Source organism: Astatotilapia calliptera, chromosome 12, assembly GCF_964374335.1.
Source record: "Astatotilapia calliptera chromosome 12, fAstCal68.1, whole genome shotgun sequence".
NCBI classification, from domain to species: domain Eukaryota; kingdom Metazoa; phylum Chordata; class Actinopteri; order Cichliformes; family Cichlidae; genus Astatotilapia; species Astatotilapia calliptera.
The window spans coordinates 30,966,702-31,109,960 of NC_137433.1; the positions used below are offsets into that span (position 1 = coordinate 30,966,702).

Here is a 143,259-nt window from a genome sequence, read left to right on the forward strand (position 1 = left end):
TCTTTCAGTTATTTTACTCAACAGAATTAGCTACAGTTTATCCTGCTGTTGTGACCATGACTGTGACAAGTATCCTGAGTGCATAATGGGTAGAGAGCAAATTATATGCGTCTGTGTGTGTCTTCGGGAGTCAGGGAGTGTTGTGTTTTGTTTGTTGTCTGTGTGACTGGCAGTCAGGCAGCATGAGAGTTGACAGTTAATCAGTGCGTCACTTCCTAATGGGCTTAAATGTGCACACAAATGCACACACACATGCACACACAAACACAGCAAGGAGCATAATTGCCTGTGATTGCATTTGGATATCCATCCACACTCATGCTGATTAGCGACGTGACGTTAACAGAGAAAGAACTGCAGAGCAAACAAGGGAGGTAGAGACAGAAAGAGTGAGCGAAGAAGACTTATTAGCTCGCACAGTTGTCTGCATATTGCTATTAATGAGAAATTTTAAGCAATTAAAGTGAGCCTGAATTCTATTTGCTCATGGTAAATTAACACAGTTGCCATCAGTTTTACAGCCTCAAGCTACTTCAGCACTCTATTTATAGCATCTTTCTTTTATAGACAGACAGGGAGACAACAGAAGGAAGGATTAGGTGTTTCCAGAAGCATATATTGACATGATGAAATGCACAAAGGTAAAAACAACACCAGCTACTTTTTTCAGTCTGGTAAATATAATATGGTGATGTATTAGGTAAAGATAATTTATATGGAGAGTTGTGAACAGTCTATACTGAAATAGTAAAAAAAAAATAAAATAAAAAATACGTAGGACAGGAATATAAAGTGATCTGTTGACCCTCTTACTGCTGGCACTTAGAACCGAGCTACACACCTCTAACAGGCTGTTAAGTAACATATCAACGCTGCTTCTGGGTCTAAACTCCTACTGTGTTCATTAGGGCTGTTGTCTTTTTAACAGGTTGGAATGCTTCATATCTTGTTTGATTTAATATTTTAAAAAAGCCCCTAAAAATAATCAGTGGTCGATGTTTTGTCGAAGCTTCAGATCAGGTATTTTTCATAGCGAGTCATCCAAACCATGTAGAATATTAACAGAGACGAACCTCGTGCTGTGGATGAAACATGTCAGGTATTCTCTTAACTGTTTGGTCTGTTTTCAGAATCTATTTCATGCAGTGTGATTGCATTTGTCTCCATCCATCAGGGATGTTGAGATTAACTTTTATTAAGTACAAAAAAGTTAGCACTCATCCTATGTCTTTACTGTGTTAACGTGTTCATAGCTTGGTAGCTAGCCACTAGGTAGCACGCCATTATAAGCCAGCTAGCCTAACTTCAATAACCCTACAAAGATTGCTGCTGATTAGTTTTTCTGTTTTCATGTTTATCCACAGTGATAGCAGACCTGTACAGTTAGTTTTTTAGAAATCCCTCAGCCAGAACATGGCATATCATCTTTAGATGGATACTAGCAAGCTAATTTAGAGCTAACATCAAACTCTGTTAAACTGTAAATCCGTTTTGTAGCCAAATGCCTGAATGTAAAATTTTATTGTAACACCTGGAAGATTTTGTTAACAATCAAAGAATCTGGGAAGTTTTAAACTCTCAGTGATGCTGCATTGTTGATTTTTGAGTTTGAAAACCCAAAAACAGTTTGGACCCGGAAATGGCTAATGGCGTCAGACTTAAGAGATGAAAAATTCGATTGTATACCACACTGGGGAGTGTGGTAAACGCACTAAACAGCTAAAAAAAAAAAAAAAAAAAGATAGCACAATAGCTTGCCAGTCTCATTGTTTTGTGTAGTCACCATGGGCATTTTGTTTAAATGATTATGCAATTAAAAAGAAAAAAAATACGAGGTTACCATTCCCTTCTCAACTCCTACAGTCAAGTTGGCAAGTTTGTTTCTGTAGCCAACAGGTAAGTATATTTAAAATAAATATTATACTATGTGTTCCTCTTTTGTTTTTATTGGTAAACTATTTTGTCTTTTTTAGGGCGCCTAGATAATAAACTATTCTTCCTGCACTGTCTTTATGATTTTCAGTTTTCTCAAAGGTCAGCATGTCACAGCTTTCTAGCTTTGTCACTAGCTTTGCTAGTGTAGCTGGCATTGTTTTCACTTTGTCTCTGCCTACCGTGTGTGTGTGTGTGTGTGTGTGTGTGTGGTCTTGCAGTCACCTATGTAGCTACAACAGCACACTAAAACAATATTGAGTTGCTGTCTGCTTTCTGAACCCTGTACAGAAAAAATACTAAGGAAACTATTGATTGGCTAGCCATAGCCTGTTTGTGACTGGCTATTGTGCTAACAGTTAACTTCCCAAACATTATTTGTCCTCAGTTGCAGCTCTCACTACAAGGCTTAAATCTGCCTCGGGAAGCAACTTCAACACAAGAACTATTCACCTAAAGTTCAGTGATACAGCTACTTTGCAAGCATTGTGTGCAATTTTCCCAGTATTGGCAGAATTGTGATTTGTTTTTTTAAGGCAGCATTTCACTATGTCAGTCGTCAAAATACTGTTGACGGGTACATCAACAATTACTCTTGCAGGCAATCAAGCTCCCATATTCACCCAAATTAAAATGGCAAGCAGGTCCTTGTCGGTTTTACTTGAATGTGAGAGGCATACATCGGAATGTATCATCATGGCTGATTTACAGCAAATTATTATTAATAAGCAGATCCTGCACATGGCATCTTTATCAAAAGATAAACAGTTTTCAACACAGTCCCTCTCAGTCGATCACATGAAAAGACTGAAGATGTCGCGTTCTTTTTGCATGCAGATGGGAAGAGAGGAGGAGACTGAATGGCTGAGACGGAGGGAGGGTAGAGAGGAAATAGGAGAAAATGGAAGCGGGAGACAGATGAGAGCGGGGTGGAGAGTAGGAAGGGAAACAGCAAAGATGAGGAGATGACGGCGAGAGAGCAGAGAGGGAATGACAGGCTTAATGCGTCTGCATGAGTGACAGCCATGTATGGGTATTGACAGTGTGATTAGGGAGCAGAGAAGATGGGACTTAAATGGCTTGTTAACTGGGGCCCTAAATACTGCCAGCACAATGGAAACGAAGAGGGAAAAGGAAATGGAGAAAGAGAGGGAGGCAATGCTGCAGTGCAAGTTAACACTTTGGAAAGACTGGCTCAAAGCTCAGATCAAACAGATTAAAAGAAACTAGCGTATAGTTCGAGGTCTGAGTCCCAGAACAGAGTTCACATTAACTTATGTCTGTTTTACTACAGAGCTGCTTTGTTTTCTACCAGTACTATACCCAATCACTGCCGAAACTCAATTGATTTCTTGGTTTCTAAAGCTCAAAAACAACCAAGGCAAGCCAATACCAGATTAAGTCAATAAACCTTATCATGTTAGTATGATACAGTGGTGTCCTGGGAAACCTTAGATTCTAGTATTCAATATTTATTTTTACTACAACCAAAACAGTGTGTTAGATTGAGCGCTCACCCACTGCACCAGCACATCCTGGCAACACAATGCAGTCTCACCCCAAAAACTGCTCAGGAACAGCTTAAGAAGAGGTAAATATATTGAGACGTCCGATAATCTTCCAAGATCTCATTCAGATCTAGATCTAGCACAAGTCTGTACCCAAAACGAAGGAGACTCAAAGGATCCATTGCCAGGTAACACTACAGGACATCCATAAAGTTCCTGTGTCCAAGCGCCAGGGAATCAGTCCTGTCGTTTTGATGGTACAACATAGACCTAAGAAATATTAGACAAGCAGACCATAGCGAGTGGAGACTACTCCACTTGGCCCTTCCCAAATGTACCAACAACTGTCAGCAGCCAAGTCTAAACTCTCAGATATGAAAACTTCTACCAACAGTAAGCAGTAAGCCTACTGCACAACAATAAAGGATTACAGAAAATGCTGACTGGCCTAAAACAAGAAGCACAAATGTGGAAAAATCCAAATATTTCTGGACTAAACACATCAAAACCACTAGCGTGTTCTTCTAATCGTTTGTTGACAGTAGAAGCATGAGGATAATTCTGCTTTGGCCAAGACATTGTGTTCCTTAATTTTTTTTACTAATTTTCAGTAATTGTTGGCCAACAGTGAACAAAAAACACACAAGACTGGCAAATTTTCGTTTTCTTCGCTTACATTTTTTGTATTAATCACAGGATTAATGTGATTATGGATTAATAAAGTTTTTGGCAGTTTGGGGGGATTTTTTTTAGCTGCATCTCAAACTTGTTTCTGGCAATATGGAGATTTTCTCAGCACTCCCGACCAGTCTTTGGCATTGCTGTGGCTGTGCTCCATGCTAATAGAAAGTGGCTTCATGCCCGTTTTGGCACCATGTCGCATATAGACAGAGCAGTGGACACTTTCTCAACTCCAAATTCTTGCTGCAGGACATTTTCTGGCAGAGAGAATTAACCGTCCAAGCCAGACATACACACACATGGGCACACAGACCGACAACCACATACGCACAGAGTTACATGGGTACATAAAATGTGTGAGCAGAAAGGACAAATGAGACACAGACTTAGTGGTGGGTGGGTGGTTTAGGTGTGAACATGGAAATGACTGGCGTATGGGCAAGAATAACCAGCCAGCATGTCCCTCTGTTTTCTTTCTCTCATTTCTATGAATAAAAGATGGACAAGACGACTTTATGCCCATGCAGATTGATTCAGTGAAATTACATATGAGAGATGATGTTCCTAATTTAGACCTTTTAGTTCCTTCAGTGAGTCTGAGTCATATAGTGATAAACTTTAACCATCCCCTTCCATCACAACCTCTCATCCATTTTCTGCATACTCACTCACATCAGTCTCACTGATGCCTTCATTTTATTCTTCTTCTTGCTAAGGCTGTTAATTCATTTTGTTACTTTATAGATGTGACCCTTTCACTGTTACACTTACAGTAATATATTTGCTGTGTTTCAGTTCACCATTGATCTGTATTTTCTGCTCTAAATGTCAAAACTATTTTTAGCTCAAACACTCTCTCATGGCCAGTGGTTCAAATAAAGGGATATTTTAACTAAACCAAGTGTGAGGAAAAGGCACACCAGGCTGGAGCTCACCTTTTAAAGTTTACGTAAGCTCCCATCATTATCGTAAAAGATAAATGGAGATGTTGTAGCAGGTTAAAGCTAAATAACAGGAGAATTATACTGTAGGGAAGCTTCTATAGTTTCCTGTCTTTATACATTAAAGTGAGCCAGTGCTTATGAACACTGTGCCAAGGCAATTTATTACAGGGGCAACAATCAGTCACTGGGTTTACAACACTTTCATTTGGGCTAACTTGATGTTCATCAACTCAAATCAAAATGACATAGCCTTTTAATTGAAACATCCCTTATCTTCAGCAGTTTACCACTTTGTGACTCAGACTGCAACTTCACGTTTATTTCTGGTTGTTCATTAATGTTCATTTTAATCAAGTGCAGAGAAGCATGCAAGCCTCATTCACATGTTGTTTTAGTTTTAAAGGCCAGTCAAGTACTGGATAACACTTTACCCCAGACATACCCACAGAGATACATCGAAGCTTGTTCTTTTTCACTAATGTGGCAAATGTATACAATGAAGTACATTGGTTTTTGTTTTTAACTCCCTCTGATAGCGTGTGTACTGCATTGGTTCCTGCAGAATTGATGTTCTTTACATACAACTACAATACACAAGACAATAAATATAAAATTAAAGTAGTATCCAGATATATATTGCAGTCATGCAATATGCAAATTTCTAATTATTTGTTCATCCTGAGTAGTGAAACAAACCCCAGCAAAAGTTTACCCTAAAATTAATAATGGTTTAAGTTGCAGAGGTGTAACTTTGTTGCCCAAATGGGATGTGAATGCACATCAAGTGAGCGTGGTGTGTTTGTTCTACGAGTAGTAACCCTTAAACCAGCCATGAGATTTGTGTCCCAAAATGGAAGTATAAGTTCATAAAATGTGACTGGAAACAGAGTTTTGTCCCAACACACAAGCAAACACACACACACACACACACACACACACACACACACACAAGTCCTCCTCCTGCCAGAAATCACATCTTTTGTACAGACTAGTCCGTTGTGTGCTGGCTCTTCCAAACCATTTTTGCATTTTTGCTTCATTGAAAGCTAATGAAGTGGTTTAAACATGATCTTTCACGCTTAGATGCCTCCTCTTAGATGCACAGGCCAGACAAAATATGAAGCTCATTACGCACGACAAATACCTTTTACCATATTCATATGTCGTCAAAGGATGCACTATTTTTGTGTGGGAGACTTCAATCAGTTCTGTTGTGAGAAAATTATGCACGTGAGGAGTTTCTGCATGCAGTGAACACAACATGCTTTTTACATAGATTACACTCAGTGACTGCACTTTGATCTATATTTCATTTGGCAAGTGAATGTTAAAAATTTCGTGTTAGTCTCAGTTACACTGTGCTCACAGAACAGTGTGAAATTGAAAGATTCAGCTCAACAGATATCAACCAAAGATCCTCTGTGTGTAACACAAAGGCTCGCTTTAATCACAATCTGTGTATGTTCTTGTGTATGATGCTTGACCAAACAGTTAGCTCAACAGATGGTAGAAGCTACCGCTTGAACACTTTTGGACAGATCGTCATCATTTTCAGAATTTTATGGGATCATCTGAAATTAAGCATCTGGTCTAACTGGATTTCTGAGTTCAGGGCTATAGTATGAGCTGTTAAAAAATAAGGCCTCTGCACTTATAAACGATCCTGACCAGCTGTGGAAAAACAACATAAATAAAACCATGTTTTAATCACAGGTTGTTTATAGTGTTAAAAAAACTGTTTTTACTCCTCTAATAATTAAGGAGATACTGTAGAATTTTAAGGTGTGATCAAATTTAAAAGATACTTTAACTTAAACAAAAAATGCTGGGGATAAACACAGACAGCTTTAAAATACTTATTGTCACCTCCCAAAACAATGCACAAAAAATGCACCCTTTAAAACTTTACATTTTTTACATGTTCATCTTGTTACTTATATTTTTTCTGTGAAGAAATTTACTGTCATAACAACTGAAACACTTGTTTTTATCCCTCTCTAAACTATTCAGCTTTTATATTTGTTCTATATAAAGTTAATAATAATTTGTTACAGTTAATTGTTTCTGGTGTCTTCTTCACAATAAAATTCAAACCAGTTCAGCCATTTTATTAAGCACGATCTGATATCGTCGTGTTGGTGTTGTTCCCAGATCATCATACTAAATGTTGTTCCAGGATCAACATTGCAAGTGACCAATCAGAATGTTGTGATGTCATACTTTTGTGACTTCGGGAAAAATCGCCGTAACACCAAAAACTGTACTTAAGCTGCGAGAAACCGCCTCTGTCCGCCGATCAATGGACCCTGACCCTAAACCTAACCCTAACCCTAACCGTAACCCTAAACGGTAAGCAGAATTGATATTGTCCTTGCAACATTGGAATTTCATAAATGCACGAATGGCTTGCTGCGCAAAAGAATAACGTCACAACAATGTGATTGGTCACTTGCGATGTTGAACGTGGAACACCATTTTCATGATGATCTGGGAACAATACAACGATATCAGATCATCCTTTTATTAAACAGATATTAAAGCAGGAACTATTCAATTTTCATTAGCAGTGACTTAATAGAGCTCTCACATAGAAGGAGATTGATAGACATTATTAGGCTAATGAGGCTAGATTGCACTGAACTACATTTATACACAAATCCCTGCTTGGGCAGACAATCTGCACTCCAATCAGCATTGGAGTCATGGACTCTACCACTACGAATCTACTAATATATAATGACTGAATGTAATTATATTTAATGGCAATCCATTTATCCATCCATTGGATGGAGCCAATGCCACGTGTCACGGAGCAAAAGGCAGGGTACAGGGAAAAGGCAAGGCCCTCGGACAGGTCGCCATTCTAGCACAGGCCCAACACAGAGAGACAACCATTCCTGCCTTTAATGCATTCAAACCCAAGACCCTCTGCAGCTCCAGCCTCCTCGCAACCCTTAAGTAGAACAAGATGGATGGATGGATGGACATTAAATATAATTACATTCAGTCATAATATATAGAACTGTGAGGCAACAGTGCAAACCTCGGCTACCATGCTGCCTATTCATTTAATTGCAGTTTTAGGAAAAAAATGTATTTGAGTTCAAGAAAAAAATCTAGAGGGTTTAAACTTTAAACATATTTTGTGCATAAAATGTAAATGAATTCAAAGTTGAGAGCATACCTGAAGGCTAAGGCTCCTATGTTCTCAATTTGTTACTACAACAGTGAAACACTGAAGGTATACATAATACATATTTCAGCATTACTCAGTTATGTATCACATAACTTTTCTGCACACCATTAAAAAATGCGCCTCTTGCAGTGCAGGACTGTGATGGATAAGATCAGTTATGATATGACATTTTTAACGCAGACGTTTGGGAGCCCTTTTCCAAAGTGGAAGGAAAGAGCAAGTGAGAAGGTAGAAGAGATATAACAGGAGATGAAGGAACATTTGTGTGTGTGTGTGTGTGTGTGTGTGTGTGTGTGTGTGTGTGTGTGTGTGTGTGTGTGTGTGTGTGTGTGTGTGTGTGTGAGAGAGAGAGAGAGATTCAGGTAAAGCACTGAAAGAAAGATACTGGAGAAGGGAAATGAAAAAGACAAACAGTCAGAGGGAAAAAGAAAAAGTTATATAAAAGTGCTTTAAAGAGATTATCGCTCATATGATAATCATCATTCAATTTGATTGGTTGGCAGATAGAAGGTCAAGAAGGCAGCTCCTCATAATTGTGCCTCCCAGCTCGGCTTGGCTGAGTCATTTCAGGTAGTGGGTATCGTGTGCATCTATGTGTGTTTGTGTCGTCCCATACTTCTGTCTTTGTGAGGACTGATTTAAATTTTAGACCTTGAGAATAAGAACGTTGTTAGAAACTAAGAACATTTGGGCTTTCTTCAAATTTCAGCATTACGCTTTAATTTTGAGGTTAAGGTAAGAATTCGGTTGAGGTTAAGGTAAGGTCAACGTTAGACAAAGGCTTCATGGAGAAAGAGACGGTTCTGTGTGTACAGTAGACAGAAAGATGGACATTGCAAGGCAATTAGAGAGATCAGATTATGGCCAGGTCCATATTAAGTTGTAGTTGACCTTACCCTGGATCAAATAAACTGTGTTTGTGTATAAGGGAAAATACATTCTCTTATTGTTTAAACATGTACAGAACAAAATGATATTTTGTATATGATTGTTGAGATTATGAAGAAAACATCGAGGGAACAGTTTACCCTGCCCGGGATAGGGTTACCCGGGCCCCACCCCGGAGCCAGGCCCCTAGGCGCAGCCAAGTGGTGGAGGGCTTTCACTTCGGTGGCCTCAGAATCTCATCTGCTTTTCGCGGATGATGTGGTTCTGTTGGCTTCATCGGGTGAAGGCCTCCAGCTCGCACTGGAACAGTTCGCAGCTGAGTGTGAAGCAGCGGGAATGAGGATCAGCACCTCCAAATCTGGGGCCATGGTTCTCAGCCGGAAAAGGGTGTCTCGGGGTCTTGTTCGCGAGTGATGGGAGAAGGGATCAGGAGATCGACAGACGGATTGGTGCGGCGGCTGCAGTGATGCAGACGCTGCACCGATGTGGATGCTGCACCGGACCGTTGTGGTGAAGAGGGAGCTGAGAGTAAAAGCGAAGCTCTCAATTTACCGGTCGATCTACGTCCCTACCCTCACCTATGGCCACGAGCTGTGGGTAGTGACCGAAAGAACGAGATCGCGGATACAAGCGGCGGAAATGAGCTTCCTCCAAAGGGTGGCTGGCCTCTCCCTTAGAGATAGGGTGAGAAGTTCAGCCATCCGGGAGGGACTCAGAGTACGGGTATAGGGAAGCGCTGTATAAGGTTCCCGTTATTGATGTTTGGGTGGTTGACCGGGACGGATTTTCTCCTGTCACTTTCTCGTTATCCCTGACGTGCTCGCCGTTGTTTTTTCCCTGCTAATTTTAGCATCACACGGCACAGCTTCTGTATCACGTGGTATAAGGCCCCGCCCTTGTCATTTGTTGAGCAGGAAGAGTGAGCGCTTGTTTTCATGCAGATTACGTCCCGGATCAAAATGCGGTACAATCGTCGTCGTTGTCTTTTTTTTTTTCTTTTTTTTAAAAATCGTTGTCATTTGGAAATGAGATGCACATAAGTATGAATCGAGATCGCGATTTTCTAACGATTAATCGTGCAGCCCTAATCTGTACTGAATTTTGTCCTTCTGTGGGTCAGTTTCCTGAATAAGATGTCTGTTTTTTCATTCTTTAAAGGTCAAATTAGTATGCAGAGAAAAGGTACCATGTGTTACTGAGAACATTAAGGTCAGTTTCTCCAACTTTTTGTCGTCTGTGAAGTCCAACTCCCTTTCTATTACAGTGATTTCTAATTTGTCTCAAAAAAGCTGAAAAGATATTAGTTGGTACTGAAGGAACATGTAGTTCCCTTACCTTATTTGCTAAATTGAGTGATGAATTGCAGTTAATAAGCTTTCCAATTGTAGCTGTGACTGTATGACAGGACAGATTTCTAGCAAAAACAACTGTTGCTTATCTCTTGGCAGAATTAGACTTCTCGAAGTGTCAGTTTTCATCTTTAGTTTACCAGATGTTTGGGGGGAGCTTTTGCTCACTAGAGCTGAAAATGCTTGAAACTGCAAAGTTCAATCTGTTCAATAAAGCATCAACGTTAGTAAAAATAAATAAATAAACAACAGACAAAATGGAAATGTAAGTACTACTTTGAGTAATTAGAAACTAAGAAGCTAACAGAATGTAGGAACAGGACCAGTTTATTTTTATGTGGGAAAGCGTCTGACTGTCTGGCTTGATGCTGTTCTCAAGTCTCCAACAACTCAATTTATTTTAGAAAGGACTTGGAAAAGAAAATGGCACTGTGTGTGTGTGTGTGTGTGTGTGTGTGTGTGTGTGTGTGTGTGTGTGTGTGTGTGTGTGTGTGTTTGGCTGAGGGAAAAGGAGACGCAGGTGGTGGGTTACAGGCATGGGAGGCCTTTGGAGGCTCTGTGAAAACCACCGGGGACTGAGAGAAGAACATTTTTACCTCTGTTCTTTCAATTTTTCTATCTTGTCATTGGGCTTCTCTGCTTTTTTTTTCAGTTTCATATTCACTCTTTTGTATGTGCGTGTGTGTGTGTGTGTGTGTGTGTGTGTGTGTGTGTGTGTGTGTGTACGTGCGTGAATATGTGTTTACTCAAACACCTGATATTTTTTCTGTGTGTGTGTGTGTGTGCATTCCTCAGTCTCCCACTCCATACAAGTTGTGTGTATTTATCCCCATCTAGTGGTAAGGCCTATGAAAAGCACCTTTCAATCATCTTGATGTCTGCAAAACAGATGTTCTAAAATAATTTAATTAATGTGACACATAGTCAGTTTTGACCTTATGTGAAAAAAAACTGCAAGATTTTTTTTTAAACTGAAACAATCAAGAAGTACACATCTAAGCTACTTGATACACCATCCAATAACACAGGGGTGTCCAACTCCAGTCCTCTAGAGCAGCGGTCTCCAACCTTTTTTGCGCCACGGACCGGTTTATGCCCGACAATATTTTCACGGACTGGCCTTGTCGCGGATAAATACAACAAAATAAAACTAGTACCGGTACCGAAAAAAAAGAAGATTTATTCATAACACACGTGAAAAGACCAAGGAAAACCGAGTTAACAATAAAAATGATAACATAATAACGCTGAAAACCGATAAAAACCCTGAAAACCATACATTTCACACCTGAGCCTCAACTCTCGCGGCCCGGTACCAAACGACTCACGGACCGGTACCGGTCCGAGGCCCGGGGGTTGGGGACCACTGCTCTAGAGCTACTGTCCTGCAGCTTTTAGATGCATCCCTACTCCAACACAGCTGAATTGAATGATTAAATTACCTCTTCAGCATGCCATCAAGTTTGGCAAAGGCCTGGTAACAAGCCATTCATTTAATTAAGGTGTGTCTGAACAAGGGTGCATCTAAATGCTGTAGGACAGTAGCGCTCGAGGGCTGGAGTTGAACACCCCTGCATTAACAGATGTTGAGCAACCTGACAGTGAAGAAATGCTATTGTATCATGGCTCTGCTGTCATTGCAGACTGGCACACTACTGACATGTCAGAGAAATGCGTCAACACATACCACACCCTGTCAGAAAACATTGGGTAATGTCTTTGACGTTAAGAAAGCTGTAAATCTGATGATTCAGATCTCTGGCTTGAATGAAATGAAAAGGTCAGAGATCCACTTCCAGCAAATTGCTAGTGATTGAGAATAAATATCAGAATTTCTATGAAGAAATGTTATTATTGGAGTGTAAATTAAATTGGAAGTATTTTTTTTAAACTTGGCTGAGAATAGTGACTCTATAGTGTATTGGTTTACACAAGCAAAAAAATCACTGGCTTATTTCTGGGAGGAGACACACTTCCCTCAGGTGTTGTGTCAGGAGTGGCATTTGGTGTAAAACCTGCCAAACATGAGGAGCTACCAACATTGTGTAGATGTATCTATCAGGTGTGCTGTGCTGTTGTCCTGTATCATTTTACCTTTTATATCCCAACTCTTTTTCTGTGCATTAAGTTTTAACTAAAAACCAGGACTACAAAGCTGAAAGAGTAAAACTACAATGGGTAAAACTGTTTAGTATTTTGACCCCGCTTTCAGTATCTATTTCACTATTGCTTGCATGGTCACCTTCCCCCTTTCTCACTGTCTCCCATTCACACATATGTATTCTGTCGTCCTTCTATTAACTTTAATTCCTCTTCTCTCCAGAGTATATCTCCACCTCTCCAGACTCTCTTCCACCTGCTCCCCAATCTCACTACACATGACAATATAGTTACGATCGATCGGCTTTGGATGGCTGACCTCAGTATTGATGGCATAAGCAGGGCTGTTTAGTGACAGTAAGCTGATGATTTATCAGTCTTGTTATTGGAAAAATAATTTAATAGGTTATCTGGATATAATATAGACAGCTAATTTTAAAAAAAAAAGATCCAATGCACTGCAAAAAAAAAGAACAATGATACTGAAGGCTTTGCTGCTTTCATTAAATCTTCCTCCCTTTCCTCTCTTCCAAACTTCCCTTTCTTCCACTACCTCACCCTTGTTTTCTCTTGTCTTTCTCTCAGTTCCTCCACTTTGTCCTCCTTCCTCTTTATGCCTCTGGTGTTCTCATTTCCCCATGTCTCCTGCTCTCCCATTCTCTCATTTGTTTCCTCCCTCCACCTCGTCTCTCTCTGCCGAGGGCAAACCAGCTGGGATGCTGTTTTAGATCCACTGGTGTGTTGGAGCAAAACACACTCCTTTGTTCCGTGTGTGTGTGTGTGTGTGTGTGTGTGTGTGTGTGTGTGTGTGTACGTGCGTGAATATGTGTTTACTCAAACACCTGATATTTTTTCTGTGTGTGTATGTGTGTCAACTGATTGCCCCGGGACTGTCTTAATGCTTTCAATTCATTCAAGTGTGTATGGGAGTGTGTGTCAGGTGCAAGCCTATGGGTTTTTATTAAGGGACATAAATGTCTGCCTCCCATAGATGTACGTATGTATATATGTCTGTCTGTCTCTCTGTCCTTATTTTAACTGTAAAACTACAAACCTCTTTCCGTACCTCTTTATCCATCTGTCCCATAGAATCACACAATAGGCCTATCCACTTTTTTACAAGCCTTCTCAACTCCATTAGTTTCACCATTCCAGCTGCATGGACACCAATGCTGTTTGTCAGGAAGTCCAGACTGAAATATCTGCTTGCCCGTAATTTTGTGCAGACCTTTGTGGTGCCCAGAGGACAAAGGTTAGTGCCATGACTTGATAAAGTGAGAGGTTATTTTTGTACAGACATTTTGCAGATGGTATGTTCTAATAAAGTTTATGATTCACTGGCATGTCTTCCATAAAAAATCTTAAATAGAATGTTGTCATGCCATTTTAAGATTAAGATTTGTCACTGTAGAAAGACACAACGAACTTTTGTGTGGTGACTCAAGCAAACATCAGTCAACTGCAAGGGATACAAGCAGCTTTTTAAAAGAAGACACAACAATAGTAATCATTTATATATAATATGTCTCCTTTGAGCCTGACAGAGTAAGTTTCGAACAAGAAAATCAATGATAATGATTTCTGTAAACCTTTAGACCTTTAGTTTACAGTGAAATAGTTTGAAAGTTAATTACATTTTTCAGCCTCACTGATACTATGCTTGGTTCTCATTAGCACATGTTTGCACATTAATTATTACAGCATAGTAAATTTGTCAACAATTCTTAAGAAAAAAGCCTTTCTGCAGATTGCTTCTGCAACCCCCTTTTATGGTCTTGAACAGTAGATTGTTAACCACACTTTTAGACAATGGTCTATTTACAACTTTGTGCCAGCAGTTTTTGGGAAGGGCCATTTTCCTGTCCCAGCAAAACAATGCACTTGTGCTGTAAATATGTAGTTTCCCTGCTGGGTGTGGATAATGTGGCTGGCTTGCAAGGAGCTCTGAGTTTAACTCCCTGCAACACCTTTGAGATCCAGTGAACTCACCAACCTTGCTAAAGTGACTGAACTACCAAGTGATTACAGGTCCCATTTACATGTGGAACGTATCTTTTATGATTCTGCTTTTTCACTACACAGTAATAGCACTACTGCTATCATCATCATTATTAGTAGTAGTAGTAGTATCTTAACTAAGTTACAAAGTGTTTGACAGAAAGAAATGTATAATAAGGCTTAATTACAGGTTAGTCTGCTTCATTGTTGTTAATCACACATGTGTACATGGAACGGCACATCCTATAGGTAGCCTAGATATGCTTATTTCAGTTAATTGGCATTTAATAATAATAATGGATTGGATTTATATAGCGCTTTTCAAGGCACCCAAAGCACTTTACAATGCCACTATTCATTCACACACTGGTGGAAGCAAGCTACGGTTGTAGCCACAGCTGCCCTGGGGCAGACTGATAGAAGCGAGGCTGCCATATCGCGTCATCGGCCCCTCTGGCCAACACCAGTAGGCGGTAGGGTAAAGTGTCTTGCCCAAGGACACAACGACCAGGACAGAGAGCCCGGGGATCGAACCGGCGACCTTCCGGTACAGATACGCTTCCCAACCCCCTGAGCCACGGTCGCCCCATTTGTTCAAAAACTATTGACTCATACATTTTATATAATTTAATCAGTGCAGCTACAGGTCCATTCTACTTTTGGTGCGTGGGTTATGTAGTTTTTCACCATGAGGGCTCATTCAGTTTGAAGATGCTGCCTTTCTGGGCTTCTGGAAATCTTGATGTTCACATTTCATCTAATAGAAACTGTCGAAACTGTGTGATACCAATTAAATCAATCATAGATGTATATAAATACCTTTAGAACATCAACAATTAGGGCTTCATTTTGCTTTAAAAACTAATTTCACTGATATTCACTTCATGAAAAATTTTAAGCCCTATTTTTCTTACTGGTCTCAACTAAACAATATTACATGTGCATGAAATCTTTTTTTCTTATTCCAATGAGTATTACAACCTGAAAAACAATAGTACATTCGTAATAACATTCAATAAAACAATGGTATTAATGATTGTATCAACATTCAGCATTTCAGAATAAACATAGTCAGTTAGCAATATGATTACTGGATTAACTCCAGCACTCCCAGATCAGTATACTGGACAATTAGCAAAAGCGGATTTGGTTTTGTGGTTTATATTCAGCCTTAAATGGCACCAGCAATTTGTATGACACTCATGTGAGCAGCTTCTTCCGCAGATAGAAAGAACTAGGTCTAGATGGCTCCTATCTTCACTTAGATCTTCAATACATCCCTCGAGCTGTGCCAGCTACCATCCTGCTTTAAATATTTCACCATCATTCCAGTCCCCATCACAGGACTGAATGGCTACAGGCGTGTTGCTCTAATGTATGTGGTCATGAAGACCTTTGAACATCTGATGTTGAGATTATTGAAGACCATTACAGGATAACTGCTGGTTACCCTGTTATTTACTTACTGGGCAAATAGGTCTGTGTTGGTGTGATGATGCAATCATTATGGGAAGATAATACATCCTAGAACAGCGGTCTCCAACCTTTTTTGCGCCACGGACCGGTTTATGCCTGACAATATTTTCATGGACCGGCCTTTAAGGTGTCGCGGATAAATACAACAAAATAAAACTAGTACCGGTACCGAAAAAAAGAAAATTTATTCATAACACACGTGAAAAGACCAAGGAAAACCGAGTAAACGATAAAAACAATAACAAAATAACGCTGAAAACCGATAAAAACCCTGAAAACTATACAGTTTTCTGAGCCTCAACTCTCGCGGCCTGGTACCAAACGACTCACGGACCGGTACCGGTCCGAGGCCCGGGGGTTGGGGACCGCTGTCCTAGAACACCTTAAAGGACTTGTGCAAGGATCCTGTTTATAGATTTCAGCTTGGCATTCAAAATGATGATGAAAATCATCCACCAAATGATCCAAACTCTCCCAGTTTAGTGCATCCCCTCTGATCTGCCAGTGAGGCAACATCTTCCTGTCCAACATGCTCTTTTTCCTCACACTAATGACTGCCCTTTCAAGAACCAGCCACTAAGGTCCCAAATTCCAGTCACTGAACTCATCAAAGATGTTGACTAGTCTACCCCATCTACTTCGTCTGTGTCTCACTGTTCTCAGGACATCGAGAATGTTCTTCACCACCCTAACATACTTTTCTGGAACTCCTGACTTTCTCGTGCAGTACCACAATTCTTCTCTTGACACTCTATTATTTAGAGATATCTAAATCTACAAAGACAAAGTCAAACTCTTTCTGATCTTTTCTATATTACTCCAGCATCAACACTTCCTAGCAGAGATTGCATCTGTAGTGCTCTTACTCAGAATAATCCTGCTGCTTGCTGATTGTCATCTGTCTTCTCAGTCTACCTTCAAATACTCTGTCCTATAGTTTCATAGTGTGGCTCATCAAATTCATTCCTTTGTAGTCACTGAAGTGCTGGAGATCACCCTTGTTCTTGAAAATCAATACCATACTCAGAATTCCTCTCACTCTTCAAGATTCTGTTATACAATATGGTTAAAAAGTCTGCTGCCCTCTCATAGAGGTCTGGATACTTCCACAGGTATGTCATCATCAGCATCAGCTGTCTTTCTACTCTTTTCTACTGAATTGTCGACCGCCCGTCCTGTTCATAGATGCCGTTACTTTCTCATTCCTAATCCTCTGCATTCCCGGATTAACAATCATTTCTCCATTCATCCTCCTCTCTTTTACATTTTCTTTATTCATTAGCTCCTCTAATTACTCCTTCCATCTTCCCAGCACACTCTCATCACTTGTGAGTATATTTCCATCTCTTTCCTTCAATCATCTTGAACTACTGAAAATCCTTTCCAGCTTGATCTTGATACAAGTCATTGTCTCATTCCTTAGTCTCCAGCCTCATATACAATTTACTACCAGCCTTTTCTTTGGCCACCTCTCTCTTTGCTGTACACCAATCCTCCCATTACTCCTGTCTACATTCCTCATCTTCTCCTTTCCTGTTGTGCACATTTGGGTGAGTGTTGAATATGCCACACTAGTAGCATTCAGAAATTGCTGCAGTATTATGTAATACTTGTGAAAATCTGGGGAATTTGGGAGTCTCGAGGAAACAATTACCCCAGAGCTGCACATCCTTTCCAACTCGATCTTTACCTAACATATAAATACAAGTCCTTTTCTACTTCCTTAAGTATCCAGCCTCAGTTACAACTGACAACAAGCCTTTTCCATTGCCACCTCTCTCTTTGCTGTACACCAATCTTCACAGTACTCCTGTTACATTACTCATCTCCTGCTTTCTTGTCGTGCAGATGTTTAGTAAGTATGGTAAATAAGTTAATGTTAAGCATAGTTGTACATTTTAATTTTCAAGCCACTGCTTAATGAGTTTCGAATGTTACGCTGATGGTTCTCGTGTATGTTGTTACGTGTGACATTTTGAATTATGAATAACCACATACAAGTGGTAATTCGTTTCCGACAGTCCCTAAATGCAGCATTGGTATGATGGAAAAGGCTGGCTTGTTGACTCGCCTGAGCTTTGGTTTCGCTGTAGCTACGGCTGGGAAAGTAGCTAGTCGTTCACTAGTTAATGTCAATAATGTAGCCCTCGTCAAATGTTCTCGTACAAAGAGATGACGGTCTTTAAATGAATTTCGTGCTGTCGGGCAAGTCGTACGCACGCGCGACGTTGTTTGAGTTAACACTGGCTGAAGTTAGAAGATTGTGAAGATAACAACTGAAGTTCCTCCGGAGTGATATGAGTAGCGCTGGGCTGACCAGAGGTAGCCTAGCTTGTGTGGCGAGTTAGCCAGCCGAGTGCGACATGGAAAAAACAATATTTCCAAGTGGCTTTAGGCCATAAATGAATTATTATTTATTCGGACAGCTATCAAGAACCGGTCTTACAAAAACCGAAGCAGAAGTGTCTGGCAGTAGCTTTCCCATCCTGGCTGCACTGCTGGCCTAGGTAACTAGGAGAAAGCTACCTAGCTGCACGTCTGGCCCCTCAACCATAGTAAGTGTTTACACTCGTAAATTGTTCATTGACATGGTTGTACGGTTCACTTTTAAATACTGGAGTTGCTAAATGCATTTATATACTTTATTTGCATGATATCTAAGCTAATATGGGTGCGTGTCTTGGCTGTTAGCGCCAGCTTAATTAAACTAATGAAGCTATAGCTAACGGTAGCACGCAAGATCATGGCCTTGGTGACTTTGTTCTGAAGCCAAGTTTATAAAATATCACTGGATATGCCCAGTCGCACTATCGATTTGTGACTTTGCTACCTGTCACATTTGGGTTAATGTACTACGCGTCCAGAAATTCTGTAGTATCATGTAATCCTAATAAAAGTTAGAGAAATTTAGGAGTCTTGAGGAAACAATTATTGCAGAACCTTGTCTTAAATTATAGGAGATGGTATATGTAGCCAAACCCCCTTTTGCTCAGTGTATTTGCACGTCAGAATTTATTAAAGCTAATGTCATGGGTTTCCTCTTTCTCTCTGGGAAGTATCAAACTGCATTCAAAGTATTTTTCTTTTGCTTACAAACCAGTGTAATTTTAAATTAATCATGTAAGTGGGGAAAAAAATAATTTATCTAGAAAAATGCTGCGCTTTCACTTTTTCTAGTTCCTTTTAATTTGAGCTTTTGTTTTCGGTTAGCTGTTGCAGTTTCTGTAAATGAAACTTTAACAAGCATGTATTGCTTTTTTTTTCTTTCTTGATGTTTTCTGAAATAAATCGTTAGTAGGTAGGTCTAACTGTAGTCAGCCTTGTTTTCCAGTTGCTCTTAAGCAAAATTTTTTTTTGTGTCAACAATAATGAAAATTACAGAATCAATGTCAAAACAAATAAGAATCTATAAATTCTTCCACAAGAAAAAGTTAAACAGAATTTGTGTATAAGGTAGTGTCCACAATTTAAGCAATATGAACCTGAACTTAAAAGTTACTCCTGCTGTTTTTTTTCCCTGTTGTTCAGTTTAATTGCATCCGCTTTGATTCAGTGATGTCAAAAAGTGACGACAAAGGAAAGGGAGTTATTTATACTCCAGCATAGTTCCACTTATTTTGTTATAGCACTAGTCACTTGAGCAGAGCTAATTTCTGTCATTTCTTTGCTGTTAGAAGTTTATTAACAAATTTTATTTTAAATTGAAGATGTTTAGTGTTTTCGTTGTCCAATAAAATAAGCACAGGACTGTGATAATGGCCTATTTATACATCCTATTTAACCCACAATCATAAGCTATTTATAGTAGGTTTTAATTTTGTAAGAAGTACCATAACACTCATAATTCAGCTCTCAATTTGATTAGGGCAAGAGCAGTAGGGGTTTGCGGATTAGCAGCTGTTTGAAAGACGATTTCCTTATGCTGCTTTGTTGTGGCAAAGTGCAAATTGTACTCATTTTAGAGCTTTAATATCTACAGTCTTTACTATTTAAGTGTAAGTAATTGACAAAAAAATGACTTCTACGTGTAAAGGCAGCCATTGGTTGAATTAGATATACAGCTTTTATAATCTTTCTGCCCTGACAATGGTTCCCCTGTACTTCAGCTTTATGCAACACGTTTGATAACAGTTTATGTAAAAGTTCATTCCATGTACCATAATCAGAATATTGAATTTATCACAGAGTGCTTTAAAAAAAGGAGACGAAAAAGAAGAACTCTGTATCATTCTGTATGCTGACATGTCACATTAAACTGATTCTGATTCTGTCTGATATCTTTTTTCCAAGCGAAGAGCCAAAAGAGGTCGTGTCAGTATGCTTATGCTCGTTTAATGAGAAAACAGGACAAAAATTTTCATCAGTGCTTCCAGCCACCATTGGTATTCCTCCCGATTCCTGACTTTGACCTCCTTTGTGTGACTGTCTTTTTAAGCCAAGTTTTAGTAAGATTACCATGTTTAGTGAAAAACGTTGTTTAGTGATAAAATTAATGACGTAAAATCCAAAAATAGTATCTCCTGATTCTTTTAATGATGTCCCCTACATCAGCCATAACATTTTATCATAGTTTATGCCAGTCACTGTGAAACATTATTTCAGAATATCTTTGAAAATTTTCAGGTTTTAGTCAGCGTCACAGATGTCGAATTACTGTCTTTATTAGATTATCAAGTAATATTTTAAAAACTGCTGATTCTGGTCAGTGTTCTCCTTTTGTGCTACTTGTGTGCATCATTTGTTACAGTAGACTATAAAATTTTCCTGTGCCACTGGGTTGGTATGTCTGGGAAAGCTCAGTTGTTGGTTTACGTCATATCTGACCAATTTAAAAACAACAACAACAACATTGGTTTCACTGGTAGTTCTCCTTTCTTAAATATGAAGTCCCTCAGAGGTCTGTACTGGGTTTGTTTTTTTGTTGTGCTACCTGTAGGTCACATTAGTCAAATAGCATTTAGTTTTGCTACCATGCTGATGACAGACAGCTCTTTCTCCCAGTAAAATCCACTGATCCAACTATCCTCAATAACCTTATTTTCTGTCAAATGTTAACAGACTTTTTTTTTTCATTTTATTCTTTTAATGTTTAGATTTTTATGTCAATTTTAAGTTATTTATTACAATGGAATCACACTATCCTAGTCATTCTTTTACGTACACTTTTGTTTGCTTTGTCAGTTTTAATTTATGGTTAAATGGTTTTTATATGCATCTTTTTTATATATATATATATATATATATATATTTTTTTTTAATCTTTTTTTTTATGTTTCTGGGAAACATTTTGTAATGCTGGTTTTGATGGGTTCTATACTAATTAACTTTACTACTATTATTATTACTGAAGGTTGTATGCTGTTGATGGCCTCCCTGCCAGCCATGGACACTGTGACAGACACATGTCCAGTGGCGCACCAAAATGGGACTGCCCATCGGGAATCTGCAGACACAAGACCAGCTGCTGTTGTTCTAAGGCTTCATTTATATCACACCAACCAGGGAGTGGCCGACGGCAGCTTTCTAAGCTACCCACCTGGGGACTATGTAGCTGAAGAGCTGTGCATAGATGCGGCAAAGGCATGCAGTGAGTACTCACGCTGTGCAAGTCTCCATAAAGAACTCCCATTCATGTTTTTTTTTCTGTAACTTGGAGCATAGATCCCAAGATAAGGTTATCAAGAGGCCACAGTAAAACCTAATAACAGAAAAATTGGTAGTTTGTTCGCTCATCTCCATGCTGTGTTTAAACTTTGCCTTTATTGTCTTTAATGATAAGAAAAAATAAAGTTGCTTAGCTTTGTACTGTGTTCTTTTTCTTTTTAAGAGGTAAAATTCATCAACAGTATGGCTTTGCAGAGTGGGACTACACTCACCTGTGCATTGTGCATCTGATGATAAAACAAACACAAATGACATTTTAGACAATCTTATTGACCTTTTTCACTTTTTACTCTATGTATCCTGAGGCATAGTCCTCAGAGCTCCCTCTAAATAAAGCATTCATTTGTTGTTAGTTACCTAATTGAATATAATCCAAGTTTACAGAACATAATGTGCCCTCTCATTCTTTCGTCACTGTAGGTATATCACCACTTTATTGCAGCCTTTTTGGTCTTTTCCGAGAGCAGGATCACTTGTGGTTTTCACCCAACCACATCTTCCAGCTTGATGAGACTGCATCTGAAGATGTGTTTTTCAGAATACGGTAGCATATCTTATTTTGCCTCTGCAATTTCTCTTGTGTCTTTTTGAGATTTAAAATGAAAACGTCTTAATGACTCTCTGCATTTTCTTTCTAACCTGTTTTCACAGGTACTACTTCCCTGGTTGGTATAGTGGTGGGGCATCCAGGGCTTATCGATACGGAGTCACAAAAGGTTCAGAAAGCCCCGTCATTGATGACTTTGTAATGTCGTACCTCTTCTTTCAGGTAAATGCTCTCACCTAAACCCCAAATAGGTTAGAAGTTGATTGTTTATATGTAGGTTAATTTAACAAAAATATTCAAGAGCAGCATTTATTACCAGTAATGTAGACAACGTGTTAAAAAATAGCAGCTTTTATCCTTGAAGTGCAGAGCTATGACTTTGGTAGATTATGAGTTAGGTCACATGTTTAAATGATTTTTTTTTCCTCATTACTCAGGGATACATATAAAGATATGAATAAGAAACTAAGATACTGGTGTATTTTATTCTATTCTCTCTGATCTGGCAACTTCAGTGTATCTCATTATCTCCCTCACACGAAAGAGAGAGATGTGACTGTAGTGTTAGCATTTGTATACAGCAATTTACCCCTCTGCATCTATGAAACCTAACGTGAAAGCAAGTTCCTTACTTGCATTTCACAGATATTTCTCTTCTGTCACTGTCCAGAAATGTAACTGGCATTTAAGGCCTATTAATTAAGTCAGTAATACAAAGAAAAATCCTGTTATTGAAAGGTACAGTTAGGGTACCAGTAAGGATCAATAACAAAACCAGTACCTGCTACTGTATGTTTTTGCTGGAAATTCACAGGTTTATTTAAATATTTAAATATTACTCTGCATTGGGTACTTGCATTTGTTTTGCTTTGTTTAGAATGAAATTGTGTTATATACAGTTCATTTTTTTTAACATTAAACAAATGAAAAATATCTATTTAAGAAAGAAAGTGACAAGTGCAGTAAACTTTATCAGAAGAGTCCTCAAAACTGTACAGCCAGTTAAAACAATTAAAAAAAAGTAATGTATAGTGACCACAATGTAATAGAAATATTTCCAGGGTAGGTGAATGGTTATAGTTTAAGCCTACAATGTGGCTGAAGTTGAACTCTGCATGAATTTAGGATTATGTGGAATTATGGCGATGGAAGTCTGTCGTGGTGGCCCGGCAAAACCCTAAGAGGGAGAGATGAAGTACCACCCAAGAGGTCATTTAAATATGTTAGTGTGTTTGCAGCCGTTAAAGCTATTCTGTATGCTTGCGTTCATTTATAGGATATGTTAAACTCTTTGTGGTCTAGTCAGCTTACAGTCTGTGCTTCTGACAAGAAAGTTGATAATTTGTAAAAGGGCAAGACCAAAATGAGGGGGCATTGTTGAATTTTAGAATTTGCTGTCATTTTAATAAACCCTTTTTTCAGTGTTGGGTGTAATAACAAAAAACTGTTTTATTGAAGACACAATAACAATAGCTTGTAATTGGTGCCCAATGCCATATGTTAAAAAAAAGGGTTGAACGTTATCTTGTAGTTTTGCTCTTGTTTAGTGTTCACACTGGCTTCTTATTACAGTCAAAACAAGAGCTGCAAATATGACGCCAGAGGGCCTCACGGGAAGCTCATTCATTGGTCAGTTGTGGTAAAGAGCCACCCTGCATAATCAGTGTTTGATCCAGTCACTGCAAGCAACCTATGTTGTACCTAACTTTTCTCTAAACTGTTAGGGTCAGAAGGTGACAGAGAAATATTTGTACATAGGGGAAAAAAAAAAAAAAACAAGGCAAAGAGAATGGGAGGAAGAACCTTGACATGAGGCTGTGATCAATAAAAATATAAATTTGAATTAATTTTAAATTTATTGTTGCACATTACTGAACACGGATAGCATTGCCTGCTTTGGATTAACACCATAACTGAGCTTACAAAAAATGAGGCAATTGTTTGTAAGCCTGGTAGTGATTGTATGGTCCATACCCATTTTAAATATCAGTCTTTTGTGTGCTTTAATAGGAGCATATCCTGAGATTGTTGGTTTAATTAAAAACTGTCACACTTGCTTAGAGCTGTGCGATATGACCAAAATCTCATATCCCGATATAAGACATCTAGCGTCCGATAACGATATAAATCACAAAAATGTAACATTTTCTGTAAATTCTGTGAATCTCGGGCAGCTCGACTTGCATGAATTGTTTCCAGCTGGGCGTCGTGTACCTGGAGTCGAGTGTTTTTAACATGCATGAAACGATACATTTTTAGACATAAGTTGTAACGGCCGCCGTTTTCTTTGTGAGTATTTATTACACGTGTGCTGCGGGGAAAAGCCTGTTCTAACGATTGAGGCTAAGCTTTATTTTTTTTAGCACCTGACGGCTCTTTTTTGCTTTTCATCTGTAAATAATCTGCATACTCTTTCACGTGATTCAGTTTATTTTGAAAAGTCTCAACAGGATCTTGAGCTTTATTGTGAAAGGTTTATGTAGAAAATAAACAAGCAGACACGCGATGGTTTTACCGTCGTTAAGGAAACAGGCGCTTGTCTGTCCATAGTGTGGTTATATCAAATATAAGAGAGAGAGAGAACTTTAAGAAATTAATATAGCCACTACAGTGACCAAGTGCCAAAACGATGAAACAAATATTGCCGTAAGCAGTTTATTTTGCGACACCACGAAACAAACTATAGCGTAAAATGAAACGATAGACTGTTTTTATATTGTTCTATCGAACAGCCCTACACTTGGTATACAGAAATTACTTAAGTTGAGTTACGGTAGACTTGAAAATATGGACAGACAGCAGTACACTCACCTGAACGTTAGCAGATACAACTAACAATGATTGGTATTTTTCTCTCATCGCAGTGGAGGAATGACTATCTGAATGGCTTGGTGAAGTTTTCCAACTCCCATGAGACACAAGAAGAGTGCCTTGGTTTGGCTGTACTTGACATGACAAGATCAGCCAAAGAAAAGCAGCTGTCGCCTCTTGATATATATCACTCTATAAGGTACTTAGAGTTGCTTTTATGGGTTTTATCTGTTTCACTGCTACTAATTGATTTCACTCGTGTTGTGCATCAATAATGCTGACTTGCCTTAACAAAAACAGCTGTGAAAGGAATTTGGCAAATTTGCACCAGGTGAACATAATTACTGAGGCACCTATAGACTTAACCTCCTAGGACCTGGTGTTCACATATGTGGACCACACATTTTGGGTTATTTAGACCAAAATACTCAATTTTGCTCTACAGGGGCCTGATATCCACTTACGAGGAAATTATACTGCTACTGTTCTATCGAAATTTTAAACGAATATCCTCATATGTGGCTCTTATTTTTCTTAAAAACAAAAATAAGGTAAAAAAAAAAAAACCCAACAACTGGTAATTCTTTGTTTTTACATTCATCGGGCCCCAATATGCCCAAATATCAAACAGAAATTAAAAATGCATGTCATGGAAGACTTCGGGTCTTAGGAGGTTAAACATACAGGAGCTACTCAGCTATGAAAGTCCATACCATGAAAGTCCATACCATGAAGCTCCTGGCGCAGAGTTTTTGCTGAGGTTTGGAGCTCTGCATTTATGGAGTCAGCAGAGAATCTGTGACTTTTACAGCACCTCAACACTCACTGACCTCACTCTATAGCTTTATGCTGTCTGCCACATTGTGACTGAGTTGTCATGATTTCTGAATGCTTCCACTTTGCAATAATTTTACATAAGGTTGATTATGGAATGTTTAAGAACAAACTTATTGCGATGGTGACATCCTAGTAAAGTACCAAATGGGAATTCAGCGAACTCTTTAGAACCATCTATTTGATTACAAATGTTTGTAAAGGCAGACTGAATGGCTAGATGCTTGATCAAGTGAACATTTTGTGGTCGTCATATTATGTGGTGTTGGCCAAAACCTTTGTCCATTTAGTGTATTTGAACTTGAAACATCAAAGAACAACTCTTTAAATTTGTGTTGCTATCTTTTATTTTATAATTTTGTACAAAATATGTGGAAGCGCAGAGCTTTTTTTTTGTGAGACATTTAAAGGATTCATGATACTTGGCATATCACGCTGACATGAGAATTTACTGAATCTCTTTTAGCTACAAGTCCTTCTTGCCAAAGGACATGCGAGCTCAGATCCAGGACTGCAACTTCTTGACACGTAAACGCATCCGCTTCCGCTTCAAGCGCTTTATCCAGCAGTTTAGCCAGTGTCGGACTACAGTTCGTGACCTTAAGCTTAAGTACCTCATCAGCATGGAGTCTCTGGAGAAGTCCTTCTATACAGAGACCTTCCAGGTCAAGGAGCCATCAGGCGTCCAGCGCATCATCCTGGTGGCAGCAGATACTGGCATACAGTGGTGTCGGGAGTTGAGTAAGGACTCGGAACAGGTTGGTACAATGAGTGCTACTGTGTTAGTGTATATTTTGGAAGATAAAGAAACTGACGTTTCACTGGAACATCTTTTTTGATAGTCCTTGAGGTAACAAACAAGTGTTTAGATTCTGAGAAAAGAGATTTAAACTATCAACTCCACCTAGGTATCAGTCAGTGCAGCACATGCTGCTTTCTTTGTAAAAGGGCCTTAATGCAGCATTGAATTGTTATTGTAGTAATTGTTTCTTTTAAGTTCCTATGTTACACTGTTTTGCCAGGAACTACAGACCTTGTGTGATTTCCCTGATGTCACCAACATCAGCATCAAACAGGCCAACAAAGACGGCACTGCAGAGAGTCGGGTGGTTACCATTAACAAGCAAGATGGCAAGAATCTGGTAATTTCATCTTATAAATCTATTTCTTTGTAGACTCTCACCACAGCCATCACCCAAGTGTCTACTCATGCCTTTTAATATACCGATAAATTCACATTTCTTTGTTGGTTTGTGTGACACAAATAAACGATGTGGTCTGTTATATTTTTCTTGATATTTTAGGAACTGGAATTCCCCAGCCTGCTTGAAGCCCTCTCTTTTGTGTCCCTCGTTGATGGCTACTATCGACTGACCACAGATGCACATCATTACCTTTGTAAAGAAGTGGCTCCCCCTAGGCTGGTTGAGGCCATATCTTCTCATTGCCACGGTCCAATCACGTATGTAAAATATTATATTGTAACATCGACATGTGTAAGAACTTCCCCCTTAAAAAAATCCAGCTTGAATGATGTAAAACACGATGTATTTGATGTTTTATTCATTTATATAGGTGAATAAAATTTCCCACTTGCCTTGTGGGCAGTCTTTATCCTTCAAGCTTGGGTCCTCTACTAGAGGCTTTGGAGCTCTAGTAGAGCTGGACGGCGTCAACGTGTTAGCGAGCTAACCACGCTAACGAGCTAACCGCGCTAACGACATGCAGCCCGGAGGGGCTGCACGGCCTAAAATCCTTTCATTTTCTCAAAACTCGACAGTGCGCCTTATGTATGAATTCTGGTTGTGCTTACTGACCGCGAACCGATTTTATGTGGTACACAGCGCTCAGCAATCTGTCAAAAAATGTTTTAATATGACTTTGCTAAGCTACGGAGCTGCACGGCTTGATGTCGGAGGATTACGGCTACCGGGGAGGAGCCTCGCGGAGTGATACGTACTGTGTGTGTATAAGGACCACAAATGGCACCTGTTCAGAGACGTGGTGCAGCTGTGAAATCTGTCTCTTTGTTATTATGCTCAGCGTCTATTAGTTTACATTTTGACTGCACAATTGTGAGCTTTTTGTTATGCACAAAAACAACATTTTCTTTTTATTTATGGACCATGATTATTTAATAAATGCTGATAATTTATTTTTGAGTAATTTCTTCATGTACATCTACGCTGTATGTAAATAAAAGTGCCCGTGTGACATCTGGGACACAGTGTGACTAAGAACTCTCTTTTTGTTCTTAACTTATGGCTTTAAAAAAAAAATCGAGATATATATCTTATATCGCCATCCAGCTAAAAAATATCGAGATATGAATTTTGGGTCATATCGCCCAGCCCTAATGGCCTTGTTCCTCTGCTTGTCCAGTTGGTTAGTCATCACCAGTTTGTCTGTCTCTATCTGGAATTCCCACAGGATCTTAGTTCGGTTATTCTCAACCACCCTATTTTGACGTTGGGACTTCCAGGCCATACTCTGATTTTCCTGTATACTATGCCAGCCACTTGGTTATGGCGTTCCGTATATGCCCTGCCTGCTAGCATCTTGCAACTTGGTGCAGCAGACTATGGATCTTGTGATCAGGTCTAATTGCTGTGCTGCCACGATTAGTGCCTTTATGTAGTCTTTCAGTCAGCTTTGTCCATCCATTAGTAGATATCAGCTTCCACTTCCATCTGGCGGTGATACATGCTGTGTAGGGTTCTCTCCTTCCATGATGTTTTCTGTTCTTGCTTTGGTTTCTGCTGCCTGAGGTATTCACTAAGCATGTGAGTAGTTGTAGCCATCTTCCAGATGAACTCATGGATGTTTGCTATTTCATGCTTGATCGTGGTTCTGACACTCACTGTTCCTCGCCCACCTTCCCTCCATGCAGGAAACCTTCATGAATAGTAACAAGCTTTCTTGTCTTGATGTCAGTGGCTTCCATCTTCTACTTTGCCCAGCTTATTATCCAAGCAGGGTATCTGATCACCAGCTGGGCGTAGGTATTGATTGCCTAGATCTTGTTCTTCCCGTTCATCCTCAAGACTTGCTTTAAACCTTTGCACATATTTGGCGATTGATGCGACTACACTTCTTCAGCCTGAATGGCATTCAAATGTTGCTGTAGATCCTAGTGGTGTTGATCAATGAATTGATGTCTTGTTTGCTCTTGACATACAGCTTGATGTCATCCATGCAGAGGAGGTGGCTGACGTTTAAACCATTTCGTAGACTATAGCCTGAGTGAGTTAATGTTAATGATCTCACTGAGGACTTTTAGGCCTATGCAGCAGTGGGGACTGTGTGTGTGTATTTAATAAGATTATTTATTTATGTTTAAGTCAAGGCTGTAAGACCTCAAAATTCTTTAAAGCAAGGTTTTGAAGTTCTTCAAAAGTTTTAATGATACACTTCACACCACAGGCTGCTCGAAAGAAAGTGCCTAATGATTCAATTAAAAAGTGGTTATTTTCTGAGTTGTCCTCTATGTGTGAGCAGAATAGTGGTTTACCCCTTGTGTTACTGGCCTTTATGTTTGAGTGATTCATTGGTCAGTGTTAAGTGGCCTAACAAACAAAAAAAACATTCCTCTGAAATTGTTAGATACAAAGACAACACTGTCAATGAGTGAAAAAGCAGCCAATGTTCAAAGAAATCTTTGAAACACTTTCAGAATCTTGGAGACCATTTTCAAAATCTACAAGAAAGTCTGGCTCTTTAGAAACACAATATTCAGAAATAAGGGGTGGCTGCAAGATTTTTGCACAGTACTGTATTTTGTAGATATGGGTGATCAAAGAAGTAAAACCACTTAATATCATCTTATGGGGAACTGTCCTTGTCAGTTTACTTTTTAAATCAGACTGACAGAACAGCCAGTCTCTAAAACAAAAAGGCAAACCTATATATTATTCTTTGTTTCTACAAAAACCGCTCCTCTCCTTTCAGCTCAACAAGTGTTTTCTCAGTTAATTCTTTACATGTATAATCTTTAAACATTACCACTTTCACCAGTCTACAATGTTTCAGAGTCGGTCATTAAACTCAGAGCATATGCAACACTGAGCATGTGTAAGTTTAACACTTGCACATTAGCAAAGCTGTTTCCCAGTCTAGATTTACATTATGCTGTTAATGAGAAAGACAGAGACAAGTGTGTGTGTGTGTGTGTGTGTGTGTGTGTGTGTGTGTGTGTGTGTGTGTGTGTGTGTGTGTGTGTGAGACTATAACAGATGGATGGATAATTTCATGAATATTGATATTTTTGTCATCTTTTTTTTTTTTTAATTTTCTGTCATCGCAGGTTTTTGGCTGATGCTAAATTGTCAGTTTAACAGCAAATGGTAATAATATATTTGCGTGTGTGTGAAAGAGAGTGTGAGATAATTCCTAGATGTTTAAATATGATTATTTCTGCAATTTGAGCCTGCATTATGCTTTTATTGGAAGTGTGTTTGTTTTAGGTTAGACTAAACTAAAACAAACACTTAGGTGTTTTACACTCATAAATAAATATGGGTATTTAAAATGTTTATACTATTGTGTTCCTATTTAATGTTTAGTAATGTGGCCAAAATGTAGACAGATTCCTTTGGCAGTTGGAGTTTATATATCCCACTTGTATTGAATCCCAAATATGATGTCAATAAAGGCTTTCTAACTGGTAATACTGCATTTTCCTCCATCAATTTTATTTTGTTGTTTTTCTTGTAGAATGGAGTTTGCAGTTAATTGGCTTCAGAAGTCTGGAAACAAACGGGGACTGTACATTTTGAGATGTAGCCCGAAAGATTTCAACAAATACTTTTTGACTTTCCCCGTTGAGGTAGGTGACACTCAGTTGTGGTCTTTCATTTCATTTTTTTGTTTGTTTGTTTGTGTGTATTGCCCAAATGTGACACAAGAGTCCATGAGTGGGTTTGGTCTGGCAAATTGGCTGGCTAGATTTTTAGTTTCTAGGTAAGTAACTTTCATACATTCTATATTTATCTTTTAGATTAACTTTTGTCATGTTATCACATTTGTTGTTGAAATGCACCAGTATGTGTTTATTAATACCTACTAATTCTTTCTGGTATTGTATTGTATTATTGTGATGTCTTTCATGATTAAAGGATTCTAGGTTTACATTAAATTCATCATTGAAATGGTTAATTTGGTGTCCTCTTTGCGTTTGCCAGGTGTATGATGCTATAGAACACAAGCACTGCCAGATCACCAGGTCTGCAAGTGGAGAGTTCAACCTCAGTGGAACCAAAAGAAACTTCAGCAGTCTGCAAGAACTGCTCAGCTGCTACCAGAAGGAAACAGTGCGCTCAGACAGCATCATTTTCCAATTCAGCAAGTGCTGCCCTCCTAAATCCAAAGGTAAAACTAACAGAATCTGGATTTGTCCAATTTAGGTGCATGTTAGCAGAGCACAGATGGTAGATATTGCATCAGAAGGATTTTGTGGAGTCTATAAACTCCACAAATTGTGATGAATGGAAAATGTACTGTATCCTGAAAGGATAATGACTCTATCTCTTCGCATTCGTTTATAAGTTAACACATTAGTTCTTTCTAACCAATGGAAATTTAAATAAATTTAACAAATGTATTGGGCAGGGATGGTCAGGGTGGTGCCTGTGATCATTGATGACATTTGTTTTGTTTTGTTTTTTCAATTCAGTACACAACTAGCCTTGGTAGTGTGTGTGAAACTGTATAGTTTGTGATTAGTAGATTCTATTTTGTGACTTGGTGGAGTGTTTCTCCCACTTAAAATGCAACTTTCAGATGAACAGAATCAACGTTCTGGGATTTATTTAGCTGGCCGGTTGAGCATGAATCAAGACATTATATTGGCTTGTTACAAGTTAAGACAAAGGATTCAAAAGAAACATTCAAGTGTTATACTCATTTTAAGTATGTATACTTAAAATGTATACATAAAAAAAAAAAAAAGTATGTAAAGAAAACAATCTTTGGCTCGTCTGTGTTACACGTCAGTAGCGTACACTATATTGTGTATTCGGTAAAAAGTAAAAGTTGCACTGTTTGAGGTGTGCTCGTTGCAGCACAGGTACAACATTAACTATCAAAGGTGACTGTTTTTCATTTCCAGTTTATGTTGCACTGCTTGTGTTTTTAGTACTGTTCGGAGTTTAAATGGCAAGTGTTTGCAGAGATATCACAGTCCACACAAACTAGAGGTGATCATGGGAATCTGCTGGCACCAAAGCAAGCACAATGAGGTTTTTGATGCAGCACCCACTTTCTGACTGACTTCACCGCTTGTAAACTGGTTGGGGAGGACACTTTTTTTTTTCCCTAGTGACTACAAGTTTCCACGAGGTTGCTGGTGTCTAGGCTGTAAATCTTGATTTCATAGTCTTAGCTTTTGCTTCTGTATTTGTCATTAGTTGTGTGCAAAAACCCTAAACTTTATATTTAATGTAGAACAGTTGAAAACAACTTCCCCATGTAAACTATTCTGTTGTATGTTTTTGTGGAGTACCAAATGAAATGTCCATGTCACATTTGCCATGCATTTTGAAAAGCTGTAAATGAGGTTTTGTGTGTTCTTTATTCTGTAAAGGTCACAAAAGTACTAAATTTGATTTTCTAGCAATCTTATACTACAGAAGAAAAATGCACGAAACACAAACTACCAGGCAGGATGACTCAAAGGTGCCTCGGTCTTTGTCTGCTTTCATAATTCTACCACAAGTCTTTTTCCCAGAAACTGATGAAGAAACACAGCATGGAACTTCTCGAGTCTTTGTCATCAGTTCCCGTGCTTCTCTCTCAGTTGGATTGTTACATTTTATTGCAGGATACTTAGTAAATAGTTTCTTAATAATAATACATTTTATTTGAGGGTGCCTTTCTAAAACCCAAGGTCACCTTACAAAGAGAAAAAGACATCAATAAAACAGTAGATTAAAATAGATTCTAATGAATTAAAATACAAAAAAAAAGCAAAATACAACCACAAACAAAATTAAAAAAAAACAACAACAAAAAAACCAAACACGATTTGACAGCAAGTAAAATCTGTATTAAAGCGAGTAAACCAGTTTAAACAAGTAGGTTTTGAGTTGTGACTTGAATAAGGGAAGGGAATCTATATTTCTTAAGGCTGAAGGAGGTGAGTTCCACAGCCGAGGAGCAGAGCGACTGAAAGCTCTGTGCCCCATAGTGATAAGCCGAGCAGAAGGAACAACAAATTGAGTGGCAGATGAAGATCTGAGAGAGCGGGAAACTGTGGTAATATGAAGCAGATCATAGAGAGAAGGAGGGGCAAGGTTATGAATACACCTAAAACGTTAGTGAAAGTATGCAGACCGGGTTATGTAATTAATGTGAGACTGAAATGAGAGAGTACTGTCAAGTATAACACCCAAACTCTTTACCTGCGTGGAAGGAAGGGGGAATTTTCAATATTAATGGAGAAACTGTGAGATTTGGTTAAGGTAGAGGCTGTGCCAACGAGTAAAACTTGAAAGTATGTTTTCTTTTCTTTCCAATAACAGAAAAGTCGTGCCTCCTCGTGTGCAGGAGCAACAAAGGTTCAGAAGTGCCACTGTCCCCATCACTACATCGACACAACATCAGTCAAATGGTGTTTCACAAGATCAGGAAAGAAGATCTGGAATTTGTAAGCTTAGTTTACATGTTCAGAGCGTTTAATATGTCTGTATGCCCTCATTTATCCAGTCATTCTTTACATGAATGTTTCTAATGTTCAGCATTATTATGTTATAGTATTGAATTGCTATACCTTTATAGGATACCCTCCATATTTTCACCAATAAGTTAAATGTGCTGGTGTTATGAGTTTTTATACAATGATGATCTTTCTCTTAGATGGAGAGTCTCGGTCAAGGGACTTTTACGAAGATCTTTAAAGGGGTTCGAAAGGAGCTGAGAGACTATGGAGAGCACCAAACGGAAGTAGTCATGAAAGTGCTGGACCAGGCCCACAGGAACTTCTCTGAGGTCTGTGGCTTTTGTGCATGTTTTGCTTACAGAGGCGTTGATTTTTGTAAATTTGTGTGATTGCCCAGATTTTCTATTATATTTACGTCGGGGGGCATAACAAAGGCTTTGACTAGTACTGGTAGTTAGTTGAATTCATTTTGTGGTGTGCTTTAGATCATCAGCCTAAACACTGGAACTTTACACCACCGCTCTTGAGTCCCTTTACTGGCATATTTTAAGGAACTCTTTAACGGTGGAAATTTCAAGCAGGAGCCATGTGACTTCTTTTCATAAGCTTTTCCTGCTTTATAAAAGCATCATTTGGCTCTATTTTTTTGACTGTTTGCTGGAGAGGGTATCTATTTTTAATTTTTTAATTTTGTTGCCTTGAGTCACTTTTTTTTTTTTTTTTTTTTCTGGTTTTGGGGTTGGTTTTTTTTTTTTTTTAGAAAGGGGCAGAAGTGCATCATTGTAAAGGAAAGACAAAAAAACAAGATAAAACAAGATCACCATTGCATAACAGGATCCGCAAAAATGAATTTTATCTCAATCATCCTGGTTTCATAATCATTGGAAGCCCTAAATTTAATTTGATTATTCATTGCACAGCCTTAGAGTAGGAGGTATTCTTGGAGTAATATTGGAGCTTATCTTAGGTTTTGTTAGACAAATATAGCTAAAACACTGACGTAATATAGTTTTGTTTGGGGGTATTTTTTCCATCAGCAAACAAATATATATTTTCTTTTTTTTTTTTCTTGTCCTGCAGTCGTTCTTTGAAGCCGCCAGCATGATGAGCCAGTTGTCTCACGTACACCTTATTCTAAACTACGGCGTTTGTGTCTGTGGAGAAGAGAGTAAGTTGTCTCAGTACCTATTTATTTGGCAAACAATTTGAGCCATGTCATTAAGCCTAATGTGCCAACTATGCACCATGCTTTACCACAATCTTGACCGGCTGAACTTGGCTGTTCATACATCCTTGAGAAAGGTAGTCCCAGAAATCCATATGCAACGGGGTCAGTCGCCAAAATTCCCACATCTTACACATGATCTTGTCGTTCGACTTTAACGTTAATACTAATTAGTACTTACAACCAAGTACTGATTAGTAGTACTAGTAATACTAATACAGAACTTTTTAATGCCAAAACCCGTTTTTGCTGAGCTAAGAAATCAGTAAATATTTCAATGTAAACTAAGGTTTTGTTGGTTGTGTAAATCTTCAAGAGTCAACATGTTTATTTAACAGCCAGAAGTCCACTGTGAAGGTTTTAAGTGAAAGTGTTTGTGGGGAGTACATTTGGACCTGGTTGGACTTTGGGCTAAAGGAAAGCTACCCTCATAGCTTTCATAAGCTATGACATCATTAAACACTTGACCAGTGGCTTTATGGTGTCAATCGCCAGCTGTTTCTGAGTACAGCATGATGGTCATTTTCTAAATGATGGTCGTTTAGAAAATGTTAACAAGCCGCTGCCGTATGACTGCAATGTCGCTGAGTTTTTAAACCAGATCTGTTTACTTGTTATGTTAAGATGACGACTGGAAAAAAGATTGAGGCTTTAAGACGAGGACACACTGACTGATAAGTGACAGCCACTCTTTATATATACTCAGTGGGCATATATTAAAAACATGTATCTAAACTGATTGTAATGTAAAACCGAGCTGTAGCCCATCTGAGATTCTGTTAGAAACATTCAGTTCCTGAATTTGGTTTTTGTAATAAATCTATAAATCGCTGTACTGTACAAACCATAATTCCCACATCTTTAAGTCATTGTATTTATTTTTTTTAAAAACTTCTTTCCAGACATCATGGTTCAGGAGTATGTGAAATTCGGCTCACTGGACACCTACTTGAAGAAAAACAAGAACTCTATTAACCTTCTGTGGAAGCTTGAAGTGGCGAAGCAGCTGGCCTGGGCCATGAACTTCCTGGTATGAAAATATGTGCCGCTTCATTTTAGGTCATGTCATTGCTAAAATATTGATAAATATAGATTTCTTTGTTGCTTACAGCTGTTTAGTACTGAAAACATTTTTTTTTTAAAAGAAGTGAAACTTTAAAACTAAAGTACATTATAAAAATAAATGTAAGAACATAGGAAGTGTTTTGTTAATAAGAAAGTGTGATAGCTTCTCTTTTCTGTTCCTGTAGGAAGAAAAACATCTTGTTCATGGGAATGTGTGTGCAAAAAATGTTCTCCTGATCAGAGAAGAGGATCGGAGGGCTGGGAACCCACCTTTCATCAAACTAAGTGATCCTGGTATCAGCATCACTGTCCTGCCCAAAGAAAGTGAGTTTGTCCGTTGTGTCGAAGATCAGCAGGGGGCAGTAGATAGCTAGTTAATATATTAATGTAACTGCAGTGAGCTTTATTACTTTTTTGTTACAAAAACAGAGCTAAAATGAGTTATTTGCTGTCTTGTTCTGCAAGCATTTGGTAAGTGAAGAGCTAAAAGTGGAAGGTCAAATGTTTTTGTCTGTAATCAGTTCTCATTGAGAGGATCCCTTGGGTGCCCCCTGAATGTATTGAGGACCCTGCCAAACTGAGTCTGGCTGCTGACAAGTGGAGTTTTGGCACTACACTGTGGGAAATCTGCAGTGGTGGTGATAAACCTTTAGCAACACTAGACAACTCCAAGGTAAAGCTGAGTGGCAACATGTAAAACATATATTCATATATATATATTGTTTCCATATAAATGCATGCTAATTGAAGAGTTGCTTTAAGTCACTCCATCTGCATCTGCACACCGGCATTAATCCCCAATTTTCTGTCCTAGAAAACCCTGTTTTACATGGATCACCACCAGCTTCCTGCACCAAAGTGGACTGAACTGGCTAATCTGATTTCTAGCTGCATGGACTATGAGCCCACATTCAGGCCTACGTTTCGTGCCGTTATCCGTGACCTCCACAGCCTCTTCACACCAGGTTGGTAGACGCCTCAAAAACTAAACTGAAGTTGTAAAAACATAACCAGAAACATGAATGTAGTATCTTCTGGGTCACAACATTTAAAAAAAATAATGTGGAAGTGCCTTAAATCTGGATTCTAGCTGAAGGCCACCAGATGGATATAGCTGTGGATGCAAAAAATAAAACAAACTTCCGGTTTCATAGAAGTGGGTCATATTGAATGCAAAATTAAGTCTCTTTTTAAATCTTGGTCATCCGTAGTATTTACCCTGGGGTCGGTCTGCCTGCAGTTTCACTGTCAGACTCACCCCTCCACTTCACAGCTGGTTTTTACATGATCCTGATGACAAAAAAAGAGATTTCACAAGTGTCCATTATCCCTCAACTATGATTCATGCCTGGGGAGGCCAGACAAGTCCAATGTCTTTTCCATCCAGACACAAGAGTTTTCTCCTTTCTTTCTTTCTTCCCAGACTATGAGTTGATCGTGGACAGTGACATCCTGCCAAATAGGACAGTGGGCTCTGCGTGGGCATCTGGTGGGTTTGACAATCAGGATCCAGCTCAGTTTGAAGAGAGACACCTCATATTCTTACAGCAGCTGGGCAAGGTATGATAAATGTGGAGGTTGAGGTATTTTTGAACAAAATGTGCATTCAAAAAGGATACAGTACAATTAAAAATCAAACTATGAATAAACAACGACGGCTCAATTATTTGTTCTTCTGTTCAAGGGAAACTTTGGCAGTGTGGAGATGTGTCGATATGACCCACTGCAGGACAACACCGGAGAGGTCGTGGCCGTGAAGAAACTTCAGCACAGCACCGCAGAGCACATGCGAGACTTCGAGCGGGAGATCGAGATCCTAAAATCTCTTCAGCATGAGAACATCGTCAAGTACAAGGGTGTTTGCTACAGTGCAGGTACTTTTGATCAACGTCTCTGTAGCTTGGTTTTTCTCTTACAGAAACAAAGTAAGCAGGCTGTTTTACATTTTCATTAACTAAATGCATGGTACAAACATTTTCTACTTTTTTATCTTATGTGGGAATGGAAAAAAATAATTCTACATACATATTTCGTAGTATCCTCCCCCCAGTGTGGCTTCATTATGTCCTCCTACAATTCGGTTACAGATGAGCATTTTGTATTTTGGAAATTTTCCTTCCTTCAGGTCGACGAAACCTCCGTCTCATCATGGAATATCTTCCCTTTGGAAGTCTGCGAGATTACCTCATAAAAAACCGAGAGCGAATCGAGCATCAGAAGCTTGTCCATTACACTTCTCAGATCTGCAAGGTACTGCAGACATGGCCAGTTTGTCCCTTGTTTGTTCGTTTTTCTGACCAGTTAAACTAGTGATAAAATATAATTGTTTGTTTTTGTTACATCTTTACATAGGGTATGGAGTACCTATCAAGTAAGCGGTATATCCATAGAGACTTGGCAACACGAAATATCCTAGTGGAGAGCGAACTCAGAGTAAAAATCGGGGATTTCGGCCTCACCAAAGTCCTGCCTCAGGACAAAGATTACTACATGGTGAAGGATCCTGGAGAGAGCCCCATATTCTGGTCAGAATATGTTTGTTTTTTAGAATTTAACTGTGATCCTCTTCTCTATTTTTAGTTTAGTATAGCCTTATAAATTAACTTCAGAGAAATCTGGTGACTTGGTGTGCTGCTTCACAGGTATGCCCCCGAGTCTTTGACTGAAAGCAAGTTCTCTGTGGCGTCGGATGTCTGGAGCTTTGGAGTTGTACTTTATGAGCTCTTCACCCACAGTGACAAGAACTGCAGTCCTCCTGCAGTAAGTAATACATCATACATACAGTGCATTTCAAGTTTTTATGTGTGTATAGAAAGAAAAAAGAAAGTAACTTTAGAGTTTTAAGAGCACATCTCTGTGTGCATTACCAAAATCCACTCATTGCACCCTGACATCTAACAAACAGATCAACATTCCATTTTTAGCAGGCAGTATTGCCTTTTGTCTTTTGGGCATTGCACCATAGTGGTTTTTTTATTCTAGTTAATAGTGGAGTAGTGTTCTGACCTGACTCACACCTGGACAATCCTTGAGTCACACCCTTCAGGTTAACTTCATAGCTTGTAGGAACATCGGTTAAAAAAGGTTCTCATGTTGAAAAAGGAGTGTGTGGAAATCGCCTCAAAATCTTTGTGAATTCAGATTTTCTTTCAGACCTAACAGAAATGAGCTAGTCTGCTGTTTTGAAGTAACAGGTACAACACAATACATAAGATGGTGTTCAGAACGCACACATATCAGATATGTATTTTGTTTTTTTAATTTTACACCTGACCAAACTAAACATTAGTTTTCAAGGAGTTTTCATATGCCTGGAAAACATTATATTGGCTTGTTACAAGTTAAGACAAAGGATTCAAAAGAAACATTCAAGTGTTATACTCATTTTAAGTATGTATACTTAAAATGTATACATAAAAAAAAAAAAAAAAAAAAAAAAAGTATGTAAAGAAAACAATCTTTGGCTCGTCTGTGTTACACGTCAGTAGCGTACACTATATTGTGTATTCGGTAAAAAGTAAAAGTTGCACTGTTTGAGGTGTGCTCATTGCAGCACAGGTACAACATTAACTATCAAAGGTGACTGTTTTTCATTTCCAGTTTATGTTGCACTGCTTGTGTTTTTAGTACTGTTCGGAGTTTAAATGGCAAGTGTTTGCAGAGATATCACAGTCCACACAAACTAGAGGTGATCATGGGAATCTGCTGGCACCAAAGCAAGCACAATGAGGTTTTTGATGCAGCACCCACTTTCTGACTGACTTCACCACTTGTAAACTGGTTGGGGAGGACACTTTTTTTTTTTTTCCCTAGTGACTACAAGTTTCCACGAGGTTGCTGGTGTCTAGGCTGTAAATCTTGATTTCATAGTCTTAGCTTTTGCTTCTGTATTTGTCATTAGTTGTGTGCAAAAACCCTAAACTTTATATTTAATGTAGAACAGTTGAAAACAACTTCCCCATGTAAACTATTCTGTTGTATGTTTTTGTGGAGTACCAAATGAAATGTCCATGTCACATTTGCCATGCATTTTGAAAAGCTGTAAATGAGGTTTTGTGTGTTCTTTATTCTGTAAAGGTCACAAAAGTACTAAATTTGATTTTCTAGCAATCTTATACTACAGAAGAAAAATGCACGAAACACAAACTACCAGGCAGGATGACTCAAAGGTGCCTCGGTCTTTGTCTGCTTTCATAATTCTACCACAAGTCTTTTTCCCAGAAACTGATGAAGAAACACAGCATGGAACTTCTCGAGTCTTTGTCATCAGTTCCCGTGCTTCTCTCTCAGTTGGATTGTTACATTTTATTGCAGGATACTTAGTAAATAGTTTCTTAATAATAATACATTTTATTTGAGGGTGCCTTTCTAAAACCCAAGGTCACCTTACAAAGAGAAAAAGACGTCAATAAAACAGTAGATTAAAATAGATTCTAATGAATTAAAATACAAAAAAAAAGCAAAATACAACCACAAACAAAATTTTAAAAAAACAACAACCAAAAAACCAAACACGATTTGACAGCAAGTAAAATCTGTATTAAAGCGAGTAAACCAGTTTAAACAAGTAGGTTTTGAGTTGTGACTTGAATTGCACCATAGTGGTTTTTTTATTCTAGTTAATAGTGGAGTAGTGTTGTGACCTGACTCACACCTGGACAATCCTTGAGTCACACCCTTCAGGTTAACTTCATAGCTTGTAGGAACATCGGTTAAAAAAGGTTCTCATGTTGAAAAAGGAGTGTGTGGAAATTGCCTCAAAATCTTTGTGAATTCAGATTTTCTTTCAGACCTAACAGAAATGAGCTAGTCTGCTGTTTTGAAGTAACAGGTACAACACAATACATAAGATGGTGTTCAGAACGCACACATATCAGATATGTATTTTGTTTTTTTAATTTTACACCTGACCAAACTAAACATTAGTTTTCAAGGAGTTTTCATATGCCTGGAAAAATGGAGCAATCATATTTAATCCCCTTCATAAATGCATAGGGCAGAGTTTCAGGTTTATATCTGTGTTTAAATAAAGTTTTCGTTTAAAAGTAATTTCTAATCATTCATGGAGGTTTGTTTTCTTTTATGCCAATATATATTCCAAGTGAAGCCCTAGTAAGCTATATAAGAGTTACTACTAGTAGGTGTCCAAGGGGGAAAGAGTATGCTGATAGTGGCCCCGTCAACAATCTGAAACAGATTGGAAGACATTTTGTTTAAAAAATGCAAAAATTAACCCCATCAAGAGGTCTTTTTCTCTCCACCTATACAGCAAAAAAACCCCAAACAAAATAAAACAAACTGGAACACATGCTGTTAGTTTTAATCCATCAGTTATTGAGTTAACTAGTTAGCTTGTTTATGATAGTGAGTAGTGAGTGAGTATATTACTGTCTAAACTTGGTTATTTTGATATCCAGCTTGAGTGAAATAAAATGAACTCAGTTAATTCCTTTAATCTATTAAGACAGAGCATTTTTACAATAGCATTTAGTCATCGCCAAAGGCTCATTGTGAGCCAGGAAATCCCTTCAAACACAAAAATGCTAAATAAATTTGAAGGAACCCCCTCCAACTGAACAACTGAACAAATACGTCTTCACAGACCTGTCAGCATGTGTCTTTTGGAGAATGCATGCCTTTAACATCATGCAGTGATTCATACTCTGTAAAAAAAACAAAAAATCATAACATTTGAACCCTGACAACAACTGAAAGGTTATCTGACTGCTCCAGGAAAAAAAGAGGCTCTTTTTCAAATCAAATCAATTTATTTATATAGCACCTTTCACAGGATAAAAACCACAAAGTGCTTCACAGTAATATAAAAACAGAAATACATAAAATACATCAATAATCAAACATACAGCACAAATCTAATTAAAAGCCAATCTAAATAAATGAGTCTTAAGCTGCTTTTTAAAAGAATAAATGCAATCAAGGCAACGTAATAATGGAGGGAGAGCATTCCACAACCTGGAGGCCACTGCTCTAAAAGATCTATCACCTCTGGTCTTAAAACGAGTTCGTGGGACTACCAACAGCCTTTGATTAGATGATCTCAGGCTGCGAGAGGGAGCGTGGGGTTCTAAAAGATCAGAAATGTAGGCAGGGGCATCACAATTCAAAGCTTTAAAAGTCAGCACCAAGATTTTAAAATGAATTCTAAAATGTACTGGGAGCCAGTGTAATGAACTGGCTCCCAGTTTTTCGTGTCTTAGTTAAAAGCTTTGCAGCAGCATTCTTTTTGTTTCTCCCTCCCTCACCTGAAGCATCGCTGAGTCGAGGTGTGCACATAAATGCACTTTCCAGGTAGAGCGTCTGTTTCCAGAGAGCCCGAGATAGGATTCTTTTTTTCTTGGGGGGGGGGGGGGACATTATTTTATTAAAATTAATCATTAAAATTATTAGACGTTTAAGTGTATTTTTTATATTTTAGTTATACTTTGTTGATTCACTAAGTGACTTTATATTTTGTAAAGGAGAGGCTGGTTCCAGTCATGCCTAGTCTTAGATTAGATTTCAGTTTGCTTTATCTGTAAGGATATTCTTGCGCTTTCTCAAGAGCTTAAGTTTTATTTAGCTTAAGTCATATGGTGAAAGCCAAGCTATTTGAAACATTTTTTCCTCTCCTCCTGCTCAGGTTTTCATGGCCATGATGGGGAATGACAAGCAAGGACAGCTGATTGTCTATCACCTCATTGAGCTCCTCAAATCAGGCAGCAGGCTGCCTCAACCCCTGGGATGTCCTACAGAGGTATCATCGTGCTCTGCTGTTTGTTCTTTTGTTTTGGGGTTGTTTGTTTTTCTTGTCAAGTTATCAGCCCTAACAAATTTCGACCAGAACATAGACAAACTGATTGGACGGCTTTATTCCCAAGTAGTTGCTTAGTTACAAATCAAGCAATTGTATCTTTAAATTGAAGTCATGCTTTTCTCTGCCACTCTATTAGGTACTCCCTGCCTAGTACTGGGTTGTATGCCCTTTTGCCTTCGTGGTTGGCCTAATTCTTACAGTAAACTCACAGTCATGTTAGGGGAATGAGTTTGACATCATTAGAACTCTGTAACGTGGTCTTATCATGCTCTGAGCTACTATTACAAAATGGGTACTAGAGCAGGGCGATATGACCAAAAATATTTATCACGATATACATTTGAAAATTTGTGATAAGGATATAACTGACGATATAATTGACACTAGACAAAATACTTTACAACTCCACAACTTTATTAGTGCAAAAAACCCCATCAATGTATTTTCACTTAAACAAGTAGCTGTTTTTTATGTGCATTAAAGTTATATAAAAATGTAACAGTGCAAATTCCTTGCTGACAATCTAACCAAAAGGCATTTCCAGTGGAAACTGGCCGGCATATCCTCAGCATAACCATGTATAATATCCACAAAACTTAAAAAGAGGTTATACACACACACAATACGGTAATATTATGTTGAAGCACAGTACGTATCACTCCCCGAGGCTCCTGCCGTAATGCTCCGACAATCCATCAAGCGGTGCGGCTTCGTAGCTTAGCAAAGTCGTACTAAAACATTTGACAGATTTTCGAGCGCCGTCTAACACATAAAATCGTTTCGAGGTCAGTAAACACAACCAGAATTCATACATAAGGCACACAGGATTATAAGGGGCACTGTCGTATTTTCCAAACAACACGGTAATAACGACGACCGGCTAGCATGCGCTACCAAAAATAGTGCTTTGTTGTGTATCTGACGGACGAAAGCTAAACCAGTTCCACACCACTGAAGTTGCAGCACTTTTACAAACCACTTCTGGTTCATCCGTTTCATTCAACAATCCACTTTCGCTCTTCTCATTCTGCGTCACCGCCATGTGCGTATGTAAACATAGGCACTGCGCATGCGCGTTTTACCCATATTCTATCACGATATTTCATTTTCCTATCGTTGCCCAAAATTACACCGGTATTACCGTGAACGGTATGATATAGCCCAGCCCTAATGGGTACACTGTGGTTGTGGCTGTGAATGTTATAACTTGAGTACAAAGCAGCATAGGAGTTTGAAATTGATCCCATAGATGTGCCTACTAGGAGGCTGAGGGAAGCACTGATGACTACCAGTGGTTTCTGCAGGTGTGTGACAATCCCAGCCTGTCTGGCATCAACAGCTGTGCCACATTCACAGTCACTTAAATCATCTTTTTCCCCATTCTAAGTTCAGTTTGAGCTTCAACAAGTTGCCCATTGAGAATAGTTTAGACATTCAAGAGTTTTGTTGTTAGTCATCAGGAAAATCAACAGAAATCCTTCTGAGGATTGTTATGACTCCGTTTCCATATCAGGAATCAAATCACTACCAGTAGTTTTTTGTTTGTTTGTTTGTTTATTTGTTCGTGTCCTACTCTTTTTCAGATACATGAAATCATGGAGGAGTGCTGGGACAAAGACCCTGGTTTGCGCCCTTCTTTCAAGGAGCTGGCCCTGCGCATCGACCTGTTCAGGGACAGTAAAGCGTTTTAAATTCACCCAAAGTGCCCTGCTCCTCTTCACCCGAGATGCTCTTAATGTTATTGCCCTACTTGTGGCAAAGGGACAAAGCCCAAAGTGAGGTCCTTCTCCTGATGGATCCCAGCATGTGGCAGAGCAGCTTGCAAATGGAAAAGTTGAGCCTGCTTATAAACTAGTGCCTTTTAAGCAAGGTGCCCCATGTTGGCCCACAGCACAGTGGAAATGGAGGAGGAGCTTGGACGGTTTGAAAGTGGAAGGTGATGTTCCTGAATTCTGAATCTGTTTGGTCAAATTTGTAACAGAAAAGTTTTGAGGTGTTAGACTGTGAGTAGACTGTTGCCAGGCCTAAAGCTACAGATGCTTGTGGCGAACAAGTTTTGTGTGCAAGCGTCTGTTTGTGTGAGAGTGAGTGCCTGTTGTGTCTATACAAACAGCTAGCAGGGCTAGCTCTTGCCATTTCTTGTCCTTGTCCAACCAGAGAAATAGACAAAAGCTGTTTTTCTATCTATGTTTGTATATACCTACAGTATATTTGTGTATATATGTCCAGTAAAATTTTATAATTTTGTAAAATTAAACTAAATATTATATTTGAACTGCCATGTTATTGTAAATGAAGTATGTGCAAAAATTACTTTAAGAATTGTTTTGTTTGCAATGTAAGAGGTTGTGTGAAAATTAAACGGTATAATTCAACTGTGTATATGTTACGCAGATTTTTTTTGTGTTCAGTTCCTTTTAACGCCATTTTTCAGCATAAAGTATCGTGCTGTTAATAGGGCCAGTTATTGGATAGTGACAAATGAGAACCTTCCAAGCAACAGCAAAAAATAAATGACTGAAGATTCACAAACATTTACACCAGTGTCTTTGTCAATAACCCAGGTAAGAAAGTCACATAAAGCTGATTCTGGAAAGAAGTCGCTTGGAAATGTTGCTCTCACTGAAAATGGTGCCTTGAGATGAAGGGATCATCTGAGATTGGTGTCAAGGTGATTAGTGGATGTGTTCCCCAAAGTCTTTGATTCCCTGTGTGCTGTTACAGATTTTTCTCTTAAGATGTGCTTCACATGGCTCTCTAGATTAGACTCTGCTGCTACTCATACAGTACTTTGTTCTGATTTTGTGACACCAGCAAAAAGAGAGAATAGGTCAAAAATCCAGAAATAACTTCTTTGGAGTCAAATAGTGATTGTTTTTGTTTTGTTTTTTTAATAAAAAGATCACATTCTTTATTTTACTGCTGTTTTCGTATTTTCCTCCTGGTGTAAGTTGACGTCCATTGGCTGCTGATTCAAACTGCTAAAAGCTATAAATAGACTTTGCGGAAAAGGTCACACCGATCTCTTTACAAAGGAACCTTGCATGTAGCTTTCCACGGTAAATATGAATCGCTCTTTACATGTCTAATTGCTTTTTACTTGCTAATTCAAAAGCAACAGATAATACAACATATATGGAAATTGATATTTTATTTTGAAATCCGGATGACGACGTTTGAGCTGTGACTTCGTACTCGCTAATGATGGTAGGCGGACTTACGTGTTTAAAGCGGACGTTAAAGGTTGTGAGCTGTCGTGGTTTTGATAACTGCGAAGAAATCTTTAAAGTTGAATGGCACACATCCCAACGGTAACCTCTTTCTGTCCTCTCAGTCACCACAAACGTCCAAATGAGAGTGCACTTTAATTCCGAGGAGAGCTGGATTTCACAGCGCAGATGCGACTTCACCACACTACATAAGCCGGTATGTTAGCAGCAGATATTCCGAGAAGACCCGGGGAAGGACGTTAGCTTGGCAGGTGATTTTCCACTTTTTTCTGTTTATGTCAATACCTTTAACGTAAAGGAGACGCAGTGAGTGTACCAGCCTTGTAGACAATAAGACAAATGATGCTGATCGAACATTATTTTAAATGTTTAGTCCGCTCATTGGGAGCTAAGCTTGTGAAACCCGGCTGCAAATGTTAGAAATGTTAATGTTAGAAATAAATATTTTTTAAAAACAACAACAACAATAGGGATGATACAATTTTAACATTTAAATACCTCTAAAAAGACTCTTTAACAAGCGTGAGGCATATAAACTTATAATAATTTGAAATGTAAGATAAGCATATTCGCAAAACAAAAACATGAGCATGTTCCTGTCTGTGTACGTTTTATAGAATAATTATTAGCAGTTATTGCAGTTATTATAGCCACAGCTTTTACAAGAACACTAATGTATATTTAATAAAATTAATATGAACAATATTCTCACTCTCGGATTTTCCTCCTCAGATAAAGATGATGCAATTAAATGTAACAAAAGTTTTAATACGCAAGACTTAAATACCCTCCTGCACATACCATTAATATTTAATATAAAATGAGCTCAAATTTCAACAGCACAAAGTGCTATCAGTTTGAAAAATATCAGTTTAAATAAATATCATATCAAACTCAGAAAAACCTCTGCTTTGAAGATGGACTTTTTTTGTTTTCTGTGAAGCATAATCGGCATCGAGTCACCCTTTTTTACCCACATCTCCGCATCAGCATACAGGGAAGGAGGTTCATTTATGTCAGCAACAGACTCTCCAGTTTGAAGGTTGTCCTGTTTGTTTGCTTTAACAAGCAGATTCCTCATCTGAATACGCCACTGTGCCAAAAACATTTGATTTGCCAATATTATCTTGATAAACTGGCAAAATCACAAGTGAAGCGCACAACAGGTCACCAACTGCTGTTTCTCTAACAAAATACATTAGAAAAACAAGCAGAAAAGTCCTTCACAGCAACAGTTTCTGCATGATACCTGCTTTTTAGCTTAAAATGTAGGAATTCTTTTTCTTAAGTAAAAGTCATAATCCAACTTAATACATAGTAGCCTACAGCGAGAAGAGACAAGAGCTTTCAGAGGGGGTTGTGCCACCCCATACACTCCCTTTAGACACGCCCCTGTGTAGTCACTCATACAGTTGTATAGTTTTTCACTTCTGAGAAGTTTCTGATCGCCGCCGTAACTGGAGATTTTTTCATCCGCAGGAAAAAAGCCTGCAGATAATTTTTAAAAGATGAAGTCCAGAAAAGTTGAACCCCCCGACGGTGGGTATGGCTGGGTGGTGGTCATGTCAGCCTTCTTCACCATGGGCCTTACTGCTGCTGTTCTCAAAAACTTTGGACACTTCTTCATTGAAATCCAGAATCACTTCGGAGTACAGGCCAGCACCACCTCTTGGGTGACCTCCACAACAATTGCTATGCTTCATCTAGGAGGTAAATAAGTGGTTTTCAATCTGTTGTTTTTAAACCAAAGGCGTTTTCGTAGAGCCATTGTTATTCTCTCTGCAGCTCCAGCAGCCAGTGCGATGACCTTACAGTTTTCTCAGAGAGTAGTCATCATGCTTGGAGGCTTGCTGGCTACCTTAGGAATGGTGCTGGCTTCACTGGACCTCAGTTTGCCCTGGCTCTACCTCACCATGGGCATCCTGCAAGGTAGCACACCCGGGACATACTCTAAATCCTACAAAGCAAATTGAACCATTTTGAGGGTTTGAATGAAAAAATTAACCTTGTAAACTGATTTTTAGGGCAGAAAAGAAAAGTATCACTGCTACTAAAAGTTCAATATTTTGTGATTTTTGAGGATAATCGTCACGTTCCATTTCATGTTAAGAAACATGTTTTTCCACCAGCAGCACTACTACTACAATTGCAATGGACTCTTTTAATGTTTGCATTTTGAAACAGACAAAACAGCATGAAATGGTATGCAAAGACTTACAGTGACACACACATGTCCTTAGAAGTGACGCGCTACAATTAAAACGAATCTGGGACATGTAAGTAATGCTAATACTGGCAGACCTGAGTCTTGTAAAAAAAAATAGTGGGTGGTTAATAATTTTCATCATCTCTATTTCCAGGAACAGGTCTTTCCTTCTCCTGGATCTCTGCCAACAGCATGGTGAGCCACTACTTTGTACGATGGCGTCCCATTGCCTTTGCCATCGCCAGTTCAGGTGAATGCGTCTTTGCTGTTATGTTCAGTCCGTTCTTCAAGTGGCTCATTGACACCTACAGCTGGCGGGGTGCTTTGCTCATCATTGGAGGCCTTCAGCTGAACCTGTGTGTGTGTGGTGCACTCATGAGACCCCTGAAGAAGACCACGAGACCTGCACAGGACACCAAAGACAGTCTAGAGGGAGATGCAACCACACTCCTAGCCAAGAGAAGGACCTTCTTCCAGTGCTTCCTCATGAGAAAACCTGAATTTTTTCTGTACATCCTGTTTGCAATATTTTCAGCTGCAGGGTTTTTCATCCCACCTCTTTTTCTGGTCCCCTTTGCTAGCAGCCTGGGTATGGATAAGTACTGGCCTGCTATGATTCTTTCTGTTCTGGCTTCAGCTGACCTGGCAGGGAGGCTGATTTGTGGGTGGATCGCCAACATGAGGCTGGTAAGAAACCTGCAACTGCTCACCATGGTGGCCACTCTCCTTGGCGTGGTGCTCCTGCTGCTGCCCATCAGCCAAAACTACTGGGCCATTCTGGTGTTCGCCTCACTCTACGGCTTCCTGTTTGGCTGTGTGGTGGCCATTCACGTCACAGCTATTGTGGACATTGTAACCCTGGAGTGTTTCGACAGTGGACTCGGGCTCTTTATGCTTTTAAGGAGCATTGGAGGTTTCACTGGTCCACCTGCTGCAGGTAATGCGGATTATCAATTATGTTTTTTGTTATTTGTTATGGAACTACAAATGTCGCAAAACAATTTTCTGAATGAGGATCTTTTAGTGCTTTTTTATTTCACGTTTTGACTTTGATGAATTTTACTGCAGTTTATTAAAACCATCTTTGAGATCATGTGCACCAGGCCAGTGAAACTGCCCTTTCCATCAGGGTACAGACATTTAACTAATTTAATCCCTGAGATAGCTTAATATAACAAAAAAAATGCAATCTCAACAGTATCTCTTAGTTTCTCTTATCAATAAAGACATGCTGCTGTGGTAAATAAATGAAAACATGGCTCTTTGGGCTTAAATTCTGAGACGTATATGTGTAAATAAAAAACTTAGTTACTTTGGTCAAGTATAACTGGCCATAAAGGGGAGGTCTTTATCTATTGGAAATATGTAAACTGAATGAAAATAGAGTTAAAAGTCCAAAATTGATGTCTTAATTCTCATTTTACAAAGCCATCCAGTGGATCAGATTGGAGTCTTCACCAGTCTGATTCAGATTCTGGAAAAGACTGACTTTAATATGAAATGTTGATACTTTTTGCTAAAGATAGAAATGCACTCAAGTTTAAATATAGTAGAAAAGTGCTATATAAGAACTAGTTCATATGAAGATAAAGCCTGACACACACAATTTTATTTCAGCTTAGTTCAATGAAATTAAATTTTATTTGTATAGTTATTAAGATAAGATAAGATGACCTTTATTAGTCCCACAGGTGGGAAATTTGTTTCGTTACAGCAAAAGTCCAAAGTTATGTAGCAGAAATGATATAAATTCAGGGTGCAGGTTTTGCTGACATAAAAGCGGCACTAGCTCCTTTACCTTTGAAGTAAACCTAAACATTTTGACAATTATGTGTGTCGGAGCTGCTGCTGTGCATAGCTGTGATCTCATGGCTCCAGGTGCACTCAGCAGTTTGTTAGCCACATCTAGCAGATGTGAACTGTTCAGTTAAACATTACAGAGCAGATACAAAAAAATTTAAATTTTTTATGGTCATTAAATATTTAAATCTGACGTGACATGATCTTGTTGGCTTTTATGTCAAATAATAAGACTGCTTGTTAGAAGTCATCAAAGAACAAAACCTCTTTTACAGTAAATGTCTCAAACATTTCTCTGCATGAACGCATACCCGTGTTCATTTATTCATCAGCACTGGTGGTGTGATGTTTCTTCTTGTCCTGGATTACTTGTGCAGGCTGGCTGGTGGATTACACAAACAACTACAGCGTCGCCTTCTACCTCTCGGGCGTCTGCCTGATTGTGTCCACAGCGTTTGTCGTCCTGGTCGACCGCCTGGTTCATAAGAGGAGAGAAGCAGCAGAGCCTCAAGTTTATTGTGCCATCGACCAGCAGGAGGATTGGGAAACGGCAAAAGCCGAGTCAGACACTGTTACATAAAGGGAGAACCCAGCAGAGTTGTGGGGTGCATACTGTTTTTTAGGGGCACATACTGATATCAGTGGATATTTTTTCATGTATTTTTATAAATAATCTATATTCACAGATAGTGATGTAGGAAGGTAACTGCATCACCTGGAAATTTCATTTCACTAGAATAACCAAGCATGGAATCCTCTATTATAGGATCCTAACAGATAAGTGTGGCATACTTGAACACAAACACAAAGAAACTTAGCTTTTTTTAATTATTTATTCAAAATAGAAAATTAGTACTTATGTGTAGAGAAAGCACCATCAGAAGCAGCACTCTTCTTCTTCCCGTCTGTTGTATCAGCTTTTCTTCTGTGCAGAATAGTTTCAGTTTCAGGATGTTTTAGTGTTGGGGTTTTTGTGTGTTCTGCCTGTTTTGAGATATTCGTTGGTGTTCCTGTTCAGAAATCTGCTTGCAGTTAAACTGATGGCCTTGCATCAGACTACTTGATATGATGGGGTTTTCAGCTCAGTCAGCAGAGTCAGTGTGACAACAAAGGATCCGCCAAAAACAACACTTTCACTTAATTTTCACTTGTTTGCTTCTCAGTGAGTATGTGTCGAAGCTCGTTTCCACCACTGACATAAAGCATTTATTGACAGGTAGATTTCACGGTAGATATCGCAAAATTCTGACAGACTAACTCAAACTTCTGTGTAAGGCAAACTTTTGAGATAATAATCCCAAACTTTGGGGTGATTTTTCAGTGTTGCTTCTCCTGTGAAGCAGTCTTACAATCCTGCTGTTCACAGCTAAACACGTGTTGCACGTTCACTGGCAGACTAGTTTAACTCTATTTTACTAACACACCTTTTTTGCAGTCTAACAGTTGAAAGAGTTAACTGCAGATACTGTGATCGATTGCAGATAATTTGGCTTACAGTGGAATGACTTCTTAATGTACTTCATTCTTTGACCTGAAAGCCTTTGTCAGTTATTTAGATGTCACACCCCAAACAGCTTCTGGTTGTTGGCACCTCATCTGAAGCTGCTTATTTAAATTTTATGCACTTGAAGAAGTGAGATAAATGTAGAGAAGTCTCTGCATTTTCCATATGATTGATCTGCTATTATAAAAATGAGTACAAAATAACTGCTTTGCCATTTGTAGAGCAAATGAGTGGTTACTCTACAGACAAAAAAATCCAGCTATTTCCAGGGTAAAGTGCCTATGTCTGAACACTTCATGCAGGGTAGTCTTTGTGGGCTTGAATGCCAGGAAAGCAGTTTGATTTGTTAAATGTTTAGTTTTCTGCCAGCAGATAGGTGATTTGACCTAGTTAAACAGGTTTTGTATGCCCTGTGTGAGATGACCTGGTGAATTTATTCCCGTGCTTTTCAGGTCTCATTAGGCTTTATTCTTCTGTGTTCAATCAGAGAAATGAACCAGCTTATTACTCGAATCCCTTAACAGATTTTAAGACACACCAGGGAACAGATATCACAAAAAGGAGCTGTATTGTTTCAGCTTGAACTTTTGTGCAGTCACACATTTTGTAATCAGAATTGTATAACCCATCGTTAATGGGCTGCAAACTTGTGACACTATAATTATCCAAAGTTAGCCCGGAGGACCACGTCATCTGAGTAAAAATAAATACTTTTGTCTTTAAAAATAAAACAAGCGGAATTACCAAACTGAAACACTGCAGCTGTACGTCTGTAGCAGATGTGAGGCAGGTCTTCATCTGCAGAAGTGACTGAAAGTAGTTCCAGCAGAGTTTAAATAACAAGGCTGATGATGTCCTGAGGAACTCATTCCCAAAATTCATCTGTTTCTTGGAGGGGGGGTGGCTGCTGAAGCAAATCTCATATGGTACCAAATTAGCCTTTATAATTCCAATAACTACCTCAAGCAGTATATTATTTAGTTAACATTACACAAGCAGGAGTAAACTGTATATATGCTGGATGGGTTAATACCGTAGACTTTAGATTCTTCCTTTTAGCAATAAGAATGAATAGTTTTTATGGGGGGAGTGCTACACTAGAGTCCCCATCTTTATCAGGTGACCCAGGAAAGCGGTGTGGCTCAGTGAAATGCTTTTAAGAGGAAGAATCTATTTTAAGAGGAAAAATAATTACATCAGAGTCATAATTGTTGGTTTTTGGACCTTTAATGCAGTTGAAAATGTTATAATCGTGGCGATCATGGCTCAAGAGTTGGGAGTTCACCTTGTAATCGGAAGGTTGCCGATTCGAGCCCCGGCTTGGACAGTCTCGGTCGTTGTGTCCTTGGGCAAGACACTTCACCCGTTGCCTACTGGTGGTGGTCAGAGGACCGGTGGCGCCAGTGTCCGGCAGCCTCGCCTCTGTCAGTGTAAACATGCATTCTGGTTTAAAATCAGCAAGCCTCATTTCTGTCAAATCAGAAACATATTTTATGGTGCAGTTTTTATGGTATATGTAGTGAACTGTAAATGTTCAGACTTGAAAAGATGACACACAGCTACTGCAGCTAATTAGCCGTCACAGTTCAGGTTACTTTTTTTTAAGCACACACTTTTATATATCTCGTGGGTACTTCTGCCTGCTCTTCTATTTTCCCAGAGGATTTGACAAAGTAGATGATCCACGTGTTTGATTTGGCACCGACTTTTACATCTGATGCCCTTTCCGACACAACCATCCCATTTATCCAGGCTTGAGATCGTCGCTAGAAGTACACAAGTTTGTGACACCCTGAGGCCGAGTTTGTTTCCTCTTGGTCTTAAACTGTTTATCTAATATGTGTGAGGTAAATGGGGCATTTATGGGACATTTTAAATTGCTACGGGAACTGTTAAGAAATAAATCTGTGTCCTCTTTTGTTATCTAGAGTCTTGGTCAGGCCGGCCTTTCTAAAGCTAAAGACTTATCATGGAGAACCACTGAAACACTCAGGGGGACATTTGCAGTGTGTGTGCAGGAATCTGTGGTATGTGCTGTGCGAATTACTCACATTATGTTATGCAATTAGCTTCTCAAACCAGTTTCAGCTGGTTTTCAGTTTTCAGCTGGTTTCATATGACAAAACATGTTCTGTTGAAACAGTCACTTCATAAAAGAAAATAAGTTTGAGGTTAGGCAGTTTAAACGTGTTTAAACGTGTCAGTATTTGCTAAGAAACTGATTTTTATCATTTCAAGGACCATTAAAAAAAACATGTTACAGTCCAGTTTGGGGTCATTCATCTGTTTGATGGAGATTTTGTCATAATTGATATACTAAATAATTTACCGATGATCAAACTGGGTTTTTTTTTGTTTATATAATGTAAATGGTAAATAAGTCAAGGTTAAGAATGTTTGTTTACCTGGTTATCATAAAAGCAAATGGAAAGTTGTAAAAGGAGATTAACAGTGACCGAGCGCAGAAATACTCCTGAAAGCCCTTTCATGAAGATGGCGGGGGGGGTGTGGATCGAGGAAGTACAGCACAGTAGAGCACTTAAGGGTTCCACAGTGTGATGGATTTTGCCATAATGTGGGGAAGACAACAGGTGTTTATTATATTTACCTACTGGTCTGCACAAAGCCCCGGCTTGAATCCCTTTGAAAATCTGGGAAATTAAGTGAAATCTGGAGAGAGATTTGCCAGAGAAGGAACAGCTGGGATTGCTCAGAAGACGTGTGTGAAATTGCGACCGTGGTAGTTTTTGTGAAATTCTTTTGTTTGTGTGTGGAAAGTAAAATAGAAACTAAGACTTTGATGTTTGGAAAAGCTCTAAAAATTCATCTGTTTGACAGCACTTGTGAAATAGTTTAAAACAATAAGTCTTTACACTTTCGTCATGAATTGAATTTTAGCGGCGAGATTTTCCTCAAAAAATAAATAAATTTAGACTATTAATAAGACCGTGTGCCCTTTCTGAAGATTTTTGGTGGTCCGGGCTGATGGGTGGGTTAACGATGGGAAATATCAGCTTCTTTCGTTCGTGGAAACTAACATGTTGAGATTAAGTACACAAAAATCAATTATATGCATAGTTTTTTGGCAAAATGTCTTATTGAGTAGTTTACTAAGCGTATCTTGTTAATCTTCATACAAAACATGTACACACTTTGGAGAGAATGCTTTTAATACATTCATTTTTCCTACAGACAAATACTTTAGATTAGAAAAACTGATTTTAAATGAGGACTACCTACTTTGTTACTACATTAAAAAACATTTTCAAATAAAAGAGATATATTCACAAAAAACACCTTAAAATAACCATCACTTGTGACCTGATATTGTGTAATGTTTAATTAACTTACCATCAAACAATGTAATGGCTGTTATTTACAAGATTCTTTTATTTATCACACAAATTAATCATAAAATACTGCCGTTTAATCAAACCCGCTGGTGCGCGTTTGGTGCTTAAACTGAACCAAACTGCCAGCAAAGCAAAAACCGGGATGTTGGAGATGCTGAAAACAAAACCAAATTGCCAGTGAAGCAGGAAAATGTACGACCTCCATATTTACAGTCTACAGCGTTTACTCCATCGACATCTCACTTGCCTACTTACTCTGTAAAACAACTAGTATAAACATTTCAGACTTTACAATTGCCATCCAGATGACTGTTTACATACATGTTAAGTTCACAGCTTAACAGAATCAAATAAAGTTTAATTATCAATTACTCATTCAATTGATGGTTATTATAAAGTGTTACAAAAAAGGCTTAATTACTCCTATACTGACAGTTTAAAAAAAAAAAAAAAAAAAAAAAGTTGAAATGAAAGCAGCTATTTTACACAGAACAGAGGCACCAAGAGCAATTACAGATGTCACATTATCTGCACTTGGCTTAAAGTACAGCATTTCAGAGGTGGGCTATGGAGCGGCCTCTGTGTTGAATGGTGCGCTTATTTTCGCAAGCTTGGAATAGCAATAAGTCACACCTTTGGTCAATTTGAGTAGTTCAAGTCAGGGCAAAAGCCTACAACCCCACAAAAAGGGTGCAGTCAGAGAGAGGCCAGTCCCATCATCCACCTCGCACGCTTTTCCACCCGTTACATCAGCGGCAGCTCAGATCTGCTTCACTGTGAAAATTAAGAAACTCGAGGGTCTCCCTGGAGATTTCAGAGCCCTAGTGCAGGTTTTGAGGAAATTTACCACTATATAGAACTTCTATAAAAAAAAATCACAGATGTTTAAAATTGGAGGTTTTGTGCGCTGGCTGGACAATGGGACTGAGCCACAGAGAGTATCTAGGAGGAGGCTCTCTTCTCCTCATATGGAGACTCATACACCTCCATGGGTGGGCAGGTGCACATGAGGTTCTGGTCGCCATAGATGTCATCGATCCTGGAGATGCTAGGCCAGAATTTGGTCTCAGGTTTTATGAAGGGCTGTGAAGAAGGGAGAAAAGAGGGGTCAAAAAATTCAAACAATACATTTATACAAAGCTCATTTCAAGTAGCCGGCTTTGCATTAAATGTAAAATGTGAACAGTCAACAAACCCCATTACCAATGTTGACTAAATCAGGGCATCTATAACTTAATTAAAACCAAAACTCTATTGCTAAGTAATCTGAAAAAGTTGTTGGCTACAGGACATGAGACAAATTACACTTCTTATTTTTCACCACTAGAGGGCGATAAATACAAGTTCTTTAAACAGTACAGCTGCTTTCACCGAGTTTGACTTTCCCAAAAGTAACAGGGATTTCATATTATGCATTTTTTCCTGCAACAAAGGAAACATAATTGAAGTTGTTTTGTTTTTCGTTTTTCAATTTAATAAAAGAGAAAAATTTACAATATGCATTGCATATTAAGTCAGTTGTAGTCGTTTTGGAGTGTGGGGCATTGAATAAGTCTAATGGGATAAAGGTACTCACCAAGGGGAAGGCAGCACACTCCCTGGAGTAGGGTCTGTCCCAGCTGGATGTTGAGATGCACGCCAAAGAGTGAGGGGCCATCTGCACGCAGGCACAAAGACATACACTTGCATGACGACTTCAGATATCACAGCTTTATATTAACCACTGTATGGTATGTTTTCAGCACAGAAACCTTAAGTGGGTTGATGCGCGAGTCCATCCTTCCCTCCTCGATTTCTGCGATCTCCTGTCTGATGGCTAGCAGGGCGTCGCAGAAACGGTCCATCTCAGCCTTGTCTTCCGATTCTGTAGGCTCAATCATAAGAGTACCTGCCACTGGCCAAGACATAGTGGGTGCATGGAAACCTAGACAAATAGTAGAGAAGAAAATATATAATACTACTACAATAATAAACAATAGGTATCAATATGCATCTGATAAAAATTATGAAAGGGACATACATACATACATACTCTACAAATACTCAAATCAAAGGTATTTTTTGGCCACCAATGAAACACTGTGGCCGACAGAGTGATGTGGTACCATAATCCTGCAGCCTCTTGGCCACGTCAACAGCCTCAATATTAGCCGTCTTCTTGAATGGCCTCACGTCCAGAATGAACTCATGGGCTACAAAACCTGTGCACAAAAAGAAGGAGGGGGGAAAAAAAGATAGTTAGTTATGCGGTTTTATTTATTTTAAAATGAGAGTACATCACTACACGTCCACAGAGACGGCACCATACCTTTCCTGCCTCTGTAAAGGATTTTATAGTGACCTTCCAGCCTCTTGGCCATGTAGTTGGCATTAAGGATGGCCACTTCTGTAGCGTGCCGCAGTCCCCTGGATCCCATCATCTAAACACCAAAACAGAATTAAAGCATCTGGGCTTCAAAAAGCCCAATGTTCAAAAGAACATTTTAATACAGCTTTAATATAACATTTTTCTTTATTAGCAGTATTAGCACTCTGTCCAACAACTGCCCCTCTTTTTGCTTTTCTTTTTATATAATGTGCATATTTCCTCCACCTGCTGGTAAACAGGGTGGAGTTTGGGTGGCGGGCTGCTGCCTCAAAGTGTATCAGCTATGTAGAGTAGCTGTTAAAGTTAATGACTTCTTTCCCTGGATGTTTATCACAAATTAACACTTTTGTTCATGTTGTCTTAAGTTGAAGTGAGAGCCAGGTGACCAACTACTCATGTGACAAAAACAGAGCCCAGGAAGTTTTCAGTGACTTGTGACTGTAGACTTTTAAAAATCACACACTGTTAAGTAACAGTTTCAAACATGCTAACAGATTAGTGGAAACGAGTTTACCAATGTGTTTCAATGTGGTCTCAACTCAGTTTATCTGTGCTGACCTTAATGTAAGCCCAGGAGATTGGCAGGATGGCACTGGAGCCCCAGGGAGCTGCGCTGATGGTGCCCAGTGAGCTGCTGATGTTCACTGACTGCATGGAAACCACCGGGTGGCTTGGTAAGAAGGGGGCAAGGTGCGCCTTCCTGATAAGAAATAGATGAATATACTGTCGGGTCAGAGAATCATCACAAAATAAGAACCAAAAAAAAAAAAAAAGAAAAAAAAAAATTTCTCTTTTTATAAACAAATTCACATCAAACTAGTCACCATTTCTCCCTTTATATCCACTGACTTACACTCCAATTGGCCCCATGCCGGGCCCTCCTCCACCGTGAGGGATGCAGAAGGTTTTGTGCAGGTTTAGGTGAGAAACATCCGACCCGTAATCTCCAGGACGACACAAGCCCACCTTCAAGGCAGAGCAAGAACAAATTTTTTTATTTAAATTAAATATTCTACAGAAAAACCTTGCAAAAACAAGAAAAGAAAAAAAAACTGATATAAGCTCAGTCTTTACCCCTTTTACAAAAAACAGATACAGTGGGATGCTAAAGTTTGGGCAACCTTGTTAATAGTCATCATTTTCCCGTTGTTACAATAAAAAAAAAATTAAAAAAAGTCAGTTAAATATATCATACAGGAGACACACACAGTGATATTTCAGAAGTGAAATGAAGTTTATTGGATTTACAGAAAGTGTGCAATAATTGTTTAAACAAAATCAGGCAGGTGCATAAATTTGGGCACTGTTGTCATTTTATTGATTCCAAAACCTTTAGAACTAATTACTGGAACTCAAATTGGCTTGGTAAACTCAGTGACCCCTGACCTACATACACAGGTGAATCCAATAATGAGAAAGAGTATTTAAGGGGGTCAATTGTAAGTTTTCCTCCTCTTTTAATTTTCTCTGAAGAGTAGCAACATGGGGGTCTCAAAAACAACTCAAATGACCTGGAGACAAAGATTGTTCACCATCATGGTTCAGGGGAAGGATACAGAAAGCTGTCTCAGAGATTTAAGCTGTCTGTTTCCATAGTTAGGAACATATTGAGAAAATGGAAGACCACAGGCTCAGTTCAAGTTAAGGCTCGAAGTGGCAGACCAAGAAAAATCTCGGATACACAGAAGCGACGAATGGTGAGAACAGTTAGAGTCAACCCACAGACCAGCACCAAAGACCTACAACATCATCTTGCAGCAGATGGAGTCACTGTGCATCGTTCAACCATTCAGCACACTTTACACAAGGAGATGCTGTATGCGAGAGTGATTCAGAGGAAGCCTTTTCTCCCCCCACAGCACAAACAGAGCCGCTTGAGGTTTGCTAAAGCACATTTGGACAAGCCAGCTTCATTGCGGAATAAGGTGCTGTGGACTGATGAAACTAAAATTGAGTTATTTGGGCTAGAGATGGACCGATCCGATATTACGTATCGGTATCGGTCCGATACTGACCTAAATTACTGGATCGGATATCGGAGAAAAATAAAAAATGTAATCCGATCCATTAAATATCACGAAAGCACCTCGCAAAACTTGCAACACGCTGTAACTCACCTCAGAACGTTAGCAGTCGGAGCAGTATGCATCACGTGATAGAGCAGCTGTGGCATGCGGGACCTGTCGGTGGTCTGGATAGCATGTGGAGCTTCGCTAGCATTTCATCTCCGACAAAGTTATCCCCGAGAGAAGTAAAGCAAGTGTGTAAGTCCATCTCTGAATGTTTGTAAAGCATTCCCACGTTAAGCTTAACAAGCGACTGCCTCTCGCTCTCCGGCTGCTACTTCAATCGTGAAACTGCTTAAATGATCAGCTGATCGGCTTTTCTGTCGCGAGTCCGTGTCTCTTGTTTGTTTTTGGCCCACTTTGCACCAGAAAGAGGAAACCAGCGGCTGAACAACAGCAGAACGTTTAAGCTTGATAAGCTGTTGTTAGAATGTATTTAATATTACTTTCTACTCCAGGATCTTTTTCTACGTAGCTGACGCTGGTAACTGTGCAGGGGCGGATCTAGCAAAGTTTAGCCAGGGGGGCCGATAGGGCATGAACAGGGAAAAGGGGGCACAAAGACATACTTTTCTTTCTTATTCTCATTTAAAATGTCGAGCTTTTAATAAATAATTATCTGACACACAAAGTTTTAATTTGATGTAAAATGAATAGAAGTCAATTACTGTATATAGTGACTATTAAGTCTAATATATACCCTAGTAAGCTATAGTACTTTTTACTTTGGGAAGGTACCATCTGTGCAGTCTGCAATTTTGTTGAAGAAAGATGTTGAATCTATTTAATATTTCTTGAAAAATAATTGATTTCTGTGCATTTTTTTCCACACTGCATCAAATTAAGGTTGATTACGTCGATTAAGCATCATGAGGTGGAGCGTGAGGGGTGGTTCCTTATTTTTTATTTATTTATGTTTGTTGTTGCTGGGAGTTGGAACCCTATTAGTTAGGTTGCTTAATATTTACGCTAAGTACTCTTTAAAATACCAGAATAGGGAGGATGGTGTAGGTCTAAGTTTATTAGATTGATCAGTATTGCTGAACTATGAAATATTTTTTTTGTATACAGGTATAACAGAATAGCTTTAGTGTAGTTGTTGTTGTTTTAAACTTGAGTATGAACTTGCAGACTTGCAAAATGCAGCAAGATATTTTAAAAAACAGTTTTGTTGATTAAAAAACACTATATCGGATTCATATCGGTATCGGCAGATATCCAAATTTATGATATCGGTATCGGTATCGGACATAAAAAAGTGGTATCGTGCCATCTCTAATTTGGGCATAACAAGGGGCGTTATGCATGGAGGAAAAAGAACACAGCATTCCAAGAAAAACACCTGCTACCTACAGTAAAATATGGTGGTGGTTCCATCATGCTGTGGGGCTGTGTGGCCAGTGCAGGGACTGGGAATCTTGTCAAAGTTGAGGGACACATGGATTCCACTCAGTATCAGCAGATTCTGGAGACCAAAGTCCAAGAATCAGTGACAAAGCTGAAGCTGCGCCGGGGCTGGATCTTTCAACAAGACAACGACCAGAAACACTGCTCAAAATCCCCCAAGGCATTCATGCAGAGGAACAAGTACAGCGTTCTGGAACGGTCATCTCAGTCCCCAGACTTGAATATTATTGAAAATCTGTGGTGTGAGTTAAAGACAGCTGTCCGTGCTCGGAAGCCATCAAACCTGAATGAACTAGAGATGTTTTGTAAAGAGCAATGGTCCAAAATACCGTCAACCACAATCCAGACTCTCATTGGAACCTACAGGAAGCGTTTAGAGGCTGTAATTTCTGCAAAAGGCGGATCTGCTAAATATTTATTTCATTTCTTTTTTTATGGTGCCCAAATTTATGCACCTGCCTGATTTTGTTTAAACAATTATTGCACACTTTCTGTAAAACCAATAAACTTCAATTTACTTCTCAAATATCACTGTGTTTCTCCTATATGATATATCTAACTAACATTTTTTATCGTAACAACCAACGATTTATACAGGATAATAAGGACTATTAACAAGGTTGCCCAAACTTTTGCATCCCACTGTACTTATTGCATTACCTGGGCATTCATGTTGGCGCCATCCAGGTACACTTGGCCACCGTTTTTGTGAATAAGGTCACAAACGTCTCCGACATGCTCTTCAAACACACCAAAGGTGGAGGGGTAGGTGATCATCATGGCTGCCAGGTTTGCCTTGTGTTTGTCCACCTGGAAAGATAAACATGTAAAAAAATAATAATAAAGCTGTGTCACATCATTTACATGAAGTCAAAGTTCCAGTCCTTCATGAACACACTTGGATTAATGAACACATTTGGATTAGAGTGAGGATCGACTTAAGACCAGAGGCATCAAAAGAGCTTGTTTCACAGCGTGAAGGATTGCATGAGTTTACAATAAATGAGGATTATTTTGAGCTGTGAGTCATGCAGAGCAAAAATACTCCAAAAAAATAGATTCCCTTCAAATCCACCTATGAAACTGGACATGTCTGTCTTGGATAAACCTGTTAATATTTGCAGACAACACAAATCTTGTACAACAGCATCCGTTTTCTCACCAGGGCCTTCAGGTGAGACAGATCGATGTTGCCATCCTTATCCACCTCCACCACTTGAACCTTCATTCCTGCCATCTGAGCGCTTGCTGGGTTGGTCCCGTGTGCAGACTTGGGGATTAGACAAACCTGAGGCAATGGGAAAAATAGTCAGCAAAGCAGAACAAGCAAAATGCAGCTTGAGTCATTGTCCTAACCATAATCCAAAGTCACGCCAAAACTGCTGTGACTGCAGGTTATGCAACAAGAGAAACCGAGCCAATTAAAGCCATAGATATTTCAGATCCAAAGTGAAGCTCAATTAAATAAAAACAAAAATAGATATAATTAAATTAGTGAGACTGGTGGCTTAAGCTACTTTTACAATTTCATTTATACAAAAACTTAACTTTTAAGGTCTCAGTGGGAGGAAACTGCAGCTCTCTTTGATCTCTGCTACTAATGAGTAACCTGCCTGCAGGTCATTAACTGATTTTTATCCCTTATTAGGGTGACACGTCTGGCATTTTGCAACCCAGTTTCACAGGCAAACCAGGGCACATGGATCCGGTGTTAGCCAAAAAAGACATGACTGACCTGAAAAACAGTGCTTTGCTGTCACTCCAGGAACTCTCACTTGACAAAGTCTTAAAACCTCCAAATATGGAGTCTTAAAAAACAGCTAGCCTATGGGATCACAGCATTTTCAGCTCCTTGTTTGCACAAACAGATGCCAGTTTGGACCTTGACTAGTTCCAGGAATCAGGCTACTAAGATTTACTTATTAGGAAGCAATAAAAATAATAAAATGACAGAAGAGAAAATACTTCAGTACGCTAGTCTTTAATTTTGGGTAGCATCTCATCATCCTTCAACAATCAATAAGAATGTCAGGATACTTTAGGAGCTACTGTTGAGAATGCTTTAACATCACAGATGTTTCAATTTACAACAATAACCCTGTCACTGATGGGGGGGGGGTTACCCTGTAGGGCATATGTGCTAATACTCTGTTAGCCTGTCAGTATCAGGAAGGATAATACTGATAGTAAATAGTCTTTACAAGTCAGCAAAGTCTTCTCAATGTCACCTGATTAGATACACCAACAGCTAAACATTGATAACTTAGTTGCCATATGAAGTTCTGCTCAGAAACCTTTGGCACTCATGTGAATATTGCTTTGATGCATACCATCTGCTTATATATTGTTGCAGACCAAGCGCACCTCAAACAGCAATAGCTCTCCCAATGACAGGAGCATAGTTACTAGGACACTGCAAAAACTGCTCAGGAAAAAGGAAAACGTCAGAAGCAGCTGCTCTCAAAAATTCAAGCTCTGCATGCACAGACCAAGCCTGATCCATGGACATGTCACCCTGGACCCCACAGGACCCAAAGAATCTGCCATCCTAGTGCCAGTTGCAAAAGGATTCCTCTGAACTGATAGAAAAACACTTGCCAAGCATTGTGCACTCCGCCCGCCTTTACGTCACCCAAAAAAAAGAAGAACTGCACAATGCCAGGGCAGCAACTTTAATGTTGTGGCTAAACAGTGTATATTTGTAAGCACTTTAATTGAAAATGAAACTTAGAAACTCAAAGTTTCTATACCTCCAGGTATTTTTTTTTTTAAAGTTCAGTGGATCATCATTTTAACTCTAGAGTTTTCAGAAGATGAGGCTCTTCCTCAGAGTCAAGTTTAAATTAAAAAAGGATTCCATTTTCTTGCAGAGACTAGAGACTCTAGCTTAAAATAATTTTGGGTTGGATAAAATAACATAATTAACCATGACTGCAATCCTGTTAGACTTTTGCTCTTTCCAGGACACTTACACTTCTTGAACTCTCCCCCTTTGAGTTCAGGTAGGCTTTTATGGCAGCCAGGCCTGCATATTCTCCCTGAGCACCACTGAAAAATAAGGCAGACACCATAGTCATGCATAGAACACACACAGCCTCATCAAAGTCCAAAGACCAGTCTGCAGACATTACCAAAAGAGGAGGGAAAGATGGGATGAAGCTAGGTGCATTCTTGGCCAATGTAGCATGCGCCACCATGAACACACTGATAAGCAGTGACAGAGAGCAGAGGTGGGTGTGTCGCTTATCAGCTGTAATATCCTGCAAGTTAATCCTGCAAGTGTGAAACCAGCTATACACCGCTTTAATAATGTTGCTGAGATTCCCCTTTAAAAGTCGATTGCGAAATTTCTTCCCTTTTAGATTTTCCACAAACTTTTGTGTTGCAAAGGCACCATCCCCATCCTACGTTCAGCACCACTCTCCAATTCAGTGAGCTCTCTGAAATAACGGTTCTTTCACAAATGTTTGTAAAGGAAAACTGTATTGCTAAGTGCTTGCTTTGAGCATTTCCTTCCTTCTGCAGAGGTTCTATGATCCAGAAGGAGGGTTCGGGATAATTTGATTGCACTGCACGGAACCATCAAAGTAATCATCTTAAAGAGGAACATGCTCCCGTCTTTACCAAATATCATGCCCACCCAACTGATACGGTCTGTGCACCAACAAGTACATAATTTTGTGCCCTCACCTGTTTGGCTGGAACGAGATCTTGTCATAGCCTGTCACCTCACAGAGGTCTTTCTCCAGCTGTCTGAAGAGTTTCTGGTAGCCCTCTGCCTGATCCAGGGGCACGAAAGGATGGATGTTGGCAAACTCCCTCCATGTGATGGGCTGTCAGAGGATACAGCAGTGAGACATAATTACTCAAAAGCATTTCATGTTACACCTGAAGAAAACTGAAAAACTAGTTCCTGTTTTTACTCACCATGAGCTCTGATGAGCTGTTTAGCTTCATGGTACAGGAGCCCTGAAAATAAAAACTTTTTTTTTTCCCCACTACTTTATCACACTAGTATAAAGCATGCTATAAATTTCAACTATCTGTGAACCTGAACCTCTGCCTTGACTTATGGTAGCCTCACCAGGGGTATCATGCTGTGGACTAAGGAGAGGTCCTTATTCTCCAGACGCTTCATATATCTCACAATGTTGGTCTCAGAATGGTAACTGAAGGAAAAAACAAGAAGCAGAGACACGAACACTTAGAGGGCTCGCATGGCAATAATGCTATGTTTTGGATCTTGGACATGCAGCAGCCAACCAAGACTGCTCCAGAAACACCGCAAATACCCTAAAGCACCGACTCTCCAAATTTCCACATCCCAAACACATCAATCATACGAGCGACACGTTCATACCACAACCTCTTTAAAAGGGATAAATTACAAAAGTAAGGTTAAAAATTCTCATGCATTACAGCTTTCATTGATGAGGCAGTAACAGTTCAACATGGGTATCGTCTTTGGAGTTGTTACACCCTTAGAATATGGTCAATCCAAAGTGGCCCCACCCCACTGCTAACAATACTCTAGCTCAATATTGGGGAGATGGTCCAAATGTTGTGGCTGATCTGTGCACACACTACCTAAGGTTAACTAAAAGTTTTACCCTCTTTATGTCAAGGATCATGTCAAAGAATAAACGTAGGGCTCAGACACAGGAAGCCTGGATACAAGACTGCATTTATGGAACTACTGGTGTTGTAAGATATGACTGCAACACCATTAAAGTTCTTATTGTGCAGTTAATCAAAGGTTATTACAGCTAAAATGCCACACACACACACACACACACACACACACCCCCCCCCCCCCCCCTTGGGAACAGTACAGTCCTTAAACTGGGAACAGACCTGTTGAAGACCTGGTGTGTAAGGTATTTGCTTGTCCTCTTGAAAGGACTTCCCATGATCCCCTTCACCCGCTCGCCCATCTTTTCAGCTATCAGCTCCTGAAAGGTTCAAATTAAAGCCAAGTCATTCTCTCACCAATCTCCATAACCATAAAACAATAACTGCTCAAATTAAAAACCAGTAACATATTAAGTAATGAATAACTTAGACAGCACAAACAAACAATGGAAGTAACCATCAACATACAGCAGAAGATTCACAGCCAAAGACCCAGAGCAAGTCATCCAAATCCCTCTCAGTCACCGTTTCATCGAGAGAGACGCCCAACTGTTCAAAGAGAAGACGAAAAGAGGATTTTTTTTTTTTTTTTTTTTTAAAGTGTTCCAGCGACTCAAGTCTTTCACCCTAAACAGTAAAAAAAAAAGGGGGGGGGGGGGTGAAAACTTGAGACTAGCACTTGTTCTGACAGCTTATCTATAACAAACAGTGGGTTTGTTTGCAATCCCAGCTCGGTGAAATTGAAAATTTGTACTGCAGAAAAGTTAATTAGGGAACGTTGACACTGATCTCAGGAATGCCAAGTGATTTATGTATCAATCCATTCATTATACATTACATGCATCATTTGTAGATTTGTCAATATGTTTAAACCAATGAACCTGCTGTTATGCACTCCTATATTTTGGCTCTTCCTGTATGAGTGAGGAAGTGTGTTAGACTAGCTAAAAAGTCACATCCACTCTTACAAAGTTTAAATTTGATTCACTGGTTCTTGATCCTCTCAAGAATTCTCTTTTGCACCCAACATTTTTCCCCACATGTCCAATTACAGGATTTTTCATCTTATCCAGTTTTAGATCTAATTAATGTGCTAAACTTCCCTTCATCCCTATAAGCCATATTCAGAGTTTTCTAGGAGCTACAACAATCAGTTGCTTCTGGGCAAAGATCCCCTATCCCCTCCCATTTCAGCCTGAAAACTACTGCAGGAAGAAAAAAAAAAAAAAAAAAAAAAAAGTTTCTGCATATACATGAGGCAGCATTAATTTCCACTCCTTTTTTTGCAGTGCACCAATTACAAAGCATTATCCAAAAACTGCAAGTCGCTGCACTTCTGCAGGCTTAGACCACCTTAATCAGTCCAGCGCTTTCCCCAAAACATTTTTTGATCCTCACCACTCCATCGGCGTAGACTCGCAGGTTTATCTTCCTCTGCTCAGCTCTCTCCAGGATATCTTTGGCAGCCACGCTACAGCTGATCTTTAGTGTGTCAAAGAACATTTCGCTCTGCAGCCGGTGTCCCGCTCTCTTCAGACCTGAAAGAAAATGTGCGAATTAACTGTGCACGGCATGTTTACGGGGAGAAGTTTGGATAAAGACAAAGAACAGAAATTTGGTGACATATTTGTCTCTATCCAGTCTTTAACCACTCATTACTGAGAACGTGCACAAAGTAAAATGAGAAATTTGCAGTTCACAAGGAGGAAAGCATTTTTTTTTTTTAAATAACAATTTCTCAATTTGAGTGAGGACTGAAGTTTTACTGCAATGTTGCATATATATTTATATACCTTCTGCAAGGATCAAAGCAGCACCATGTGTCCTCTTCGCAATGTGTTTTAGTCCCTGGGGGCCATGATACAGTGCATACATAGCAGCCATATTGGCCAGCAGAGCCTAGGAACACAGTAATTTTTTGTAATTAATTTAGAGTAATGCATTTCACCAAAATGAAGGACGCATATAAACCTGGATCGTACCTGCGCAGTGCAAATGTTGCTGGTTGCCTTATCTCTGCGGATGTGCTGCTCTCTGGTCTGCAGTGCAAGACGATACACTTCTTTACCAGCTGCATCTCTGCAACAACAGCATAGCATTCAACCATCTTACTACTGTCATCAGTTTACTCAGAAAAGAAGATTAGCAATCTTGAACCCTGAAGGTCGCTTCTCACTTGGTGACTCCAACCATTCTGCCAGGCATCATCCGGACCAGGTTTTCTCTAACCGCAAAAAAGGCAGCATGTGGACCGCCGTAGCAAAGAGGAACCCCAAACCGCTGGGAACTGCCCAGTGCGATATCAACACCAAATTCTCCAGGGGGACGTAGCACACACAGTGCCAATAGGTCTGTGGCACAGCAAGCCAGGGCCTGGACAGGAGATAAAAACCAATCTCAGCAGTGGAAATGAACAAAGATGTTCCCATTTGTTATTAAGATCATTCTTAAGCCTAATTATATCCCCTGCTCCCACGGTTCTTTTGGGGAGCTTTTACATTTCTTTTTGTGGTTAAAGCTTTCTTACCCCGCCCTTGTGTGCTTGATCTACAAGCGCAGTGAAGTCTTCCACTCTGCCATCAGTGTCTGGATATTGAAACAGCACACCGCTCACATCTTGTCCACTGAAGTCCATCTCATGAGGCAGCTTTAGAACAGTTTTTACCCCAATATAGCTGCAACACAGCAGTCAAAACTTGAATGATCAAAATACAGACATAGGATGCAATCAAACTTGCGCCCAAATTAAAAAAAAAAAAATAAAAATATCAATACCCCCAATTTAAATTCCCCTTCAAGGTAGTATTTTTGTGCAGTTCTGGACCACTTCAAGTACCCCTGCAGCTACATTTCAATCTCCCCGTTCAGGTCTGAACACTTGGATGAGCAAACTTTGTCTTGTGTGTAAAAGTCACACAACATTGACGTAGACGATCATCGTTAGCAATGGACGCAAGGCTCCATCAATTCAAAAACGGAACAGTGAAACAGCCAGTGTCTAAGACTAAATGCAATGCATCAGGTCAGGAAACACCACCAAGGCCACATCCTGACCTCAACTGGGATGTGTTCCAGGGTGCAACCGCTCACCGGCAGCATGAAATACCAGTGTTGCACATCACCAAGCCGCCTTGCCAGGTTTGGCACCCTGCCACTTTGTCCTCTTCCCCAAAATAAAACTAACTTAACGGGCTGTCATTTTGTCAGCATGAAGACGATCCAGGACACACTGCAAAGGCAAGTAAATGTAGCAGGAGAGCTGACGTGGTCCAGGGTGCACAAAGACAGAACCCCGAGGAGGACATATGATGGCACAACAGAGAATACACCTCAGGGAATTTAAAAAATAAAATAAAGTTGCCTAGGACAACACCTTTGCAATATTTTTTACTTCAATCTTGTAATTTTAATATTAAAGATATTTAGATTCTTTTTTATGATTTACTGTTACTGGAGACCTCATACATTGACTGTCTATGATGCATACTTAGCTCTGGTCTGCACTACAGCAATAGTCTGGGGATGGCAGCGTGGGTCAACGTAGAAGGTTCTTCTTTTGTTTTGTCTGTGAGAAGCAAAAATCAATAACAGACCACTGTAAGGCAGGTTTAATACACACACACTACATCTTGAATCTACAACAGGTGGCACAGACTACGATCCATTCTAGTGGCCAAAATATAATTTCACAAGATTCTTCATTTCGTTGTTCTCGTGACAATGACAATAAAGTTTCTGATTCTGATCAACTGAGCACTTTTGTCTAAACAGGTCAGCATGTAAATACCTGTGACAGAGCTGCATGGCCTCAGCAGCAGCAGTTCCCTCATCAAGCAGAGAGGCGTTAGCCACAGGCATGCCTGTGATGTCACAGATCATGGTCTGGTAGTTGAGAAGAGACTCCAGGCGACCCTGAGCGACCTCAGGCTGGTAAGGGGTGTACTGAGTGACCCTGTGAACAAAACCCAAAACAATGATTCAACAGAGCGAGACTGGACAGAAGAACAATAGCACAAAGTCGATGGCATTTATGGACCCAAGACTGGTCAGGGGAGGCCATTGTATGTCTTCTCTGACCCTAAGAGTTTAGAGAAAATGTGGGTCGGAATAGCTGACTTGGAACTGTGTGAAAGAAAATTTTGTTCAGCAAAACATTGGAGCAATGCAGTTCTCACAAGACCAAGTGAAATCAAATCACAAGACTTCTTATTGAGGGCACGTTACTCTGCACCATGACAGTTAAGCTTCAAATTAGTATCCCAAATTTAGGAATAAATATCATTAATTGTCCACAGAAGAAACCAGCTCACACCACTTTTGTCACATTTCTTCCAATCCAAGGTAGCCTGACGGCACTCACCAGCCTGCATTCTCCAGGAGGTTGCGCTGGATGGGCGGCGGTACGGAGCAGTTGTAGTAACCCATGCCGATGTAGGACCTCCATACTTTGTTTTTTGATGCAATCTTTTGAAGGGACTCCAGAACTTCATTCTCACCTGCAAAATATTTAAAAGGAAGCTGTTTAAACTTATTCCAAACAACAGTCACTGAGTCATAAGTGAGAAATACAGGATGTTGGTAAGTGTTAAAACAGTTCTACTTAAATTACATCATGTGATACATCTGTCATGTCTGCTGCTAAACAACAACAACACCTGTCTGAAGGTCTGATGAACAACATTGCAACCCTCACGTGAGCCACTGATTGTGTAACAAGATGAAGAAAATCATTATAGTGAGCAGTCAGGTGGTCTAAATAGTTTTTTTTTTAAAAAGTCAGTGAAATCCAATGCTAATCTCTTTTCTACTGAGAGCCTCAACCATCTTTTTCATATCACTAATAACATAAAATTTTAATACTGAGAGAAATACATCTTATGTTCCCTAAAAACTGGCCCCAAAATCTAGTACATATTGTTACTTCCTCAATTTCATTAAGCTTCATTTCCCAGTCCTGTAAGGGAGCTCTGCCAGGACACAACCAGCCTCTGAGATTCCTCTGGCCTTTCTGGCTGCCTAGCAACTCCAAGGAATGGACAATACCACCCGTTTGAACCAAGAGTCCTGGCTACTCCCGTTTTGGTGAAAGGAGGACACCTCTAGTCGTGGTGGCGTGAGGGACCACAGCCAGTATACAAGTGAATATTTACAGCTTCTTTAAAAGATGGGGGGGGAAGGCAGAAGTATTCGGAAATTCAGGACAAACTATAAATAAAAGTACATTTGGAGATGACGCTCAGGGTGAGTTGATGAGACGTGCGAACCGGAGTTCGTTTCAGTTGGACTGCTTTCCCATGGTCCCAGAGTTCTACAGGGCAGCAAAAAAAGCTGATTCACAACCATCCAGGAGGTCTATTGTTGAAGAGAGAATCCTTTGCTGGCTTTGCAAACTGAAGCCCTTCAAAGCTGAACAAGCAGAAAACCAGCACGGCCTCCAGTTTGTTCCTTCAGCATGGCTTGTTGCATTATGAAAACTGACAGTGTCAGGAGGGGCTGACATACAGGCAGGTCAGCGTCACTCTGGCTAATAGACACGTTAGAGTACCTGAGCATTAGAAACCTCTTATAAAGATCCTTTTATTACTATAAATGTTAAATTTAGAAAAACTGTCATGACTTAGCTCTTTCGACTGTGCATAAAGAGCTCAGTCATCATTCATTGCAAGTGTAAAGGTTTTAGACATGCCTCAAATCAGTAGCCTGGCATTAAGTTGGGTGCAATTCAATTTCACCATTTATTGACCCCAATTAAGACTGAGCTAATACACATTGGTCTGTTTTGATTGCATGCCCCCCCCTTTTTTTTTCCCCTCATAATTGATTGAGCATCAATTATTTTTTTGCTTATCCAAGTTCATAAGCATACAGTCATGGTAAAAGCAAAGTACTCTCTCTTTCGGTTTTACATATCAGGACATTACAATGTCTTAAATTAGGACATGTTTTTGCAGCCACATGACCCGGGCACCTTGCAGTCAGATTCGACCTTCAACTCCTCTGTATACCCAAGTATTCTGGAGTCAAATGTGAGGCCATCTGTCCAACAGCTAAAGCTTGACTGAAACTGGGTCATACAACAGGACAATGATCCCAAGCACAGCAGAAAATCTACAACAGAATCTCTAAAGGAAAAAAGAAAGGGGTAGGGGGGAATCAAGGTGTTGCAATGGCCTAGTCAAAGTCCAGACCTCAACCTGATTGATATGCTGAATGGAAGTACCTTCAGAGAGCTGTGCATAAATGAAACCTCAACAACCTGAAGCAATGCCGTAAAGAAGAGTGGGCCCAAATTCCTCCACAATGAGGCGAGAGATTGAAACGATTACTAAAAAGTTATCGCTGCTAAAGGTAGTTAAATTACACTTTGTTTGTCACTAACTGCTTCTGCATTTTAGTTTTTGCTAAACATCTAAAGACATTGTGTGATATGTCATGTTCATCAGGGGTTGTATCTGTCTAATTTGATGACCTGAGGTCTGTACTGTGAAGCAGGATTTCATGTCATCCAGGTAACTTCAGCATTGAATCTGGATTTTCTGTATTAAGAAGGTCATTCTTAGCAGGGTGAGCCATATCTGTGAAACCATGGTAACTTATGCTGCTTTTTTATTTATATATGTAATGTTTTTAATCTCCTGTCTCTCCAGCCCTATTTTTGCACATTTGATAGGGACAGGCCTACTTCACAAAACAAACTGAGCAAAAATACAGCTCCACATGAAAATACACGTTAATTCACACAGAAAGCCATCAGCTTAGAGCTGAAAAAGCCGCAGCTTAAAAAGCGTTAAAAAGATTGACTGCTGTATAGGATTAAACACAGCAGTCTGCGTCTGCTGCTGAAATGTAGGCTATCCGTGTTGTATAGGAGCAAGAAAAAAAACCATCCATGCATCATCATGAAACCACCTTATTAGGATCCCCGGCTGTGATGTAACGTAACGTGAACGCTGTAACCAGATTGAACTGGACTTGGGACCGGAGCTCAAGGCTAAACTTTACACTCCAGTTGCCATCCTATGAGCATCGGCTTCCCAACAGGAGATTGGTGCCGCTCGCCGAGTTTCGCAAAAACAACTCCAAATATGTTCAAAGGAAGACTTAACAGGGGAGAGCGCTCCGCGCCACACAATAGAAGGGCAACCTACATTTCAGCCTCTCACTTGGCTTCATTCAGCGCCCGTTGGGTGTGGGAAAAGCTCGACATGTTTTTAAAAAAAATAAATTTAAATTTGAAATAAAGCGGCACAATATGAGGTTAACACTCATTCCCGCTCCACACACACACACACACACACTTATTTGAATTACATTTACAATTTGAAATTGAGATTGGTGGCGCATCGAGGGAGATTTAGGCAGCAGCTTGCAGCGCTATAATAACAGGAAGAGATTCAGCTACTGTTTCACTAACACATACGTGCACATCAGGCCAAACTTACAGACTGGATCATCCATCTTCAAGCTCCTCTGCAGACGGATAGAAGATGGTACTGTGTTTTCAATCAACTGGTCGACTGACTGTAGGAAAAAGGGGAAGTTTAATGAACAAAGGCGCGTAAACCGCTACCCAGTGACATAAACACGCCACTCAGTGCAGGTGTTTTTGTGCTGAAACTTGTCTTAATGAAAATGAAAGGAGTGGGTTTTTTTGCGCCCATTTCATAGAAGGAGGGAAACAGCGACGTAAATCTTACCTCGAGTCCCAGAACATCCAACATGTCTCTCTTCTCCTTCTCACCTGGACCGATGTGGCGCTCAGCAAAATCATCATGTCTGGGTAAAATCCTTTCTATCTGCCTGGAGGAGACGGTTGCAGAGGTCCTCAGAGCCCGGGCTGATGTTGTTAGGGATGCGCAGCTGTTTCGGATCTTGCACTGAAGTTTCCAAACCACGCGGCTCTTATCGCTCAAATGCCTGCGCGGTGCGCCGGGATTCACCGACTTGGCCAAAAAGACCCCCCAGGACTTGGCGCAGCTCTGCATCTCTAAATCACACTGAGAGACAAGCGTGCAGAAACTGGTGAAGCCTTTCCCTCCCTTAACTCAGTAGACTTTCTACCCACTGAGACCGGCGCAGGAGATACAGCCAACTCCTTCAAACTGCTGAGTTTATACGGCTGCACAGTTGCACAAGAGCGGACCAATCAGAGCGGAGACGCTGCGTGACGCGGTGACGAGCCCCGGCTAACCAGCTGCTCAACTTTTCACGTGCCCATAATCTTCAATTGAGCAAGAATAATAAGGTTGGGTATGGATCCAGAATTATTTCATCAGTCGACCCGCCAAGAATACAGACAAACTAGGAACAGGACGTGCTGTGAGTGCAAGTGGTTACACCTGAACTTTAAACACACGTTATTTGTGTTTTCCAGTTTCACAAACAAAGCCACAACCTGTGAGATGAAAACATGCCAATAAATCGTTGTTTAAAGAAAGATAAAAATAATCTGTAATAAAACAACTTAATCCACAACAGCTCAATAAATAGAATAAACACACAAGTAACTAAAAGAAATTACACAGAATAAAGATATTTCAGGTAAAGAAACACTAAAGGAGCTCAATAAGCTAATTGAGTGAAAAATCTTTATAAAAGGAAATGAAAAGCTATGGGAAAAGTGAATACACTGTAATAAAGTGGGTCTATAAGATAGACAGTTTAAAAAATCAGTAAAGTCAAATAAAATTATTAGAAACTGGCTTATTAAATTAGTTAAAACACACTCACAGCAAATGTCAGATGATATTAAAGTGTCTCCGCAGCTGTTTCAGATCTTGAACGTAAGTTTCCAAACCACACAGGTCTTATCTCAGTGGTGAACGCTGTCGCTCTATTCTGTGTAGATGACTCTGGGAAATATAATCTGTACACCCTTTGGTGACTGTGCAGGGATGAAATAAACTACATAAGAGAGCAGATTATTCTCTGCTGTGCTGTAAAGAGTTCTTGCATGTGGTTATTATAGATTGCTGCCCGTCCAGTCAGTGATGCAGAGAGTCGATAGCTGTTCTTCTCACCACAGCTTCAGTTGAGCTCTGATCGGTTTACTTATTTCTCTCACACACACTACTTCCTGGTGAGTCATTCAGACTTGTTTTACCTGTTACTGCCATCTCTGATTTGCAAATTTCATATTTTAAAATAGGGGTGGAAAATATGTTAATCGTTCAAAAATATAATTCACAAGGCATTGTGGTGCCTCACAGCAAGAAGGCAGGGTTCAAGTCCACTGGCCTTCTGGGGCCCTTCTTGCGCACTTGGGCATGTTTTCAACTGGTATTAGGGCTTCTTCCCACAGTCCAAACACATGCAATGGTGGACACCCCAGCAAATTAACCCCAACATCAGTCTATGCAGTGCTTTCTCAAGAGCTACATTTCAGACTCTATAGGCCTCAGTTAGCATGTTTAATGTTAATGGAAGAATGTCTGTTGGACACACAAGACCCAAAGTGCAGAGCATGCAAAGAAGAAAAGATAAACTTTAAGTTATTGTTGTCAACTGTGGTTCTACAAGCTACTGAATCATGGAGTTTACTTTCTCACAAAACTACATGGGGAAAAGTTTATCACATGACTGTATGTGATTTAACTTTTACAATACTGCCTGCACTAAAACAAAGGTGTCATTGAAATGTGTTTTTCTAATAACAGGTTAAGGACAAATAAGGAGACCTTTGGTTTAATTCTGTTTGCATGTTACAGTTTTACAGCACAAGGAAATGGGTGTTGGAAAGAAGAAAACAAAAGTTAATAGTTAAGACACACTTGGCAAGCATCATGGTGATGTAGAAGGTAGATGTGGATGAAAGCATCTGAGAAAAACTAGCTTTCCAGGGTAAACTTTCCAGGTAAAATCCCCCCCTCCCCCCTTCATTTTCCTTAATCGAAATAATATATAAATATAAGGTGAAACAATGCCTTCAAGGTTTCTAGTGTTATGCTAATGTGCTGCTAAGCTCCCACTGAATTGAGTTTCACTACAAGGCTCAGTGAAGATCTAGTGAAAAAACATTTGGCAGAAACTCAGATTTACAAACATCTGATTAAAAATTGATCGAATAATCTTAAAACGATAACAACAGTTATCAGTTGTGCATAATGTATTTTTGCTAAATAACTTTCTAGACCTCTAAAATTTCAAAAGAATTAAACACCACTGTTTCATAGTCACAGGATGTATTAGCTTTCATCAAGTAGCAACTTGATGGTGAATCATAGTTTATTAATGCTGAGCAGTTTATATGTGAGCTTGTGCCAGCCCTTTCTAAGAAAGATGCAGGTTCAGTCTACGCAGGTTGGCAGGATATCACAGGGATATCACACGCCATAAAAACTCCCACCAAATACCAGACAGGCACAAAGTCTCACACCCACAACTACAGCCAATTCTGAAAGGGAACTTGTTAAATTCAGTTTCAAGCCTTCTTGCCTCGAGGCAACAGTCCTGACAGCTGCACTGCTAAACTCCCCAACCCTAACCCTGAACTCTAAATTACTGTTTCTTTTTTGTACCTTAACTAGTAGTATGAATATCATCCCAGCTTAATATGAGTCACTGAATAAAAGCACCAACTCACAACAGCAGTTACTACCAAACACCAGAAATCTATTTATTTTTTTTATTTTTTTTGCCTGTCCCGTTTGGTTCTTTTAGAATTATTGTCTAAAGGCGAAGAAAGATGCCCAACGGATTTACTTTACCAAATGGACCATCCCAGCCTTGCCGTAATGATCTATTTGATTCATCTTTTATTGTTTATTTTATTTTTTATTTTCACTTGTTAGATACGGGACCGACTTGACTGAGGAAAAGAAAGGGGAGGATGTCTGCCAGGACAAGTAGCAGTTTAATTAAAAAATTTCTAGATGTCTAAAGGTCACCTCACCTTGAACATTTGAGACATTTGTACCATATGAAATACCACTACAGAGCCAATGATTCAAAAAAAACACCAATAGTAACAAACCAATGCTATATTTATTATATCTAAGTCATTGTGATCCACATGACCTGTGTTGTGTAATAGTGAGCCTCATAATCATTGAAATGCTTACTGCGGGAGCTCTTTAATGATGCATCATCCTGTTAATAATGCAACCCCTTAGAAACCAAACACCAAACCTCACGAGTGAAAATGCTTTCTGGTCTCCTCTCTCTGATGCTTGTGAGGACAAACACTCAACAATAGTGTCACTGAAGCAATATTTGCATAGTGTGGGTCTTACTCATGGGACTAATTGTTTTTTTGTTTGTTTTGTCTTTATCATCAGATAGACTCACTGAGATGACATTACAGGTCACAGATCTGTCTCTCTGATACCTGAAGCAAAAAGGAATCTGTTCATATACTTAAAATGATGCTCACAGGAGAAGGATGTGCTCTTTGGTGTAACATTACATTCATGGCATAATTTTCTACTCTTTTCTTTTCCTGACTGGTCTTTGTAATTTTTTCTCTCTCTCTCTCTGTTGCAAAAACAATCAACAGTAAAGTTAAATGATATTAAATGGAACTGCTAATATACTATGGAAGTTATGATAGTTAAGGGAATCCCAGATTAGTTTTGACCCCACTTACACAATGTACATTCCCAAATTTTGAACAGATTGTTTTATTTTATTTAATGTACTTAATGTATATAATTCACTCACTTACTGCACACAATGGCCTCTTTGTATATATTTACTTACTTACTGTATATAATGTTTTTTCTCTCTATTTTTTCACAGTCGAGGAGCGTATCAGGACACATTTCACTGAGTGTTATACTTGTGTACTAGTATGCACGTGACAAATACAAGATCTTGAATGATGCAGATTCCGACTGTTGAATTAGGAGCGAGTTCTTCAAGAGGATCAGTTGGTAGGAAAAATGTGTTCAGTCACCAATGTCAAACTTTAATACGAATTCTCATTGAGCTCATCTCAGATGTTTATCCTTTGGGCTGAAATTGCCAATTTGGCAACACGGTGGGGAGGCAACAGCCTGGATGCTGCTGTCAAAACAGTGGAGATGATTTTGGACTTCAGGAGGAACCCTGCCCCATCATCCTGCCTGCCCAGTGGACATTGACGAGTCTTTCTCCCACGACTTAAAGTGGAAGCTAAATGTCTGTCCAAAAAAAAAGGCAACAAAAAAAACCCCACACATCGGAGGATCCATGTCCTGTAGCTACTGGAGAAATTCAACCTGCATACGTCAGAAGTGGTGTACTTTTACTCCTCTATGACTGAATCCATTCTCACTCATTTACCCCATAGAAATTTCCACATCTCTACAGCACTCCATATATGTTTTATATTTTATATAATATATTCTTATTTTTCTGAAACAAACTGGTTCTGACTGTAACAACAATAACCCTGAAGCCACAGAAACATTAAAAAAGTATTAAAAGTCACATTTTCTTTGGTTACAACCGAAGCTCAGCTTAGAAATGATTAGAAACTAATAAAAAAATAATATTGTCAATCTATTGTCAATTGAGGAAATCTCATAATGACAAATCTCTTGACCTTCAGAGTTTCTTCTTCGCTGGATGTTTATTTTAGAGTAAATTCCAAAAGTTTGCTGTTGACTGCTGGGGTACAAATGTCACACGCCCACGTGACTGTGTTTGACCCCTCATTTTATCTTTAACCTTTTAGCCTCCTGCTTTGTTTAAACTCATTCGTGTTTTCTACACCGTCACACAAATACACCACCACACCTCATTTTTATCTTTCATATACAGGAGTATATGAGTTTATATAAAAAGTATATTTGATTCAAGCCTATAGAAACTGCTGAAGGTCAAGGTAGAGTAGAAACCTTATCCAAACAAAGTAAGGATGAACAGTCAGTGTTTAATTTGCAAAATAAAAAGACATTTCTTTTTTCTTTTGGTTGCTACAGTTGCAGAAATATGTAAGGACAAGCTTTCTCAGACAAACAGTTACAAAACCATACAAATGTCAGTACTGTTTGTACAGACAATCAGCACTGATAAGGCCAGACAAAAGAAATGACCACTATAAAACTGCAATAGGAACCACAGATAAAACAAATATTTTACCTACGTTTGATAGCAGCAGCATCAAATCTCTACTGTGCTTGCCTGAGTTCAACTGTGGTATTCAGCCTGAAATGCAGACATGGGCTCGATCGGCTGGTCGTGGGAGCAACATCGTTTTTTAATGTATCAATGTCTTTCACTTCCATTTGCTTTCTTATTTTATTTTCTTGCAAAACGGGGGCATCTATCCTTGACATACAGGTATGTACAGTATAATTATGGCCTATGAGTCCACTGATTGATTGCATCATACAATGATCTGTACTACACTGTAATCCCAAAAGTTATTTGCATTCAAATGGTTTAGCTATAATCACTGATGGTAATTAATTTTCTTTGTAAAACTAAAATCATATAACTGTGTCAGACAGAACTCATTGGTGGAAGCTTTTTGCACTTAACCTATATTGTTTTGCATGTGATGCACTAAAATGAATACATTTAACATGGTCCTTTCTATTTTAAGTTTATTCTAATAAATAGTTTAAGTTCAATTTTTTATAAGAGAATAAGTTTTAAACTCAACACTCAAATAATAAAAGTAAATTTGATGTTTACTGATCATGTTTAGTTGAAAGCACTTTCACTATTTTTAAGTTTTTGTTGCCCCTCCCATATTTTTCCCGGTGTTGTGCCAAAAAGTGATTGTCTGCCAAAAACTGATTTCCAGTGTTTCTGTGTATTTTTTATGTGTAATATCTTTACGTATGTTCGTAAATAGACTTCGGTGAACAGGGGATACAAAGGGGTTACATAAAGAATTAAAAAATTATCTGTTTTTTAAGTATCTTTACAACTTGTACTTACATTATAACCAATCCGGTCCTTTATCCCCACTTAAAATATTTTTACAGAACTATTGTAATATTTGCTGCCATTTCTGCTGTGCTCTTGGCCAACTTACTCTTACAAAATACATTTTTAATGTTAATGAGATTTTTTTTTACTGCATAAATAAAGGTTATATAAAAGTCGCTGCCAAAAACTGATTGCGGCTTGTATCTTGCTACACGAATGTTGTTTGTGGCTCAAGATGACTTTATGTCATCCATAAGGGATGCATTTGACATATGTTTAACATATTATAGCCCAACAAGTTACTTATAGCACTTTAAATATGAGCAATCGCTTTTTGGCAAATACCGGAAATCAGTTTTTGGCAGACAATCACTTTTTGGCACAACACCTGGCACTGGAACCGAAGAGACGTCTGGACTTGTTTGTCAGGAAAAATTAAGACAAGTCGTTTTTGGTGGTTTTGCCTGAGATTGGACATGTTTGTTTCAGTCTACAGTCGATAGGGAGTACTTTTCCTCAAACCTCCACGCACACTGGTGAGTTAAATCTTTTTATTTCAACTTTAAGCAAAAATAGTTGCATGTTACATTACGCAAATGTGCACGCTAATTCAATCTACAGTGAACCCTCGTTTACCGCGGGGGTTACGTCCCAAAAACAACCCGCAATAAGTGAAATCCGCAAAGTAGTGAAAAGTATTTATTATAAATGTTTTAAGGCTGTAACCCTCACAGCCTTAACCCCTGCTCATGCGTAATGGTTCTAGCATCTTCCTCGTCCATCCAAACCGCGCGGTTCCATTGTGTGATGTGAGCACATCCAAACCGTGTTCAGGGTTAGCCCGGGTCCGGACTCCGGCCCCGGTCAGAGGAGGAGGACCAGAGCACGGCCGGGCACCTCCAGCCGTTCACACGGACAAATAAACCTGTCATTATTCTCTGCACAGCCGAGCTCTGACACTCAGCCCCTCGCTGAGGCTCGAGGGGCTGAACACCGCTCCTCTGCACCTGTACGGCCTCTCGTAAAGTTTACTTTATTAACATGTGCGCCGCTGCAGCGCCATTCTCTTTACGGGTTGCTGCCTTATCAACATTGAAGAATGGGTCAAATGCAGAGGACAAACTTCATTATACAGTTGTATGATGACAATAAGCCTTACAGATTCCCCACATTTTCCTGTTTTTATTTTATTTTATTTGAACAATTAACTTGTACTTAAATAATAAACAACATTTATAGAAATACAATACTTTGACCTTTTATACTTGTGTTACTCTCCACCAACAGGTTAACTCACAGTTCCCCCCCCCTCTGTAGAATGCTGCTGATGGTGACCTTGAAATCCCAATAGGAATCATCTTCAATGGTGAAAACGGAAGTCCAGAGCAAGAACTGAACCCCTGCCAGCTGGGGATCCTTCTAGAGGGCAATGTGGTAATGGATTCCATCTGCAGTCTTCCTTTGGCAATGTGTCTCCTGTTTGGACTGACTTATGCACTCCACTTGGAGTACCCAAAGTGCATGAAGAATACATTCCTGTTTATCCAGCAGATTATGCTGAATCTGGGATGAAACGATACTCCTCCAAAACTCCAAAGGCTAAAAAATGAGCTTTCAATGTGTGCATAGATACATTGAATGTTCACTCTTCATTGAGCAGCTTTTTCTCAAGTTCAGGAAGTCATTATTGTGTTTGTAATTGTCTTCTTTTGTTTTTAGTGGATGGCAAAACCAGGGCTTAAAGGAGTAGTTCACTGATTTTACATACTGAGATATGTTCTTACCTTAGCTTTGAAGAGTTGATGCATACCTGTCTTGTCTTTGTGCGAGAGAAAGGCTCTCCCATATATTCCAACTACCTCCACTTTTTGCTCCTTTTAGAAGCTACCGAGCTCCTCCACGTTTTCCCTATTTATGTAAAATTACATGAAAGGTTACACTATCTAAGTTTAGATTCACTAAATTTAATGTATAGATTTTTTAAGCCGATAAAAAGGGGCACTATGTTACAAGCGCGCAGTAACCCTAGTGCACTCTGGAGCATAGACTGAGTTACTGGGGGGATGAAGAAGTGCTCCTACAGTGTTATTACACCTTGTAATATAGTACCCCTTCTTATCGGCTTAGAAAATCCACACGTTAAATTTAGTTAAACTAAACTTGGAGAGTGTCACTTTTCATGTAATTTTACATAAATAGGGAAAACATGGGGGAGCTCGGTAGCTTCGAAAAGGAGCAAAAAGTGGAGGTATTTGGAATATATGGGAGAGGCTTTGCTCCATTTGCATGACTGAGGGCACGCACAAAGACAAGACTGGTACACATCAACTCGTCAAAGCTAAGGTAAGAACATATCTTATTATGTAAAATCAGTGAATTATTCCTTTAATTTCATTGTCTCGCTGGGGCCATTCCTTATTCCATAGTTTTTATTTTTCTAAGTCAAAATATTTGTGAAAACAAGTTTTACTGTTACAACTTGTTACCCAGAGTGTCGCACCAAAGTTCTTTACTTGTGATACACAGTTTTATCTGTTTAAAAGGATTGTTTTAAAGAAAATGTTTTATTGGAAGTCCAATTGTGCAAACAAAAAACTTACTGTTCAAAAAAAACTACCTCAGAGACCACAAATAAATTCTTGTCAAAACGTGGCTAGGAACAACTGAAATATTGTGTTTGTTTCTGAAAGAAATGTCTTCTAAGAAGCGCCATGTGTAAAAATTGGAATACTGTTCAAAGGAAAACAAAAGTCTTGTTTTGTTATAAATAAAGTAGAAAACAAAAACAAAAAACACTTTAGTGGTCTTTGGTTTTGAGTGTGTTTGCCTTGACATATTAAGTTTTAGTAATAATAATACATTTAATTAAAAGACGCTTTTAATTAAACACTACGCAAAAAAGTGAGTTTTGTAATATTAGCACCACTTAAACAATTTAGTTTTTTCTATTAATATTAAGTTAACTGTACTTAAACAAATTATTTTTGAAATATTGAATACTTAAACACTTTAGGTAGCGATGACTCAATATAGTAAATTGTGATAATTTTACTTTTAAGTTTACTTGACTAAATCAGTTAATTTTTTGTTTTGGGTTGATTACTCAAATCATTTGAAGGGAATCGGTTTCCTCAAATGATTTAAGTGTATTGAACTTATCCGGGTTTACATATACAAACACTGTAACATCTGGATTGTAAATACTATCAAATGGATCACATATTTGAGTAAACATATCATTTGGTGTTTTTTTAACTATATGAATCTGTGTGTGTGTGTGTGTGTGTGTGTGTGTGTGTGTGTGTGTGTGTGTGTGTGTGTGTGTGTGTGTGTGTGTGTGTGTGTGTGTGTGTGTGTGTGTGTGTGTGTGTGTATCTATCTATATATATATAGATATATAGATATATACACTCATACACACAAATCTTACTCTTTAGCCATTTTATTTGTTATGTTTTTGGTTTAAGGTGAGAAAATGTTACAAAAGGACATTAAATTTTTGACATCATCAGCTGAAAGAAATTTAGCTTATAGTGATACATTGCATGTCAAAAGAAAAACTGTATCATCAAACTAGAGAAGCTGCCACCTGAAATAAATTATTTGGTATTTACTAAACAAAAAAAAACAAAAAAAACACTGATTAACTGGCCAATCATTGTAGTTTTAGTATTCAGGATGGTCTAAGGAACTTGTAAAGAAAAGTGTCTGAACTTCTTTAAGTTGCTTGAGGATGTTTCATCCGAGAAGCTTCTTCAGTTCTCGGTTCAAATGGTGGAGTACCATATTTAAGCCCTGTGGGAGTGTCCCCCCCAAGAGGGACAATGGACCCCTTATGATCCTTTGCACAATCAGCCAAAGTTTCAGGTGAGCTCATTGTAAAATGTAGCCCCACCCTTTCCTGAGGTCAAAAACTTTGGCTGATTGTGACCCACACCCGTTTTCACATCTTGGCTTCATGTGATTAGGCAGATTAGGGTTTAAATCTGGGAAGCTCCACCATTTGACTCTAAAAATGAATAAGTTTCTCAGATGAGAGGTAAAACGTATTCAAACAACTTAAAGCTCCTTAGACTACAATGACCTGGATGACTGAGAACCTTCAGCATGATTTCCCCTCTATAGGTACCTGTTTGTTTCTGCTGGAGGTAGTGTCCTGGCAGTCTTCACGATGGGCATCTACAGCACCCTCCTGTTCACCTCCACACTTGCCTTTGTTCTACTCGTGTGCTGTGTGGATCACAGCTGTATCCACACCTGGGCATTTGTTATGCAGATGTTGTGGCAAACCTTCTGGCACCTACTTATACAGTACAGGGAATACTACCTGCACGAACGAGTCAGCATCAGGTATTAATCTTGATTTCACTCTGCCATTACAAATTACATAAACATATGGGACAGTTTTCATGCTATATCCTCCGAACCTTTCGTAAGTGAATATTCTCTAGGGTGTACAGATGTATGAATCAAGCCTGTTCAGAGTTAGGATGTTGTATAAAATATAAATAATGCAGCATGCAGTGATTTGTATGGTATCTCTATGGTATTTATTTTAAAAAAATATTTAAAACCCCTCTCTCTTCTATAACAAGTTACAGAAAGTTGGCACCTTTAAAAAGAATGAGGACCTGTGACCAGAGCAGTACATTTTTGGATACTTTAAGAAGGTGCAGTTCATGCTTAGCACATATTTCAAAATCAAGTATCCGTGATGGTATCCAGGCATCGATTACCTTCAAAGGTATCACTAATGCTTAATAGTATCTACTAGGTTTAGAACAACAGAGACAACGGCTTTTTTAAGAAAGATCATATTTACATAAGAAAGAACACATTTGCATCATGAAATTAGAAATATAACAATGTAGAACATAAAATCGTCATTTGAATTTAGTACCAAATCACAAAAGTGAGGTCTTTAAGTTGTAAGGCAATGACCCTACAGTATTAGAGAGAAAACCACAACAATCAGATGATACCCTATGGGCAAAGCACTTGGTGATGGTGGGAAGGTAACCCTCCCTTTTAACAGGAAGAAGCCTCCAGGGAGGGACAGATGTCTGCCACAACGGTTGGGAGATGAGGTGAAACTCCTGAGCAATTTATCTTGCTCAGTTATATAAGCTATGTTCTGATCTTTGATAGGATTAGAACACAGCACAGTCCCTTCAGTTTTCAAACGCGTACAGGGTTGTAAACACAGTGGCAAAAATGTTCCTAATCACACTTTTGTGAAATATGTCAAACTCAAAGCGACCATGTGTTTTTCAATAAAACAATCTGTTGCTTGAAGCATTCAACCACATCACGTGGTTTTAGCAGCCTGTTGACTTTGTTTCGTTTCCAAGAATTGTTATGTTGTTGCCTAACCTTTCAGATGCCGTTTCCAAGAATCAACTTTGTGTGATCACAGCTCTAGAACAGCTAATGTACTAAAAAGACTCTGATATGAATGTCAGAGGCCATTTCTTCACCATTATAGATGAACTCTTAGCCTAAGTTAGACATAATGTTTTTACATCTAAAGTAAAAACATTATATGTATACAGATATCCTATTTAATCACAGCAATATCTCTTTCACTTTCAGACTGTTCTTGGCAGTGTCCACTTTGATGCTGCTCACCCAGAGAATCACCTCTGTGTCTTTGGACCTTCAGGAGAAACGAGTCGTACTGACACCATCCAAAAGGCAGACTTGTGTCACGCTTCTCCCTCTAATCAGCTACATCCTCAATTTTACCACACTGCTTGGTGGTCCTTTGGGTTCCTATGGACAATTCATTACTCTAATGGAGGGGATCAACCTCACCTCGCCACCCAGTCCTCCTGGTGTAGTTTTCCTAAAGCTGATGCAAGTGTTAATGCTAGAGTGGGTTAGATTTTATCTCGTCTTTTTTCTGAAACATCTTATCCATGATTTCAACCCTGGCATCCTCTATGGCATCCTGTCGACCTGGTGTCTTGGACTGGTTTTAAGAATACAGTATTACTCTCACTGGAAGATCAGCGAATGCCTCAATAACGCAGCAGGGTTTGGCTTTTGGGAAGATTCATCTGGGGACTATTTCTCCAAATGGAGCGGACTATCCGATGGGGACTTCTGGACCACTGAGGCATCGATATGCATGTCACAGTTTGCTCGTCGCTGGAACGCCACAACAGCTTCATGGCTGCGTAGACTAGTTTATGCAAGGCACAAACACTTCCCACTGCTCATGTGCTTTGGTTTTTCACTGTGGTGGCACGGTTTACATTTAGGACACTTTGTGGGGTTTTTCACCTGGGCAGCAACAGTGAAAGCAGACCATCATATTCACAGGAACCTTCTCCCAAATATTACACCGACACAGAGAAAAATCTACACTTTTGTAAACTGGATAAACACTCAAATGATTGTTACCTGCATTGTTATAGCGGTAGAATTTAGAAATTCGTCTGGTTTGAGACTTTTATCCAAAACATACATAGGTCTTTTTCCACTTGTTAATATAATCCTGCACTTTATCGTTTTAAACCTCAATTCACTAGAACAGTAGTCAAACAAAGATATATTATTAAAGCAAAAAGAACGTTGACTTTGGCTTCAGGAACATAACATATAACTGGGCTTAGATTATAACACTTTCTACGTTTCAGATGCAATTATAAAACTCTAATTACACCCCTACCTCTTCTATATGAATTAAGAGGGTAAGTAGCAGCCACATGCTGTTAATCAAAAAACAAAAGCAAAAGCAAATGTGATCACCTCTATGAAAGCGGTTGTTTCAGCGGTTTCTGGGTCGGAGCATTCAGATGTAATATGGGCTACATCTCAGACTCTCATGGCAGTACAATTTTGACTGAACAGTTGTGGCTTGTTTGCCAGAAGAAAAATCTCTTTCTAAAAAGAAAGCAGCAGTTTAGGTTTGCCAAGTTTCAACTGAATGACACACAAGAAAAAAAACAAAAAAAAAAAAACCAACATGGCCATAATGCACAGAACTACGTTTGGCAAAAACCAAAACACAGGATGCCGAGGACCTGGACACCTTATATTCACTGAGTCGACCTTCAACTCTTCTGTATACTGAAGTACTTTAGAGTCAAATGTGAGGCCATCTGTGTGACAGCTAAAGTTTTGCCAAAAGTGGGTTGTACAACAGGACAATGATCCCAAGCACACCTGCAAATCTACAACAGAATGGCTAAAAAAAGAAACACATCAAAGTGTTGCAATTGACTGGTTAAAGTCCAGTCCTCAACCTGATTGAATTGCTGTGGTGGGACCTTAAGAAACTTTTGCATAAACAAATGCCTGCAAATATCAAGCTGAAGCAACACTAAAGAAGAGTGGGCCGAAATTCCTCTACAACAATGTAAGGAACTGATAAACTCATAGAGAAAATGATTAAGTTATTGCAACTAAACATACCTTCTATATTGGAAGATGTACTTAGTTTTTCACTGGACGTAAATGAATTCTCTTTCAAATTTGTTTAAAAGTTTTAGAGTACTGAAACATCATGGGTGAGAGCAGTCTCATGTTGCAAAAGCACTATAAAAACCAGTAAAGTCTGCAGATCTACATGCCGACTCTCACCAAAGTCCTATAATTAATAACTGGAAGTGGTTTCTGACACATAAGCACAGGTAAAGTGGGTAAATGCTGCCTGGCCAGAATAAAAACAAAGAGCACCAATGTCAACCAGTGACTTATGAAGGATGTCACGCAAAGACCCAGATATTTATGTGTTTTATGGACCAAAACAAAGTAATGAGGCCACTGGCGTACAGTACATTCATCAGGTAGGAGGAATCATACTGCTCCCTGGTGGTCAAAGTTATTGCAGCAATTTCAATTTAGATTTGCTGGCATTTTTGAAAATACATACCGGTAAGTTGTTAAAAGAGTGCTTCTCATAAAAAACAAAACACACAAATGTAATAAAACATCGTCTCTAATTATATGAAGGCTTGTTCATTTCTTCAGAGTCTGTCTTTATTCTTTCCACAAATTCCCGACAACAATACCTAAAAACAACAACAGTCCAAGGTTTCTGTTTGAAACAAACTTTTTCCAGCAGTCTTCTGGTTTGTTGATGTCTAATGTGTAAATCTACGAGAGAAGAAAATAAATATACTTCAATGGAAAACCTAATCTTAAAACACATGAATCTGTGCATGTTTCTCATTTAAATGTTGTATTAAAGTTGACCATGATCCTCACCTGGTTTGTCAGGTGCATTGCTACACCGGTGAGTACAGCATAGTAAGGGAGAGTCTGTTCAGCATTGACCCCAGCTAATACCAGTCCAGACATCATGGCCACAACGAAGCCACTCAGCCAGGGTTTGGTTTGCTCCTGGAACCTCAGTGCAGTAGATTTGACTCCTACTTTGATGTCATCCTCCTTATCCTATTTATGAAAGACAAAACAACACGAGGTCATAGTCAATCAAGGTCCCTACTTTAACACGGGACACATTAATCTCATGTTCACCTCAAAGAAAAACATCAGTAAACTGCAATCCTTAAACTGCATTTCTTAAATATAAAGGAACAGCTACCATGTACTCACAGTTTAAACTGAATAAATAATTACTTTTAGTTACACTATGAAAATTAACACACTGTAGTAATATTGTGATCCAGTTCAACTGTTGCACTGATTTTTTTTTCTCATGACTCGGAGGATTTAATCTAACCTATATACCTGTTCCTATTCTTCTATTTATATTTTCCTAATAAAATGTCATTAACGTTCATACATAAAATTGATTCTGAGTACCTGTAATAGTTGAGACACAAAAGAACCCCAAGTGCAAGCGAGAGCTGCCCTCCCAGGAAGACCAGCGCCTGCATTCGAGAAATCTCTCCTGATGCGATTGGTCGAGAGGCTGTGTGGGACACCTGTGCAAAAACACGAACACTTTCAATTTATCAGAGCTGAAAAATAAAGAAACACTTTGAGCAGTGACAGTGACACAGGTAAGTCTAACGTCTGCTTAGAAATGGAGGTTTTATTTACTTTATTGCAAAAACATGTCCTGTTCTTTGTTTGGAGTCAGCTGTAAGAAAATCTCATTTACTTTTTTGTCGAAGTCTTTGTCCCACATGTCATTGATGGTGCAGCCGGCCCCTCTCATGAGAAGAGCACCTGTACCAAACAGTGTGAGCATGCCCAGATCTGGGAAGCATCCAGGGTTAGCAGCCAGAGCAATGCTCCATGTACAGGGGAGGTACAGCAGCCATGTCCCTATGATTAAAAGGCAATGAATTTCAAGGGAATTAAACAAGGAAGTAAGATAAGAACAGAAACAAAGCCCACAAAGAGATGAATGTGCAGCCAATATCTACATTAATCTGGTGGCATTTTAAATGTGGTTTGGTTTTAGATGCATCTGTGCAGTGACACTGAAAAAATGCAGGGGCAAGATATTTTAGACTCATTGTCTTACACAGTAATTACATAAGAGTTTTACAGTTTGGTAGGATTCTTTCAAAGAACAATTTTAACAATTATTATCTACATCATGAGTTAGGGCTACATGCTTACAAAGATGCTTCCCTGTTAGTGCCAGTTAATAGCTCTACAAGGTCAAAGATGACGTGCTTATTTTAGCCATTTGTTTTCTGAAGACTGTATTAATGTTATATAGCTTCTTGTTTTGTTCTGTTTTGTTAACATGGTGAAAATGCTGCTAAAAATCGTTCTGGGCTTAAAGAGTGCATGTTTGGAATAAAGTCAAAATTCTGCAATATTCTAGATATCAATATTTTTCTTTTAAACTGACACAGATAAAAATCATTGCATAGCAGAAAATGAATGTGTAGACATGGTCATAATGACCTGCTGAAGTTAAACCTGAGCACATGAGCTTGCTTTGTCACAGTAGGAAGGAAAAACTCCCTTTTAACAGGGAGGGACGGCTATCTGTCGCGACTGGTTGGGGTGAGCGAATGAAGACACGACAACCCAACAATGTGATGTTCATATAAGTACAAACCTATAGGTTTGTCCAGCCTCATCAGCCGGAGGTACGGTTGGACGTGTACTGGTGCTGAATTTACTATAGTAGCAGCTGATAAACTGAACCGTCTTCTCCCGTTTTGCTGTGTTTCAAGAAGTCTTATTGATGACCAGACTGCAGATTGGTTCTTAGGCTTTCTCTTCCACACACGGGAGTCTGAGGGGGGCCCATCTCCAGCCTGTATCCCTTCCTTCTGGATGAAGCAGGTAGAAAGACATCGATAACAAGCTCCATGGTGGATCCTTTTCAGAGTGCTCAAAGCTAGCTTGGCTGGGAACATGGTGTCTCTGCACTCATAAAGATCACCCCTGCACACACAGAAGCAGAAAGACACATGCAAACGAAGGTTAAACAAATACATTTGGTACAACAGAAACAGAGATGTGTGAAACTTTTGGCTGAAACAACCTGACTGTTTTAGCTGTTTAGGTAAGACACTGCACACACCTACATGAGACAAGCTGGTGTTACAGTAACAAGGCTAAGCTATCAATGAAAATATAATGAATGCTACCAACACACTTGCTAACTCTAGTGTGATATAACGCCAAAGCAAGCTTACAATGAAGGTTACAATAGAGAATATACCGATTTTAAAAAGACCAAACACTGGACAGATGACAACCACATCAATACTTCCCTGCTGGGTCGTCATTGGTCGTCTCTTCTTTGAGACTGACAGACAAGTTGGAGGACCAGCGCCTCCAACTGGTGTGGAGTGTGCATCACAATTTCCTTACTGGTTAAATAAAAACCAGGTCTCACACTAACTAGTTTTTATTTTTTATTATGGCAGCTCCATATTCAGCATTCTTTATCCAGTATATCCACTTTGCCTCCTCTGCACATGTACAAACAATCAGTAAGTTGGTTTTATTCGTTTTTGTGGTTTCTTTTGCAATCCTCAATGGGAAATAGCTACAGAGGTCACTTTCTGTCAACCATATGTATGCAATAATATAAATAATATTCAGCTTAATGGAAGCTTTTATATGCCAATAGTTTTTTTAATAGCAGTGTTTTGTTAGTTTATCTAACACTGCTTCACCTAAGGCGTTCTTAACAATTGCCTGTTTCTTTCTTTTTTTGCACTTATTAAGGAAAAAGCACCCATGCTTTTTTAGTTAAAACCATATGTTTGAAAACCTCTTTGAACAAGCCCTGTAAGTCTACTTCACTTATTTTGTTCTTGTTAACATACAAAACAACCATGGAGTAGTAACTGATCGGATCCTAGAAATTTATTTCTGTTCATCTGGACCCAGCGTTTAGTAGAAACATTTTATCACTTATCTATGTGACTTCTTCAGTTTCAGCCGACTGCAGGCTTCACCAACTTTACAAACAATACGGCTGCATAATGACTAAAATAACACCAATCAGCCAGAAGCTTAGTTTCAATAAAAAAAAATTCAAAGTGAGAAATAAAATAAATAAGTTCTAAACAGATTCTTAAATTTACTTGTCAAGACAGGGTAGGGCTGTGGAATATGCAACATTATTGCATATGCAAAAAACATGTGACAAGTGTAAGCAGCATTACAACTGAAACCTCACTGCTCTTGCTGAACAGTGCTGCACAGGGCCCTGTTCCAAAGGGCTTCGGAGTTGACGTAAAGCGGCGATGTATGTCGGCAACCTTCCGATTACAAGGCGAACTCCCAACTCTTGAGCCACGATCGCCCCAAAGACTACAATGAGAATAGAAACAGAGCAGTGTGGCTGGTTAAGTGGTGCAGTTGATAATGAAAAACATGCTTTCATTTTGTACTTTTTAGTATGAGTACTATTCATTGTGAGATGAGGAATGGCTGCATTCACTGCATTATAAGATCGTGAAAGATAAACTCTTAAGCCCCTTCTCGTTTGAGAGATGGTCGTTCCTTTTTTACACAAACGGCCTCCTGCTTAAAGCAGGATATCTGCCTCGAAAGGATTTGCGCATCATGAACATATAAAGAGTGAATTTGAAACATATTGAGCAAAAACTGCTGTGAAGATGTGATATGTGACACAAATCTAGATCCTTTAATTTTCCCTAGAATGTTTTAGCTTTCATCTTGTTGTAAAAGCCAGACCCTCTGCAAAAGTCTGCAACATCAGTATAAAATTTCTCTGGGATACCAAGGTGATATTGGTAAAACAAAGCTTTTCTTGCTTTCTTTGTGACCTGTGCAGCTCAGCAAGCATCGTCACTGCAAGCACGTGGCCAACTGCCTGCGATAGAAACCGAGCCTGAAAAAAGGATTTCTGTTATAAGTTTTTAATAACAATAGCGCCCATTTATTTAAATATGCGGTGCTATATAACACTTACAGTATGGAGGATTTGTTAATACCTTTCATTGGACATTATAATACCTATATCGCCAGCCATAGAAACAGAAAACAACACCATCACAAAAACAGAAAAGACTTTTAAAAGGGGGGCTTGGCGTTAAGGTGTGAAATCTACGTACTTCCGGTTACTGTTTCCCCAGATTTCACAATGAACTAAGCGTGGAAGTAAAAAAAACAACAACAAAAAACTCCATACGTTTTCGTGAATATTAACAAACACATATTTTTTTTTTATCAAATTGATAAAATTAAAAAAAATACAATCAAGAAATCCTAGTTCGTATTAAACCAAAATATCCTGTCGTTATATCGAATCTCGTGTAACTGCTGGTAAATAACATTATAATTGATATTTTAATTACTTACACAGCGGAGGTAGTTTTCAGGTAGTTTTATTTTGAAGGGTTGGTGAATTCTACGGAAGTGAAGATGTTTTGTTGCGGTGGGGGAAGCACAGGCCAGGGAGAGTCACACACGCTTGAAAAATGGCGGAAACGTGCTCCGTGTTCATGCGACTTCCAGCAGCGGTTCAAAACGGTGCCTCCTAAGCCTTGTCCTGTTTTTGTGTGCATGCGTGAGTAAAAACCTTGCGTGCATCGCGCACTTTAGCGAGTTGCACATTTCGGCATTTTGTTAAAATAGGTAGGATCTGTTTATTCGGTTGACTCGTTTTACGTCTCCTTCCTGTTGAATATGCTACACTGAAAGTTAAATAGAGGTGTTGAGTTCTTTGTGCTGCCATATTTAAAGATAATATTAGCAAAGCGTACAATCTCGCTCTCTCGCTCTCTTTTTTAAGTATTCACTTGTGCGTTTAACTTAATAACGGGTAACGAAGTAGCGTCGGATTATGTTGTGCTGCTTCTGTGCCTTGAGAAAAATAATAATCTGTTTTTTCAGTTGTCTAGGTGTGTCACTTAATGTGTAAGGCTGTGGGTTAAAAGAGGCATGCAAGATGGAAAACGGTATGTATCACAGAGGTATGCAACGTCTTTGTGAATAGATACTGACCTATGCTGATCTATACTGGTCTGTTGCCTGCCCCCTCAGATACAGTGGAGTGCTCCACCTCTGGCCACATCAAGCAAGTCATCAGCCAAGCAGTCACTGAAGAATCCCAAGTCGAGGCTTTCCATTGTAGTCACTGTGTGCTGATCTTCGAATCCAAGGTGTACCTTTTTGAACACCTTTACAAGGTGCATGGCCTCAATACAGAAATTTCTCTCAGAGAGGCTGGTTTATCCCCTGGGACTGACAAAGCCAACACAGAGAGCAGCAGTTCAGGAGATAATTTTAAATGCCAGAGGTGTGATTTTAAAGCTTGTAGTTGGGATGGTTTAAGTGAACACGAGGAACTGTGTCACAAAACTTCAGAAAATCCTAACGTGTCAGGAGGTGTCATCATTTCAGAAAACCTCGACAGCACTTTAAGTGTCATTTCAGCAAACCAGAACAATGAAGCTGCAGGAACATCGGAAGATCCATCAGTTCTTTCAGATATTTCTACCTCAGAAGCAAACTGCACATTAAAGGACCTGAAAATTTTGCAGGAATCTCCTTCAAGCTCCTGTCCAAACAGTAGTGGTGTGTTTAAAGTCACAGCAAAGTCTGTGATAGATATCACCGGAAGTAAGTCGTACCCTTTTTTGCACACTGACTTGACTACTGATTTGACTAAAACTCCGGAACAATTCAGAAAGGAAACTGTTCCTGACAGTGCTGTGAAGAGATCCAGTGGTAAAAGTTTAAAAGGTCATCCTGTCAAAAAAGCCAAGTTGGATAACGAAGAGATGCTCACGGAAAATGAAAATAGACAACAGTCATCCAGCAGCGAAGTCAGCGAAGATGAAGACGAGGCAGACGCGGCAAAAGTGTATTCTTGTAAACATTGTGACTACAGCGACGTGGGCATCAGGCGAATTTCTGCCCATTATCAAAGTGACCACCCTTATATCAGATACAATTCTGTCTACATTCAGGACGCAAGTGATCACAGTGCCACCTTTCGTTGCTTGGAGTGTCCAGTTGAGTTTTTAAGCACAGCTGACCTCAAGAGGCACTACTTGGAAAATCATCCAGATGCCCCAGATGTATTTGCCATGAAATCATGTGGCCTCAGTTTGGTTTTCAAATGCTTTCTTTGTAAATTTACTATCAATCTATTGAAGTCTTTGAAAGAACATTACAAGGCAAAGCATGCAACATATGAAGTGGAGAATTCCTTATTGTTCTGCAGATATTCAATGTCTGAATGCCAAGAGGAATCGTCTCAGCTGAGTCTAGATGTTCACTACCAAAAAAGCCACCCAGATGAAGTAATCACATTAGATAAAATCAAACAGTCCACTTGTCCCACATCACATGCAGCATCAGAGATGACATCTGAGAAGTGTTCAGATTCTGTGATTGTAGTAGATCATTCAGAGACCACACCAGAAGCCTGTAAGAATCGTTCAGAATCTTCCCAAACCACGAAAGGGGAATCTTCGAAGTTTCCAACAAAATCCAGTAATGAAATTACTACTGGACTGGACATTTCCTCATCCAGTTTACCAAATGAAACATTTTACTGCCAGTTCTGCAGTTACACAAGTACCAAGGTTAAGAGTATCCTTGGTCATCACTATGCAAAACATTCTATGGATGCACCAATAGGTACTGATGATGTCCTAGGGTACAGTGCTGAGATGCAGAAACGTCAGAGTGAATCTAAGATGTCAAAAAGTCCTTCATCTTCCCAATTTAATACTAGTAAACAAGTGAAGATGTGTAGGGAAAAAGAAGATCTGTATAAGGAGGATTACACAGCAGATGCCTCAGAAACAGGAGAGAGACAGAACAAGTCCTACGCATGTCCAGAAAACTTGTTTTACTGCCACAAATGCAACTTTGGAAATCCATCTGTAAAAGGAGTAATTAACCATCAGGCTAAGGTTCATCGAAAGTGTAATTCCAGCACTAAGTGTGTTCTTGAATATACAGCTTTAATCCATGATGAAATCAGGAAAGCAAATGCAAAGGATTCCTCTTCTTCCCGTCTACCTCCTCCTATAATAAATGAAGGTGAAGAAAAAGCATTTTTTTGCCACTTTTGTAACTACAGGCATAGTACTTTGGATCGGGTAATGCACCATTACAGCAGAATACATCATGGATTTAAGGCGAAGACTTCAGAAGTCCTTCTGCATACATCTAAGATCCACAATCAGGCACAGAAATCTCTTCTAACATCCACTCAAAATGAAGAAGCTGCTCAGGAAATCCTCAAGCTGAAAATGAAAAAGAAAAAAACAAGGAAGCATTCAAAGTCTTTGGTCATTTCAGCAACACCCTCAGTGACAACCCCACACAGAAAGAGGTCCCTGAACTGTTACGCATGCGCATACAAAACTGACGTGATATATGCTCTGAAGACGCATTTAAGGAAAATTCACAAAGTAAAGCGTACAGTCACAGATATTTTAAGATATTATTTTAGACAAGGATTATTAGAGCCCGGCTATTATTGTGAATTCTGTGTTTTCAGACATGAAAAAGCTGCAGCAGTTTATGAGCACTACGAGGAACGCCACCTAGGACGTGTCCCCTGCGTTGAGTATGTAAGTTTTCAGTTATATGTCGGTCCTGGAATGGTCCATTGTAAAAAGAAGAAGCCTGATCTAGAGCAGAGTGGAGGCAATGGCACTGAAAACAGATTGCTATCCCAAAGATACGGACAAAATAGAGCTGGTTTGTCTTGCAAAAGATGCTCTTTTAAATCTAAATCTTTGTCAGATCTGGCACACCATTACCGAATGGTTCATCCTTTGAGTGCAAAACTTTCCAAGAAAACAAGCGCAAGCTGGCGGGTGGAAGACCAAAGTGACAGACCCGGCTCATTGTCCTCCAAAGTGTTCAAGTGCCTTTACTGCTCTGCAAATTTTAATAGCAAAAAGGGTCTCCACACTCACTGTGGATTGAAACACCCGGAAGCTGTAATTGAAAGATATGAACAAGAACAAAAACCAGAACAGCAGCTCCAAAAATGTCTGCATAAGACATTGAAGTCTAGCATAACAGCAGAAAAAAGCAGCAACAAACAGTTGTACAAGTGCCAGATGTGCACCTATAAAGGACGATATCAATACCTCCAGCGCCACTACAAAAATACTCACAAATTGGATGCAGTCAGTATTTACAAACTTCTTGAGAAATATAATAAGCGTAAATGGAACTCTCCCAGCAACGTACTTAAATCAGGCAACAGCACAAAGGTTAAATGTTTGAAATGTCCAGAATTAACATTCAAGTCGTCGCAGCTGCTCATTGACCACTATAGTACTTTTCACCGCTCAGAGTGGAAATTGGACTTTACTGTGTTGTCACTAGGATCGAAGACAATGAAAACCACAGGGGTTTACAAATGTGACCACTGCAACACACAATTAAATGGGATTAGAAAGTTGTGTTATCACATGGATCGCCACAGAGCAAGGATGCTAAAGAAGGCCAAGGCTGCGCAGAGAAAGGAGTCGCTTATTAGCACAACACTAGAGCAAGAATCCAGCGAGGTAAGTTGACGCTGTAATTCCTGTCTATGCTCTTTGTCTTCTGATCTACTCGTGTTATTTGACCATTACTGTGATTTTTTTTTTTTTTTTTTTTTTTTTTTTTCCCAGCCCTGCAGGCAAGATGAAATGACCACATTGGAAACTGTGAACGAGGTTAATCGTTGGAACGGGACACGAGTACAGAGCGCCGCTACATCAGAACTCTCTGATGTACAGCAGCCAGAACTAGAATCGAATGGAGACAAACACACGTGTAAACAGTGCGGCCGGATGTTTATGTCATTGAAAGGCTTGCATTCCCATGAGCACAGCCACGCAGCCATCAAGAAACTGGACAATAGCTCCACATCTGGATTAAAACACAAGTAAGAACTTTGGGCTTTTTTTATTGTTAAAAACTAAACTAAAAAAAAGTATTGATAATAGACAAATTTAAGCTCATATATTAAAGCAGTCACACCATTTTGCCACGCTTTTTTCTTCTTCTTCTTCTTGTGGGCTCACTTAAAAAGTAACATAGCCAAATGGAAATTTTAACAGTTGGTCTTGTTTAGTCTGAAAAAGTACAGTGCCTATCTGGGTATTGGAAAACCTTTGCAGAAAAGCTTCTTTATCTCAAGATTTAAAAAAAATATATATATATATTTTTTTATGTAAATATTAGGGCTGCTCAATTAATCGAATTTTAATCACGATTACGATCTGGGCTTTAAACAATCATTAAAAATGACTGAGCCGATTATTAGCCCCTCCCTCGTGCTTTACTCTCGCGCTGCTCCGTGTGGCAAATCGAGCGCACCTCTCTGCATTTCGAACACGTGTCACAACAATTAAGAGGACCCGAGGGAAGCTCCGAAAGCTAAGCAGAAGTTATTTGGAGAGGAGAGTGACTGCTGTTGGTTGAAAAGAGAGGTAAAAAAAAACTTCAGTGGTGTGGAAACATGGGTTGGCGGAGTCAGACGTGGATCAAGTAGACATAGTGTGTAAACTTTGCTACAGTGTCGTAGCTGCACCACAGAGCAACACTGCAAAGTTCACTAAACATAGATGTTTACATTTTTCATTTATTTTTTATATTGCAAACATTTGCACTGTTATCAGTATTTGCACACTATTTTATATTATTTTTTGACAATCTTTAAAGTCATTATTCAATACATTGTTATTGTTAAATAAATATCGTCAAATAATCGAGATCTCAATTTCAGTGAAAATAATTGTGATTATAATTTTTGCCATAATCGAGCAGCCCTAGTAAATATTCGTTTTCACATTTGTTTTAAATGTTGCATTTATTCTCGCATTTGCATTCAGGATGAGTAATAATTGATACTTTTAATTCTGCATCATCACACATGCGCAGGATCTGACTAGTTTCTATAGTCAGGTGACATAATGCATTCCTGGTTTGCCTCAAGGAGGAGACACAAATCCCTTTGGGGTGGCATCGGGAAGAGAACCTGGCATAAAAGTGTGCTAAATCAAACATGCCGCGCTATCTGCTGTTTGGACCCTTTTTGAAGAAGAAGCTTCTTTTATTCAAATTTAGACATTGTTGTCAATTATTTTAAATGTATGGGAATAACTTGGATGAGTTTTATGAGGTATTTGACTTGACAGACATCTTGAATTTGTCATTTCTACTCATTACTCAACACGAGTTGTCACCAAACACCGACAGATTTGCAATGTTATCACTGATTTCTCCTGTTGTCATTAGGAAAACTCTGGAAATGCACATGGAGACGGGTCACTCTACCTGCCAGTCAAAGCCTACTCATCAGAAGGACCTCTGCTGCCCTTTCTGTCTGTACCAAACTAAGAACAAGAACAACATGATTGATCACATTGTCTTGCATCGTGGTATGTTGGAGCATTTGCAGGATTTGTAGGAACGTGTTCTGCTTTCCGATACCTGACGCTGTCACATAAGCATTCCCTTTTTTCCTTTTTTTTTTCTTTACAGGGGAACGTGTAGTGCCAATAGAGGTTCGTCGCCCCAAGCTGTCACGTTGCCATCAAGGCATCATCTTTGGGTCAAAAAAGGTATTCTCTTTAACTGATGGGCGGACGGTGCTTTTGTTCTACACACTGCTGTCATAACCATGAAGATCTAGAAAATCAAGAGAAAATGAAGTTGAATGAAGAATTAAGTTATTTAAGCCTATAAAAAATGTAAACAGCAATTAGATGTCAGATGTCAACATGTCTGGTATTTGAAGGGAGTAGCCAACGAAAGAGAGTGGGAGCATACATCCTAAAAATATGAATAGATATATAAATTAACATAAAGAATTCATCAGAATGACATTTTTAAATGTCAACCATGCATCTTGCTTAGTAGCACTGCATCACTTTCACAAGCTACATATAGACAGTGGACTTACTTTTGCAAAAGAATGGTTTTATTCACATATCACATTGGCTACAGAGACATTGGCACTGGGCCATTTGATTCCTTTAGTCTGAATGTTTTTGTAGTCCAAAAACTTTGCCACAAATCGGTTTAATATTGATTAAGGTTGCACCTAATGGAGTGATGCAGTGCATATCCTACCCCAATTCCTTGGCTATTAAAAAGTGCTACATTTACAGGGATTAAACCATAAGTAATGTCAAAGATGGACATGGACAACTACTGTGACACGATCCGTTGGTTTCTGAAATTGTGTTTTGATGCCCCAAGATTAGCATTTTCACCACAACCATCTTAGTTTCAAAGTAGGGCTGGGCGATATGGCCTAAAATCCATATCACGGTATAATTTGAAGCATGTGCGGTAACGATATATATCAGGATATATTCTTTTCTTCTGTATAACGTATTTTACACACTATAAGGCACACTTAAAATCCTTTAATTTTCTCAAAAATCGACAGTGTGCCTTATGTATGAATTCTGGTTGTGCTTACTGACCTCAAACCGATTTTGTGTTACACGGTGCGTAGAAATCAAAAAATGTTTTAGTACGACTTTGGAGAGCTATGAAAGCGCACCGCTTGATGGATTGCCGGAGCATTACGGCTGCCGTAGTCAGGAGCCTTGCGGAGTAATCCAAAACTCCGTCCACTTCAGGTCCCAAAGTCAAACACTGCAGCGTCACTGAGAGTTACAAACTATCGCAATTCTTTCATCTTTAATAAAATGATCAGCGTTTCTGCTCTACCAGGTGTAACAATTAAGTTTAACATCCAGGCATCCATGAAAACAGAATCTATTAAATTGAATGGAGTTAGAAGTTAGCAGGAAATTTGCTCGCTAGCTTCCACCTAAACATCATATAGCATGTTCTGACTGAGAGATTTCTGAAAAAATTTAAATGTACAGCTCTGCTATCACTTCCAACATAAATGAAGACAGAAAACTAAACAACAATGACATTTGTAAGGTTACTGAAGTTGGGCTAGCTGGTATATAATGATGTCCTACGTGATTGCTAGCGACACAGCTACGTTAGCATAACATTAGCACAGTGAAGCTGAAGGATGAATGCCAACTTTTTAACGTGAGGGTTTCTAGTGGTTAGGGACAAATGCAATTGCATGGCAGGATGCTGTAAACGGACCAAACTTCAGTCAGGAGAACAACTGAGATAATCCATCCACAATACGAGGTTAGTCATTAATATACTGCAACAACATGGGAATATAGCAGCTGCGAGAGAATTCAGCATTAACAGTGGGGCAAAAAAGTATTTAGTCAGCCACCGATTGTGCAAGTTCCCCCACCTAAAATGATGACAGAGGTCAGTAATTTGCACCAGAGGTACACTTCAACTGTGAGAGACAGAATGTGAAAAAAAAAAATCCATGAATCCACATGGTAGGATTTGTAAAGAATTTATTCGTAAATCAGGGTGGAAAATAAGTATTTGGTCAATAACAAAAATACAACTCAATACTTTGTAACATAACCTTTGTTGGCAATAACAGAGGTCAAACGTTTACTATAGGTCTTTACCAGGTTTGCACACACAGTAGCTGGTATTTTGGCCCATTCCTCCATGTAGATCTTCTCGAGAGCAGTGATGTCTTGGGGCTGTCGCCGAGCAACACGGACTTTCAACTCCCGCCACAGATTTTCTATGGGGTTGAGGTCTGGAGACTGGCTAGGCCACTCCAGGACTTTCAAATGCTTCTTACGGAGCCACTCCTTTGTTGCCCGGGCGGTGTGTTTTGGATCATTGTCATGTTGGAAGACCCAGCCTCGTTTCATCTTCAAAGTTCTCACTGATGGAAGGAGGTTTTGGCTCAAAATCTCACGATACATGGCCCCATTCATTCTGTCCTTAACACGGATCAGTCGTCCTGTCCCCTTGGCAGAAAAACAGCCCCATAGCATGATGTTTCCACCCCCATGCTTCACAGTAGGTATGGTGTTCTTGGGATGCAACTCAATATTCTTCTTCCCCCAAACACGACAAGTTGAGTTTATACCAAAAAGTTCTACTTTGGTTTCATCTGACCACATGACATTCTCCCAATCCTCTGCTGTATCATCCATGTGCTCTCTGGCAAACTTCAGACGGGCCTGGACATGCACTGGCTTCAGCAGCGGAACACGTCTGGCACTGCGGGATTTGATTCCCTGCCGTTGTAGTGTGTTACTGATGGTGACCTTTGTTACTTTGGTCCCAGCTCTCTGCAGGTCATTCACCAGGTCCCCCCGTGTGGTTCTGGGATCTTTGCTCACCGTTCTCATGATCATTTTGACCCCACGGGATGAGATCTTGCGTGGAGCCCCAGATCGAGGGAGATTATCAGTGGTCTTGTATGTCTTCCATTTTCTGATGATTGCTCCCACAGTTGATTTTTTTCACACTAAGCTGCTTGCCTATTGTAGATTCACTCTTCCCAGTCTGGTGCAGGTCTACAATACTTTTCCTGGTGTCCTTCGAAAGCTCTTTGGTCTTGGCCATGGCGGCGTTTGGAGTCTGACTGTTTGAGGCTGTGGACAGGTGTCTTTTATACAGATGATGAGTTCAAACAGGTGCCATTCATGCAGGTAACGAGTGGGGGACTGTTACGTCCCTCTGCAGCTTTTAATCGTCTCAGTGTTTTCAGCTGGTGCTAATTGGCCACACCTAGTCAGGTGTGGATAAAAGCATACCTGAGGCAAGCTTTCCGGCAGTGCACTAGTCTTTGCCTTGGTGGCACCAGCCATTTTAGCCAACCTGGTTTTCCATTTTAGGATGAAACCTCTTCTCACCCACACTCTGTTATTCATCTCCTTTTTTTTATGTTGCGGCTTTTGAGCCGGGTCGTAACATAAGTGGTGGCACGTCCGGGGTATTTGGACATTTTAGTGGAGACTGAATGTCAGTTTGTTTTGCTTTTAAGTGGGTGAGTGATGGTGGTCACTGTAATTGTGCAAACTCCCTTTAGTAAGTGTGTTTCAGCTGGGTGGCTGTGCTGCCCTTCCATCGAAGCACTTGTTTGTTGTTTTGCCTTATTGTTTTAGTTTATTGTGTTTGGTGGCTATCCTGGGTGGGGGTACGCTTCAGAGTTTGGTAGGAGACTATATCTCTGGTCTGCTGCCTGCTCTCGAGTTCGCGTTTAAAGTTGCCTCGAGCCTGGTACACCACTGAAGACTAGGGTAGGTAAAGTTAGGGTTTTGTTGTTTTTAGTGTTTTAGGCTGGGAGTTGCACATAGTAAATCAGTGGCACCAAACTTGGTAGGAGGTTTGAGACCATTCTTGATTATGGTCTGTAGCTGAGGCAGGTAGGCTGTTTTTAAGTTGGCATTGTGTGCACACCCTGTGTGTGCATATGTCAGTGTGGATGGATGCTAATGAGATCCTTGTGAGGTGAGTGTTTTGTGCTGTGACCTTTAGTGTTGTGGGGAATATGGCTATTTTGTTGGATCACTTGTGAGTGTTGTTGGCCAGGTGATGGCAATAACACTGTGGGGTGCTGAGCCACCCTTGATGTGATCATTGTGTGGCCATAGCTCTCCATTTTGTGGTTGGTCACTAGTGTGCTTGATTTACTGAACTTCTTGGATTAAAGTAACTTGTTGTGGTATAGGGCCACTTGTATGTGACTGTTTGTGTGGTGGAGACAACAGATCACTTAGTTGTGATTATTTGTTGCTACTTTTGGTTTTGTGTTGTAGCAGATCAGGTAATAATTTTGGGTTTGACTGTTGTGCTCCTTTGTGTTGGTCACATGTTACTTTTTGTCTGTTCAGTGTGGCAACTTCAAATCCTCATGCCCATCCATGCTTAGAGATGCCAACTATAACGTGAACACTGTGCTTCTGTTAGCTTTAACTTTTATTCCAGGTTTGTGGGTCAAGGAACTGAAGGCTTCAGAGGGGCTTTTAATAAATTTAAGGGTCCTAGAGGAACCCTTTTAAGGGAGGAGGTGTTACGTCCCTCTGCAGCTTTTAATCGTCTCAGTGTTTTCAGCTGGTGCTAATTGGCCACACCTAGTCAGGTGTGGATAAAAGCATACCTGAGGCAAGCTTTCCGGCAGTGCACTAGTCTTTGCCTTGGTGGCACCAGCCATTTTAGCCAACCTGGTTTTCCATTTTAGGATGAAACCTCTTCTCACCCACACTCTGTTATTCATCTCCTTTTTTTTATGTTGCGGCTTTTGAGCCGGGTCGTAACAGGGACAAAAAAGCTTCTTACAGAAGACGTTACAGGTCTGTGAGAGCCAGAGATTTTCCTTGTTTGAGGTGACCAAATACTTCCACCCTAATTTACGAATAAATTCTTTACACATCCTACCATGTGAATTCATGGATTTTTTTTTTTTCACATTCTGTCTCTCACAGTTGAAGTGTACCTCTGGTGCAAATTACTGACCTCTGTCATCATTTTAAGTGGGGGAACTTGCACAATCGGTGGCTGACTAAATACTTTTTTGCCCCACTGAATGAATCAATGGGACGGAAGTGGAGGCGTGGAGTTTTTGGCTATCCCCATATTCCAAAAGTACTTTGTCTCTTTGCTATTACTGTCGCTCAGTAAAAATTGCAGATGATGTTGTTTTTAGTCGCTGCAATGCTTTCAACCAAAACAGGCGCAGCTTGATGACACCATCAACATACGCTATCGCGGTAGAGCGGTATAGTCAAAATCTCTACCGTTAGCCAAATTTATATAGTTTCTACCGTATACCGTTTATACCGCCCACTTCTATTTCAAAGAATAAGATGTGGTGAGAAGGAGAGGGGCTGACAGTGAAACTGCTATCTCTATGCAGTAAGCAGACAAAAGATAATCCAACATTTTTAAGCAATTTAAACATGATTTGCAAAATAGTTGTAGTAATGTTTTATTCAGTATGCTTCCAAAATCAGTGACTAAGCCCATAAACTCACAAGGAAAGTGTTTACTATGTCATGTCTGTCTTCCCATAAACTATAGGACTGGGAGTCTTATCTCAACCCCATAACTCCAAGTGTATTATATTGGATAAATGAGTTTTTGAGGCTTCTACATCATCAGTGCCCCACCCCAATATAATGTGATGGAAAAGTGTATCATAATTTGGACCTTGATTCTGTCTATGCAGGTCATGAAGAATCATGAACTCGTAGGTCAGGGGAGCCTTGATCAGCTGGAGGCAAGCGTTGATAATGTGCCAGTAACAGAAGAAGAAGAGGAACATTTGTCTAACATGGACCAGCTAGATAAAGACAGAGGAGATGTAGAAATGGAGGACCTTTTTGCAGACTGTGATGAGGTTCCACAAGCTGAGAACCTGGAAGAAAACTATACCACAGAGAAAAGTGCACTCCAGATCAGGGAATGCCAGGAAACCAACGGAGAAAGTCCTGGCGAGACTTCCGAATCAGACATTCAACATGAAAATGCCAAACCAAACTCTACTGTCCAACAAGAGCTGCAAAAACAAGCGGAGCTTGTGCTGCTAGAGACTGCAAGAGAACAGGAGACAGGAAAAGTGGAACAAAGTGGAACAGAAGTGAAAATTACAGATACCCCATGTGAGGATTACGGCAATCCAGAGGAAGAGAGGCAGACAAATGAAAACCAAGCCCAACCTGAATTCACAGAATCTGGAGACAAACAACAAATGGAGACAGGAAATGTGGAACAAAGTGTAACAGAAGTGAAATCTACAGATACCCCATGTGAGGATTACGGCGATCCAGAGGAAGAGAGGCAGACAAATGAAAACCAAGCCCAACCTGAATTCACAGAATCTGGAGACAAACAACAAATGGAGACAGGAAATGTGGAACAAAGTGTAACAGAAGTGAAAATTACAGATACCCCGTGTGAGGATTACGGCAATCCAGAGGAAGAGAGACAGACATATGAAAACCAAGCCCAACCTGAATTCACAGAATCTGGAGACAAACAACAAATGGAGACAGGAAATGTGGAACAAAGTGTAACAGAAGTGAAAATTACAGATACCCCATGTGAGGATTACGGCAATCCAGAGGAAGAGAGACAGACATATGAAAACCAAGCCCAACCTGAATTCACAGAATCTGGAGACAAACAACAAATGGAGACAGGAAATGTGGAACAAAGTGTAACAGAAGTGAAATCTACAGATACCCCATGTGAGGATTACGGCGATCCAGAGGAAGAGAGGCAGACAAATGAAAACCAAGCCCAACCTGAATTCACAGAATCTGGAGACAAACAACAAATGGAGACAGGAAATGTGGAACAAAGTGTAACAGAAGTGAAAATTACAGATACCCCATGTGAGGATTACGGCGATCCAGAGGAAGTGAGGCAGACAAATGAAAACCAAGCCCAACCTGAATTCACAGAATCTGGAGACAAACAACAAATGGAGACAGGAAATGTGGAACAAAGTGTAACAGAAGTGAAATCTACAGATACCCCATGTGAGGACTACGGCGATCCAGAGGAAGAGAGGCAGACAAATGAAAACCAAGCCCAACCTGAATTCACAGAATCTGGAGACAAACAACAAATGGAGACAGGAAATGTGGAACAAAGTGTAACAGAAGTGAAAATTACAGATACCCCGTGTGAGGATTACGGCGATCCAGAGGAAGAGAGGCAGACAAATGAAAACCAAGCCCAACCTGAATTCACAGAATCTGGAGACAAACAACAAATGGAGACAGGAAATGTGGAACAAAGTGTAACAGAAGTGAAAATTACAGATACCCCGTGTGAGGATTACGGCAATCCAGAGGAAGAGAGACAGACATATGAAAACCAAGCCCAACCTGAATTCACAGAATCTGGAGACAAACAACAAATGGAGACAGGAAATGTGGAACAAAGTGTAACAGAAGTGAAAATTACAGATACCCCATGTGAGGATTACGGCAATCCAGAGGAAGAGAGACAGACATATGAAAACCAAGCCCAACCTGAATTCACAGAATCTGGAGACAAACAACAAATGGAGACAGGAAATGTGGAACAAAGTGTAACAGAAGTGAAAATTACAGATACCCCATGTGAGGATTACGGCAATCCAGAGGAAGAGAGACAGACATATGAAAACCAAGCCCAACCTGAATTCACAGAATCTGGAGACAAACAACAAATGGAGACAGGAAATGTGGAACAAAGTGTAACAGAAGTGAAATCTACAGATACCCCATGTGAGGATTACGGCAATCCAGAGGAAGAGAGACAGACATATGAAAACCAAGCCCAACCTGAATTCACAGAATCTGGAGACAAACAACAAATGGAGACAGGAAATGTGGAACAAAGTGTAACAGAAGTGAAATCTACAGATACCCCATGTGAGGATTACGGCGATCCAGAGGAAGAGAGGCAGACAAATGAAAACCAAGCCCAACCTGAATTCACAGAATCTGGAGACAAACAACAAATGGAGACAGGAAATGTGGAACAAAGTGTAACAGAAGTGAAATCTACAGATACCCCATGTGAGGATTACGGCAATCCAGAGGAAGAGAGACAGACATATGAAAACCAAGCCCAACCTGAATTCACAGAATCTGGAGACAAACAACAAATGGAGACAGGAAATGTGGAACAAAGTGTAACAGAAGTGAAAATTACAGATACCCCATGTGAGGATTACGGCGATCCAGAGGAAGAGAGACAGACATATGAAAACCAAGCCCAACCTGAATTCACAGAATCTGGAGACAAACAACAAATGGAGACAGAAAATGATTTCAAAGTGGATGAAGAAACACCAGCTCAAAAGCAAGACGTTAAAGCACTTGAGCATAAAACACTGAACATTGAGGCAAAGGTAGAAGATGACATACTGCGTCATATCTTACAGTTGGCCAATGATGACAGCAAGATGCATAACAAGGCAGATGAGGGTAAAACGGTCAAGATGGAGAAGGGCACTGAGGCAAGTGATATCCCATTAGCTGAAGAGAGCAACTTCCCTTTGTTCCAGAATCCAAAGAATCAAGTTGGTATAGAGGCAAATTCAGCCTTAACAAAGCTAAATATTGCACATGTAAATAACACGAGGACAGAGGAGAGTTTAAAAATTGAAAGACATATGTTAACCCTCCCGCCCACTTGTGCACAACTTAAGATGATCACCGGTGATATTTTAGGTGTCTCGTTTACAAAATTAAAGCAGGAAGAAGTGCACACTCAGCAAAGCAGTGAACAGGAACCTAAACCTTGCACAGAAATACCAGTACTTGAGAAAGAATGTCTGAAGAAGGAAGTGCACTCTCCTGAATGCTTCAAGGAGGAAGAAGAGAAAGGTCCTTTCGAGCAGAAGCAAAACCAAGAATCTGAGATGCTCACAGAAGACGAGGAACGACACCAAGATCAGGCGCCTGGTGACCACGACGGGATGAAGGATGATGATTGTCTGCAAGAGCCTGAAGGTAAAAAGAAATTATGAGTGAATTGAAATATTAGTTTTTGTGCATTTTTGTAAGCAAAATGCAGAAGCAGTGTGGAAAAACTAAATCTTTGCGTCTATAGGATGTAAGAAGGTAAGTAACAGCCAGATGCTACAATCATCAGCAAGTATGGTGACCTCTGTAAAAACAAATTGTCTGGCAGTTCATTGATCTGATTCACATGTGTGATAAAACAATGCACAAGGTGAAGATGCTCAGACAAACCAAAGAAATATATGTAGAAGAGCTACATCTGAGACTCTAAAGGCTTCAATAGCGATGTCTAGCGATACTGCAAAGCATCACGTTTGGAGAAAACCAAACAGGATAACAGCACAAGCTGTTCACCTCCACACTTGCCTTTGTTCTACTCGTGTGCTGTGTAGATCACAGCTGTATCCACACCTGGGCATTTGTTATGCAGATGTTGTGGCAAACCTTCTGGCACCTACTTATACAGTACAGGGAATAGGGCTGCCACAATTAGTCGACTAGTCACGATTACGTCGACTATCAAAATCATCGACGACTGATTTAATAGTCGACGCGTCGTTTGAAGCTTTGTAAGATCACAAAAGACGCAGGAATAAGTAGTAGGATTTAAGAGTGTAATAACGGACTGATACAGAAGATGGCAGCACTGCATGTACAAGGATGCCAGCTGCCGTTAAACCCCGAAGAAGAAGAAGAAGCAGTGTCCCAGAATTCATAGCGCAGCCCAGCTCAAACGGCGGCAGCTAGTTAGTTTTAATATTACTCTTATTATTCTTTCTGGGTCACAAAATAAAGGTTTAACATATGTTCAGGCGAGAATGTAGCTGTGTAAACCTCAAATATCTGCTCAGTTTATCAAGACACCACATATTTTCAAAAGCGCTCCGACGTTTTCGGAGACGTCTGTTACCCACTAGCTCGATAGCGAGCCGGGGGCTAGGCTCACTAGTGCCCTGAGACCCACCGCTGTCTTTCGCTACTCAGGTTAAACATATATAAGTCACTTAGATAACTTAACAATGTTATTGTTTAGCTTTTTTTAGTATTTTATTTGTTCCTGAGTAAATCAGTTTGGGTGAGATTAAAGTTATAGTTTTTACATAGCTGAATAAACGTCAAGCAGACAGCTGATTATCAGAAGTGTGAGATTCTCGAGAATATACTCCAGTGTCCTGTTATATTTTAGATAGCAAGGAGTTTATTAAACTTCACCAAAACAATCTGCAAATTTCATTAAAATTTAATAAACTACCATCTTGTCTTTATTTTTAGTTGGCACAGACCTTAAACACTTAAAGCTGTAAGCTAATGATAGTTATATAAGAGCAGATGCTGCTGGTGCAATAAGATGTACTTTTACGTCCAGTGGACGCATGATCTGATTAGTCGACTAATTGCAAAAATAATCTTTGACTAGTCGACTATCAAAATAATCGTTTGTGGCAGCCCTAACAGGGAATACTACCTGCACGAACCAGTCATCATCAGGTATTAATCTTGATTTCACTCTGCCATTACAAATTACATAAACATATGGGACAGTTTTCATGCTATATCCTCCGAACCTTTCGTAAGTGAATATTCTCTAGGGTGTACAGATGTATGAATCAAGCCTGTTCAGAGTTAGGATGTTGTATAAAATATAAATAATGCAGCATGCAGTGATTTGTATGGTATCTCTATGGTATTTATTTTAAAAAAATATTTAAAACCCCTCTCTCTTCTATAACAAGTTACAGAAAGTTGGCACCTTTAAAAAGAATGAGGACCTGTGACCAGAGCAGTACATTTTTGGATACTTTAAGAAGGTGCAGTTCATGCTTAGCACATATTTCAAAATCAAGTATCCGTGATGGTATCCAGGCATCGATTACCTTCAAAGGTATCACTAATGCTTAATAGTATCTACTAGGTTTAGAACAACAGAGACAACGGCTTTTTTAAGAAAGATCATATTTACATAAGAAAGAACACATTTGCATCATGAAATTAGAAATATAACAATGTAGAACATAAAATCGTCATTTGAATTTAGTACCAAATCACAAAAGTGAGGTCTTTAAGTTGTAAGGCAATGACCCTACAGTATTAGAGAGAAAACCACAACAATCAGATGATACCCTATGGGCAAAGCACTTGGTGATGGTGGGAAGGTAACCCTCCCTTTTAACAGGAAGAAGCCTCCAGGGAGGGACAGATGTCTGCCACAACGGTTGGGAGATGAGGTGAAACTCCTGAGCAATTTATCTTGCTCAGTTATATAAGCTATGTTCTGATCTTTGATAGGATTAGAACACAGCACAGTCCCTTCAGTTTTCAAACGCGTACAGGGTTGTAAACACAGTGGCAAAAATGTTCCTAATCACACTTTTGTGAAATATGTCAAACTCAAAGCGACCATGTGTTTTTCAATAAAACAATCTCTGTTGCTTGAAGCATTCAACCACATCACGTGGTTTTAGCAGCCTGTTGACTTTGTTTCGTTTCCAAGAATTGTTATGTTGTTGCCTAACCTTTCAGATGCCGTTTCCAAGAATCAACTTTGTGTGATCACAGCTCTAGAACAGCTAATGTACTAAAAAGACTCTGATATGAATGTCAGAGGCCATTTCTTCACCATTATAGATGAACTCTTAGCCTAAGTTAGACATAATGTTTTTACATCTAAAGTAAAAACATTATATGTATACAGATATCCTATTTAATCACAGCAATATCTCTTTCACTTTCAGACTGTTCTTGGCAGTGTCCACTTTGATGCTGCTCACCCAGAGAATCACCTCTGTGTCTTTGGACCTTCAGGAGAAACGAGTCGTACTGACACCATCCAAAAGGCAGACTTGTGTCACGCTTCTCCCTCTAATCAGCTACATCCTCAATTTTACCACACTGCTTGGTGGTCCTTTGGATTCCTATGGACAATTCATTACTCTAATGGAGGGGATCAACCTCACCTCGCCACCCAGTCCTCTAGGTGTAGTTTTCCTAAAGCTGATGCAAGTATTAATGCTAGAGTGGGTTAGATTTTATCTTGTCTTTTTTCTGAAACATCTTATCCATGATTTCAACCCTGGCATCCTCTATGGCAGTGGTTCCCAAACTTTTTTTGCTGGGCCCCCCTTTGTTTTACAGAAAAGTGTTCTTCGCCCCCTCCCCCTTGCTCGCGCACTCACACACGCACGCACGCACTAACACATCCTCCAACCACACACACCCACACCCACGCACGCACGCACTAACACATCCTCCAACCACACACACCCACACCCACGCACGCAGGCACTAACACATCCTCCAACCACACACACCCATATTTTGCTCAATTGCGGTTTATTTCACACCTCAAACATTTAGTAAACAATTGAGCAAATACAAGTAATCTGCAGGTAGTAAGCAGGGTTTTAATAGTTTTGCAATTTTCATTAGTTTTTATTTTATATTTAGTTTTGACTTCAGATTTTCAATTTTATATCAGTTTTAATTAGTTTTTACCAATTGTTTGCTAGTTTAGTTTTTATTTTTTCTGAAAATCCTTATTTTCAGTTTAGTTTTGATTAGTTTCAGTTATAGTTTTAGTTGTGTTTGCAATAATTAAGTGTAACAAAATCCCAGTTTCATCATATCAGTCATTCTCTTCTGCTTATCCTTGAGTATGTTGCGATTCCAGCTACCATCGGGATGCATCACGCTGCCTTGCCTGGGGTTAGCTTCTGTTTTCTGGGGATGAGGGTTGAGTGTGCTCCCTTACATTCTCAAGGTAAGCTAGGTTAGCCTTCTTGTGTGAGCTTTTCAAGTGCACTTTAAGGTTTGTGGGAATTTTTTCCCCTTTAGAAATGTCCCTCATAATTTGTCTCTTTCCACTACAAGACACTTGCTTTATCCAAAACAGTCGTATTCAAAGTAATCCCAAATTGGAATCTGGCGCTTTCTCCTGACATGATTCTGCGCGTGGACGGAGCAGCAACACAGACGACTCGACTAACGTACTGCCACCTGCTGGCATAATTAGACAGCAAAAAAAATCTGGAAACTAAACTTCATTTTCACCCTTGACTATTGTATGACACGCACACATCAATGAAAACTAAATACAGTTTTGCTATAAATGCAGTTAATTTTTATTAGTTTTGTGAACACTCATTACAGTTTTAGTTAGTTTTCCTTTTTTTGTTTTTATTTTTATTTCCATTAACGAAAATGTTTTTTCACTTCTAGTTTTCATTATTTCGTTAGTTTTCGTTAGCAATAATAACCTTGGTAGTAAGAAAATAAACTACTAACTCTTTTACACTACGTCCACGCCTACACTGGTATTTTTGAAAACGCAGCTGTTTCGTCCACACGTAAATGGTGTTTCAAATCACCGAAAACTGAGATTTTTTTTTTTTAAACTCATTTTTTGTGTTTATGTGTGGACGAGGAATACAGAGTTCGTCATGCAACATTAAAGGCATGCGCCTTTATTCATGTCAGGCTGTGGGCAATGTTATTGTTTACATGAGAGGAATTGCAGAATGGCAGCTATTCAGATTAACAGTATTTTGTCTCCATCTTCAGGTTTTACATGCTTACATATAAACACGCAGTTACTGTCCCTCCATTTAGAAAGGCAGAGGCGTCACGGTGTAATTATTTTACATGTAGTTGTTTTTTTCCTGTGTAATATTCAACATTGCTATCAATAAATTTTTCCAAAAAAAATGCCTCTGTGCCAAATGGGTTTAAAAACATAAACAACTGTGGGATGCTGTTTGTCCGTGATTTAGATGGGGGGGAACAAATCGTGGCAGTATCAGCCTGGTGTTATTTGTATCCCGCTGTAACTTTGCTGTATAAAGAGCTAACATCTCCAAAATGTCAGGAGTAGTTAGTCATTACAACAAATGTTTGAACTAAAAATCAAGAATGTGGGATACTGTTTGTCCGTGATTTGGAGAGCCCAGCGCTGCTCCTGACGAAGGGAAAACCAATTCTGCAGGGGAGACCTACCTTGGACTTGTGCAGGTGAAACCAAAGGGAAGTTATGCTTCACTGTATTTTCTAGTCTTTGGCTTAGAATGAAGTTGGTTTGGAAACATATTCAGCTATGCTTCAGCCCCTGCTTTGCGTTTGTGTGGGCGCCGTGCTAGCAGTGTCCAAGCTTTGTTTTTTCCCCTTTTCATGCTCAACCTGATTCAATTGCTGTGGTGGGATCTTAAGAAACTTTTGCATAAACAAATGCCTGCAAATATCAAGCTGAAGCAACACTGTAAAGAAGAGTGGGCCGAAATTCCTCTACAACAATGTAAGGAACTGATAAACTCATAGAGAAAATGATTAAGTTATTGCAACTAAACATACCTTCTATATTGGAAGATGTACTTAGATGTACTTAGTTTTTTTCACTGGACATTCATTTACATCCAGTCCAGTGAAAAACTAAGTTCAAGGTTCTTTATTATTTGTAACTATGCATGTGACAAATAATAAAGAACCTTGAACCTTGAACTTAGTTTTTCACTGGACTGGATGTAAATGAATTCTCTTTAAAATTTGTTTAAAAGTTTTAGAGTACTGAAACATCATGGGTGAGAGCAGTCTCATGTTGCAAAAGCACTAAAAAGAACCAGTAAAGTCTGCAGATCTACATGCCGACTCTCACCAAAGTCCTATAATTAATAACTGGAAGTGGTTTCTGACACATAAGCACAGGTAAAGTGGGTAAATGCTGCCTGGCCAGAATAAAAACAAAGAGCACCAATGTCAACCAGTGACTTATGAAGGATGTCGCGCAAAGACCCAGATATTTATGTGTTTTATGGACCAAAACAAAGTAATGAGGCCGCTGGCGTACAGTACATTCATCAGGTAGGAGGAATCATACTGCTCCCTGGTGGTCAAACTTATTGCAGCAATTTCAATTTAGATTTGCTGGCATTTTTGAAAATACATAAGTTGTTAAAAGAGTGTGTTATGATATTTTGATACCACGGTAAGCATTTACAGGATATTGTTTTATACAGGAAAACTGTTACTCAATAAGGCCAATCTACTAGTTGTTTTTCTCTTTCTCTGTGACCCAAGAATTAATGTGTAAGACTTACAGGCTGGTACCTCAAGGTCGAAAACACCACAGAGATGAGACCACTTCCTTACTCCCATCCTCCCTTTTTCTTTATCTCCTGGAAAAGGCTCGTTAAAGGCTAGGTGGTTTGTTTCAGAATTCACTGATGAAAGAACTCTGTATTCTATGTCTAGGAGTGTATTTTGCTGGGATGATCATAAATTATAGCTGAACTGATAAACTACACACAGGATACTTCTTTGCTCAGAAGGCAGGAAGACGTTTCCTTATTTGGTCTGTACCGGTTTGAACTGGGAAAGCTGACACACGAACCTTTTTTTTCATCTATATAAACTGCTGTGTATCAAATAAACCTTTGAGTCGATTGGGAAGGCAACCTAAAGCAGTCTCTGTTTTCTTGTTCTCCCAAGCTGCTCCCGAGCTCGTACTAACACGCTGAATGGCATACCTGAGTGTTACTTTAAATAATTAGGAATCTTAGAAGGAAAGGACAGAACTCTGCTTATCGCTCACGCCACGGAGGAAACCCGGGAAGGCAATTTCCTTCAATCTTGGTGTCAGAAGTGGGATGCTGACAGAAGGTAAATATGCGTCTTTCATATTTATATAAAGACCTATTATACCTCTCTCAGTGATCGATCCATAAAAAAACGGGATATGCTGACGAAGTTTCACTTAGTGATCCAGAGAGATACACTGACTGACTTCCTCAGTCCCCGAATAAAGAAACGGGATATGCTGACGAAGTTTCACTTAGTGATCCAGAGAGATACACTGACTGACTTCCACAGTCCCCGAATAAAGTAAATTAACCCTTGTGTGGTGTTGGTGGACACAGGAAGTTGCCTGTTGTCTTGAATATTTTAAGTTGCTCACTCAGAAAGAGTGACACAGGAAGTTGCCTGTTGTCTTAAATACTTCTCGTTAAGTGAGAAGTTGCTCACCAAAGAGTGACACAGGAAGTTGCCTGTTGTCTTAAATACTTCTCGTTAAGTGAGAAGTTGCTCACCAAAGAGTGACAAAGTTGAACGGGTCTCACAGACCCGATTACCATACAAGGGTTAAAAGCAGTAAATTAAAAGCAGAAAGACACAGGAAGTTGCCTGTTGTTTTACGAGAAGTTGCTCGTTAAGCGAGAAGTTGCTCGCTAAGTGAGAGTTGCTCACACAAACAAAAAATTGCTAGCAATAAATTTAAAGTGACCTCAGCTGTGCCGCAGCGAAAATACTAACCTAAATCCTCCTAGCGTGTAAACCCCTCTGGAAATCACTGAACATGGGTCAGAATAATTCAAAGACCACAGACAGGTCCGATAAAAAATCTAAAGTACCTGTAAAACCAAAAATTAATAAAATACAAAATAAAGTCTCAAATAACGGCTCAGTACAACTCCCATTTCCGGTTACGTGTAACCTACGTCCGCGAATCGGTGAAGACGTCCATGATCACGTATCCAGAACATGCGGGAGTGCTTATGTGACTGACTTTGTTTACAACTTAAGAAGTTCAATGCATTCTAATTTCTTTTCGGAGCCTTATCCCGAACGATTATCGCCAGAAAACAGGTCAGTAGAAATGTTGAATATCATTTGTGATAAGAAAAGTAGTCTGCTTAAAAAGTCCTGTAGAAAATATATGACAGAATGCCGCGACGTGATGCATCAAATGTTACCGCTATGGACAAAAGGAGGGTAAATAATGACAAAGTCGCCGATTTCTTTAAGAATCTAAAGAAATTCCTGCTAACAATGTCCAGAGACAAAATTGACTTAAATGCAGTAACTATGTGTAAACAGAAGCCTGATGAATCTATCCTAGTATTCATAAAACGCTTTATGCACTGTTGGACAAGCTAGAGGTGCAAATTCAGCTCAGTTTTCCAGCAGCCGCAGACACCCAAGGCAAAAATGAATTTGTGTATTTCATTTAACATAAAGGGTGAAATGTTTGCTGACACTGATAACAGCTTATGTTTTCTCTGCCCTATGTACCGACATGATGGAGAAGGAACATCCTCTGTGTCAGCTGGACCCTCAGCAGAGAATGAACTCAACATCCTTTTTGTCCGGTACTCTATGTCACACACTGTGCCAAAAAAAAAACGTGTACAGACGCCACTAACAGGTAATCCCATGACTGGGAGCCACACTTTTGTTTCTCTAAGGTCAAACAGTGATTTTGTCACATAACTCAGACATAGTTTATGACATAACTACACCATGTCGTCACATAGATCTAACCTACCCTATCCACTGTACTATTTCTGCAGTTACATTGCCAGCTGAATACCAGAATATGACATTGTGGTCTAAAAGTGAGAATGATATAGGATTTATTGACTGTACACTTTATCACGTACACCTATTAAAACACATCAAGCTAGTATATGTCAAGCAACATCCCCTTTCCACGGAAAAAGCCGCAGCTCTAGATGTCATCATAGGAGATTTATTGACTACAGGAGTAATAAAGCCCACACTCCTGTCAATCCTGTGCCAAAGCCTAACAAACCTGGCGTATGGCGTTTCATACAAGACTTAAGGCAAATTAATGCAGTCAACATTCCTCTGCCACCTCTCGTTTCAGATGTTCACAGCATATTGACATGCATTGCATACACATTTTACCGTGGTGGATTTATGCTCCGCTCCTTTTTCTCAGTACCTGTGACACACAGCCGTTATTTGCATTCACACATAGAAATAAGCAGTACACTTGGACTCGTTTGCCCCAAGGCATGATAGACAGCTCTGCTGCTTTCTCAATGGTGCTTCACTCCTCCAGGGCTGCACCCTGATCCACATGTGGATGACCTCCTCCTCTGTGCTGAAAGTGAAAAACTATGTCAAACTGCTACACACATGCTTATCCAGCACCTCCAAAAGACTGGCCACAAAGCATCAGCAAAGAAAATGCAGTACTGTCAGACTTCTGTTCAATATTTGGGATTCACACTGTCTCACGGAAAACGTTCCATGACTGCAGACAGGGTCAAAGCTGTGACCTCTGTCCCTCGTCCCACTACACAGGAGGAAATGTCGTCCTTCTTAGGCATGGTGAACTATTGCAGACAGTGGATACCAGACTGTTCTTTTCATGACCACATTCTGCGTGACTGTTGTAAAAAAAGACAAGCCTCCTCGAATACTGTGGTCCACAGAAATGACTGCCTCTTTCAATGCATTACAGGGAGTGCTGACCTCCGCCACTCAAAGGTGCTGCCTGAATTGTTCGGGAATGCCGGCCTGCCTGAGGGCAGTAGCAGCTTGCTCTATCATGATAAGGGACTGCGAGAAGCTCACACTCTCACATGACACTATTCTACACACCAATCACCAGGTCACGACCATTGTAGCAAACATAACTAAACAACATATGCAAATCTCACTATAAAAGCGAGCAGCACACCTGATTCGCCAGCACATTTATTGATCCTATGCTGTGTTCTTCTGACCGACAGGATGGCTCAGACAGGCTTGATGATCATGACTGCATGACACGTATACAGGAATCCACAGCACCACGTCCAGATTTAGAGCAAACACCTATCCCAGACTCAGCCACGGTTTATGTGGACGGGTCCTGTTCAAGGCCGAATGACAACTCATTTCTTTGTGGCTATTCAGTGGTAACAGTGCCTGACATCATACTAGAGGCTCACTCATTACCATTTCACTCAGCACAAAAAGCAGAGCTCATGGCTTTAATACGCGCCTGTGAGCTACATTTGGATAAGCATGTGACAATTTACGCACACAGCCGCTATGCATTTGGCGTTGTGCATGACTTTGGCACATTGTGGAGACAGAGAGGATTTAGATCTGCTGATGGTAAATAAATTGCTAAATTCTGATTTTGTTCAAAGACTTTTTCAGGCTATACAGCTGCCATCGGCCATTGCAGTTGTAAAAACGAAAGGACACAGTACAGCTGACACAGACGAAGCAACAGGTAATGCCTTAGCAGACGTGACAGCCAAGGCTGCAGCTGCATCACAGCTCCCACCGCCGCAGGAAGTATTATCTGTGCCCCTACAGCTGCCATTTGTTACACTCCCAGACTATTTAGACACAAATGTTGATTTAAAATTCATACAAGAGCAAGCCTCTGCATGTGATTACACCTATTGGGAGAATAATGACTGTACCTTAGATGACAGAGATGGCTTATACAAAATCTTAAGGGTTTGATTGCCCTCCCATCTTCCCTGCTGCCAGTCCTTGTCCGACATTTTCACTGTGTGAGTCATGTCGGACAAAGAGGGGTAATAGGGGCAATAAAATCAAGATTTGTAATTGAGAAAACATGACATGCAGTAAAAAGCATATTAGCAACCTGTCTAACATGTGCACGAACTAATGTAGGAAGACCAAAAGCAAAACATCAGCATTTACCATAACCAGATTTTCCATTTCATACATTACAAATTGATTTTACACATATGCCAGCACAAGGAAGCATCAAGTACTTACTGGTAATAGTGGATCAATTTAGTAAATGAGTAGAAGCTTATCCAACCTCAAAAGAAACTGCAGAAGTAGTCTGTCAAAAGTTGAGCAATGAAATAATACCCAGATTCGGAATACCTCAGCAGATTAACAGTGATAGAGGATCTTCATTCACATTAGAAGTAATTCAAAAGTGTGCTAAAACTTTAATGACCTGGGTCAAATTACTTACTCAAGTCCTGTGTGAGATTAGAATGACTCAATCTGAAGTAACCAAATTATTTCCATTTGAAATAAGACTATTTCCAAGACCATGGTCAGCTTCCAGAGGGGCACCGCTAGTAGAAGGTGATGTATATTGCATTGTCCACTGATGTTCACAACCTGGTAGAAAAACTGAATAATAACTATCAGAAAGTTTGTCTCTCTCAGCTTTTCCCCTCCACAGTTCCACCAGTGGAGACAAGGAGACGCATGTTGGAGAAGCCACTAAAACCAAGGACTCTCTGGGAGGCCGCGCGTGTTCCAGCCCCAGACTGTACTGGCAGTGACGAAGAACCAGCATCCTCACAGACGGACAACCTCAGTGGATTCATGCCAGCAGGGTTAAGACCAGCCCAATCGGACCATCTCAGGCGTCGGATCAAGCAGACGACATCTCCGGCGAGCCAGCGCCCGGAACTAGAGCAAATAAACACACGGGTAGATGACATCTCCGGCGAGCCAGCGCCAGGATCCAATTTACACACACACACAATCACTGATTAAGACACAACGTCTGAAAGAACAACAACAAGGTACTCAAACATCCAGCAGGAACAGAAAGCCAAAAGTACCACATGATGTCTAACCTGATAAAGCCAGACTCATTTCATCCTGATAATGGAGAAAATGAAATGCCCATTGTCATCATACGACGCTTATTCAATGTCTCTCGAACCTGGGACCAGGCCAGGAGACAACTGAAGAACTGTTTTTCTTATATATTGTCTTATATATTTAGGTTATTTATTATATCTATCGCATTAACCTTAGGATTTCTCTTTGCTATTTTGTATTGTAAACTGCAACCATGTTCACATTTCTGCAGGTCATATTTTGCTGACTATACCTCATGCTCCATTTTGCAAGACACCTACTTAATGCACTCCTCACGCTCCCTAAAATCAGTAAATAGCAACATAGACGCCACTAATAAACCATCTTATGCGCCCTCTAGAACAGGAGCTAACGCCTGGTATGAAAATGCCAGAACAGCCGCTCGTGATTTAGGAAACAGTAACTGTTATGTCTGTTCAAAGGCTAATCCAGAACAGGTAATAGTAGGATACCCCATATCCGGTTTCCCCCTCACTGAGGGACTAGAGAAAATCAGCGGAGATAATGCTCTCTTTAAAAACGCTTTACAGTTGACTCTGAGCCCTCTCGACTGCTTACTTAGACACACACACACACACGAACTAACCCTGAGACTCCATTAGGCGAATTATTGAAGTTATCTAATGACACCGCAGGGACCTGCGCCCCAATGAAACGCCCTAAGAATAGGTTAAAACCCTCACTGCCCTTAGGACAGATCCCTCTCCATTTTAATACTAGTATGATATGTCTGCGCAGACTAAAGTTAACTGGCCCAGACACACACATAGATTATACAAAGGATAACTATACATTCTTCTCTGACTCCCCAGGTGCACGCTGTAATGAGACATGGCTAGCTGTCTCTGTGGCTGAAGTTGTATCATATCTGGAGGAACACACACACAGTTCAAGTTCGAGCAGAGAATCGATCATTGTTCCCCCAGACGGTGTCTTAAATGACACTGACTGGGGGGAGTTAGTTCCCAATAATACCCTTAGATTAGCTTTACCTGTTAATTGGACCGGTACCTGTGGTCTAGTAACCGTTGATGTATGCTGTACTTTCATTCCCAATAATACTGCTCCTAACGGTTCATTCACACAAGCTATGAATAGACTTGAAGCATTGCAGATAGAACTAATTGCCAATACAGGTCACGGTCAGTGGCTACATAAGTGGCTACAGGACACGTTTGGAAGATGGAAGGAACTAATTGTAGCCTTTGTAACCGTTGCAGCATGTTTTTGATGATTATTGTCTGTTGTGTGGTACCCTGTGTACGTTCAATGATAACCCGTATAGCTACTAGTACAGCTACTTCAATGTATTTGCAATTGGCACAAATTGACCCAGATTATGTGTCAGATGTCATCAATGATGTTCCTGATGTGTATATTGAACATTAGGTTGTGAACTATTACATTTTATGATTTGCTTTTTATATTATGTTATTACATTTGTGATTTTTCCTTTCTATTTGAGTTATTATTTTTAAAAAATAATAAAAGAGGGGAACTGTTATGATATTTTGATACCACGGTAAGCATTTACAGGATATTGTTTTATACAGGAAAACTGTTACTCAATAAGGCCAATCTACTAGTTGTTTTTCTCTTTCTCTGTGACCCAAGAATTAATGTGTAAGACTTACAGGCTGGTACCTCAAGGTCGAAAACACCACAGAGATGAGACCACTTCCTTACTCCCATCCTCCCTTTTTCTTTATCTCCTGGAAAAGGCTCGTTAAAGGCTAGGTGGTTTGTTTCAGAATTCACTAATGAAAGAACTCTGTATTCTATGTCTAGGAGTGTATTTTGCTGGGATGATCATAAATTATAGCTGAACTGATAAACTACACACAGGATACTTCTTTGCTCAGAAGGCAGGAAGACGTTTCCTTATTTGGTCTGTACCGGTTTGAACTGGGAAAGCTGACACACGAACCTTTTTTTTCATCTATATAAACTGCTGTGTATCAAATAAACCTTTGAGTCGATTGGGAAGGCAACCTAAAGCAGTCTCTGTTTTCTTGTTCTCCCAAGCTGCTCCCGAGCTCGTACTAACACGCTGAATGGCATACCTGAGTGTTACTTTAAATAATTAGGAATCTTAGAAGGAAAGGACAGAACTCTGCTTATCGCTCACGCCACGGAGGAAACCCGGGAAGGCAATTTCCTTCAGAGTGCTTCTCATAAAAAACACAAATGTAATAAAACATCGTCTCTAATTATATGAAGGCTTGTTCATTTCTTCAGAGTCTGTCTTTATTCTTTCCACAAATTCCCGACAACAATACCTAAAAACAACAACAGTCCAAGGTTTCTGTTTGAAACAAACTTTTTCCAGCAGTCTTCTGGTTTGTTGATGTCTAATGTGTAAATCTACGAGAGAAGAAAATAAATATACTTCAATGGAAAACCTAATCTTAAAACACATGAATCTGTGCATGTTTCTCATTTAAATGTTGTATTAAAGTTGACCATGATCCTCACCTGGTTTGTCAGGTGCATTGCTACACCGGTGAGTACAGCATAGTAAGGGAGAGTCTGTTCAGCATTGACCCCAGCTAATACCAGTCCAGACATCATGGCCACAACGAAGCCACTCAGCCAGGGTTTGGTTTGCTCCTGGAACCTCAGTGCAGTAGATTTGACTCCTACTTTGATGTCATCCTCCTTATCCTATTTATGAAAGACAAAACAACACGAGGTCATAGTCAATCAAGGTCCCTACTGTAACATCCTGGATCCTGTGGACTTTCCTCCTCTGACCGCTAGCCCTCGCCATCCCGCTGTGTCGCTGAGGTCTGCGCCATCTCCACCACTACGCCCCCGGAGCCGCGGTGGGCAACCCGACGCTGTGGTGCAAACTCACCGCGGAGAGCTGTGCTTTACCCCGGCTCCTCGGAGAAGAGGACCCACGGCGCGGCTACCTGGGAGTCACTCACGCAGTCCGGCTTGCGCATCTCCATCTGAACACCCCCGGTGCCGCGGCGCGGGCGTCTCAGATGGCCAGCAGCCCCCGGTAGCACCTCCTCTCTCCACGCTGGTCCTCGGGGATTCCATCGTCAGGAACGTGCGGATGAGGGGGGCGCTCACGCTGTCGTTCCCGGGAGCCACTGTTGTTGACATAGTGGACAGAATTCCCAACATTCTGGCATCCCACCCACAGGTTAACCGGCTCATCATCCACATCGGCACCAATGACATCCCCAAACAGCAATCTGAGCTGCTGAAGTTGGACTTCCTCCAACTCTTCAGCCTCCTTGGTCAGTTGCAGGTGAGTGCTTTTATCTCCAGGCCCACCCCCACCTGTGGCAGAGGGATAGGCCGTTTCAGCCGGCTGCTCAGCCTTAACACCTGGCTTTCCTCCGCCTGTGTCTCCCACGGCGTGGGTTTTATTAACAATTTTGATGCCTTCTGGGAGAGGAGGCATCTTTTTGGGGCAGACGGGCTCCACCTCAACGCCTGGGGACGCCGTTTGCTGTCCGCCAATTTGGCATTTGGCGTACAGCACTCCCGCACATCGCCCTGTCACTACCCCAAATTGACATTACCTGCAGATCTGTCTGCCACTGACTGATGTTCCCCTGGTCCCTGCTCCTATATTTGTTCCACTTTTAACAGTAATACACAAAACTCTGGACTCGGACCTCTCTCTCCCACAGTCAACACAATACCCGTCATAATCACAAACAGAGAGCAACAGAATTATCATAAATCTAGTAACTCCAAAAACATTAATAACCTCCGGCCTCTTCAAAAATATCAACATCCATTCAACTCTATTGTCAAAAATCCACCAGTCTCAATCAGTATGGCACTTTTAAATGTCCGCTCTCTGTTGAACAAGTCTTTTATTATTAATGATTTAATTTTAGATAATAAACTTGACTGTTTATTTTTAACTGAAACATGGCTGGGTTCGGATGCACCAGTTTGTTCTCACTGAGGCCTCCCCACCAAATTTTAATTTCTCTTTTTCTGTTAGAAGTGGTAAGAGAGGTGGTGGGACTGCATCTTTAGCCAACAACACACTCACCTCCAAACAAATTTTACTTGATCATTTTACCACTTTTGAATTCCACGCTATTGTTTTCAGCAGCCCTCCAGTTTTATCTGTCACAATTTATAGACCACCTAAAGACAGTGCTGCTTTTATCAAGGAATTCTCAGAATTTTTAACAAACATACATTCAAAATATAATATGATAATTTTAACCGGTGATTTTAACCTGCACATAGATCATCCTTCTGACCCTGCATCAAAAGAATTCTTAAACATTCTTCACTGTTTGGATTTTACCCAGCACGTCACACAGCCGACTCACAACAGAGGACACACTCTGGACCTGGTCATCACCCATGGGCTGTCCACCAGCGTGTCCTCTGTTGTTGACTTGGCTGTCTCTGACCACTACTGTGTGTTTTTTAACATCACCGGTTTTATTCAGCGGGAGACCTCGGTGCGAACTGTGAGGAGGCGCTATCTAACCTCTGAAGTGGCTGCAAATTTTACCAGGGTTTTAGACGAATGCCCCCCTGCGATTTTACCTGCACCCTGCGATTTGATTTTTAATCATTTCAACAGCAAACTGAAAAAAAGCCTTGACTCCGTTGCTCCACTCACCACCAAAAACATTAACGTAAAACACGTATCACCCTGGAGAAACGAAGAAGTCAAAAAACTCAAAAGAAATTGCAGGGCAGCAGAAAGGAGGTGGAGGAAAAATAAAAATAATATCAACCATCAAATATTTTGCGAGCAACTTAAAGTGTACAATAATACATTAAGGAATTCAAGAAATTCATACTTCGCCAAAATAATCAGTAATAACAAAAATAATCCCAAGGTCCTCTTTTCCACCATAGATCATTTATTTAATCCTGATTTTAACAGCTCCCAAAGAACCCCCACAGACTCACTCTGTGAGCAGTTTGCAGACCACTTCAGGGGAAAAGTCAGCGCCATCAGATCTGATATTTTATCTAATCGCGATATGTTTGTAAACACATCTGCGGGCTCGATTGTACCTGAGGAGACATTGGACAGCTTTGTCCTGGTTAATGCTGAGAACCTTAAGAAAGTTTTCTCCACAGTGAGACCCACCACATGTCTTGTAGATCCAATCCCTTCTTCACTCTTTAAAACACTTTATGGATTTTTTGAGGCTGAGCTTTTATACATGATGAATTGCTCTCTTCAGTTGGGTGTCTTCCCTGCTGCCTTTAAAACGGCGGTGGTGAGGCCCCTTCTGAAGAAGAGCAATTTGGATTGTAATGATTTTAATAACTACAGACCTGTATCCAACTTACCATTTTTAAGTAAAATCTTAGAAAAACTTGTTTTTACTCAGATTAATGATTTTCTAAATGATAGACAGATCCTGGAGATATTCCAGTCTGGATTTAGGGTGAACCACAGCACAGAGACGGCTCTCCTAAAGGTTTTAAATGATCTTAGATGTAACTGGGACGCCCAAAAGCTCTCAGTCCTGGTGCTACTGGATCTAAGCGCAGCCTTTGATACAGTAGACCACGCTATTCTTTTAAACAGACTGAAACACATGGTGGGCCTCTCTGGTGCTGTACACAACTGGTTCACTTCCTATCTCTCTGACAGATCTTTTATGGTGAGTATGGATACATGCTCCTCTAAGATCCATAAAATGACATGTGGTGTGCCTCAAGGGTCGGTTTTAGGCCCTGTACTTTTTAATTTGTATATGCTCCCTCTCGGCAGTGTCATCAGGAGGCATGGAGTGAACTTTCACAGTTACGCTGATGACACGCAGCTGTACATCTCCGTGTCTCCTGATGACACCAGACCAATGGATGCCCTTTTTAACTGTATTTTAGATATAAGATCTTGGATGGCAGAAAACTTTTTACAGCTTAACCAGGACAAAACTGAAGTTTTAATCGTCAGTCCTGAGGCTCAGAGAGAGAAACTCTTGTCTAAATTAGAGGCATTTTCACTATGTCCTTCGCTACAAGTGAAAAACCTGGGTGTTATTTTTGACTCTGAGCTTGGTTTTATCCCACATATTAAACATGTAACCAAAATTGGATTTTATCATCTAAAAAATATAGCCAGAGTCCGCCCAATTCTCTCTCGGGCCAACACGGAGATGCTGATGCATGCTTTTATTACCAGTCGCATTGATTACTGTAATGCCCTGCTCTCTGGTCTTCCTAAGAAGAATATTTCAACTTTACAACTTTTGCAAAACTCGGCAGCTCGTGTGCTGACGAAGACCAGAGGGCGGGCCCACATTACACCGGTTTTAGAATCGCTGCATTGGCTCCCCGTGTGTTTCAGGATAGATTTTAAAGTTCTTTTATTGGTTTTTAAATGTCTTAATGGTCTTGGGCCTTCTTATCTCTCAGATCTGCTTTTACCATATGAACCCTCGCGGACCTTGAGGTCCTCTGGTACTGGCCTTTTGATTGTCCCTAAAGTCAGGACACATACTCACGGAGAGGCAGCTTTTCAGTGGTATGGTCCTCGTCTGTGGAACAGCCTGCCGGAGGAGCTCAGGGCCGCAGAGAACGTACATGTTTTTAAGAACAGGCTCAAGACCCACCTTTTTAATTTAGCTTTTACTTAGCGTTTATTTATTTTATGCTTATTTATTCTATCCTGCTATTTTATTATTAATTTAGGCTTTACCTAATATTTATTGATTTTATTCTTATCCATTTTTTAATCTTCTTACTCTATTTATATTTATATTGTATCCCCTTCTTATTTATTTTATCATTTTACCCTGTATATAGCCTATTGTGGCATATCTCCAGTGTTTCCTCGGAGGGGGCTCTCTGCACCGGGGCTGTGATCGACCGTGGCTGCTGGGTCGCTGGGGGTCCTCTCAGCCTGGCTGGGGGCCTCCTTTGCCTCCCTCCTGCTGTGTGCCCAGCCTGGAGGCTGCGGTCTGTGACCGGCTCTCGGTGCAGACGGCTCCCTGTTATAGTGTTTCCTCACTTGGCTCATGTGAACCCAGCCCAATTTTTACTCTTTAAGTGTGCGCGTGTGTGTGTGTGTGTGTGGGGGGGGGGGGGGGGGGATATGTGTGTATTCACATCATTTATGTTAATGAGAGTGTGGGGAGTGAGTTGGAGGGTGGGGTGGGCTGCTTTTAACTATGTAAAGCACTTTGTGCTACATTTTTTGTATGAAAAGTGCTTTATAAATAATGATTGATTGATTGATTGATTGATTGATTGATTGATTGATTGATTGATTGATTGATTGATTGATTGATTGATTGATTGATTGATTGAACGAACGAACATAGGACACATTAATCTCATGTTCACCTCAAAGAAAAACATCAGTAAACACAGTAAACTGCAATCCCTTAAACTGCATTTCTTAAATATAAAGGAACAGCTACCATGTACTCACAGTTTAAACTGTTTTTAAATTAGTTTCAGTTTCTCGGTTCCTTTCTTCTTAAATTTACAGGTTCTCAACAGTCACTTTATTATGTATACCAGTTCACCTGGGCAAAAATCCCTTATTGATGTCTGAGGTTAGAGGAGAATGGACAGAAAGGAAGCTGATAGGAAGGCAAGGTTAACTCAAATAACCACTCAGAAGAACATCTGCTAAAAAGCATCTCTCAACGCACAACACGATGGGCTACAGCAGCAGAAAAGCACATTGGGGGCTCCTGTCAGGAAATTGAAGCTATCATTTGCAAGCTAAATTGGACAACAGGTGACTGGAAAAACTGCTTTCCTGGTCTGGTGCTGATGACCTTGGTCATGATTTCTGCTGCAACACTTAAATGGCAGTGTCAGAATTTGGCATTAAAAAAAGCATGTTGCCAGGTATCATTGGTTCAGGGTAGTCTTGGTGTATGAGAGCGTTCTTTTACATTTACTGCACTCAGCCTTTGGTTTAAGGAAAGAATTGTGTTTAATAGGAACGAAGTGGTGCGATCTCTCAGGCCCACTACTTTACCTGATGTGCGTATATTGTGTCATATACCAGCGTCCACATCACTCCTGAGAAGTATAGCGGGAGACACACGGACCAATCACAAGAGCCTTTAATAGCGGACCAGCCGAGTAGAGCGCCCCAGTTGAAAGTGAGTCCTAAAGTGAGAGAAGAGAACAAGAGAACAGCTATAGTTCTGATAATCTGTAAAATATTAACTCTAGACAAAGAACACTACAAGATAACTTTACACAGCACATACCCAACACAAACTGTGGCCAGTAAGTGAACCTCTTCATCAGTGGGTAGGTGATAACAAGAGATAAAGAAGCAGCACCCAGAGCTATACTGTGAGAGCATTTTGAACAATGTGAGGGAAAGACTGCAAAATAACTGGATAAATAATCACTTTTAGTTACACTATGAAAATTAACACACTGTAGTAATATTGTGATCCAGTTCAACTGTTGCACTAATTTTTTTTTCTCATGACTCGGAGGATTTAATCTAACCTATATACCTGTTCCTATTCTTCTATTTATATTTTCTTAATAAAATGTCATTAACGTTCATACATAAAATTGATTCTGAGTACCTGTAATAGTTGAGACACAAAAGAACCCCAAGTGCAAGCGAGAGCTGCCCTCCCAGGAAGACCAGCGCCTGCATTCGAGAAATCTCTCCTGATGCGATTGGTCGAGAGGCTGTGTGGGACACCTGCGCAAAAACACAAACACTTTCAATTTATCAGAGCTGAAAAATAAACACTTTGAGCAGGGGAGTGACAGTGACACAGGTAAGACTAACGTCTGCTTAGAAATGGAAGTTTAATTTACTTTATTGCAAAAACATGTCCTGTTCATTGTTTGGAGTCAGCTGTAAGAAAATCTCATTTACTTTTTTGTCGAAGTCTTTGTCCCACATGTCATTGATGGTGCAGCCGGCCCCTCTCATGAGAAGAGCACCTGTACCAAACAGTGTGAGCATGCCCAGATCTGGGAAGCATCCAGGGTTAGCAGCCAGAGCAATGCTCCATGTACAGGGGAGGTACAGCAGCCATGTCCCTATGATTAAAAGGCAATGAATTTCAAGGGAATTAAACAAGGAAGTAAGATAAGAACAGAAACAAAGCCCACAAAGAGATGAATGTGCAGCCAATAGCTACATTAATCTGGTGGCATTTTAAATGTGGTTTGGTTTTAGATGCATCTGTGCAGTGACACTGAAAAAATGCAGGGGCAAGATATTTTAGACTCATTGTCTTACACAGTAATTACATAAGAGTTTTACAGTTTGGTAGGATTCTTTCAAAGAACAATTTTAACAATTATTATCTACATCATGAGTTAGGGCTACATGCTTACAAAGATGCTTCCCTGTTAGTGCCAGTTAATAGCTCTACAAGGTCAAAGATGACGTGCTTATTTTAGCCATTTGTTTTCTGAAGACTGTATTAATGTTATATAGCTTCTTGTTTTGTTCTGTTTTGTTAACATGGTGAAAATGCTGCTAAAAATCGTTCTGGGCTTAAAGAGTGCATGTTTGGAATAAAGTCAAAATTCTGCAATATTCTAGATATCAATATTTTTCTTTTAAACTGACACAGATAAAAATCATTGCATAGCAGAAAATGAATGTGTAGACATGGTCATAATGACCTGCTGAAGTTAAACCTGAGTACATGAGCTTGCTTTGTCACAGTAGGAAGGAAAAACTCCCTTTTAACAGGGAGGGACGGCTATCTGTCGCGACTGGTTGGGGTGAGCGAATGAAGACACGACAACCCAACAATGTGATGTTCATATAAGTACAAACCTATAGGTTTGTCCAGCCTCATCAGCCGGAGGTACGGTTGGACGTGTACTGGTGCTGAATTTACTATAGTAGCAGCTGATAAACTGAACCGTCTTCTCCCGTTTTGCTGTGTTTCAAGAAGTCTTATTGATGACCAGATTGCAGATTGGTTCTTAGGCTTTCTCTTCCACACACGGGAGTCTGAGGGGGGCCCATCTCCAGCCTGTATCCCTTCCTTCTGGATGAAGCAGGTAGAAAGTGTTATGGTTCAAAATATTGGGGATGGAGACAAGAGAAAAACCACAATAACAACACTGGTCCGGCCGGGTCAAGTCAAACGATGATTTTAATGATCACACACGTGGGAGATGGACACTGATGCAGACAGCCTCAGATCTCAAAATGGTGGAGCATTGCTCAAACTCTTATAGCCTCTGGTTCTCCCACCTTATCATAAAAGCCTAAACATTCACATGCTTTTCTCTCACACGGCGCCTAAGCTACGACCTTGGCTCCCCGTTTATCTGCTCCTGCTGAGTTGGGGCAGAAAACTCCAGTATATTCTGTTCTCTTCTAATCAGACAAATAAGGCGATGACTTTCTGCAAACAGTATTTCTTATAACATCATAAAACAATATCATTCATCCACAATAAATCAGCAGTCTAATGTAATGCAAATCAGTTTAACGAATGCAATAGTTATCAGCTTCTTCTAATTCAGGAGAATAATGCAAACTAAAACTACATAATAATTCACAATCTTTAGTTAGGGGTATAACATGGCATAAAATAATATTATAATCTAACAATTGACATCGATAACAAGCTCCATGGTGGATCCTTTTCAGAGTGCTCAAAGCTAGCTTGGCTGGGAACATGGTGTCTCTCTGCACACACAGAAGCAGAAAGACACATGCAAACGAAGGTTAAACAAATACATTTGGTACAACAGAAACAGAGATGTGTGAAACTTTTGGCTGAAACAACCTGACTGTTTTAGCTGTTTAGGTAAGACACTGCACACACCTACATGAGACAAGCTGGTGTTACAGTAACGAGGCTAAGCTATCACTGAAAATATAATTCAATTCAATTCAATTTTATTTATATAGCGCCAAATCACAACATAAGTCGCCTCAAGGCGCTTCATAGATACAGAGAAAAACCCAACAATCATATGACCCCCTATGAGCAAGCACTTTGGCAACAGTGGGAAGGAAAAACTCCCTTTTAACAGGAAGAAACCTCCGGCAGAACCAGGCTCAGGGAGGGGCGGCCATCTGCTGCGACCGGTTGGGGTGAGAGAAGGAAGACAGGATAAAAGACATGCTGTGGAAGAGAGACAGAGGTTAATAACAGATATGATTCAATGCAGAGAGGTCTGTTAATACATAGTGAGTGAGAAAGGTGACTGGAAAGGAAAAACTCAATGCATCGTGGGAATCCCCCGGCAGCCTATGTCTATTGCAGCATAACTAAGGGAGGATTCAGGGTCACCTGATCCAGCCCTAACTATATGCTTTAGCAAAAAGGAAAGTTTTAAGCCTAATCTTAAAAGTAGAGATAGTGTCTGTCTCCTGAATCCAAACTGGAAGCTGGTTCCACAGAAGAGGGGCCTGAAAACTGAAGGCTCTCCCTCCCATTCTACTTTTAAATACTCTAGGAACAACAAGTAGGCCTGCAGAGCGAGAGCGAAGTGCTCTAATAGGGTGATATGGTACTACAAGGTCATTAAGATAAGATGGGGCCTGATTATTTAAGACCTTGTATGTGAGGAGCAGGATTTTGAATTCAATTCTGGACTTAACAGGAAGCCAATGAAGGGAAGCCAAAACAGGAGAAATATGCTCTGAATGCTACCAACACACTTGCTAACTCTAGTGTGATATAACGCCAAAGCAAGCTTACAATGAAGGTTACAATAGAGAATATACCAAACACTGGACAGATGACAACCACATCAATACTTCCCTGCTGGGTCGTCATTGGTCGTCTCTTCTTTGAGGCTGACAGACAAGTTGGAGGACCAGCGCCTCCAACTGGTGTGGAGTGTGCATCACAATTTCCTTACTGGTTAAATAAAAACCAGGTCTCACACTAACTAGTTTTTATTTTTTATTATGGCAGCTCCATATTCAGCATTCTTTATCCAGTATATCCACTTTGCCTCCTCTGCACATGTACAAACAATCAGTAAGTTGGTTTTATTCGTTTTTGTGGTTTCTTTTGCAATCCTCAATGGGAAATAGCTACAGAGGTCACTTTCTGTCAACCATATGTATGCAATAATATAAATAATATTCAGCTTAATGGAAGCTTTTATATGCCAATAGTTTTTTTAATAGCAGTGTTTTGTTAGTTTATCTAACACTGCTTCACCTAAGGCGTTCTTAACAATTGCCTGTTTCTTTCTTTTTTTGCACTTTTTAAGGAAAAGCACCCATGCTTTTTTGGTTAAAACCATATGTTGGAAAACCTCTTTGAACAAGCCCTGTAAGTCTACTTCACTTATTTTGTTCTTGTTAACATACAAAACAACCATGGAGTAGTAACTGATCGGATCCTAGAAATTTATTTCTGTTCATCTGGACCCAGCGTTTAGTAGAAACATTTTATCACTTATCTATGTGACTTCTTCAGTTTCAGCCGACTGCAGGCTTCACCAACTTTACAAACAATACGGCTGCATAATGACTAAAATAACACCAATAAGCCAGAAGCTTAGTTTCAATAAAAAAAAAAATTCAAAGTGAGTAATAAGCTAAATAAGTCCTAAACAGATTCTTAAATTTACTTGTCAAGACAGGGTAGGGCTGTGGAATATGCAACATTATTGCATATGCAAAAAACATGTGACAAATGTAAGCAGCGTTACAACTGAAACCTCACTGCTCTTGCTGAACAGTGCTGCACAGGGCCCTGTTCCAAAGGGCTTCGGAGTTGACGTAAAGCGGCGATGTATGTCGGCAACCTTCCGATTACAAGGCGAACTCCCAACTCTTGAGCCACGATCGCCCCAAAGACTACAATGAGAATAGAAACAGAGCAGTGTGGCTGGTTAAGTGGTGCAGTTGATAATGAGAAACATGCTTTCATTTTGTACTTTTTTAGTATGAGTACTATTCATTGTGAGATGAGGAATGGCTGCATTCACCGCATTATAAGATCGTGAAAGATAAACTCTTAAGCCCCTTCTCGTTTGAGAGATGGTCGTTCCTTTTTTACACAAACGGCCTCCTGCTTAAAGCAGGATATCTGCCTCGAAAGGATTTGCGCATCATGAACATATAAAGAGTGAATTTGAAACATATTGAGCAAAAAATGCTGTGAAGACGTGATATATGACACAAATCTAGATCCTTTATTTTTTTTCCTAGAATGTTTTAGCTTTCATCTTGTTGTAAAAGCCAGACCCTCTGCAAAAGTCTGCAACATCAGTATAAAATTTCTCTGGGATACCAAGGTGATATTGGTAAAACAAAGCTTTTCTTGCTTTCTTTGTGACCTGTGCAGCTCAGCAAGCATCGTCACTGCAAGCACGTGGCCAACTGCCTGCGATAGAAACCGAGCCTGAAAAAAGGATTTCTGTTATAAGTTTTTAATAACAATAGCGCCCATTTATTTAAATATGCGGTGCTATATAACACTTACAGTATGGAGGATTTGTTAATACCTTTCATTGGACATTATAATACCTATATCGCCGGCCATAAAAACAGAAAACAACACCATCACAAAAACAGAAAAGACTTTTAAAAGGGGGGCTTGGCGTTAAGGTATGAAATCTACGTACTTCCGGTTACTGTTTCCCCAGATTTCACAATGAACTAAGCGTGGAAGTAAAAAAAACAACAACAAAAAACTCCATACGTTTTCGTGAATATTAACAAACACATATTTTTTTTTATCAAATTGATAAAATTTAAAAAAATACAATTAAGAAATCCTAGTTCGTATTAAACCAAAATACCCTGTCGTTATATCGAATCTCGTGTAACTGCTGGTAAATAACATTATAACTGATATTTTAATTACTTACACAGCGGAGGTAGTTTTCAGGTAGTTTTATTTTGAAGGGTTGGTGAATTCTACGGAAGTGAAGATGTTTTGTTGCGGTGGGGGAAGCACAGGCCAGGGAGAGTCACACACGCTTGAAAAATGGCGGAAACGTGCTCCGTGTTCACGCGACTTCCAGCAGCGGTTCAAAACGGTGCCTCCTAAGCCTTGTCCTGTTTTTGTGTGCATGCGTGAGTAAAAACCTTGCGTGCATCGCGCACTTTAGCGAGTTGCACATCTCGGCATTTTGTTAAAATAGGTAGGATCTGTTTATTCGGTTGACTCGTTTTACGTCTCCTTCCTGTTGAATATGCTACACTGAAAGTTAAATAGAGGTGTTGAGTTCTTTGTGCTGCCATATTTAAAGATAATATTAGCAAAGCGTACAATCTCGCTCTCTCGCTCTCTTTAAGTATTCACTTGTGTGTATAACTTAATAACGGATAACGAAGTAGCGTCGGATTATGTTGTGCTGCTTCTGTGCCTTGAGAAAAATAATAATCTGTTTTTTCAGTTGTCTAGGTGTGTCACTTAATGTGTAAGGCTGTGGGTTAAAAGAGGCATGCAAGATGGAAAACGGTATGTATCACAGAGGTATGCAACGTCTTTGTGAATAGATACTGACCTATGCTGATCTATACTGGTCTGTTGCCTGCCCCCTCAGATACAGTGGAGTGCTCCACCTCTGGCCACATCAAGCAAGTCATCAGCCAAGCAGTCACTGAAGAATCCCAAGTCGAGGCTTTCCATTGTAGTCACTGTGTGCTGATCTTCGAATCCAAGGTGTACCTTTTTGAACACCTTAACAAGGTGCATGGCCTCAATACAGAAATTTCTCTCAGAGAGGCTGGTTTATCCCCTGGGACTGACAAAGCCAACACAGAGAGCAGCAGTTCAGGAGATAATTTTAAATGCCAGAGGTGTGATTTTAAAGCTTGTAGTTGGGATGGTTTAAGTGAACACGAGGAACTGTGTCACAAAACTTCAGAAAATCCTAACGTGTCAGGAGGTGTCATCATTTCAGAAAACCTCGACAGCACTTTAAGTGTCATTTCAGCAAACCAGAACAATGAAGCTGCAGGAACATCGGAAGATCCATCAGTTCTTTCAGATATTTCTACCTCAGAAGCAAACTGCACATTAAAGGACCTGAAAATTTTGCAGGAATCTCCTTCAAGCTCCTGTCCAAACAGTAGTGGTGTGTTTAAAGTCACAGCAAAGTCTGTGATAGATATCACCGGAAGTAAGTCGTACCCTTTTTTGCACACTGACTTGACTACTGATTTGACTAAAACTCCGGAACAATTCAGAAAGGAAACTGTTCCTGACAGTGCTGTGAAGAGATCCAGTGGTAAAAGTTTAAAAGGTCATCCTGTCAAAAAAGCCAAGTTGGATAACGAAGAGATGCTCACGGAAAAAGAAAATAGACAACAGTCATCCAGCAGCGAAGTCAGCGAAGATGAAGACGAGGCAGACGCGGCAAAAGTGTATTCTTGTAAACATTGTGACTACAGTGACGTAGGCATCAGGCGAATTTCTGCCCATTATCAAAGTGACCACCCTTATATCAGATACAATTCTGTCTACATTCAGGACGCAAGTGATCACAGTGCCACCTTTCGTTGCTTGGAGTGTCCAGTTGAGTTTTTAAGCACAGCTGACCTCAAGAGGCACTACTTGGAAAATCATCCAGATGCCCCAGATGTATTTGCCATGAAATCATGTGGCCTCAGTTTGGTTTTCAAATGCTTTCTTTGTAAATTTACTATCAATCTATTGAAGTCTTTGAAAGAACATTACAAGGCAAAGCATGCAACATATGAAGTGGAGAATTCCTTATTGTTCTGCAGATATTCAATGTCTGAATGCCAAGAGGAATCGTCTCAGCTGAGTCTAGATGTTCACTACCAAAAAAGCCACCCAGATGAAGTAATCACATTAGATAAAATCAAACAGTCCGCTTGTCCCACATCACATGCAGCATCAGAGATGACATCTGAGAAGTGTTCAGATTCTGTGATTGTAGTAGATCATTCAGAGACCACACCAGAAGCCTGTAAGAATCGTTCAGAATCTTCCCAAACCACGAAAGGGGAATCTTCGAAGTTTCCAACAAAATCCAGTAATGAAATTACTACTGGACTGGACATTTCCTCATCCAGTTTACCAAATGAAACATTTTACTGCCAGTTCTGCAGTTACACAAGTACCGAGGTTAAGAGTATCCTTGGTCATCACAATGCAAAACATTCTATGGATGCACCAATAGGTACTGATGATGTCCTAGGGTACAGTGCTGAGATGCAGAAACGTCAGAGTGAATCTAAGATGTCAAAAAGTCCTTCATCTTCCCAATTTAATACTAGTAAACAAGTGAAGATGTGTAGGGAAAAAGAAGATCTGTATAAGGAGGATTACACAGCAGATGCCTCAGAAACAGGAGAGAGACAGAACAAGTCCTACGCATGTCCAGAAAACTTGTTTTACTGCCACAAATGCAACTTTGGAAATCCATCTGTAAAAGGAGTAATTATCCATCAGGCTAAGGTTCATCGAAAGTGTAATTCCAGCACTAAGTGTGTTCTTGAATATACAGCTTTAATCCATGATGAAATCAGGAAAGCAAATGCAAAGGATTCCTCTTCTTCCCATCTACCTCCTCCTATAATAAATGAAGGCGAAGAAAAAGCATTTTTTTGCCACTTTTGTAACTACAGGCATATTACTTTGGATCGGGTAATGCACCATTACAGCAGAATACATCATGGATTTAAGGCGAAGACTTCAGAAGTCCTTCTGCATACATCTAAGATCCACGATCAGGCACAGAAATCTCCTCTAACATCCACTCAAAATGAAGAAGCTGCTCAGGAAATCCTCAAGCTGAAAATGAAAAAGAAAAAAACAAGGAAGCATTCAAAGTCTTTGGTCATTTCAGCAACACCCTCAGTGACAACCCCACACAGAAAGAGGTCCCTGAACTGTTACGCATGCGCATACAAAACTGACGTGATATATGCTCTGAAGACGCATTTAAGGAAAATTCACAAAGTAAAGCGTACAGTCACAGATATTTTAAGATATTATTTTAGACAAGGATTATTAGAGCCCGGCTATTATTGTGAATTCTGTGTTTTCAGACATGAAAAAGCTGCAGCAGTTTATGAGCACTACGAGGAACGCCACCTAGGACGTGTCCCCTGCGTTGAGTATGTAAATTTTCAGTTATATGCCGGTCCTGGAATGGTCCATTGTAAAAAGAAGAAGCCTGATCTAGAGCAGAGTGGAGGCAATGGCACTGAAAACAGATTGCTATCCCAAAGATCCGGACAAAATAAAGCTGGTTTGTCTTGCAAAAGATGCTCTTTTAAATCTAACTCTTTGTCAGATCTGGCACACCATTACCGAATGGTTCATCCTTTGAGTGCAGAACTTTCCAAGAAAACAAGCGCAAGCTGGCGGGTGGAAGACCAAAGTGACAGACCTGGCTCATTGTCCTCCAAAGTGTTCAAGTGCCTTTACTGCTCTGCAAATTTTAATAGCAAACAGGGTCTCCACATTCACTGTGGATTGAAACACCCGGAAGCTGTAATTGAAAGATATGAACAAGAACAAAAACCAGAACAGCAGCTCCAAAAACGTCTGCATAAGACATTGAAGTCTAGCATAACAGCAGAAAAAAGCCTCTTGATCTACAAGTGTCCAAAGTGTCCATATGTGAATGTTAGCTCCCAAGGGACCCTCACTCACTGTCAAATGAAGCATCCAGCAATTGTAGTCTGGGCAGATGAACTTGAGACAGGTGAAGTCTTTGCATCAAACATGGTCAATTGTACTTTAGGAAGACGTTCTAATGAAAGAGGGTACTTGTGTAAAAAATGTTCACAAATCCATGGATCACTGACAAAACTCAATGCTCACTGTAAGATGGTTCATCATGACAGAAAAGTGTATGAGCACACTGACACTGAAAGCCAGCCGGTTCACACATCTCAGGGCTCAGCACGGAAGGATGCCTCTGTGAAAAACAAAACTTCGAGAGAAGTAAAAATTGCGAAAAGTAGACAGGCTCCACAAACGGAAACTCCTGAGGCATCCCCATCAACTTTGCTGTCCGGCCTCTGCAGCAACAAACAGTTGTACAAGTGCCAGATGTGCACCTATAAAGGACGATATCAATACCTCCAGCGCCACTACAAAAATTATCACAAATTGGATGCAGTCAGTATTTACAAACTTCTTGAGAAATATAAGCGTAAATGGAACTCTCCCAGCAAAATACTTAAATCAGGCAACAGCACAAAGGTTAAATGTTTGAAATGTCCAGAATTAACATTCAAGTCGTCGCAGCTGCTCATTGACCACTATAGTACTTTTCACCGCTCAGAGTGGAAATTGGACTTTACTGTGTTGTCACTAGGATTGAGGAAAAAGAAAAACACTGGGGTTTACAAATGTGACCACTGCAACACACAATTAAATGGGATTCGAATGGTGTGTTATCACATGGATCGCCACAGAGAAAGGATGCTAGAGAAGGCCAAGGCTGCGCAGAGAAAGGAGTCGCTTATTAGCACAACACTAGAGCAAGAATCCAGCGAGGTAAGTTGACGCTGTAATTCCTGTCTACGCTCTTTGTCTTCTGATCTACTCGTGTTATTTGACCATTACTGTGATTTATTTTATTTTTTTTCCAGCCCTGCAGGCAAGATGAAATGACCACATTGGAAACTGTGAACGAGGTTAATCGTTGGAACGGGACACCAGTACAGAGCGCCGCTACATCAGAACTCTCTGATGTACAGCAGCCAGAACTAGAATCGAATAGAGACAAACACACGTGTAAACAGTGCGGCCGGATGTTTATGTCATTGAAAGGCTTGCATTCCCATGAGCACAGCCACGCAGCCCTGGCAGCCATCAAGAAACTGGACAATAGCTCCACATCTGGATTAAAACACAAGTAAGAACTTTGGGCTTTTTTTATTGTTAAAAACTAAACTAAAAAAAAGTATTGATAATAGACAAATTTAAGCTCATATATTAAAGCAGTCACACCATTTTGCCACGCTTTTTTCTTCTTCTTCTTCTTCTTCTTCTTGTGGGCTCACTTAAAAAGTAACATAGCCAAATGGAAATTTTAACAGTTGGTCTTGTTTAGTCTGAAAAAGTACAGTGCCTATCTGGGTATTGGAAAACCTTTGCAGAAAAGCTTCTTTATCTCAAGATTTAAAAAAAAAAATAAAATAAAAAAATTTTTTATGTAAATATTAGGGCTGCTCAATTAATCGAATTTTAATCACGATTACGATCTGGGCTTTAAACGATCATTAAAAATGACTGAGCCGATTATTAGCCCCTCCCTCGTGCTTTACTCTCGCGCTGCTCCGTGTGGCAAATCGAGCGCACCTCTCTGCATTTCGAACACGTGTCACAACAATTAAGAGGACCCGAGGGAAGCTCCGAAAGCTAAGCAGAAGTTATTTGGAGAGGAGAGTGACTGCTGTTGGTTGAAAAGAGAGGTAAAAAAAAACTTCAGTGGTGTGGAAACATGGGTTGGCGGAGTCAGACGTGGATCAAGTAGACATAGTGTGTAAACTTTGCTACAGTGTCGTAGCTGCACCACAGAGCAACACTGCAAAGTTCACTAAACATAGATGTTTACATTTTTCATTTATTTTTTATATTGCAAACATTTGCACTGTTATCAGTATTTGCACACTATTTTATATTATTTTTTGACAATCTTTAAAGTCATTATTCAATACATTGTTATTGTTAAATAAATATCGTCAAATAATCGAGATCTCAATTTCAGTGAAAATAATTGTGATTATAATTTTTGCCATAATCGAGCAGCCCTAGTAAATATTCGTTTTCACATTTGTTTTAAATGTTGCATTTATTCTCGCATTTGCATTCAGGATGAGTAATAATTGATACTTTTAATTCTGCATCATCACACATGCGCAGGATCTGACTAGTTTCTATAGTCAGGTGACATAATGCATTCCTGGTTTGCCTCAAGGAGGAGACACAAATCCCTTTGGGGTGGCATCGGGAAGAGAACCTGGCATAAAAGTGTGCTAAATCAAACATGCCGCGCTATCTGCTGTTTGGACCCTTTTTGAAGAAGAAGCTTCTTTTATTCAAATTTAGACATTGTTGTCAATTATTTTAAATGTATGGGAATAACTTGGATGAGTTTTATGAGGTATTTGACTTGACAGACATCTTGAATTTGTCATTTCTACTCATTACTCAACACGAGTTGTCACCAAACACCGACAGATTTGCAATGTTATCACTGATTTCTCCTGTTGTCATTAGGAAAACTCTGGAAATGCACATGGAGACGGGTCACTCTACCTGCCAGTCAAAGCCTACTCATCAGAAGGACCTCTGCTGCCCTTTCTGTCTGTACCAAACTAAGAACAAGAACAACATGATTGATCACATTGTCTTGCATCGTGGTATGTTGGAGCATTTGCAGGATTTGTAGGAACGTGTTCTGCTTTCCGATACCTGACGCTGTCACATAAGCATTCCCTTTTTTCCTTTTTTTTTTCTTTACAGGGGAACGTGTAGTGCCAATAGAGGTTCGTCGCCCCAAGCTGTCACGTTGCCATCAAGGCATCATCTTTGGGTCAAAAAAGGTATTCTCTTTAACTGATGGGCGGACGGTGCTTTTGTTCTACACACTGCTGTCATAACCATGAAGATCTAGAAAATCAAGAGAAAATGAAGTTGAATGAAGAATTAAGTTATTTAAGCCTATAAAAAATGTAAACAGCAATTAGATGTCAGATGTCAACATGTCTGGTATTTGAAGGGAGTAGCCAACGAAAGAGAGTGGGAGCATACATCCTAAAAATATGAATAGATATATAAATTAACATAAAGAATTCATCAGAATGACATTTTTAAATGTCAACCATGCATCTTGCTTAGTAGCACTGCATCACTTTCACAAGCTACATATAGACAGTGGACTTACTTTTGCAAAAGAATGGTTTTATTCACATATCACATTGGCTACAGAGACATTGGCACTGGGCCATTTGATTCCTTTAGTCTGAATGTTTTTGTAGTCCAAAAACTTTGCCACAAATCGGTTTAATATTGATTAAGGTTGCACCTAATGGAGTGATGCAGTGCATATCCTACCCCAATTCCTTGGCTATTAAAAAGTGCTACATTTACAGGGATTAAACCATAAGTAATGTCAAAGATGGACATGGACAACTACTGTGACACGATCCGTTGGTTTCTGAAATTGTGTTTTGATGCCCCAAGATTAGCATTTTCACCACAACCATCTTAGTTTCAAAGTAGGGCTGGGCGATATGGCCTAAAATCCATATCACGGTATAATTTGAAGCATGTGCGGTAACGATATATATCAGGATATATTCTTTTCTTCTGTATAACGTATTTTACACACTATAAGGCACACTTAAAATCCTTTAATTTTCTCAAAAATCGACAGTGTGCCTTATGTATGAATTCTGGTTGTGCTTACTGACCTCAAACCGATTTTGTGTTACACGGTGCGTAGAAATCAAAAAATGTTTTAGTACGACTTTGGAGAGCTATGAAAGCGCACCGCTTGATGGATTGCCGGAGCATTACGGCTGCCGTAGTCAGGAGCCTTGCGGAGTAATCCAAAACTCCGTCCACTTCAGGTCCCAAAGTCAAACACTGCAGCGTCACTGAGAGTTACAAACTATCGCAATTCTTTCATCTTTAATAAAATGATCAGCGTTTCTGCTCTACCAGGTGTAACAATTAAGTTTAACATCCAGGCATCCATGAAAACAGAATCTATTAAATTGAATGGAGTTAGAAGTTAGCAGGAAATTTGCTCGCTAGCTTCCACCTAAACATCATATAGCATGTTCTGACTGAGAGATTTCTGAAAAAATTTAAATGTACAGCTCTGCTATCACTTCCAACATAAATGAAGACAGAAAACTAAACAGCAATGACATTTGTAAGGTTACTGAAGTTGGGCTAGCTGGTATATAATGATGTCCTACGTGATTGCTAGCGACACAGCTACGTTAGCATAACATTAGCACAGTGAAGCAGAAGGATGAATGCCAACTTTTTCCCACTCGATAAAAGTTAACGTGAGGGTTTCTAGTGGTTAGGGACAAATGCAATTGCATGGCAGGATGCTGTAAACGGACCAAACTTCAGTCAGGAGAACAACTGAGATAATCCATCCACAATACGAGGTTAGTCATTAATATACTGCAACAACATGGGAATATAGCAGCTGCGAGAGAATTCAGCATTAATGAATCAATGGGACGGAAGTGGAGGAGTGGAGTTTTTGGCTATCCCCATATTCCAAAAGTGCTTTGTCTCTTTGCTATTACTGTCGCTCAGTAAAAATTGCAGATGATGTTGTTTTTAGTCGCTGCAATGCTTTCAACCAAAACAGGCGCAGCTTGATGACACCATCAACATACGCTATCGCGGTAGAGCGGTATAGTCAAAATCTCTACCGTTGGCCAAATTTATATCGTTTCTACCGTATACCGTTTATACCGCCCACTTCTATTTCAAAGAATAAGTTGTGGTGAGAAGGAGAGGGGCTGACAGTGAAACTGCTATCTCTATGCAGTAAGCAGACAAAAGATAATCCAACATTTTTAAGCAATTTAAACATGATTTGCAAAATAGTTGTAGTAATGTTTTATTCAGTATGCTTCCAAAATCAGTGACTAAGCCCATAAACTCACAAGGAAAGTGTTTACTATGTCATGTCTGTCTTCCCATAAACTATAGGACTGGGAGTCTTATCTCAACCCCATAACTCCAAGTGTATTATATTGGATAAATAAGTTTTTGAGGCTTCCACATCATCAGTGCCCCACCCCAATATAATGTGATGGAAAAGTGTATCATAATTTGGACCTTGATTCTGTCTATGCAGGTCATGAAGAATCATGAACTCGTGGGTCAGGGGAGCCTTGATCAGCTGGAGGCAAGCATTGATAATGTGCCAGTAACAGAAGAAGAAGAGGAACATTTGTCTAACATGGACCAGCTAGATAAGGAGAGAGAAGATGTAGAAATGGAGGACCTTTTTGCAGACTGTGATGAGGTTCCGCAAGCTGAGAACCTGGAAGAAAACTATACCACAGAGAAAAGTGCACTCCAGATCAGGGAATGCCAGGAAACCAACGGAGAAAGTCCTGGCCAGACTTCCGAATCAGACATTCAACATGAAAATGCCAAACCAAACTCTACTGTCCAAAAAGAGCTGCAAAAACAAGCGGAGCTTGTGCTGCTAGAGACTGCAAGAGAACAGGAGACAGGAAATGTGGAACAAAGTGTAACAGAAGTGAAAATTACAGATACCCCATGTGAGGATTACGGCGATCCAGAGGAAGAGAGGCAGACAAATGAAAACCAAGCCCAACCTGAATTCACAGAATCTGGAGACAAACAACAAATGGAGACAGGAAATGTGGAACAAAGTGTAACAGAAGTGAAAATTACAGATACCCCATGTGAGGATTACGGCGATCCAGAGGAAGAGAGGCAGACAAATGAAAACCAAGCCCAACCTGAATTCACAGAATCTGGAGACAAACAACAAATGGAGACAGGAAATGTGGAACAAAGTGTAACAGAAGTGAAAATTACAGATACCCCATGTGAGGATTACGGCGATCCAGAGGAAGAGAGGCAGACAAATGAAAACCAAGTCCAACCTGAATTCACAGAATCTGGAGACAAACAACAAATGGAGACAGGAAATGTGGAACAAAGTGTAACAGAAGTGAAAATTACAGATACCCCATGTGAGGATTACGGCGATCCAGAGGAAGAGAGGCAGACAAATGAAAACCAAGTCCAACCTGAATTCACAGAATCTGGAGACAAACAACAAATGGAGACAGGAAATGTGGAACAAAGTGTAACAGAAGTGAAAATTACAGATACCCCATGTGAGGATTACGGCGATCCAGAGGAAGAGAGGCAGACAAATGAAAACCAAGCCCAACCTGAATTCACAGAATCTGGAGACAAACAACAAATGGAGACAGGAAATGTGGAACAAAGTGTAACAGAAGTGAAAATTACAGATACCCCATGTGAGGATTACGGCGATCCAGAGGAAGAGAGGCAGACAAATGAAAACCAAGCCCAACCTGAATTCACAGAATCTGGAGACAAACAACAAATGGAGACAGGAAATGTGGAACAAAGTGTAACAGAAGTGAAAATTACAGATACCCCATGTGAGGATTACGGCGATCCAGAGGAAGAGAGGCAGACAAATGAAAACCAAGCCCAACCTGAATTCACAGAATCTGGAGACAAACAACAAATGGAGACAGGAAATGTGGAACAAAGTGTAACAGAAGTGAAAATTACAGATACCCCATGTGAGGATTACGGCGATCCAGAGGAAGAGAGGCAGACAAATGAAAACCACGTCCAACCTGAATTCACAGAATCTGGAGACAAACAACAAATGGAGACAGGAAATGTGGAACAAAGTGTAACAGAAGTGAAAATTACAGATACCCCATGTGAGGATTACGGCGATCCAGAGGAAGAGAGACAGACAAATGAAAACCAAGCCCAACCTGAATTCACAGAATCTGGAGACAAACAACAAATGGAGACAGGAAATGTGGAACAAAGTGTAACAGAAGTGAAAATTACAGATACCCCATGTGAGGATTACGGCGATCCAGAGGAAGAGAGGCAGACAAATGAAAACCAAGTCCAACCTGAATTCACAGAATCTGGAGACAAACAACAAATGGAGACAGGAAATGTGGAACAAAGTGTAACAGAAGTGAAAATTACAGATACCCCATGTGAGGATTACGGCGATCCAGAGGAAGAGAGGCAGACAAATGAAAACCAAGTCCAACCTGAATTCACAGAATCTGGAGACAAACAAAAAATGGAGACAGGAAATGTGGAACAAAGTGTAACAGAAGTGAAAATTACAGATACCCCATGTGAGGATTACGGCGATCCAGAGGAAGAGAGGCAGACAAATGAAAACCAAGCCCAACCTGAATTCACAGAATCTGGAGACAAACAACAAATGGAGACAGGAAATGTGGAACAAAGTGTAACAGAAGTGAAAATTACAGATACCCCATGTGAGGATTACGGCGATCCAGAGGAAGAGAGGCAGACAAATGAAAACCAAGCCCAACCTGAATTCACAGAATCTGGAGACAAACAACAAATGGAGACAGGAAATGTGGAACA

General features: G+C 39.9%; 8 protein-coding genes and 1 long non-coding RNA gene across 20 annotated transcripts in view; 5 read left to right on the forward strand and 4 right to left on the reverse strand.

The window, feature by feature from the left end:
* The first annotated feature begins 17,905 nt into the window (after nt 1-17,905).
* jak2b (Janus kinase 2b) lies at nt 17,906-45,066 on the forward strand. Of its 3 annotated transcripts, XM_026186865.2 has the most exons (25): nt 18,133-18,394; nt 18,499-18,627; nt 21,423-21,659; nt 22,157-22,280; nt 22,388-22,505; nt 25,148-25,293; nt 26,395-26,686; nt 26,951-27,070; nt 27,233-27,390; nt 30,642-30,753; nt 31,109-31,295; nt 33,446-33,570; nt 33,780-33,911; nt 34,663-34,750; nt 35,710-35,837; nt 36,058-36,196; nt 36,394-36,545; nt 36,687-36,837; nt 37,296-37,432; nt 37,557-37,746; nt 37,998-38,122; nt 38,225-38,397; nt 38,515-38,632; nt 42,513-42,626; nt 44,270-45,066. In XM_026186865.2, exons 3-25 carry the CDS (start codon nt 21,428-21,430, stop codon nt 44,375-44,377), a joined length of 3,369 nt encoding a protein of 1,122 aa, XP_026042650.1. In that variant the 5' UTR covers nt 18,133-18,394; nt 18,499-18,627; nt 21,423-21,427; the 3' UTR covers nt 44,378-45,066. The 3 variants fall into 3 exon arrangements, with proteins under 3 accessions (XP_026042646.1, XP_026042650.1, XP_026042647.1); XM_026186861.2 differs by lacking the exons at nt 18,133-18,394; nt 18,499-18,627 and adding an exon at nt 17,906-17,927; XM_026186862.2 differs by having other exon boundaries at nt 18,133-18,627.
* Nucleotides 45,067-45,754: 688 nt separating this feature from the next.
* On the forward strand, nt 45,755-55,436 carry LOC113033057 (monocarboxylate transporter 13). Of its 3 annotated transcripts, none has more exons than XM_026186330.2 (6): nt 45,755-45,893; nt 46,021-46,167; nt 47,396-47,626; nt 47,702-47,845; nt 48,277-49,059; nt 50,300-55,436. In XM_026186330.2, exons 3-6 carry the CDS (start codon nt 47,425-47,427, stop codon nt 50,500-50,502), a joined length of 1,332 nt encoding a protein of 443 aa, XP_026042115.1. In that variant the 5' UTR covers nt 45,755-45,893; nt 46,021-46,167; nt 47,396-47,424; the 3' UTR covers nt 50,503-55,436. The 3 variants fall into 3 exon arrangements, with proteins under 3 accessions (XP_026042115.1, XP_080165498.1, XP_080165497.1); XM_080309372.1 differs by lacking the exon at nt 45,755-45,893 and having other exon boundaries at nt 45,901-46,167; nt 47,396-47,455; nt 47,554-47,626; XM_080309371.1 differs by lacking the exons at nt 45,755-45,893; nt 47,702-47,845 and having other exon boundaries at nt 45,901-46,167.
* gldc (glycine dehydrogenase (decarboxylating)) lies at nt 54,793-73,530 on the reverse strand. Its single transcript, XM_026186328.2, has 25 exons — nt 72,950-73,530; nt 72,695-72,773; nt 69,613-69,748; nt 69,040-69,204; nt 68,740-68,817; nt 67,780-67,927; nt 67,429-67,625; nt 67,235-67,331; nt 67,046-67,151; nt 66,651-66,790; nt 65,721-65,801; nt 65,475-65,572; nt 64,705-64,789; nt 64,548-64,589; nt 64,311-64,453; nt 63,593-63,668; nt 61,783-61,908; nt 61,281-61,430; nt 58,001-58,113; nt 57,706-57,847; nt 57,088-57,199; nt 56,885-56,980; nt 56,531-56,703; nt 56,356-56,436; nt 54,793-55,862 (listed from the first exon to the last, which is right to left on the reverse strand). Exons 1-25 carry the CDS (start codon nt 73,235-73,237, stop codon nt 55,722-55,724), a joined length of 3,093 nt encoding a protein of 1,030 aa, XP_026042113.1. The 5' UTR covers nt 73,238-73,530; the 3' UTR covers nt 54,793-55,721.
* A 4,863-nt stretch (nt 73,531-78,393) lies between these two features.
* Nucleotides 78,394-85,692, forward strand: LOC113032967 (membrane-bound ghrelin O-acyltransferase mboat4). The gene is made up of 3 exons (XM_026186159.2): nt 78,394-78,515; nt 83,238-83,462; nt 84,705-85,692. Exons 1-3 carry the CDS (start codon nt 78,394-78,396, stop codon nt 85,651-85,653), a joined length of 1,296 nt encoding a protein of 431 aa, XP_026041944.2. The 3' UTR covers nt 85,654-85,692.
* Nucleotides 85,693-87,076: 1,384 nt separating this feature from the next.
* Nucleotides 87,077-91,544, reverse strand: LOC145432449 (4-hydroxybenzoate polyprenyltransferase, mitochondrial-like). Of its 2 annotated transcripts, none has more exons than XM_080309403.1 (7): nt 91,469-91,544; nt 90,683-90,821; nt 89,107-89,438; nt 88,189-88,355; nt 87,888-88,009; nt 87,327-87,515; nt 87,077-87,215 (listed from the first exon to the last, which is right to left on the reverse strand). In XM_080309403.1, exons 1-6 carry the CDS (start codon nt 91,473-91,475, stop codon nt 87,491-87,493), a joined length of 792 nt encoding a protein of 263 aa, XP_080165529.1. In that variant the 5' UTR covers nt 91,476-91,544; the 3' UTR covers nt 87,077-87,215; nt 87,327-87,490. The 2 variants fall into 2 exon arrangements, with proteins under 2 accessions (XP_080165529.1, XP_080165528.1); XM_080309402.1 differs by having other exon boundaries at nt 90,674-90,821.
* A 352-nt stretch (nt 91,545-91,896) lies between these two features.
* Nucleotides 91,897-110,099, forward strand: LOC145432448 (uncharacterized). 5 transcript variants are annotated; one of them, XM_080309383.1, is made up of 8 exons: nt 91,897-92,043; nt 92,370-92,434; nt 92,520-96,019; nt 96,128-96,384; nt 97,740-97,882; nt 97,986-98,065; nt 103,543-106,825; nt 109,570-110,099. In XM_080309383.1, the coding sequence occupies exons 2-8, from the start codon at nt 92,425-92,427 to the stop codon at nt 109,593-109,595; spliced, it is 7,299 nt and encodes a 2,432-aa protein (XP_080165509.1). In that variant the 5' UTR covers nt 91,897-92,043; nt 92,370-92,424; the 3' UTR covers nt 109,596-110,099. The 5 variants fall into 5 exon arrangements, with proteins under 5 accessions (XP_080165509.1, XP_080165513.1, XP_080165510.1 ...); XM_080309384.1 differs by having other exon boundaries at nt 91,919-92,006; XM_080309385.1 differs by having other exon boundaries at nt 91,940-92,111.
* Nucleotides 110,100-120,453: 10,354 nt separating this feature from the next.
* LOC145432450 (4-hydroxybenzoate polyprenyltransferase, mitochondrial-like) lies at nt 120,454-128,202 on the reverse strand. Its single transcript, XM_080309404.1, has 7 exons — nt 127,971-128,202; nt 127,053-127,219; nt 126,751-126,872; nt 126,418-126,503; nt 126,180-126,313; nt 120,704-120,892; nt 120,454-120,592 (listed from the first exon to the last, which is right to left on the reverse strand). Exons 1-7 carry the CDS (start codon nt 127,990-127,992, stop codon nt 120,476-120,478), a joined length of 837 nt encoding a protein of 278 aa, XP_080165530.1. The 5' UTR covers nt 127,993-128,202; the 3' UTR covers nt 120,454-120,475.
* A 1,853-nt stretch (nt 128,203-130,055) lies between these two features.
* On the reverse strand, nt 130,056-131,718 carry LOC145432453 (uncharacterized). Its single transcript, XR_013912746.1, has 3 exons — nt 131,602-131,718; nt 131,456-131,520; nt 130,056-130,973 (listed from the first exon to the last, which is right to left on the reverse strand). It is a non-coding gene; the product is annotated as an uncharacterized LOC145432453 (long non-coding RNA).
* Nucleotides 131,719-132,062: 344 nt separating this feature from the next.
* Nucleotides 132,063-143,259, forward strand: part of LOC145432447 (uncharacterized) — a 15,429-nt gene continuing 4,232 nt past the window's right edge. The window contains exons 1-7 of one of the 3 annotated variants that reach the window (XM_080309380.1): nt 132,063-132,197; nt 132,521-132,585; nt 132,671-136,608; nt 136,704-136,969; nt 138,337-138,479; nt 138,583-138,662; nt 140,951-143,259. The exon at nt 140,951-143,259 is cut by the window's right edge and continues 968 nt beyond it. In XM_080309380.1, coding sequence (XP_080165506.1) covers nt 132,576-132,585; nt 132,671-136,608; nt 136,704-136,969; nt 138,337-138,479; nt 138,583-138,662; nt 140,951-143,259 — 6,746 coding nt within the window. In that variant the 5' untranslated portion in view covers nt 132,063-132,197; nt 132,521-132,575. The other 2 variants (XM_080309381.1, XM_080309382.1) reach the window with 2 other exon arrangements.

Coding starts and splice junctions, on each gene's coding strand:
- jak2b (XM_026186861.2), top strand. Junction 30,754..31,108: donor TTTTGACTTTCCCCGTTGAG/GTAGGTGACACT, acceptor TGCGTTTGCCAG/GTGTATGATGCTATAGAACA. Junction 36,197..36,393: donor CACTGTCCTGCCCAAAGAAA/GTGAGTTTGTCC, acceptor GTCTGTAATCAG/TTCTCATTGAGAGGATCCCT.
- LOC113033057 (XM_026186330.2), top strand. CDS start 47,425: ATGAAGTCCAGAAAAGTTGAACCCCCCGACGGTGGGTATGGCTGGGTG. Junction 47,627..47,701: donor TGCTATGCTTCATCTAGGAG/GTAAATAAGTGG, acceptor TTCTCTCTGCAG/CTCCAGCAGCCAGTGCGATG. Junction 49,060..50,299: donor CACTGGTCCACCTGCTGCAG/GTAATGCGGATT, acceptor TTACTTGTGCAG/GCTGGCTGGTGGATTACACA.
- gldc (XM_026186328.2), bottom strand. CDS start 73,237: ATGCAGAGCTGCGCCAAGTCCTGGGGGGTCTTTTTGGCCAAGTCGGTG. Junction 69,205..69,612: donor CTCCTGGAGAATGCAGGCTG/GTGAGTGCCGTC, acceptor TTTTGTTCACAG/GGTCACTCAGTACACCCCTT. Junction 56,981..57,087: donor CCTTTACAGAGGCAGGAAAG/GTATGGTGCCGT, acceptor TTTTGTGCACAG/GTTTTGTAGCCCATGAGTTC.
- LOC113032967 (XM_026186159.2), top strand. CDS start 78,394: ATGGGCTCGATCGGCTGGTCGTGGGAGCAACATCGTTTTTTAATGTAT. Junction 78,516..83,237: donor CATCTATCCTTGACATACAG/GTATGTACAGTA, acceptor TCCCCTCTATAG/GTACCTGTTTGTTTCTGCTG. Junction 83,463..84,704: donor CACGAACGAGTCAGCATCAG/GTATTAATCTTG, acceptor TTTCACTTTCAG/ACTGTTCTTGGCAGTGTCCA.
- LOC145432449 (XM_080309402.1), bottom strand. Junction 88,356..89,106: donor GAGGCTGGACAAACCTATAG/GTTTGTACTTAT, acceptor TTTTAATCATAG/GGACATGGCTGCTGTACCTC. Junction 87,516..87,887: donor TTGTGTCTCAACTATTACAG/GTACTCAGAATC, acceptor TTTCATAAATAG/GATAAGGAGGATGACATCAA.
- LOC145432448 (XM_080309383.1), top strand. Junction 96,020..96,127: donor TAGAGCAAGAATCCAGCGAG/GTAAGTTGACGC, acceptor TTTTTTTCCCAG/CCCTGCAGGCAAGATGAAAT. Junction 98,066..103,542: donor TCATCTTTGGGTCAAAAAAG/GTATTCTCTTTA, acceptor CTGTCTATGCAG/GTCATGAAGAATCATGAACT.
- LOC145432450 (XM_080309404.1), bottom strand. CDS start 127,992: ATGAGGCTGGACAAACCTATAG. Junction 126,504..126,750: donor TTGTGTCTCAACTATTACAG/GTACTCAGAATC, acceptor ATGCTCTCACAG/TATAGCTCTGGGTGCTGCTT. Junction 120,893..126,179: donor ACACAATATACGCACATCAG/GTAAAGTAGTGG, acceptor TTTCATAAATAG/GATAAGGAGGATGACATCAA.